General features: G+C 41.4%; 1 protein-coding gene and 2 pseudogenes across 1 annotated transcript; 1 reads left to right on the top strand and 2 right to left on the bottom strand.

Moving 5' to 3' along the window:
- Positions 1–6,103: 6,103 nt before the first annotated feature.
- LOC111156882 (Nedd4 family interacting protein 1) lies at positions 6,104–77,068 on the top strand. The gene is made up of 8 exons (XM_022518014.1): positions 6,104–6,372; positions 40,008–40,095; positions 44,409–44,539; positions 62,764–62,851; positions 63,762–63,886; positions 66,144–66,210; positions 69,044–69,149; positions 75,969–77,068. Exons 1-7 carry the CDS (start codon positions 6,310–6,312, stop codon positions 69,145–69,147), a joined length of 666 nt encoding a protein of 221 aa, XP_022373722.1. The 5' UTR covers positions 6,104–6,309; the 3' UTR covers positions 69,148–69,149; positions 75,969–77,068.
- Positions 32,255–33,592, bottom strand: LOC111156981 (annotated as a pseudogene).
- Positions 46,771–48,108, bottom strand: LOC111156887 (annotated as a pseudogene).
- Positions 77,069–144,179: the final 67,111 nt, after the last annotated feature.

Raw genomic sequence — 144,179 nt, forward strand, 5'->3', positions numbered from 1 at the left:
TTTGTGTTAAACTCATTCCTGATGTTCTTTCAATCCTATAAGGGCCTATTATATGCTGGGCTGTGTTCATATGGAGATAACGGTGAACAAGAAGGCAAGGTCTTATTTCATGTTGCTATTTTTGTTCTGCTTTTTCTTTCTCATCTACTTCTAATCTATGATTTCTTTGCTATCCTTCAGTCACTTAAATCCTTTTTGGATCATGACAGTGTATAAAATAAGTAAATACTATAAATGTATATGTGCCTAACCGTAAAGCACTACACTATATGAAGCAAAACTGATACCAGTGGAGGAAGAAATAGATGGTTCTACAGTTACAGGTGGGAGACTGCAATAATCCACTTTCAATAATGGTTAGCCAGAAGATCAACTAGCCAGAAGATCAACAAAGAAATAGAAGACTTGAATTACACTATAAGCTAACTAGACTCAATAGACACATCTAGAGAACACTCCACCCCACAATAGCAGAAAAGACATTCTTTTCAGGTGAACATGGAACATTCTCCAGGGTAAACCATAGGCTAGGGCATAAAGCAAACCTCAATACATTTAAAAAGGTTGAAAAAATACAAAGTATGTTCTCCAATCACGGTGGAATGAAATTAGCAATCAATGATAGAAAGAAATTTGGGGAATGCATGATAAGTCAAAATGAGGCCAAAAACTGCTTAGTAACCAATGGGTCTAAGAAATCACAAGTGAAGTTAGAAAATAGTTAGAAATGAATAAACGTGAAGACATAGCATACCAAATCTTATGGTATGTTAAATACCCACACTTAACATTTCTTAATTTCATTTTGGAGAATAAACAAGAAACTATTCTTTTGTAGTTCCAGGTTTTAGGCAGAAAGCCACAGCAATTGCCCAGATTGGTGCTCAATTAATACTTGTTGAACGAATAAATCAATTGCATTGCTGGAGCAAGAAGATAAGTCAAGGAATCAGAAATCTCATGATGAATCCTTAACTGACTAATAATTTTTCTCTGACTTACTTTTTTGCAGAAGCCACTTGTATTTTAAGATCTTTTATAAGTTCCCATCCTCTTCTCTGTTTCCCTTGCCTGTCCATTAGGCCTTCTGTATTACTCTGTGGTTTAAAATTCCTACTCAAGCTCTTAGTACATAAACTTTTTTTGTCCTGCCAGGAAGCTAGGGGTTGGCCATCTTCTGCTTGGGGGCCAAATCTAGCATACTGCCTGGTTTTGTATGACCTGAGAGTTAACCATAATTTTTACATTCTTATATAGTTGAAAAAAAATCAAGAGAAACATAATTATGTCATGACATTTGAAAATAAGAAATTCAAATTTCAGTGTCGATAAATAAAGTGCTATTGGAACACAGCCATCCAATTTGCCTGATATTATCTATGGCCATGTTGGTGATATAGTGGCAAAGTAGAGTAGTTGTGACAGAAAACTTGTGGCCCACAAACTCTAAAATATTTCCAATACTATCTACCCCTGTTCTAAGCTTTTGTACAAGCATACTCATGACTGGATATGCCTTCCCCTCTTTCCATTCATGGCAAAACCTTTTTCTCATTCAAAACCCTTTCTCTTTGGGGTGCCTAGGTAGCTCAGTCATTAAGCATCTGCCTTGGGCTCGGGTCGTGATCCCGGGATCCTGGGATCAAGCCCCGCATGGGGCTCCCTGCTCTGCTGGAAAGCCTGCTTCTCCCTCTCCCACTCCCCCTGCTTGTGTTCTCTCTCTCGCTGTCTCTCTCTCTATCAAATAAATAAATATAATATTAAAAAAAACCCTCTCTTCAATCCTTACCTGATTATCATACATGATCACATGATTCTCTTCATCATCTTTAGTTAATATAACCCAAAGCAGCGGTAATTAAATTGCAGGGTTTTTTTTTTTAAGATTTTATTTATTTATTTGACAGAGAGAGAGCGATCACAAGTAGGCAGAGAGGCAGGCAGAGGGGGAGGGGGAAGCAGGCTCCCCACAGAGCAGAGAGCCCGATGCAGGGCTCCATTCCAGGACCCTGGAATCATGACCTGAGCCGAAGGCAGAGGCTTAACACACTGAGCCACCCAGGCGCCCCTAATTGCAGTTTTTATAGTTGAAAAAATGTCTTGAGTCTGTGTTGACTATCTTCTCTATTTCACTGCAGAGACTCCAAGGATGAGGCTTGTTCTTCTATATCTTATACTCTCCTCTACACATAGCAGTCCTCAAGTTTTGTTATCAGACAGATCTAGGTTTGCATTCTGGTTCCACCATCACTAGCTGAGCCAGTGATGTAATCTCCTGAATTTCTTTGCTGCAGACTGGGTTTGTTTTGATAATTAAGGAGACGACAGGTGGAAGGGTCCAAGATCCAGAAGGTGCTTCACAAATAGTAGTAATTATCAGTAGATAATTTCTTTATTTTTTAAAATTTCTTTATTTGTAATATGAAGATATCACCTTGCCTTTAACAAAACTCATAGTAATGTAATGAGAATTAAACGAAGGAATAAGTAAGTGGAAGTGGAAATGCATGGTTCGGTGGGAGCTCTGTAAAGATTAGCTGGAGACAGGGGTGCCTGTGTGGCTCAGTTGGTTAAGTGCCTGCTTTCAGCTTATGTCGTGATTCCAGAGTCCTGGGATGGAGCCCCACATCGGGGTCCCTGCTCTGCAGAGGGCCTGCTTCTCTCTCTCCCTCTGCCTGCTGTTCTGCTAACTTGTGCTATCTCTCCATCAAATAAATAAATAAAATCTTAAAAAAAAAAAAGATTAGCAGGAGACATTCAGGGCTTGAAATGAGATATTAGACCAATGAAGCTTTGTTTAAAATTTAACAAACCCTTTTTGGTTACTTATTGAGCTCAGTACTGCTGAGGACATGCCTCAGGTGGATGTGAAAGACTGAAGACTACATCTATTCTGGAGGAGATTTTTATCTAAAGGGGGTGAGGGGAGTAGAGAAACGGACATGAGCTATGCTCTTACTTTCCATAATATTTCTCTTCTCTCTCAGGATGGATGATTCAGAGTCAGCAATTCACATAAAGAGTATTGCACATGGAAAGTATTACTGCTATTCTGTGGGGAAATAAGTTTCTAAGTGCAGCAATCTGAAATTAATAACTTTCTCTGTGGAAACTCTCTTTGACAACATCTTCAGATGAAGCCAAAGAGTGCAATTTTTATAGCCTTGGATTATCTTTGCTGTCTGCTTGGCTTGCAGCAGGCATGGATATGTGAGTCAGAAATTCAGTTTTCCCCTTCACTGTACAGTTTGCTTGCCAACTGGAGACCTTATACAGCGGTGACTCAGTTTCTCAACTTCCCAATTTACCCATCCATTGAATCAACACAAATCATCTCCATTTGTTTAATAAAGGCTTTGTGGGGAACTCAGAGAGAGAGAGAGAGAGAGAGAGAGAGAGAGAAGGATCAAGACTTCACTGTGAACACAAAACAGTTTCGTTCGGGGTATCAGAAAAGGAGTAGGAAAGGGAGACTGGAAGCTGCAGATGAATTATTTTTTCTTTCAAGAGAAAATATTTCGGGGAGAAAGCCCAGTATTTATATTATGTTCATAAGCAAGGAGTGTATCGCTATTGAGGGAGAAAGTAATTTAGGAAAGAAGTAGATGGGAAGGGTAACAACATCTTTTCCACAAACGTCACCATGCTGCCGACGTGTGTAAAGATGGCAGCTGTTGCTTCCATAGCCATATGCGGCAACACAGACTTTTTTTTATTCTTCCTTACACGTAAATTTAGATATCTGGGCAAAGATATCTGGGTTTCTACTTTTTACTGGTGAGATTTTAAAGCATTTCAAATTTGACATTTTTTTCCCCTCATATAAGACCACAAGGTAGGACATTATGTGTAGAATGGTTGACTGTACCTTATTACATTTAAAGGTGGTTTCTCTGGATTGAAAGCAGTTAAGGGACAGAGTAAGGAGTATACCACTTTGGGACTCTCAGATTGGCATCTTGCTGGATTTGTTCACTTCTCCAAAGTGAAAATACGTGAGGCTAACACTTGGATTTTGGGACAGACATGTAGGAGTTTGGAAACTGATGGAGAACTTAAAGTGAGGAAGATAAATATCTAGATTTTTTATTGATTACAATTAGCTCATGTATGCAGAAACCTCAGAGTAGGTTCAAAACACAGCTACGGTGAAAAAATATGTAGTTAACTAAACTTGAAAATCAGAGGCTAAAACAATAATTGTATTAACGCCAACTCTAGATGACTAAGTTGGAAAGGCAATCAAGAAGAAATGGGAATTGCAAAAAGCTTCAAATATCCTTCCCACCCCCCACCCCGCACCCCTCCCCCACCCCGGTGTTGGACTTGTGGATAGAAGCAATTCCAGGTGGCTGGGTATGACAGAAGGAAACAGCAGACCTCATATGTGTGCTGTGCTAGATGCCATAGGAGATATAAAAATATTTAAGCGATACATACTTTATCTTCACAGAGTTTGTAATTTAGTTGCACAGTAATGGTTAACAATTCTGGTTTAATGGGTTTACATTCCAGCTTTCCCCCTCACTAGCCTTGGGTGAGATATTTAATCTCTTCAAGCTTAATGTCCTCATGTGGGAAACATTGGTAATCGTACCGCCTATATGGCAATTCTGCCTGCCTCCTTTCAGTTTTTCCGTGAGGCAAGCTCTCACTCCTGTCACAGACTTTGCAAATGTTCCTGCCATCAGGAAAGCTCTCAGCATGCCTGAATCTTTGGATTTTGGCCCTTCATGTCCCCTCTTCAGAGAGCTTTGGTTCAAAAATATCATGGAGTGGGGTAACCCTCTGGGGTCTCCTCCCTCTTCCAGAGCTTTGTATTATTACTTTGCTATCACTTAATAAACTTTGCTTTGCTGCCCACCAAAAAAGAAAAATATCATGTGCAGGCTCCTGGGTGGCTCAGTGGGTTAACAGCCCAACTCTTGTTTTCAGCTTGGGTGTTGATCTCAGGGTCCTGAGTTCAAGCCCGAGGTTGGGCTCCACGCTGGGTGGAGCCTTCTTTAAATAAATGAATAGTAATTATAATTACAAATTAAAATATAATTATTTTATAATTATATATTTTATATATATATATCAGAATATATATACATATATATGTATAAGACAGAAAAATAGCATGTCTTTACAGATGAGGGTGTTAAAATACTGAAGGCTGTATAAAAAGGAAGATGCTATTATTATCATCCATCCTAGGGTTTGTTTGAGATCTAAGGAGTTCTGGAGGATGTAGCTTAGGAAACTTTTCTGTAATGGCCAAATAGCAGGTAAGAGGATTTATGAGCCGTGCTCAACAAATGGGAACGGCATGGACAACAAAACGTGAACTTCTTACACTTTCCACCGCCACTGGACGGTATTTGGCCTCTGCCCTGCCAGGGTCGACAGACCCCTGATCCACGAAGACGGCAGACAAGAAGGGACTTGGAAAAGAACCGAGATTGGACAGCAGGTACCAGGGGATCAGATCGCTACCGTGCCAGGCTGTCACCCTCCCTGCGCGCCAACGACCTCTTAGATGGGGCCGTGGCCCCTAGGTCGGGGTGTGAGACGAGGGTTAAGAAGAGAACACACAGGGGTGCCTGGGTGGCTCAGTGGGTTAAGCTGCTGCCTTCGGCTCAGGTCATGATCTCAGGGTCCTGGGATCGAGCCCCGCATCGGGCTCTCTGCTCAGCAGGGAGCCTGCTCCCTCCTCTCTCTCTGCCTGCCTCTCTACCTGCTTGTGATCTCTCTCTGTCAAATAAATAAATAAAATCTTAAAAAAAAAAAAAAAAAAAAAGAAGAGAACACACGTAGAAAGCTCAAAGCTTTCTTTCATGAGGTGCTCCTCAGTGGGTAATTCTTTTTCAGCGGCCTCTCCGCGGAAGGCTTCAGCCCACGGTGCGGAAGGCTTCAGCCCCCGGTCCGCAAGGCGTCAGCCCCGGGTCCGCAAGGCGTCAGCACCCGGTCCGCAGGGCGGACGAAAGGCCGACCCCACCCCAGGCGGCGGCTCCGCGGGACTCTAGGCGCGGCGCGGGGCGGGGCGAGGCCTGGCAGGACCGCGCGGCGCGAGTCGAGGGCGGGGCGGCGGCGCAGCGTCGTCATCCGCGTCTCCGCCTCCTCCCCAGAGGCCGCGTCGGAGCCTTGGCGGCGGCGGCGACGACGGCGGCGCGCACGGCCCGAGGAGAGCTGCTTGCCTGGAAGCGGCGGCGGCCCTCGAGACCCACCCGAGGCGCGTCCCCTTCGGCCTCCCCGGGCTACCAGGCCGCAGCGCCCGCGCCCCTTTAGCTCGCTCGCTCGCCTTCCTTCCCTGCGGCCCGCTGCGCCATGGCGTTGGCGTTGGCGGCGCTGGCGGCGGTGGAGCCGGCTTGCGGCAGTCGGTACCAGCAGGTGAGCAGCGCCGAGTCCCGCCCCCCAGCCTCCGGCCCCGGGCCCCCGACCCTGCCCTGCCGGCCGCTTCGCGCGCATCTCTGGCCCAGCCTGTGGCGGACGCGACGCCGCGGCTGCACAGGCCGCGCGGGGCCTGGGCGGGCCGCGCGGGGCCTGGGCGGGCCGGGTGAGCCCCGCGCTCAGATTCGAGGCCGCCGCCTGCCCGGCCCATCCCTCCGCGACCTGGGGCTGCACTGGGGCGGTGGAAAACCTTTACCCCGCAGCGTTTCCCGCAATTCCCGCGGCGGGCGGGTCCCCGAGGCAGAAGGCCCCATCCTCGGGAGGCAGCGGCCCGGGGGCATTCAGTTTTTCTTGCTCCGCTTTTGGTTTGATGTCATTGGAAAGGGGAAAAAAAAAAAGGCAAGCATGAGGTGGGAAAGGAAACGAGGTGGAGAGAAAAGGTTAAAATCGCTGCTACTGCGGCCGACAGCTCCCCGCGACGAGAGGATTGCTCAGGGTTTCAGAGCCTAGTCTGTTTGTCGAAACCCATCCACCTTGCCTCCGTTTTAAGACAGAAGTCAAAAAAATGAGACGAGAGGCAAGTCCGCAGTTTGCAGTAGGTTTGGGAAAGGCGATGTTTAATTGGGGCGATGCCCCAAAATGTCGAGCTTGGTGGAAGGCTGCAGGGCGTGTGCCTCGGTGTGTGTTTTAAAAGCTTGGAAATGACGTTTAAGGAGATTTAATAGCATGGCTGGGGAGGAAATGTATAGGAGTATTATCCCGGTTATAATTTATAATTTGAGGCCCTGGGGAAAAGAGCTGCTTGTTTTACTTGCCTCTCTCTGTAGCTGGGTTCCCTTCGGAAATTCAGAGACAATCTGCAGGGGTTTTAGTGGTATTTAACCTAATACATCATAATTGTGGGAATTAAGCCAGGTAGGAACTGGTGTTGCTTGGAACCGCAGATAACTGCTAGCTTTTTGTCGTTTCAGATGTTTTTGATAAGAATTTGTATACATATGTCAGGCGTGCTTTTATGAAATTTAAGTGTCCTATCATTGATGAGCTAAAGTTTTTATTTTAGAAATAAGGAAAAGCAGTATGATTAAAACATCTAGATTAACCCAGTACAGCCAGTTACCAGTTTGTTTTGCTGTCATCAGGCCTATGTTGTAATTTCCTCTCTCCTCCAGTGGACTTCTGAAATGACTGGTTAAGAATTTAGCTTCTTGGTTTCATAAACACACCCAAACTGTGGCAATGCAGTCTAGTCCTCAGATCTCTCACAGCCTGGGGTCTGGCACATGCTCTTTTGTATGACCTTGGGCCAGACTCTGGGTTCCTCTCTGCTTTAATAAAACACAAATGACAGGTGTCACTTAAGTCACTTAACTGTCTTCGCAGTGTTCAGAAACCACACATATCCCACACTGTGATCTGATTCATTCTTTTCATCCTGCTTCGGATAAGGCAAACAAGCAAAAAGCGGTGGCTTTTCTTTGTACTGCCATCTTCTTGAGCTATCAGGTAATGCTGACATATTGCTGGAATACAAAAAATTTGGTGGAGTATTGAAACTATGTGTTCCTTCGTGAAGTAGTTAATAGTTTTTAAAAAGCAGAATTGAGGTATGTCAGGGACAGGTCATTTTTATTTTTAAAAATCATTGTGTTTTAGAAATAACCTCCAAAAAACATGGGAAAAAAAAAAAAGAATCTTCCTAGAAAAATTGCAAAATATGTAAGCCAGCTCTCCCCCTAAAAAGCCTGACAGTAAAAATCTATCACTCATAGGTAACCAAAGTTAGTATTTTGATGTGTATCTTTGTGGACATAATAGGTATGTAAATATACGTAAGTATAAATTAGTATACATGGGTACAGATAAGGAGAGCTAATATTGACTGAGCATTTACTATGTGCCAATCACGGTACTAAGTGCTTTATATCCATTATTTCACTAATCTTCATAAAACCCCCATGAGGCAGGGTTTGGTATTACTGTATAGATGACAAAGTCAAGACTCCAAGAGGCTCATTAACTTACTCAAGGTCACAGCCTCTTAAGTAGTGATTACAAGGATAAATACACACTCACCTACTTAAAACACAGGCTCACGTTCCAAATATAGGCATATGCATTAACAGAGATATATGTTCCTATGTATTTTTTCATGTTCCCATACATACATATACAGGCACATCTTTGTACACATGTACCATTCCATGGGCCTCTGATTATACTTGTACACATTTGGTGCATATGTGTACATATGTATGTTTACACACCCACTGTGCCCATGTGTATCTTGTTCTCACACACGTGCATTTGTGTATGTGTATTTGTTCACATGTATGTACAGAGGCAAACAATATAGCTATATAAGGTAGGTTACTATTTTCATGTCTGCATAGCATGTAACTGTGGTTGTACTATAGTTCAAGTCTATTGCCTCTTGGTCACTAAGTATGTTCATAATTTTTTTTCTTCATGAAGTTTACATACATCTTACATACATCATTTACATACATCTTCAGCTCTTTTCCTTAGTATACATTTTCAGATGTGGAAACGCTTGGTCAGAGAGTATACATATTTAAAAGGCTTTTGCATTATAGAATATCAGCGAATTGTCCAGGCAACTTGATAGGAGGATGATACTCTGGTTGTGACAAAAGGTAGTTCTGACTTCTGTTTGATCTGGTTGATCACATAGAGCTGGTTCTGTAGTAAAATAAATGCAATGAAAGACTGATGATTCATTACTAAATACAAACACAAGTTTGCCTTTATGGTTTTTTTATTGGTAGTGCAGTGTGTGCACTACTTGAATTTAGCATTATGACAGACCACACAGAAAGCCTGGTCTCATAGGTTCCCTGTGGTTTTTTTTTTTTTTTTTTTTTCCCTTTTTGCATTTTGAAGGTGAGATTGTATATCCAAGCCTTCAGAAGCTTCAGAAAGGTGTAGAGAGGCCCAGTGTGATGAAATTTGTAATACGTAGCTCTCTCTGAAGACATTCATTCCTGTTCATCCATTCTAAGCCCTCTTTGCCTCAGTGGAATATATCTTTGCCTGTTTTATGAATTTCGCCAAATACTTCCTGAAATGTTTTCAGATCTTTCGATTTGGAATCTAATCTAAGGAGGCAACAATGACACTGCCATGTAGGCTTACAAATAGACCGCAGAATGTTTAGTTCTAGGCTTACTGGCTGCTGAGGAAGTTGCCCACTTGTAAGCATCACTAATAAGTTTGTAATGCAGTCTGATGACATTGTAGAGCTGCTTTGGGAATGATACCTTTTTGGATAAATTCTCTCAGGATTGTGGAGGAAGGTTTTGATAGATCAGGGAAAGAATTTCATCTCTGCCAGGCCAAACCATGTTCATGCTAAAGTGTTAAATGAAGTCACGATCCTGGAGGAAGGGGCGAAAAGTGCCCATGTGGTTTTTTTTTTTTTTTTTTTAGTTTGAAAAGTAATTATATCTTAGAGTATCCCTTAGAATGTTACATCAAGATTTTAAGGTTATTTTGCTGTATTTGTGGCGTGTATGTCCAATGATCAAAGAAAGTTTTTCCAAAAATACTGAGATGGGTAGAATTGTATTTTTTAAAAACTTTTAAAAAAATTGTAGTAAAAGAATATATATATAATTTACCATTTGGACCGTTTTTAAGCGTACAGTTCAATGGCATTAAATACGTTCACATTGTTGGGCAAACACTGCCATCAGTGTACAGAGCTTTTTTATCTTCTCCAGCTGAAACTCCATACCCATTGAACAATCTCCCCCCTTTTCCAGCCCTACAACCATTGTTCTATTTTCTATGAATTTGATTACTCTAATACTTCATGTAAGTGGAATTATGTAGTATTTGTCCTTTTGTGGCTGGCTTATTTCATTTAGCTTCATATCCTCCGGCTTTATCCATGTTGTACCCTGTGTCAGAATTCTAAGTTTGTTTATCCATTCATACATTGGTGCACAGTTGGGGTGCTTCTGCCTCTTGGCCAGTGTGAATAATGTTGCTGTGAATATGGGTGTACAAGTATCTTTTGAGTCCCAGCTTTCAGTTCTTTTTACTCAGAAGTAAAATTGCTGCTTCATATGGTACTGCTTTTTAAAATTTTTTAAAAATTAAAAAAAAATTTATTAGTTATTTGACAGAGACAGTGAGAGAGGGAATACAGGCAGGGAGAGTGGGAGAGGGAGAAGCAAGCTCTCCACTGAGCAGGGAGCCTGATATGGGGCTCAATCCCAGTACCCTGGGATCACGACCTGAGCCGAAGGCAGACTTAACGACTGAGCCACCCAGGCGCCCTTAAAATTTTTTGATTAAAAAAATACTTTTCCGTAGTACCTATACTACTTTATATTCCTGCCAGCAGTGTGTAAGAGTTCCAGTTTCGCAGGGGATGGGTGGGTAAGAGTTCCAGTTTTTAACATCCTCATCAACACTTGTTATTTTTTTTTTTAAGATTATTTATTTATTTATTTGTCAGAGAGAGAGAGAGAGGGAGAGCGAGCAAGCACAGGCAGACAGAATGGCAGGCTGAGGCAGGGGGAGAAGCAGGCTCCCTGCTGAGCAAGGAGCCCGATGTGGGACTCGATCCCAGGACGCTGGGATCATGACCTGAGCCGAAGGCAGCTGCTTAACCAACTGAGCCACCCAGGCATCCCCTGCACTTGTTATTTTTTGATAAAGCCATCCTAATGGGCATGAAGTTGTAGCTCACTGTGGTTTTGATTTACATTTCCCTAATGATTAGTGATATCGCGAATTTGTTCATGTGCTTATTGGTCATCTGTAAATCTTCTTTGGAGAAATGAATGTTCAAGTCCTTTACCCATTTTTGAATTGGGTTCTTTGCTTTTTGTTGAGTTGTAGGAGTAGAGTCATTTCTTAATATTTACATTTTCAACTTTTTACTATGAAAATTCCAAATGTATACTAAAATATGCTATAATTCATCGAATATACTCATCACTCAGCTTCAACAGTGATCAACAAATGGGTAATGTTTCATTTATACTCCCCACCATTATTTTGAAGCAAGTCTTAGAAATCATGTTATTACATCCTGGGGCACCTTGGTGGCTCAGTGGGTTAAAGCCTCTGCCTTCGGCTCAGGTCACGATCCCAGGGTCCTGGGATCGAGCCCCTCATGGGGCTCTCTGTTCAGCGAGGAGCCTGCTTCCCCCTCTCTTTCTGCCTGTCTCTCTGCCTACTTGTGATCTCGGCAAATAAAAAATAAAAAATCTTAAAAAAAAATAATCATGTTACTACATCCATAAATATTTTTGTGTGTAACTCTAAAAGATGTTATAAGCACTTAGTATTACATGAGAAATAAATCATGAGACCCCCTTTTATAATCTGTTATGAATATGGAAACAGAATTTGTGTCAGGAGCTGTAGATCTACAACTGTGATTCTTTTTTGACTCCCTCTTGGTAAGCAGTGACTGTTTTTTTGTAGCAGTGATTGGATTCTTGCTGATCCATTAATTTTCTTGCCTATTCCTACTGGTGACCACTTGTTAGGGGAGATTTAGTTGGTTTTATCATTCTCTCTTTGCACTGAAAACAGGGCAGAACTCCTTAGTTTGGGTAGGGACTAAGGCCCAGTTGAGGAAATCCTGGCATCATCTCAGCTGATGCCACCCACTGGTTTGTCTGCTCATAACTTCAAATTACTTTCTGCTAGATACTGATTATATCACATTACTTTACATAAAATTACATTATAAAATAAATCCTCCTGTGAGAGTGACTTTGTATTCTTACGAATGAAAAAAAAAGGCTTGAAGAGGTTTAAGTGCCATCTTTTATTTATTTATTTATTTTTAAGATTTTATTTGTTTATTTGACAGAGAGATCACAAGCAGACAGAGAGGCAGGCAGAAAGAGAGAGGGAGAGGCAGGCTCTCTCCCTGCCTCTGTGGGGCTCGATCCCAGGACCCTGAGATCATGACCTGTGCTGAAGGCAGAGGCTTAACCCACTGAGCCACCCAGGTGCCCCAAGTGCCATCTTCTGATTTATCTGTCCTTAGGGCTTTAAAATAATTACTTTGGTTTCTTAAGAATTTACTTTTGTGTTGTCTTTGAACAAGTACAGCTATTTATGGGGCACCTGGATGGCTCAGTGGGTTAAGGATCCTGGGACCCCAGAGCCCTGTTGGGCTCCCTGATCAGTGGAGAGCCTGCTTCTTCCTCTCCCGCTACCCCTACCCACTTCTTGTGCGCGCACACTCTCTCTCTCTCTCTACCCCCTCTCCCTCCATCGCTCACTGTCTGTTTCAAATAAATAAATTCTTAAAAAAAAAAGTACATATGTTTAGTAGAACATATTCTCGTAGTAGTGGATGGTGCCCATTTAGATAAAGCAGCTTCTAACAGTTTAATTAGAGATTGATGCCGATAATAAGATTGATGTTTTATCTTTGTTCTCAAATTATTTTTGCCAATATAGGCTGTTGGTAAATACCATACATTGAATTTTGAGCTTTAAATAATCCAGTTGTAGTCGATTCTAGTGGCTGTCTAGATAGAAGTGCAGGATGTATTGTTTCACCTTCACCAAGTATAGTAATAAAGTGAGTGTTATTAGACATCATTTAGCTCTTCCTGCTGTTGAAATTAGGATGACTCATTTGTCTTCTTGAATAACACAGTTTATTAAAAGTTATACATACTGGGTCTAAATACTGTTCAAATTTAAGAATGTTTGTGGTCAAATATTTTCTTACTGATTAAAACAGTTCCTTTTACATGTATGTTTCTTATCTCCCTTAGCAATTGAATATTGCCTTTTTTTCTTTTAATTCACATATTATACTAATATCAGTTACTAGTTAATGAGATGCTTGAATGTGATTTGGAGGTTTTTCTGGAAGTTGGATAGTTTATGAAAAGAAATACACAGGTTTAGGGAATAATTTCTGTTTAATAACCGTTTGATTTTATTTATTATTTAGTGCTTAAATGTGACATTTAAAATTAAACATTTCTTTTTAGGCTTTAGTATATAGATACTCTTTTAATATACTCAAGTCAAAACAGTATACTTGTAAAGGAAAGCTTGATTTCCCTTCCTTTCCAGTCTCTTCTCTGGAAAGTGTAAGTGCTCAAGTTAGTGTGCATTCTTCAGGCCTTAATAATTTTTTCCCTTTCCTTTTTAAAACAAGTTTTTAAAAAAATATTTAAAAATAACCTTTAATATTTGTAACATTTTTAAACTTTCAGAAGCATTGAGAAGATAGTAGTTTCTGTGTTTCCCAGATCCAGTTTTCTCTGTTAACATCTTACATTAGCATGATACATTTATGACACTAATGAACCAATACTGATATTTATTATTAACTAAACTCCATACTTTATTCACATTTTTGTTTTTGTTTTTTTAATACAACTTTTTTTTTTTTAAGATTTTATTTATTTATTTGACAGATGGAGATCACAGGTAGGCAGAGAGGCAGGCAGGGGGGTGGGAAACACGCTCCCCGCCGAGCAGAGAGCCCGATGTGGGGCTTGATCCCAGGACCCTGGGATCATGACCTGTGCCAAAGGCACAGGCTTTAACCCACTGAGCCACCCGGGCGCCCCAGATTTTTGTTTTTTAATCTAATGTCCTTTTTTGTGTTCCACAATCCCATACAGGTTACCACATAACATTTGGTTGTCATGTTACTTTAGGGTCTTCTTGGCTGTAATAGTTTCTCACATTTTCCTTGTTTTTGATGACCTTGACAGTTTTGAGGAGTTTTGATCAGGTGTTTGTAGACTGTCCCTCAAATGGGATTTTTTTGTGTGTGTGTGCAGTTTTATTGAGAAATAATTGACATACATTACTGAATAAGTTTAAGGCTTACAGCATTGTAGTTTAATTTACATATATTGTGAACTGATTGCAGTAGATTTACCCATCATTCCTCTGCTCATACAGTCAGTTGGATTTGTCTGAATCTTTTTTCATGATCATACTGGGGTTGTGGGTTTTAGTGAGGAAGACCACAGAAGTAAAGTGCCATTTCCATCACATCATACGAGGAAAGCGTACAACCTATGTGACTTAATACTGTTGATGTTGACCTTAATCACCTGGTTGAAGTAGTATTTGTGATGTTTTTCTACTGTAAAATTATCCCCCCCCCCCCGCTTTCATACTGAGCTCTTTGGAAGGAAGTCACTATCTATGTACAATATACATTTAAAAATTGAAGAGTTATGCTCCACCTTGTGGAGGGTAGGGTATCAACATAAATTACTCAGAATTTTTCTGCATGGGATAGTTGTCTCTTCCTGTGAATTTATTTATTCAGTGATACCAGGATGGACTCATTTATTTTATTCTTTGGGTTATAATCCAGTACTCATTTATTTTGTGGCTCAGATTTTTGCACTTTTGGCCAGTGGAACTCTTTCAGTTGGCACTTGTGTCCCTCTGATAGGATTCCATCGTTTTGGGTTTTTTGAAGCACTTACTTTTTGGCACGAGGCTCATCGTGTATATTTCCTGCGCCATCGTGGAATCAGCTATTTCTCCAAGGAGGCTTGCTCCTTTTTTTGAACAGTGATACTAGAAACCAAGATCTGTGCACATTGCTACTAGGAAGACACTGTTTCTAGGCCTTCTAAGTTAACAGAGTAAAGAAATACAGGTGGGTGTACCCATCTGTAAGCATTTCTATATGTAATCACCTGTATCTGTATTAAACTAACCAACTCTGACCCATTACTACATGGATAACTCTAGCCTACTCCTTGGCCTTTCTGGAAGCTCCTACTTGAGCAGTGAGAATCCTTGCTCCCACCACCCACCATCCGTTTACTTAATTCTTCAATTCTAATACACATGTGTAGTGGTGTCAGAATTGTTAACCTACACCTCTGTGGGAAACACTTTTATCAACTAGAGGATAAGACATTTACACAGTGCTTTTAGTCTTACAGATTGCTTTTGCTTTTAGTCTTACAGATTGTACTGGTTTCCAAAGTTGCTTAGGTGCTTAGGTCAGCACCTTTCCCCTCATCTTCTTTAGTGGGGTTGTTTGAAACTTAACAATAGTTAGATTGTTAAGAAGAGTGGTTGGAGTGATTTCTCTTTTTTCCCCCCAAAGTTGCTGTTAATAATCATGTTTTGCTTTTTAAAAAATTCCTTTAACAAACTTTCTTGGAAATAGTTTCAACTTACAAGTTGCTGGAATAGTATTAAATAACACCCATATATTTATTGTTCACATTCACCTCAAACATGAGGGTCTGATTAACAATGAAATACAGTGCTATAAAAATTGAAAGTACTATCCGTAAAAACCCAAGTCCCCTTTTAAAAAAATTAACATGTAATGTATTATTTGCCCCAGGGGTACAGGTCTGTGAATCATCAGTCTTACACAATTCACAGCACTCATCATAGCACATATCCTCCGCAATGTCCATAACCCAACCACTCCATCCCTGCCACCCCCCACCCCTCCTGCAACCCTCAGATTGTTTCCTGAGATTAAGAGTCTCTTATGGTTTGTAAAATCCAAGTCCCTTTAACCTCACAGTTCTTTCTCTGTAGAATTATGTGCTTGTTTTGCAATTTACTTTGTTAATAAATTATTTTTTTAAAGATTTTATTTATTTGAGTGAGAGAGAGAGAGAGCATGAGAAAGGGAGGGTCAGAGGGAGAAGCAGACTCCCTGCTGAGTAGAGACCAGATTAGGGACTCTGTCCCAGGACTCCAGGATCGGGACCTGAGCCAAAGGCAGTCGCTTAAGCAACTGAGCTACCCAGGCGCTCGTTAATAAATTATTTTTAACTTATTATGTCCTTGTGAAATTTAGCTGAAATTTTATGGACTAGGCTGTCAGGAATATGGTGTTCTTAGTATTTTGAAGCTTTTGTTTTAGGAGTTTTATTTTATAGCATCTAAACTTTTCATACAACTTTGCATTAATAAGCAGGGTTTGTTTTGTTTTGTTTTGTTTTGTACGGTAATCTCTGTCCCCAGCATGGTGCTCAGACTCATGACCCTGAGATCAAGAGTTGCATGCTCTGCCACCTGAGCCAGCCAGGTGTCCCAATAAGCAGTTTGAAGCTTGTAGTGTAGGCCTCACTATCTGGAAGGTTCACTTTGGACATAGAAACTGATTCAGGAGAATGTAAAAGGACTTTATTAAAACATCTAATCAGGGGGCACCTGGGTGGCTCAGTGGGTTGAGCCTCTGCCTTTGGCTCAGGTCATGATTCCAGGGTCCTGGGATCGAGTCCTATGTCGGGCTCCCTGCTCAGTGGGGACCCTGCTTCCTCCTCTCTCTCTCTCCCTGCCTGCCTCACTGCCTACTTGTGATCTCTTGTCTGTCAAATAAATAAATAAAATCTTAAAAAAAAATTTAAAAGAAAACCATCTAATCAGTAATAGTCCATCTTCTGTCATGAAGTAAGAGTTTATGTGACTGTGGGTGAGAATTTTAACCCCTTTCTAGCCTTATTTTTTCTTTTGTAAAATGAAGTAGTTGGACTGTATCTCTTTGATTCCTTCCAACTTTATAATTGTTTTTGTATGTAGAAGCTGGTGGCTTTGATCTGAAGAGATGGCATTCTCTTCATGATTTAGCAAACTTCTTTCATGATGAATAATTTTTTTTAAATTTATTTTTATTTTATTTTTTTTTAAAGATTTTATTTATTTGTCAGAGAGAGAGGGAGAGAGAGCGAGCGCAGGCAGACAGAATGGCAGGCAGAGGCAGAGGGAGAAGCAGGCTCCCTGGCGAGCAAGGAGCCCGATGCGGGACTCGATCCCAGGGCGCTGGGATCATGACCTGAGCCGAAGGCAGCTGCTTAACCAACTGAGCCACCCAGGCGTCCTGATGAATAATTTTTAAAAGTGATGTCAGTAAATATAGATGGTGAATGTATGCTAAAAGATAAAAGAAATTACGCATTGTTCAAAAATATAGAAAACGTCTCTTTAATAGTATATTTTCAAAAAAATGGGTCACTGAGGACAGAATACCATTTTGTAATTTTTCAGTACTAGTTTTAAGTCTTTCCCTTCTCATCAGCGTCAAACATTGTATATCATAGGAAAAAATTAATAATGCTTTTAGAAACCAGGAAAAGTAATCAATAATTACAACCTTTTCGGGACGCCTGGGTGGCTCAGGTGGTTAAGCAGCTGCCTTCGGCTCAGGTCATGATCCTGGGATCAAGTCCCACATCAGGCTCCTTGCTCGGCAGGGAGATTACTTCTCTCTCTCACTCTGCCTGCTTGTGCTATCTCTCTGTCAAATAATAAATAAAATCTTTAAAAAAAATAATTACACCTTTTTCAAATGTACTTTTTTGGGGGGTAAGTGTGGGGGCAGAGGGAAAGAGAATCCCAAGCAGGCTCCACACCAAGCACAGAGCCTGACATGGGGCTCAATCCCATGACCCTCAGATCATGGGATCCAATCTGAAATCAAGAGTAGGATGCTTAACCAACTGAGCCACTCAGGCACCCCAATGAACTTTATTTTTTTAGAGCAGTTTTAGGTTCACTATAAAATGATCATCCACTGTCACATAATTTTATTACTTCATGACAGAAGCTGGACTATTACTGGTTAGATGACTTTTTGTTTGTTTGTTTTTAAAGATTTTTATTTTTAAGTAACCTCTGTACCGAATGTGGGACTGGAACTCACAACCCCAAGATCTCGAGTCACACGCTGTACCCAGCTGGACCAGCCAGGTGCCCCTGATTAGATGTTGTAATAAAGTCCTTGTAAAAGTGAGAAAATAGTAATTTTAAAAGTTTTGTAGCTTTTTTTTTTTTTTTTAAGAAGCTGGCTCTTTGAGGTCTAGTATTCTCATTAACTGCTTTTTAGTAGTTGGATTTTCACAAGTTTTGAAAAACTCATGTAACTCTTGAAACAGAGTAAGAAGTATGATTTGAGGGTAGTCTGCAATTGAGGGTCTTACACATGATTGATGGGTGATACTAGATTCTTTTCAATGGTTTGTCCTCCTGTGGCTGAATTGAATTTTCAGATGTAGCATTTTATTTTTTATTATTGTTATTATTTTTTTTTAAAGATTTTATTTATTTGTCAGAGAGAGAGAGAGAGCGCGCGAGAGTGAGCACAAGCAGATAGAGTGGCAGGCAGAGGCAGAGGGAGAAGCAGGCTCCCTGCTGAGCAAGGAGCCCGATGTGGGACTCGATCCCAGGACGCTGGGATCATGACCTGAGCCGAAGGCAGAGGCTTTAACCCACTGAGCCACCCAGGCGTCCCTATTTTTTATTATTTTTTAATATATATATTTTAAGATTTTATTTATTTGACAGACAGAGATCACAAGTAGGCAGAGAGGCAGGCAGAGAGGGGGGAAACACGCTCCCTGCTGAGCAGAGAGCCCGATGCGGGGCTCGATCCCAGGACTCTGGGATCATGACCTGAGCCGAAGGCAGAGGCTTTAACCCACTGAGCCACCCAGGCGCCCCAGATGTAGCATTTTAAACTGTACTTAAAATCAGTTCTACTCAGTCATAAATGTGAGGGTAGGCAAGATTAATTCTCTTAGACCTGTTGGCCTGGTTTCATTTTAGGTAGCTAAGTGAGGTGATCAGAGTTATGCGATCTTGTGAGTTTCACAGCCATCTTGCCACCTTTCAGTGGCAGCTTTCAGATGACCAGCTGAGGAGAAAGGGGAGAAGGTTTATGGGGAGCATGAAAGGTAATCATTGGCTTATTATATTAACATCTGCTATTATTTGGAAGGTTAAAATATCTTTTCATGTATCAGGTTTGATGTAATCCAAATGGCATTTTAAGTTTAATTTCCTATTTCAGTGAAATAGTAAAGTAAGAATCTGTGATTGTGTTTAAAAGGTCTCAACAATTACTGGGGCATGCCTTCTAACACTGATTTTGCATTTCTCTTAGCAGATTGCTTTATTATTTAATTGTCCCTGGTTAATGCTGTAGATACTTCTGAGAAAGGAACTTTTTTTTCCACTTTAAAAAATTAAGGCTCACTTTAAAAAAAAAATTAAGACTGACTTTCAGATATTGCAGTGTTACTATAATAGGTTATTTAATGAAGGAAAATTCCACCATGCAGTTAGTGAAAAGATTATTCAGTTATTTGTATTCACTCAAAAATCTAGAAGGCTATCTGAAAGATTGGATTGGTGCTTTTTATTTTCTTCTCTATATTTTTTCCTATTGAGTGATTCAAGAGAATGTTTTATGGTCTTGATATAATATGAATTATATTCAGAGAATGAGATCATAGATAAAAGATACATTTAAAAAAATTTTTATTGGGGCGCCTGGTTAGCTCAGTGGATTAAGCGTCTGCCGTCAGCTTGGGTCATGATCTCGGAGTCCGGGATCGAGCCCCGCATCGGGCTATCTGCTCAGCAGGGAGCCTGCTTCCCTTCCTCTCTCTCAGCCTGCCTCTCTGCCTACTTGTGATCTCTCTCTCTGTCAAATTAATAAAAATCTTAAAAAAAATTTTTATTAACATATAATGTATTATTAGCCCCAGGGGTACAGGTCTGTGAATTGTTAGTCTTACACACTTCATAGCACTCACCATAGCACATATCCTCCCCAGTGTCTATAACCCAACCACCCTCTCCCTATCCCCACCCCCAACCCTCTGTTTGTTTTATGAGATTAAGAGTCTCTTATGGTTTCTCTCCCTCCTGATCCCATCTTGTTTTATTTTTTCCTTCCCTACCCCCCAAAACCCCCACTTTGCCTCTCAAATTCCTCATATCAGGAGATCATATAATTTTTTTTAAGATTTTATTTATTTATTTGTCAGAGAGAGAGAGAGAGAGAGAGCGCATACAGGCAGAGTGGCAGGCAGAGGCAGAGAGAAAAGCAGGCTCCCTGCGGAGAAAGGAGCCAGATTCCGGATTCGATCCCAGAACCCTGGGATCATGACCTGAGCCAAAGGCAGCTGCCTAACCGACCAAACCACCCAGGCATCCCAATCATATGGTAATTGAAAAGACATAATTTTAAGATGGAAGAGCTCACCTGGTTCCAGGGAGGAAGCTTTTGAGAAGATGAATAGCTTGGCCTTGAAGGATGAGCAAGATAGTGAGGGAGACAAGGATTTGGGGGAAGGGTGAACTCTTATGACTTGTTTCCAGCGGGAAGCATGTGTCAGGGCCAGGGCCTAGAGCACATCACCCTCTCTGGTCTGGAGGCCTTGTCTCCCTCTGTCCTCTCCCTGGAATGCTCTCTCCCTCCTAGCCCCCTTCTTAGTTTAGGTAGTCTGTCCTAAGGGGAGTTTCAGTAACCTCCCCCCTCCAATTGGGTCAGTTTCCCCTGAGCACAGTGAGATTCCTCTTTTATGACACATTTTGTAATCAAGTTTTATTATTTTTAATTTGTAATTCAGTTTTTATATCAAAATTATACATGCATATAGGTTAGAGTCAAATAAATCTTACAGGCTTATTACTAAAAACAGTGGTCTCCTGTTTACTTGCCTGCTTCTTAGCTCTTTCAGCTGTTTCTTTTGCTTTTTTGCTGTTATCCTTGTAGCAAAAGAACATTTTATAGTGTGCTACGTCTTGATTTTTCAGTTTTCGTTGTTGAAAAAAAAATTGACTTTACCACTATGGGGTGTAAGGATTTGTCTTTACCTCCCTACCCTAGCTGCATATACTCCTACTTCCTGTCTCTTCACTTTTCTGATATTATTGTATCTGTTATGTGGTTAGATCAATATTCAGGATTTATAGAAATTGAAAGTAATAAATACTGTTCACAGCTGAGATATTTGGTGTCCTGTGGTTTCTTGTCCTTGCCTTAATTGTACTTTATTTTCCCTGAAGTTAATAATTATTTTGAGGGTAGGGAATTAGGTAAAATAGGTGATGGGGATTAAGGCATACACTGTGACAAATACGGGGTCATGTATGGAAGTGTTGAGTCACTATATTGTCACCTGAAACTAATATTACACTGTATGTTAACTGTACTGGAATTAATATAAATTTTAAAAAGTAATTATTTTTTGTTTACTTAATTTCTGTATACATATCATATATTGCTAGTAGCACCAATTCATCCTCAGGCTCTTAAAACTAATACTACCTCATAGTTTTTTTTAATATATTCAGATATATCAGGTATTTTATTGATATCATCGAGGGTGGGAAGGGGTCTTTCCTGGCCTTTTGACCCATTTTATTTTATTTTATTTTTAGAGGTTTTTTTTGTTGTTTTTTTAAAGATTTTATTTATTTGTCAGAGAGAGAGGGAGAGCGAGCGAGCACAGGCAGACAGAATGGCAGGCAGAGGCAGAGGGAGAAGCAGGCTCCCTGCCAAGCAAGGAGCCGGATGTGGGACTCGATCCCAGGACGCTGGGATCATGACCTGAGCCCAAGGCAGCTGCGTAACCAACTGAGCCACCCAGGTGTCCCTGACCCATTTTAGAAGATTGCTCCCAAGGTCTGCTGTTCAGCTATCATCCTGGGGGTTTCCTTTCCCAGTGTTTTTAATTGAAGCCCCTTTCTTTGATTCAATTTTCTCTCTTGGTTTATTGCCTCATATTCCTAGAACACAGCCTTCAGTATCCTTCTGAGGAAGAATGCATGGGAAGTTAAACCCCCTGCCTCTGTTCTTTGAGACTTTGTACATTGAAGACTCTTTTTTTTTTTTAAGTTTTTTATTTTTTTTATTAACATATAATGTATTATTAGCCCCAGGGGTTCAGGTCTGTGAATCACCAGGTTTACACACTTCACAGCAGTCACCATAGTGAAGACTCTGTTACCTTCTCACTTAGACTTTTGGTCCAGAAACATTTTCCTTTAGAATTTTGAATGCATTTACTCCATTGCCTTCTAAGTTCCACTGTTTTGCTCTTAGAACATGAAGCCAGTTTTGTCTGATTCTTCAGATGGGGTCTGCTTTTTGTAGCTCTCTGTCTCATACTCTTACTTTTAGGAGCTTCTTTTTGTCCCTGCTACTATTCCTACATTTCACTGTGTTGTATCTTGAGATTACTTTCATCCATTGTGCCAGGCATTCAGAGAGTCCTTTTGGTCTGGACGCCTATATCCATCAGTTCTAGTAAATTTAAAAAGTTTTTGTTTCCAGGTGCCTGGGTGGCACAGTGGGTTAAGCCTCTGCCTTCGGCTTAGGTCACGATCCCGGGGTCCTGGGATCAAACTCCGCATCAGGCTCTCTGCTCTCTCCCCTTCCCCTTCCTGCCTCTCTGCCTACTTGTGATCTCTGTCATATAAATAAAGTCTTTAAAAAAAAAGTTTTTATTTCCATATTATGGAAAGAGCCCAGATGTCCCATTGACTGATGAATGGATAAAGAAGGTGTGGTGTACACACACAATGCAGTATTACTCAAACATCAGAAAGAATGAAATCTTGCCATTTGCGAAGACATCGATGGAACTAGAGTGTATTATGCTAAGCGAAATAAGTCAGTCAGAAAGACAGATACTGTATGATTGCATTCATATATGGAGTTTAAGAAATAAAAGAGATGAACATATGTGGGGAGGAGAGAGAAATTGTAAGAGATTCCTTTTTTTTTTTTTTTGAAACGATAAGAGATTTTTAATGATAAGAGAACAAACTGAGGGGTGATTGAGGGAGGTAAGTGAGGGGAGGGATGGGCATTAAGGAGGGCACTTATGAGAACTACTGGTTGTTATATGTAAGTGATGAATCACTCATTTCTACTCCTGAAACCAACAATGCACTATATATTTACTAACTAGAACTTAAATAAAAATTTGAAAAGAAAAAAATAAAAAGTTTTTGTTTGATTTTTCTCTGCTTTGTTTTTTTTTTCCTCTTGTACCTACTTGTACTGATTCTTTAAAATGTTTTTTAGCCTCATATTTTTCATCTTTTTTTTCTACTTTCTATGAGATTTCTCAATTTTAAATCTTTTTAAAAAAACTTTATTTACATAATCTCTGCCTAACGGGTGCTCAAATTTATGACCCTGAGATTAAGAGTTCTGTGCTCTTCCGACTGAGCCAGCCAGGCGCCCTGAGATTTCTCAATATTAGATTCTAGCTCTTTGATAAAATTTTAATCTGTTAGTTTTAATGTTCAAAAACTCTAATCTCCCCTTCTCTTTTTTTCTTTATAGCACACCATCCTTGTTTCATGGTTCTGATGTTTTTCTCTCTTCTCTGAAATTATTGAAAACTTTTTCCTTCTAAGTTTTCATCCTCCTGCCTACTTGTTTCCTCCACATTGCATGTATTCTCTTTGTTTTGGTCTTTTGCGACTGTTAGAAGCTTTCATTAGGTGTGTGGTGGTCTTCACCTGCTTGGTTCAGAGTGCATAATCAGTAAAGCAGTTCGGAAGCTCAGTATGCTTGATGGAGTTTCTTGTTGAACCTGACTAGGCTGTTGCTTTGAGTGACAGTGTCTTTAGGTCTCTTCTCTTGGGTTGCTCCATTTCCCCCAGAGAATAGGCCTGGCTGCTGGTAAGAAGGAAGCTGAATGGGAAGAAGAAGGCTGGGAGATCTCAAAATGGAGTACATAAACCTCTCTCTCACTCTCTCTTTTTTTTTTTTTTTTTTTAAGATTTTATTTATTTATTGGACAGAGAGAGACAGAGAATACAAACCAGGGGGTGAATGGCAGAGGGAGAAGCAGCCCCTCCTCCACTGAGGGAGGGAGCCCGATGTGGGTTAGATGCGGGGCTGGATCATGACCTGAGCTGAAGGCAGACAGTTAACCAACTGAGCCACCCAGGCAGGTCAGTCATGTACAGTCTTTCAGTCTTTTTTTTTTTTTTTTTTTTTTTTTTTTTTTTTTTAAGATTTTATTTATTTGACAGACAGAGATCACAAGTAGGCAGAGAGGCAGGCAGCAGGGGGTTAGGGGGGTGGTAGGAGCAGGCTGCCTGCTGAGCAGAGAGCCTGATGTGGGGCTCATTCCAGGATCCTGGGATCATGACCTGAGCCACCCAGGTGCCCCGATAAACCTCTCTCTTAATCACTCATTTCTGATATGCTACCCTTTCTCCTAAACTCCATGTCTCCAGCCCAAAACTCTGTTTTACACTCTCCAGAGAATAAATCTCTAGTCTTCTGATGGGGATCTTAGGAGCTGTGTGTTTCTGCCTACATCAGCAGCCTTTCTGCTTTTAAATCTCATTGTCATTTTTACTTCACCAGTACCTACTGCTACCACTTGAGCCTTTTGAGGATATAGGGCAAAACAGGTTGCGTTTCTACTTTCTGGTTCAGGCTTCAGTTTTCTTGGGTCAGCTGTGGTAGTTGACACCTGTCATCCTGCTCCTGGCTTTCAGGATTTTACTTCTGCTTCCTCTCCTGGTGCTTGGCTCTGTAGTTTTTTTGCCTTAAAATTAAAAACCTGGGTGCTCAGTCAGTTAAGCGTCTACCTTCCGCTCAGGTCATGATCCCAGAGTCCCCGGATCCGGTCCCATGTTGGGGGTCTCTGCTCATTGGGGAGTCTGTTTCTCCCTCTATCCCCTCCCCTGCCCCGGGGCTTGGTCTCTCATTCACTTGCTCTCAAATAAATAAATAAAATCTGAAAAACAAAAAACAAAAAACCCCGTACTGACATTTACATTTAAGATGGCTTTGGAAGGGATAAGAAGTAATTGTGTGTGTTTAATCTTTAAGTGAAGAATTAAAATTGCATTTAATTCTTTTGATTGTCTTTTCTTTGGTAAACTACAGACTTAGGTTAAAAACACCAGTCACCTTTACTGTTGAGTCCTTTATCCCATACTAGTCATGGCCTTACTTGTTCATTGAGTGATGTTAAATTAATCTAGCAGTTAAACACTTGTATAATGGAACATTCTGTGATGGTGGGATGGAGGGAAAGATATGAGATGCTTAATGCATCTCTCTTTCTTAGCTCACATTGTTCTTGAGGGAGAAGGGGACTTCATGATCAAACCTAAGTTAAGGCAGATTCACTTGAATACCTTTTCCCGTCCATAATCTCTGCCGTAGTTTGCTCTACTCCAGGCCTAATAATAATATAGTAATAAGCAGGCATAGCTTTTGGAACTTCTCAGCCTGAGGGAGCTGTGGTTGCTCATGGGGCTAGCAGAGCCAAGCAGTCTGTAATCTGTGCTCGTTCCTGGCTTCTAGGCATGTCTTTCACTTTCGGTATCTGGACATTGACTTTACTGGGTTTTTAGTGTAGACTATGCCATTTCTTGGATATACTATTTGGTTGTTTTTATTTATTTTTAACTTTTTTTTTCCTTTAAGATTTTATTTCTCCATTTGAGAGAGAAAGAGAGCATGGCAGGTGGGGGGATTACAGAAGGAGAGGGAGAAGCAGATTCTCCACTGAACAGGGAGTCCAACCCAGGGCTTGATCCCGACAATGGGACCACGACCCAAGCCAAAGGGAGACACGCAACCAACTAAACCACCCAGGTGCCCCCATTTGGTTGTTTTTAGAAGAAAAAAAAACATTCAAGGAATTACGGTGTGATTAAAATACTAATTTTCCGAGGCGCCTGGGTAGCTCAGTGGGTTAAAGCCTCTGCCTTTGGCTCAGGTAATGATCCCAGTGACCTGGGATGGAGCCCCACATTGGGCTCTCTGCTCAGCAGGGAGCCTGCTTCCTCCTCTCTCTGCCTGCCTCTCTGCCTACTTGGTGATCTCTGTCAAATAAATAAATAAATAAAATCTTTAAAAAACCCACTAATTTTCCTTCATATGTACCAGCTTTATTGAACACCTATTTATACCTAGTGTACTATGCTAAGTGTTACAGGTTGAATACTAAATGTTAAATGTTTGTTGTTCCTCAGGAGATAAAGGTTGAAGATGTCTGTTTCTCTTTTGTGCTTCTTAAGCTTTTGTTGCCATTTATTTGAAAATTGGTAATTATAGAATCATAATGTTCTTTTAATTTTTGTTATGAAATACATGATATATGCACAAGGAATACATGTAATACACAAGTTTATAAAGCCTGCTCATAAATCAAGTAACTATGAGTTTGTAATCAGGTCACAGCAGTCTTCTGAAAGTTGTTTTTTGTTTTTTTTTTGCTGGGGGGGGGTTTTCTCACCCCTCCTTGCTTTCGGACCAGTCAGAAAGAGTAAGCTTTGTTTCTGTTGCTTTGTAAAGCCTAGTTTCTCATCCGTTTTCTTCATGTTGATGTATTCTTGGTGTTAAGTAGTCCTAGGGATGCCACCTGCTGCTAACGCTCACTCATGGACCCTCATCACTATCCCACAGAGTCGCACTCACCTGCATGGGGCTACATGCCTTGCCTATACAGGGATTTGGTGATTTGTAAAGTTAGGTGAATACTCGAGGTAATTGTGAACTGGTAGGTTAAGACGGCACTAAGATAAGCCACCCATTTCTTCAGGTAGATTTCTGTTAAAGCTACACCTCCATACCTGCTTGAGTCAGCACATGCTAATAAGGTAACCTGCTGGGCCACTCACTGTTGCGTGCTGAGGTGAAGACAGCGATGCAGCATGCAAACGTCCCTGTGCATCACCAATACTCTTCCAGTCTCCTTTTCTCCTCTTCCTGAATTGTTAGTGAAGTGTAATTTATGTACAGAACCAACAAAAATCATAGATGCACAGCTTAGTGAATATTCAAAAGTTGGACATGCACTTCTGACTAGTACCCAGGTCAAGAAACAACATGACCAGCACTCAGAATAGCCCCCTTCAGCTGCCATTCCAGTTACCCCTTCCCTAGGGTAACCACTGACTGGCATATGAGGTTCATCTGGCTTTGATCTTTGTATAAATATAATCATACAGTAAATGCTCTTGTTTCTGGCTTCTGCTCAGCATTTTTTTGGTGAGATTCACCCATGCATTGTATGTTGTTGTAGTTTATTTATTCACATTGCTGTGTAGTAATCTATCATATGGAGATATCACAAAATTAGTTATTCATTCTGCTGTTGTTGATGGGCATTTAGGTAGTTTCCAGTTTAATTAATAGTGTTGCTTTAAACATCCTGGTGTGTCTTTTGGTGAACATATGTGTTTCTGTTGGCTATGTAACTAGAATGGAATTGTGGGGTCATAGAGTATTTATAAATTCATCTTTAATAAATGGTGAGCAGTTTTCTAAAGTGGTTGCACATGGGGCACCTGGGTGGCTCATTTGTTAAGCGTCTGCCTTCGGCTAGGGTCATGGTCCCAGGGTCCTAGGGTTGAGCCCCACATTGGGCTCCCTGCTTGGCAGGAGGCTTCCTTCTTCCTCTCCCACTCCCCCTGCTTGTGTTCCTTCTCTTGCTATATCCCTCTGTCAACTAAATGAATAAAATCTTTAAAAAAATAAAGTGGTTGCAGAAATATATAATTCCAGTTTGAGAGTTCTTGTCATTATATACCTTCATCAGCATTTGGTATTTTCTGCCTTTTTTTTTTTTTTAAAGATTTTATTTGTTTATTTGACAGACAGAGATCACAAATAGGTAGAGAGACAGGCAGAGAGAGAGGAGGAAGCAGGCCTCCCACTGAGCAGAGAGCTGGATGCGGGGCTCGATCCCGGGACCAGGGATCATGACCTGAGACGAAGTCAGAGGCTTTAACCCACTGAGCCACCCAGGCGCCCCGGTATTTTCTGCTTTTAAAATATCATCTGTGGTTTTAGTTTGCATCTCTGTGCTGACTAGTGAAATGGAGCCCTTTTTAATAAGTTTATTGGCCATCTGGTAACTTATTTTGTGAAATGTCTATTCAGGTCTTCTGCCTATGTTTCAGTCAGGTGGTTTCCTTTTTCTTTTTTTCCCCTTTTTCCTTACTGGTTTTTTTTAAAGAAGTTCTTTATATATGCTGGTTATGAGTCTTTAGTCTGAAAAATGTATCTTCTCCCCACTCTGAGTTGTGTTCATTCTCTTAATGGAGTCAAAGTTCTTAATATGAGAAGCATGTGTTGGTGGACATCTTCATGTCCATGGACATAAAACAGCTAACCATAAAGGAAGAAACTGATAGTCTACTTTTTTTTTTTTTTTAAGATTTTATTTATTTATCAGAGAGCAGAAGCACAGAGAGCTGCAGGCAGAACAGGAGAGCAGGCAGAGGGGAGAAGCAGGCTCCCCGCTGAGCAAGAAGTCCCATGTAGGGGGCACCTAGGTGGCTCAGTGGGTTGAGGCCTCTGCCTTCGGCTTGGGTCCTGATCCCAGCGTCCTGGGCTCGAGCCCCGCATCTGGCTCTCTGCTCAGCAGGGAGCCTGCTTCCCCCTTTCTCTCTGCCTGCCTCTCTGCCTACTTACGATCTCTCTCTGTCAGATGAAAAAATAAAAAATAAAATAAATCTTTAAAAAAAGAAGTCCAGTATGGGACTGGATCCCAGAATCCTGGTGACCTGAGCCAAAGGCAGCGCTTAACCGACTAAGCCACCCAGGCATCCCTGATAGTCTGCTCTTGAAGAACAGCAGTAAGATGGGTATCTCCTACTTTTGTAGGAAATTGCTGATAAAAATATGCTGTCCCTTGTGATGACCCAAGCACGAACATAATCATAGGGTAGAGAATATTGACATACACAAAACAAGTATAGCTTGGAAGAAACCAGTTACTATACCTAAGAAATGACTTCTTTTGTTATTTTAGTATAATGGTATATAAGAATATTGCTTCTGTCAACAGAGTTAATGAAACAGTTATTTTGTCCTTGTTGACAGATCTTGATCTTAATAATTGTACATAAATCAACATTTAATAAATATCAAATTAACTTTTTAATATCCAAAATCATCAGCCTAAATAGTAGTATTATGGCTTCTGCTAACAACCAGTCTTCCAGTTGATGGAAAAAATGGAAATGTTCTTTCAAGAGCATTAAAGGAAAAATAATCAAAAAAATTGACATCATGCTGGCATGTGTTAGTGCCTGATAATATTTTTTTGAATGAAATATTCAAATTTCTGACTATCTCTGAGAAAAGTTGTGGGCTATGGCAGAAGAAAAGTCAATGGAAAGAATAGAAAGCTTGAATCACAATATATTTACATTTGATTATACTCCTCTAGGTTATATATCTACATTAATAGTGTTTACATTTTATTTTTTATTATTTTTTTAAGTTTGGGGCACCTGGGTGGCTCAGTCAGTTAGGTGTCTGCCTTTGGCTCAGGTCATGATCCTAGGGTCCTGGGATCAAGTCCCACATCGGGCTCCTTGCTTGGCAGGGAGCCTGCTTCTCCTTCTGCCTGCTGTTCCCCCTGCTTGTACTCTCTCCCTCTCTCTCTCTCTGATAATAAATAAAATCTCTAAAAAAAAAAAAAAAAAAAAAAAAAAGTTTATTTAAGTAATCTCTACATCCATTGTGTGGCTCAAACTCACAACCCTGACTGAGATCAAGAGTCTCATACTCTTATGAACTGAGCCAGCCAGGTGTCCCAATTGTGTTTACAGTTTAAGTACTCCGTGTGGTTTAGCTGTTTTACAGAAAAGTTGTACAAATCAAACTATTCTAAATATATTACTAGATAGGCATGTAGGTTTTTGTTTTTTGGGGTTGTTTTTGTTTTTGAGAGAAAGAGGAAGAGTGTGAAAGCATGAGCAGTGAGAGAGAGAGAATCTCAAGCAGACTCCACGCTGAGCATGAAGCCTGATGTGGGGCTAATAACTTCGCATTGGACTGATTTAAAAGGGTTGAGTTCTTTTGTAATTTTAATATTACCTTATATAATTGTTCTACAAGTTAGGATTTGGGGAGACATATGTATGTGTGTTATATATATCCTTAATGTGTGTATCTTAATAGATACATTTTTATATACACACGTGTATATGTATTAAGTATATGTGTGTGTGTAAAATCTTAGTAGAGGCTAGAACTGTTCTTTATGCCAAGTCTGGAAATTGGACTTGTTCTTGAAGTCTAAAAGAATCCTTGATGAGATGATACCAGTTGTAGCCCATGTTCTGTTGGGACAACTTCCTTTTTTTTTTATTTCTCCAGAAAGCATTGCTTAATATAGCATTTTAAATGGTAAATAATTAGGAGGTTGTTTTTGCTTCCATGTTGGTATTTTATAGCTTTAACATATCTTAGATGAATACAACATACAGGGTTTTTTTTAAAAAAAAAAAAACGCAAACAATATTTACCACTCTTGTATTTAAATTATGGACTAGATTTTATATATATAAATTATTTAAAAGTGAGTCTGTCTTGCTACTATTTTTATGTTTATTCTCTGAACAAAAGATAAATGGTTTCTACCATCCTGTTAAAAGGAGGCAGAACAAGCCAAGTGCTTATTGTCCATTTCAACTTGTCTTTGCTAGGACTTTTAAATACTTCTCCAAGTAGGCCCTAGAGCTCTGAAATCTAGTTTTCTTAAGGAATCACGAAGTGGAGAAGAGGTAGGACTCACTCAGAATGTTACTGAGGACATGGATCAGTTAGTAAATAGTTGCTGCTTCTCAAAAGGTACGTTCAGAGGCAGAAAGACCTATCTGAAAACGTTGAATGATTACCCTTCTTATTTCCCCAATCTTTATAAAATTATGAAGCCTAGGGAGGGTGGGGCTTATTAACTTTAAAGGCTCTTGGTTATAGATTTTGAAAAAGTTAAGTGCTAGAAAACACTAGGCGTCGTTTACTTGACGCTGTCTTGGTGAAGCTGTCAGTGGTGGAAATACTTGAACATAGGGCATGGATCCCTGGGGGTTGGCAGGTTGATGACAGTTTTCTGGTCCCACCCAAAAATCTCACAGTGCTGCTCTCATAGCCATGGTTGGCTCATTTAGTTTATCTGTGGTGGAGTGATTTCTCTGAGCACCTTGGCTTAGGAAAATTGAAGTTGGAGATGAGTGGCTACTATCTTGCCTTCCTCTTTTCTCTTTGGATGGTATTCCTTGTTACTTGGATCTCAGGTGAAGAAATAAGAAAACACATCAGGTTGGTAATCATAGTTTATAGCATTTGCTCTCATTTCTAAGGATTAAAATAAATACTGCAAGTATTTTTCTCCTTCCAAACGAAATTTTATTCATCAATTGTATTTATGTGTTTAACTGTGGTAACCACAAAAATCTTGAAAAAGCTTTATAAACTGATGGCCTGGGCGCCTGGGTGGCTCAGTGGGTTAAGCCGCTGCCTTCAGCTCAGGTCATGATCTCAGGGTCCTGGGATCGAGTCCCGCATCGGGCTCTCGGCCTGCTTCCCTCTCTCTCTCTCTCTCTCTGCCTGCCTCTCTGTCTACTTGTGATCTCTCTCTGTCAAATAAACAAATAAAATCTTTAAAAAAAAAATAAACTGATGGCATTTTCTAAGGGGATTTGCTGTGGTATTAGAGTTTTCATCTGTTACTGCATTGACTTTTTAAGGCATTATTCTGATTTCTTTTGCTTTGGTGAATTTTGACTTTTAATCGTGTTTTCATTTTGGTATTAAGAGGATTTGCATTTAATTTTTTCTTCTGACATGAGACATATTGTTGGGGGAAGTCTAATTCTGATGGTTTATTTTTAAAATTATCTTTAGGGAAGCTCTTGAAGTGGAAAAATTTAAATTAATGTGCTTATGCTCAGCTTTTAAAATAGGTCGTTAGCCAAACTATTTTGATTTCTGGATCCTAATATTCTTCTGATCAGTAGGGGAGAATATGAAGGATTTTTTTTTACTGGAATTAGTTTGCAATTCAGTGTGTTATTTTTCCTTATTTTTGTCCATTTGCAAGTATGTGTTCCATGGTAAGCCCTGAGGATACTGGTGGGATGAAGACCATTCTTTCACATTAAGGGGCATAGACATTGATTTAGCAAGAGAATGATGATTTGGAGCAGTAAATTTTCAGGGTTCCCACCCCCCATAAAAATGCTTTAAAGGTGGCGTCTTACGCAACGTCACAATAAGAACAAGAGCAAGTGTGCACAGAAACATGGCTAAAGAGCTCACACAGCTTCTGTGCTTTACTGGCTGGCAGCTCTAGGCCACTTCTTCCTCTGCCTCCTGCTCAGACTCACCCTCCTCCTCGGCTGTGGTGTCCTGGTCCTGCTGGTAGTCAGACACCAGGTCATTTTTGTTGCTCTCAGCCTTGGTGAAGTCCATCTCGTCCATGCCCTTGTCTGTATACCAGTGCAGGGAGGGCTTGCACCAGAGCTTGGCTGTGAACTGCTCTGAGATATGCTTGAACAGCTCCTGAGTGGCCGTGCTATTGCTGATGAAGGTGGCAGACATGCTCCTAGGGTGGGAGGTCCCAGCTGTTCTTCTGTGGTTGGGGATCCACTCCACCAAGTTGCTGCTCTTCTTGTTTGAGATGTTAAAAAATCTGTTCATCCACCTTCATGGAGCCCTCGGACCCTGGGGCCATAGTCAGGGAGTGGCTGTGGCAGGGGTCACAGGCTGCCATCTTATTCTTGGCATCAGATATCTGCTGGGTGAGGTCTGGCACCGTCAGAGCCTAGTACTGTGGCTGTCTCCACTGGTCATTGGGGCGAAGCTGGGCATGAAGAAGTGCAGGTGAGGAAAGAGGACCATGTTGACAGCTAGCTTGAACAGGTCAGCATTGAGCTGGCCAGGAAAGCCCAGGCAGGTAGTGACCCCATTCATGATGGCTGACACCAGGCAGTTGAGGTCACCATTGGTGGGTGTGGTCAATTTTAGGGTTCTGAAGCAGATGTTATAGGGGTCTCATTATCAATGCAGTAGGTTTAATTTGTGTTTTTGTTTTTTTTTTTACCAGCTGTTGGACTGGGAGGGTGACCTTGTAGGGTTCTACCACTGTGTCTGACACCTTGGACAAGGGCACCACACACTGAATGTGTTCATGATCCTGTCTTAGTACTCCTAGATCTTGTGGACGAGGAGGGTACCCATCCCAGACCCAGGCCCTCAACCCAGGGAGTGGGTTCTCTGGAAGCCTTGTACTCACTCAGTCACAGCTTTCAGCTTCCTTCCTCATTATATCCAGCACCCAGGCGACCAGCCCTGTACCGTCTTGTGTAGTGTGCCTTGGCCCAGGTGTTCCCAGCACCACTTTGACGTAAGACCAAGTTGCCTGGACTGAAGATTTGCCCAAAGTGTCCCAAGTGCACACAGTCTATGGTGCCCAGCTCTAGGCCCACGAGCACAGCAAGGGAAGTGTACTTGCCACCATTGGCCTGGTTGTAGTACAGGTTTATCCACTCCAGCTACAGGTCGCTGTCGTGGTGGTAAATGCCTGTAATGTCACTGCCCTGCTAGTCTGATGACCTCCCAGAACTTGGTGACGATCTGGTTGTTGCAGTGGCGGGCCTGGTGGTGGTGGCGGCCTGCCACCGCCATGGTGGAAGGATACACTGACACAAGAGCCCAAGAGCGGGTATGCAGAGTGCTCTTCCATTTGTTTGAGTTTTTTGGTGTGTTGTTTGTTTTTTGAAGTAGGCTCCATGCCCACCATGGAGCCCAACACAGGGCCGGAACTCGAGACCCTGAGATCAAGACCGGAGATGAGATCAAGAGTTCCACACCTGACTAAGCCACCCAGGCCTCTCTCTTCAGTTTCGTTTTAACTAAAATTCACATAATATAGGTTTGTGTTTTCAAAATTAGAAAATACTTTTTTTGGAGATATAATTCACATACCATGAAATTCACCCTTTTAAAAAAGTGCTAATTTAGTAATTAGCAATTTAGTAATTTTTATGTAGTAATTTTTACTGTATTCATGAGGTTTGGAACCATTACTACTGTATTAACGGCAGAGCATTTTTATCACACCCAAAGAAACCTGGATCCTTTAGCAGTCAGTTACTCTCTCCTCCTCCCTTCCCCAGCACCTGGCAACTACCAGTCTTTCTGTATCTCTTGGATTTGCTGTTTCTGGTTATTTTATATAAATGGTGTCATAAAATATATGGTCTTTTGTGACTGGTTTCTTTCACTTAGCATATTGCTTTCAAGCTTCATCTGCAATGGAGTATGTATTGGTACTTCATTCCCCCCCCTTTTTTTTTTGATAGGATGGATTATTCTTAGCCATCCTTTTGTATGGTTATACCATATTTTGTTTATCCATTCATCAGTTGATGAACATTTTGACTATTATAAGTAATGTTGCCATGAACATTCACATGCAAGTTTTTCCGTGAAACTATGTTTTCACTTCTCTCGAATATATACTTAGGAGTGGAATTGCTGGATCTTTTTATAACTCTGTTTAACTTGTTTTTGAGGAACTGCCAAACTTTTCCACAGTCGCAATCTTAACATTCCTGCTGGCAGTGTGTGAGAGTTCCAATTTCTCTGCATACTCAAAAACACTTGTTACTTTCCTTTTTTATTTTCTTATGGCCATATTAGAGGGTTTGAAGTGATACCTCTTGGTTTGATTTTGCCTTTCTGCTGTGACTGCTGATGTTGAACATCTTGTGTATACTGCCCATTTGTATATCTTCTTTAGAGAAATGTCTTAAAATTCTTCACCCATTTTTATTTTTATTTTTAAGATTTTTTAAATTTATTTGAGGAGCAAGCAAGAGAGAGAGCACAGAGGGAGAGGGAGAAGCAGACTCCCCACTGAGCAGGGAGCCTGCCACGGGCCTCGATCCCAGGACCCTGAGATCATGGCCTGAGTGGAAGGCAGACACTTAACCGACTGAGCCACCCAGGTGCCCCTCTTGCCCATTTTTTTTAAAAAAGATTATTTATTTATTTGTCAGAGAGAGAGAGCGAGAGAGAGAGCAAAAGCACACGCACAAGCAGGCAGAGTGGCAGGCAGAGGCAGAGAGAGAAGCAGGCTCCCACTGAGCAAGGAGCCTGATGCAGGACTCAATCCCAGGACCCTGGGATCATGACCTGAGCCAAAGGCAGTGGCTTAACTGACTGAGCCACCCAGGCATCCCTGCCCTTTTTAAATTAGATTTTTTTTTTAATTGGTGAGTTTTTCTCTGTCAGAATTATTTACCTTATTTTAAATGTCATCCTGTAATTAAAAGCAATATAATAGAGAATTGTCCTTGAATGTAAAGAATTTGGTGATGTTAGAATAACACAATTTATATTCAGTATACAATTAAAAACCTACAGGTTATATACAGTAGAAAATACACAGTTCTCAGGGCATCTGGGTGGCTGAGTTGTTTAAGTGTCTGCCTTTGGCTCAGGTCTTCATCCCAGGGTCTTGGAATCGAGCCCTGTGTCAGGCTCTGTGCTCAGTGGGGAGCCTGCTTCTCCCTCTTCCTCTCCCTCTCCCTCTGCCTGCTGTTCCCCCTGCTTGTGCCCCCCCCCCGTCAAATAAATAAAATCTTAAAAAAAAAAAGCCCCACAAAATAAAGGTTATTATTTAAAAAAAAAGAAAAGAAAATACACAGTCCTCACAGACTGCTTATTTCTGAATGAGAGTAAAATGCACACTTGGTTGTTTACCTAAGGAGATGTGTGTGTTTACTTTCTGGTAATTATACTGTCTCATTTGGTGGGATTTAGAAAGTATGCAGAAGTAGTGGGTTGGTAATGAGAGGTTTAAAAATTGCATTATAAGGTAAAAGAGTTAGGATTTAACTCTAAAATTATAAGTGGTAAATAACATTTAAAGCAAGAGTTCAGGCATCTATCCAGGATTTTTTTGAGACTTATTGTTAATAACTAAAGAAGGGATTTAAAACTTACATGATCTCCTGCTGTTTAAATAGGACCCAACCAAGAAAAAAACATGAATGGTGTGAATACTTGTAACTTTATGGATTTATTGGATAGTTCAGCATTATTTTCCACATGCTTGTTGTGTTTGTGTGAATTATGAGGTATGTTTTGGTACCTCTTGTCATGTATAAGGCTTTATGGATTTTTTGTTTTTCTCTTTGTTGTTTAATAGGGTTTTTTGTTCTCCCAGTCTTAGTAAATAGAATCCAAGAATGACTTTTAAGAGCCTTAGGTCCTGCCATCCAACAGTTGTAAATGTTAGCCCTTAATTTAGGCCTATCCTAGTCCTGGCTCTGTTCTTGATTAAAAACAGCTCATTTCTAAATGGAAGACCATCTTTAGAACTACTTAGGACAGAGGAGTGATGAGGCCTTCTTGCTGGGGTGGGAACTCAAATTTAAGAATTTAAACCTGCAGGGTATAAGTGTCCTTAAACTTATTAAAATCTAGTTTGCTTTTATTAGAACTAGAGCTATGTATGATTTCTGTGTGGGAGATTCGTTAAACTGTTGTTTAGGTAAAAGGTCATGTATTTGATTCTAATAGCAACAGTATTGATAAGACACAGAGGGATGTAGTAAGGAGTAACATCCTTTATTTTAGATGTGCTGTCTTTCACTGGCTAAATCTAGAGGACAAGACATTATTAACATCTGCTTGTAGGTAAATAATAATAAAAAAAATTGGAAGTGATCAAGCCAAGAGGTACCATAGCAGATTGTGATATGCAAAGTGGAAACGTGGGAAGGTTTTAGGGTTCTTCTAGAGAGCCATGACAGGGTCTACTCAGAGTGTAGAGTGGAACATCAGTAATCAGGAACGTAAGGGTGAAAGCACAGTGGGGGTGTGGTGAAGAGAAAGGTCAGACAGATTTTCAGATGATTGGATTATTCCTGTTTCAGGGATGGAGACCTGGGTAATTTTAGGTGATTTTCTACTAAACTCAGTACTTTATATGGCATGCATAGGTAATTGTGTAATTAATTACTATTTTGAAAAAAAATACCATTTAAGTCTTACTTAGAGATAAGTGAAGTTGATCAGAATGGTTAAGAAAAGTTACATGGCAGAAAAGAAATCAGTCCCCAGTGGGTATTTATTATGTCATAGATAAAATCAAAGGATTCTCCCCACCTACCACAGCTAAGACCACAGCAGGGAGAGAGCAGCAGTTCTCACCTCTTTCCAACCCTGCCTCTCACACTGTCCCCTACAGCCAGGATTCTGTAACAGGTTGGACTCATGCTCCCACCGACCTTCTTGACAGGAGAGGCTGGGCATCTTTCCAACACCAGCCCCAAAGTGACAATGATCCTATTTCTCTGAGAGAGTCTCAAGAGAGAGCCTGAGCCTCAGAGATGTGGCAGGAGGACTGCACAAGAAAGATTCCCAGGGACAGAAAAGGGAACATTAAAATTACATTTTGAAACCGAGTAACCAACTTTATAACCTTAGAGATAGATATGTCCCACTGTAGTTCTGGTGTGCATTTCTGCCAACCCCCTGCCCCCAGCCTTGTTAATGAGTACCTGATTTGTTTGATGGCAAAGCCAAATTAATGGCCATAGATGGCCCCCAAGTGTAAAAAGATGTATGCTTAGGGGTGGTGGTCACTAGATACTTGCTGCAGGTTGTGCCTCTTTCTTTTCTCCCCCACCTGGTAGTATCTTATTTCAACACATTTCTTGGTGGAACCTAAACTTATAACCAGCATGTAGAAAATAGGGCATTGTTGGGAAGCCTGTAAAGTGAGGTCCTGGGATCATCCCAGTATGTGGAACCTCCAGAGTCATAGTGGGTGGCTTTTTTTTTTTTTAATCATCTTTGTTTTTGTTTTCAGTTAAAGAAATAGTACATGATTCTAAAGTGTTGAAGTTTAATGGAGGGAAAAAACTTGACCTGGAAATGTTTTTTTCCCTCACCGAAGAGAAAATGGGGGTTTCTGAGACAGTTGGAATTTCTTGCTCTGTTATCTCTTACCTTGGCGTGGGATGATCAAATTGCACATCTCCAGGTTGCTAGGAGACAGGCAACCTATCTCATAGATGCTGGCACATAAGAACTCTTTATTCTCTGGACTTCTGTATTTCTCAGAATTGTCACACTTCCTTTCTAAACCCTAAATTATGCAGAGGTAACATGATTATTTGACCAAGCTCAGGAAATCTAAAATGGGTCAAAAATTCCAGGCTTGGTTTAGATAAAGAACATGACTGGCTGCAGTATATTGAGGTAGGATTCTTGTAAAGTCCGTATTTGCCTCTGTTTTTGCTGCTGACTCTTCTGTGACATTCTCAGAGCACAAGAGTAGTTAGGTGGGAGTAGGCTGAGAATACCCTGTCTGGAGCTTCTTATAATGTTGAAAGAATTACAAGTAAACCATGGCTCCAGGAACTCTATTTAAATAATTAACTGATTTGGTGTCCCAGGAACATGTGGCTTTACTGTAGCTATTTTGCACTATATGCCTCTTTAAGAGGAAATTTATCTTAGGTTACAGTACAGTTATTTTGGGAGTGCCTTAAGTTTAGCATTAGAGTTCTAGGGTTCAGAAAAATGTGCTCAGGTGGTAGATGTTGATGATAATTTGGCACAAGAATTCCTTTGAAATTCAGTACATTGCCGTGTTCATCAGAAAAATTTTGTTGGTTTCTGATTTTGAATAGCATAGGGATAGAGACTGAGATGGTTAATTAAAAATTTAAGGAATTAGGGAGCTCTGCTTCATGTTACAGGAGGTCTAGCTCTCTGTCTTCCTGTCTCAGTTCAAGGTAGAGTTGTCTGTAGCAGTCAGTTTAAGGGAGGTGTGTATTTTACAAGCGGCTCTGTGGCTCTGTGTATTATGATGGCATATGGCAGGACCCAGACCCCCAAGTTATTTATGTCGATAAATACTCTTATTACTTACAGATGGACTCCCATTCTCAGCCAATTAACCTTTTTTTTTTTTAAAGATTTTATTTATTAACTTGACAGAGAGAGATCACAAGTAGGCAGAGCAGCAGGTGGAGGGGTGGGGGGGGTGGGAAGCAGCCTCCCCGCAGAGCAGAGAGCCCAACGCAGGGCTCCATCCCAGGACCCCGGGACCAAGACCCGAGCCGAAGTCAGAGGCCCAACCCCCTGAGCCATCCAGGCACCCCCCAGTTAACCTTTTTAAAGAGCTGTAGTTAATTGTCACACTAGAAAAGTTAAATCAGATGTTTTTGTTCTGTGAAGATGAGTTGGGTAGACTATACAGACTGGCAATTGCAGAAAGACACACTTTTAGTGTGAGTTATTTAAAGTAACTGGGGCTGTAGATTTGACCGAGAAAATGGCTGAGATAGGGAAGAGGGAGATTTGTTAACAGAGGTTATATATGTAGAATTATGTTGAATTTTATGTTTTCGTAAGTGTCTCAGTTATTTTAAGATTCAATTTCTCTGTGCAAACTGAATATAGTGGCACACCTTGGTTTGTTGTGATTTATCTTTAACAGATTATTATTGGATTATTTTTCCAACTTAAAAAGTTACACAAGTGCTAAGTGTTCACTACAAAAAATTCAAATACACATATAAACAACAAAATAAAATTCCCTATGATTGTATCAGCTAGAGGTAAACATTGTAAACTGTAGATGTCTCTCATTCTAGACCTTCACATATCGGTCTTTCAAAGCCAGAGTATATTATGCATACTATTTGGTAAATTTTGCTTTTTTCATGTAACAATACAGCATAAATATCTGTTCAAGCCATCCCATTTTCTTTATTTTCATTTTTATGGATGCTTAGTGATCATTTGTGAGATAAACTATAATTTCTTTAATAAGTCCCCTGTGGGTGGAATTTAGGTTGTTTCTATTTTTTGTTGCAGTAACTTTTATATCTACTTTTTTTGCCTCTATTTCTTTAGGATAAATTCCTGAGAGCAGAATACTGTGTAAAGCAGTTACACATTTTAAGCCTTTTGAAACATGCTACCAAATAGTTTTCCAGAAGGGCTCTTCTAGTTTTCAGGTTCTTCTCTGTCTAATCGGCTTTTACTTGGATTAAAATGTGGAATCTTTATTTAGTTGCAGAATGAGGAAGAGCCTGGAGAGCCAGAACAGGCTGGAGGCGACGCCCCTCCACCTTACAGCAGCATCTCTGCAGAGAGCGCAGGTAGGTAACTGGCAAAGGAACTCTTAGACTCTCGAAATGCACTTGGCCAGAGGCTCGGCCAGCATGTGTTTACTTGTCTTTGTCTTTGCTTTAGCTTTCCCTAAAAAGTCTTTGATGTTTTTTGTAGTTTATTGCCAAAAGTGAAAAAAAACTCATGTTACTATTCTGAAAAACACTTAAAACTCCATTTCAGTGTGGCTTTTTTTATGGAACTCAATTTCATTCCAACAGAATATAAAGGAAGAAATTGAGCAACCAGGTGATCATCTGATTTTTATTCTTTCCGTAGCTTCCTTATTGTTTTGTTCTTTGTGATTCTAGTGCCTGCGACCTGGGACCTGGAACATAGTACATTTGTTTTTTTTTTTGTGCTAGTAAATTCTTAATAAAAAAAGCCTGGAAGTCTCTCAGCTCTTTCATGGTGTTCCTCATAGTTTAAGCCCTCCTTAAACAGTCTTTCATCTTCACATCTTATGCCAGACTGTCTTTTACATTTTCACATGTTTATGTAGAAGGGATGGGGAAGAGAAAGAAAAAATACCAACAGTTGAGATCTTTGGGTAGCTTCAAGCTGCCTGATGAGCAGCGCTGCTTTAGTTGCTGAAAATTGACCGGTTGTGATGGGCCATCTTCCATTTTCTCTAAAGGAGAAGTGTGGCAGAGTGTCAAGTATATGGCCCATGGTGCTTCCACTGAACCCATCCTCCTCCCAGGGTAGATAAGCAAGTTGAAGACACCATTTATCCCAGACACAGGCTCAGAATCCTTTTCAATACAGCACTTGGGGCAGCTATTGTCAGTTGATGTGGGATTAAGTTTGTTGGTCCCTGTTGGTCTCTGCCATTATAATGAAGAAGAACGTGGGTCACGAAGTTTTTTGCCTCCACTCTGACTTCAACCTTTGAACCCTGTCTCCTTGTATTAATTTTATTTAAAAGCATCTAAAACTAGTACTTTTTAAGGAAAGCTCTAAAATGGCTTAAATGGCCTTACCCACTCCTTGTTGTTAAATTAACATTGCTTATTTATTTTTAGATAAATGCTGACTGTAGGTACCAATTAGTCCATTTATGAGAAAAGTGGTTAGAAACAAAAAGACACATGCATATTGGTAGGGAAAAAAGCACAAATTATTTTGCATAACTACCTATTTTAATTTGTGGTATATTAAGTTGAACAGTCTAAGAAGTATTGGGTTTTTTTGATTGTTCTGAATGTATTACATAAACTTGAAAGATTGTCGTTAGACTTTTGATTGAAACTTAAAAGTATATGAGTATCTATATTGATGGATCCCATTTAAGAAATCTTTTGAAATAGGGAAATACACATGTTGATTTTCTTCAACTTAAGATAGTGGTAGGTATCAGTTTTATTCATGTATTCAGAATTAATGGCAGTGGGCTAATTTATATTGTACATTTCAAGTTGTAATGACTTAGTTTGATTTGATGAAAAATAAAGAGACTTGATAGAAAATGATGCATTGGTTTGTACCATGTATATATACATGTGTATGCATGTATGTAAAATAGCAATTTGACTTGGAAAAAAACAAATTCTTTCATTTGGATTAGGTGGCCTCTTTAGTTTCAGTAACACATTTTCGTATATTTTCTAAAAGCTGTGGTATTTTATTTTTCACGTTTAGATTTCTATTCCATCTGGTATTGTTTTTCTCTGTGTACTGTAAGGTAGTGGTCAAGATCAATTTGTTTTTCTGTATGGATAGCCAGTTCTTACATTACCGTTTATTGAAAACACTGTTCTTTCTCCACTGCTTCATAGTGTCACCTTTATTGTAAATCAGGTGGCCATATATGAGTGGATCTGTTTCTGGACTCAGTATACTGTTCTTTGGTCTATTTATTTATCTTTATGCCCATCCCCTACCGTTTTAATTATATCTGGTAATATAGGTCATTCAGACTTTTTGTTTTTCAAGATTGCTTTGGTTTTTCTTGGCCTTTGCATTTCCATATACATTTTACAATTAGCTTGTCAATTTCTGTACAATGTAACAAAACAAACAAAAACTGGAATTGTAGTTGAAATTGTCCTGAATCTGGGGGTCAGTTTGAAGAGAATTAACATCTTTATAATACTGCTTCCAGTTTGTAAACATGACATATCTCTCCATCTAATTAAGATCTTCTTTAATCCTCTCAATAGTTTTTTGTGGGTTTCAATATTGGGGACCTGCATATTTATTACTGGATTTATTCCTCATCCTGTTGTAAAAAATGTTCCATATATGATTTTATTTTCTATTTGTTGCTGGCAAATGGAAGTACCATTGATGGTTTATATCCATCCAGAGACTTTGTATGTAGAGTCTTTGCTAATAAATTCATATATTAATTCTGTCTGTAGATACTCTTGGATTTGATATATCTATAATTGTGTCATCCATGATTAAGGACAGTTATTTTGTCCCTTCTAATACTTATGTTTTGAATTTCCTTTTCTTGCCATATTACATCAACTAGTAGGACCTTTAAGGTAATGTTAAGACATTTTTGTCTAAATCTCTAAGTTTAGGGACATTTTTGTCTAAAATCTCCAATTTTAGGGGAAAAAACTTAAACATTTACAATTATAATATTTACTTAGGTTTTTCATAGATACTTATGATCAGATTAAAGATATTTTCTCTTATTCCTAATTTGCTGAGGGTTTTTATTACTGGCAACGTGTTGAATTTTATAAAATGCTTTTTCTGCCTGTGCAAATGCAATAGAATTTTCTTCACATTGTTAATGAGGTGAATTGTATTGATTCATGATTTCAGTAATATATTACAGTAAAATTGGAAGTTTATTACAATTAACCAGAGGAAAAAAAGAAAAATGTTAATCTTGATGAACTATAAGACATTTTTTCCTCAAGATGTTTGTTTTTAAAAAATTGTGCAGAAATTTAATACATTTTAATAGCTCTTTTCTAATAAATATTGAGTTTCTTATAATAGCAGTTAATGAGAATGAAGATGCAGCATTAAAAAGAGAAAATAAAAGATTTAATTCAAATAAATAATGGCTTTGTAACTGTATTAGTTACCTTAGGCCCATCATACAAACCAGTACATGGTAAAACAAATGTGTAAGAATCAATATGCTAAAATATTGTGACTTTTTTTTTAAAGGCATTGGTTTTTGACATTTTTATTTTATCTTTTTTTTTTTTATTTTTTAAAGGTTTTATTTATTTGACAGAAAGAGACACAGCGAGAGAGGGAACATGAAGAGGGGGAGTGGGAGAGGGAGAAGCAGGCTTGCTGCTGAGCAGGTAGCCCCATGCTGGGCTTGATCCCAGGACCCTGGGATCATGACCTGGGCCGAAGGCAGACTCTTAAGGACTGAGCCATCCAGGCGCCCACACTGTGACTTTTTTATTAAGTTTGTTTACCTGTTTATAAGTGGGAGGAAACCATGGTACAGCTTGCACATAGAGAGGTGAGGTATTTTTGGCTTAAATGTTGTCTTTATGCCACTATTAATATTAAATGCTTTTTTGAACGTACATGTAACAATTGAAAAAGTGTTATTCTAGTCCAGATATTCTAGACTCTAAAATCCTATGTGTATTCTGTAGTCATTTTAGACTCTGTGGTAACTGTCCAATGGAAATAGATGCAGTGGTTAGCTCTGATTAATAGCAGAGCTTCTTAGAATACTTTTATTTGATGAGTATACATATTTAAGAACCTGTTAAACATTATTTAGCAAGCATGTGTAGACCAGTTTCTTACACAGTGTGCTATGTATTTTGCAGTGGGTGGGTAGAAAACTTTGAATAAGGGAATACTCCTACAGTATAAGCACTTAAATATAGCTGGGGAAAGGCCCACAAATACCAGTATCTAAGCAGGACATTTGGAAAGGAAGGCAGAGTGATTTACGTGAATAAATTTAAATAATTGAAAGGTGGATGAATTTAAAAATCATTCTCAATCTCATATTCATACATAAACATTTCAATTAAATTATTCCTTTTTTAAAATATTTTATTTATTTGACAGAGGGAGACATAGCGAGAGAGGGAACACAAGCAGGGGGAGTAGGAGAGGGAGAAGCAGGCTTCCCACAGAGCAGGGAGCACAGTGTGGGGCTCGATCCTAGGACCCTGGCATCACGACCCGAGCCGAAGGCAGACGCCTGATGACTAAGCCACCCAGGCACCCTCAAGTCAATTATTCTATATGTACTCTAAGAGGAATGGCTGTTTTTTTGTTTGCCAGACTTAGTGGAAATCTTCTTTTTCCTCAGGTCAGCTAATGGTCAGATAATGGTGACTTCCTTTTTATTCTGCAGCATATTTTGACTACAAAGATGAGTGTGGATTTCCAAAGCCTCCTTCCTATAATGTGGCGACAACGCTGCCCAGCTACGATGAAGCTGAGAGAACCAAGGCTGAAGCTACTATCCCCTTGGTTCCTGGAAGAGTAAGTCCAATTTACCATGTTAATTGCTGGCTGCTTTATGGAAATTAGGTTCTTTTCGTTACTTTCTTTTGATGTATTCCTTAGGATTGTACTGATTAGTAAAAAGTACAGCTAATTTTTAAAAACAAGCACATTTTCTTTTGAGATAATAAATCTTACTCATATGGGAAATGATGTAGTAAAAGGTACAAATCAGCAGAAAATCACTAATCAGACCAGCTTATTTTCCCTGTCTCTCTACTCTTACCACCATTTTCTCAGCTTTCCTGCCATGACTGAAATGTCTCAGCAGAGGCTGATTTAGCAGATATATTGACTTTGCCTTAAATCTGCATACTTCATATTTTGGTGTTAGGTAGATAGCTGCTGGGCAGATCTATAGAAAGAATAAGTTCAACTTTATAGAATTAAACTTATAAAAGGGCCCCAGCAATTGTCTCAATGAACCTCATGCCACCTGCATTCCAGACCACTCCATCTGTGGGGATATAGTGAATTCAGATCCCATCTAGCATGATGGTGATTCACGGTAGGAGACATTGGGTATGATGAAAGCCAGGAGACTTTGGGACACACTTTGTTCTTGATGTCAGATCTGCAAGTGACTAGATGTGGTTTCATAAATATTCATCTAGGTTGAAGGTGATGTAGGTGGGGTCTTAGGCCAGATATTTGGAAATGATGGAGTAGGATCCATTCCCTAAGAAAGGGGCAGTCAGGGTTCCAGACTCCAGTCCTGAAAGGAAACCAGAGAGAACAATAAGAATAAAAACAGAAGTTTAGCCTGGGCAGTGCAGTGGCATAGGCCCCAGAAGTTCAGGACTTAGAGTAGTGGACTGTGTACAGACCACACCTACTATGAGTGGTTGGGCTTCCGAAACCACTGCTTGGCAGAAATAATAGTTTATAAGGCCAGTCTAGGCTGATTCCATATAGTAGTATGGGCTCGTTTCCTGCAGGTGCCGGAAGAAACTAGTACCCTTCAAGGAGCTTATGGTCTAAGGGTAGAACAGTCTTAGGGTAATAACCTTCTATTGGAAGCAAATGACATGCTTGGTACTGTGCTCAGTTTCCAGTATATTATTTTAAGTCCTCATGATAACCTTGCAAGGTTGAGATTATATTATCCCCATTTTACAGATGCAAAAGTTGAGGCCCAGAGAGATTAATTAAGTAATTTGCCCAGAGTCATTCAGCTATTAAGTAGCATAGGTGAGAGTCACACCCAGATGTTCTAGACTCTAAAATCCTATGTGTATTCTGTAGTCATTTTAGACTCTGTGGTAACTGTCCAATGGAAATAGATGCAGTGGTTAGCTCTGATTAATAGCAGAGCTTCTTAGAATACTTTTATTTGATGAGTATACATATTTAAGAACCTGTTAAACATTATTTAGCAAGCATGTGTAGACCAGTTTCTTACACAGTGTGCTATGTATTTTGCAGTGGGTGCTCTCGGCCTGCTTCCCTCTCTCTCTCTCTCTCTCTGCCTGCCTCTCTGTCTACTTGTGATCTCTCTCTGTCAAATAAACAAATAAAATCTTTAAAAAAAAAATAAACTGATGGCATTTTCTAAGGGGATTTGCTGTGGTATTAGAGTTTTCATCTGTTACTGCATTGACTTTTTAAGGCATTATTCTGATTTCTTTTGCTTTGGTGAATTTTGACTTTTAATCGTGTTTTCATTTTGGTATTAAGAGGATTTGCATTTAATTTTTTCTTCTGACATGAGACATATTGTTGGGGGAAGTCTAATTCTGATGGTTTATTTTTAAAATTATCTTTAGGGAAGCTCTTGAAGTGGAAAAATTTAAATTAATGTGCTTATGCTCAGCTTTTAAAATAGGTCGTTAGCCAAACTATTTTGATTTCTGGATCCTAATATTCTTCTGATCAGTAGGGGAGAATATGAAGGATTTTTTTTTACTGGAATTAGTTTGCAATTCAGTGTGTTATTTTTCCTTATTTTTGTCCATTTGCAAGTATGTGTTCCATGGTAAGCCCTGAGGATACTGGTGGGATGAAGACCATTCTTTCACATTAAGGGGCATAGACATTGATTTAGCAAGAGAATGATGATTTGGAGCAGTAAATTTTCAGGGTTCCCACCCCCCATAAAAATGCTTTAAAGGTGGCGTCTTACGCAACGTCACAATAAGAACAAGAGCAAGTGTGCACAGAAACATGGCTAAAGAGCTCACACAGCTTCTGTGCTTTACTGGCTGGCAGCTCTAGGCCACTTCTTCCTCTGCCTCCTGCTCAGACTCACCCTCCTCCTCGGCTGTGGTGTCCTGGTCCTGCTGGTAGTCAGACACCAGGTCATTTTTGTTGCTCTCAGCCTTGGTGAAGTCCATCTCGTCCATGCCCTTGTCTGTATACCAGTGCAGGGAGGGCTTGCACCAGAGCTTGGCTGTGAACTGCTCTGAGATATGCTTGAACAGCTCCTGAGTGGCCGTGCTATTGCTGATGAAGGTGGCAGACATGCTCCTAGGGTGGGAGGTCCCAGCTGTTCTTCTGTGGTTGGGGATCCACTCCACCAAGTTGCTGCTCTTCTTGTTTGAGATGTTAAAAAATCTGTTCATCCACCTTCATGGAGCCCTCGGACCCTGGGGCCATAGTCAGGGAGTGGCTGTGGCAGGGGTCACAGGCTGCCATCTTATTCTTGGCATCAGATATCTGCTGGGTGAGGTCTGGCACCGTCAGAGCCTAGTACTGTGGCTGTCTCCACTGGTCATTGGGGCGAAGCTGGGCATGAAGAAGTGCAGGTGAGGAAAGAGGACCATGTTGACAGCTAGCTTGAACAGGTCAGCATTGAGCTGGCCAGGAAAGCCCAGGCAGGTAGTGACCCCATTCATGATGGCTGACACCAGGCAGTTGAGGTCACCATTGGTGGGTGTGGTCAATTTTAGGGTTCTGAAGCAGATGTTATAGGGGTCTCATTATCAATGCAGTAGGTTTAATTTGTGTTTTTGTTTTTTTTTTTACCAGCTGTTGGACTGGGAGGGTGACCTTGTAGGGTTCTACCACTGTGTCTGACACCTTGGACAAGGGCACCACACACTGAATGTGTTCATGATCCTGTCTTAGTACTCCTAGATCTTGTGGACGAGGAGGGTACCCATCCCAGACCCAGGCCCTCAACCCAGGGAGTGGGTTCTCTGGAAGCCTTGTACTCACTCAGTCACAGCTTTCAGCTTCCTTCCTCATTATATCCAGCACCCAGGCGACCAGCCCTGTACCGTCTTGTGTAGTGTGCCTTGGCCCAGGTGTTCCCAGCACCACTTTGACGTAAGACCAAGTTGCCTGGACTGAAGATTTGCCCAAAGTGTCCCAAGTGCACACAGTCTATGGTGCCCAGCTCTAGGCCCACGAGCACAGCAAGGGAAGTGTACTTGCCACCATTGGCCTGGTTGTAGTACAGGTTTATCCACTCCAGCTACAGGTCGCTGTCGTGGTGGTAAATGCCTGTAATGTCACTGCCCTGCTAGTCTGATGACCTCCCAGAACTTGGTGACGATCTGGTTGTTGCAGTGGCGGGCCTGGTGGTGGTGGCGGCCTGCCACCGCCATGGTGGAAGGATACACTGACACAAGAGCCCAAGAGCGGGTATGCAGAGTGCTCTTCCATTTGTTTGAGTTTTTTGGTGTGTTGTTTGTTTTTTGAAGTAGGCTCCATGCCCACCATGGAGCCCAACACAGGGCCGGAACTCGAGACCCTGAGATCAAGACCGGAGATGAGATCAAGAGTTCCACACCTGACTAAGCCACCCAGGCCTCTCTCTTCAGTTTCGTTTTAACTAAAATTCACATAATATAGGTTTGTGTTTTCAAAATTAGAAAATACTTTTTTTGGAGATATAATTCACATACCATGAAATTCACCCTTTTAAAAAAGTGCTAATTTAGTAATTAGCAATTTAGTAATTTTTATGTAGTAATTTTTACTGTATTCATGAGGTTTGGAACCATTACTACTGTATTAACGGCAGAGCATTTTTATCACACCCAAAGAAACCTGGATCCTTTAGCAGTCAGTTACTCTCTCCTCCTCCCTTCCCCAGCACCTGGCAACTACCAGTCTTTCTGTATCTCTTGGATTTGCTGTTTCTGGTTATTTTATATAAATGGTGTCATAAAATATATGGTCTTTTGTGACTGGTTTCTTTCACTTAGCATATTGCTTTCAAGCTTCATCTGCAATGGAGTATGTATTGGTACTTCATTCCCCCCCCTTTTTTTTTTGATAGGATGGATTATTCTTAGCCATCCTTTTGTATGGTTATACCATATTTTGTTTATCCATTCATCAGTTGATGAACATTTTGACTATTATAAGTAATGTTGCCATGAACATTCACATGCAAGTTTTTCCGTGAAACTATGTTTTCACTTCTCTCGAATATATACTTAGGAGTGGAATTGCTGGATCTTTTTATAACTCTCTGTTTAACTTGTTTTTGAGGAACTGCCAAACTTTTCCACAGTCGCAATCTTAACATTCCTGCTGGCAGTGTGTGAGAGTTCCAATTTCTCTGCATACTCAAAAACACTTGTTACTTTCCTTTTTTATTTTCTTATGGCCATATTAGAGGGTTTGAAGTGATACCTCTTGGTTTGATTTTGCCTTTCTGCTGTGACTGCTGATGTTGAACATCTTGTGTATACTGCCCATTTGTATATCTTCTTTAGAGAAATGTCTTAAAATTCTTCACCCATTTTTATTTTTATTTTTAAGATTTTTTAAATTTATTTGAGGAGCAAGCAAGAGAGAGAGCACAGAGGGAGAGGGAGAAGCAGACTCCCCACTGAGCAGGGAGCCTGCCACGGGCCTCGATCCCAGGACCCTGAGATCATGGCCTGAGTGGAAGGCAGACACTTAACCGACTGAGCCACCCAGGTGCCCCTCTTGCCCATTTTTTTTAAAAAAGATTATTTATTTATTTGTCAGAGAGAGAGAGCGAGAGAGAGAGCAAAAGCACACGCACAAGCAGGCAGAGTGGCAGGCAGAGGCAGAGAGAGAAGCAGGCTCCCACTGAGCAAGGAGCCTGATGCAGGACTCAATCCCAGGACCCTGGGATCATGACCTGAGCCAAAGGCAGTGGCTTAACTGACTGAGCCACCCAGGCATCCCTGCCCTTTTTAAATTAGATTTTTTTTTTAATTGGTGAGTTTTTCTCTGTCAGAATTATTTACCTTATTTTAAATGTCATCCTGTAATTAAAAGCAATATAATAGAGAATTGTCCTTGAATGTAAAGAATTTGGTGATGTTAGAATAACACAATTTATATTCAGTATACAATTAAAAACCTACAGGTTATATACAGTAGAAAATACACAGTTCTCAGGGCATCTGGGTGGCTGAGTTGTTTAAGTGTCTGCCTTTGGCTCAGGTCTTCATCCCAGGGTCTTGGAATCGAGCCCTGTGTCAGGCTCTGTGCTCAGTGGGGAGCCTGCTTCTCCCTCTTCCTCTCCCTCTCCCTCTGCCTGCTGTTCCCCCTGCTTGTGCCCCCCCCCCGTCAAATAAATAAAATCTTAAAAAAAAAAAGCCCCACAAAATAAAGGTTATTATTTAAAAAAAAAGAAAAGAAAATACACAGTCCTCACAGACTGCTTATTTCTGAATGAGAGTAAAATGCACACTTGGTTGTTTACCTAAGGAGATGTGTGTGTTTACTTTCTGGTAATTATACTGTCTCATTTGGTGGGATTTAGAAAGTATGCAGAAGTAGTGGGTTGGTAATGAGAGGTTTAAAAATTGCATTATAAGGTAAAAGAGTTAGGATTTAACTCTAAAATTATAAGTGGTAAATAACATTTAAAGCAAGAGTTCAGGCATCTATCCAGGATTTTTTTGAGACTTATTGTTAATAACTAAAGAAGGGATTTAAAACTTACATGATCTCCTGCTGTTTAAATAGGACCCAACCAAGAAAAAAACATGAATGGTGTGAATACTTGTAACTTTATGGATTTATTGGATAGTTCAGCATTATTTTCCACATGCTTGTTGTGTTTGTGTGAATTATGAGGTATGTTTTGGTACCTCTTGTCATGTATAAGGCTTTATGGATTTTTTGTTTTTCTCTTTGTTGTTTAATAGGGTTTTTTGTTCTCCCAGTCTTAGTAAATAGAATCCAAGAATGACTTTTAAGAGCCTTAGGTCCTGCCATCCAACAGTTGTAAATGTTAGCCCTTAATTTAGGCCTATCCTAGTCCTGGCTCTGTTCTTGATTAAAAACAGCTCATTTCTAAATGGAAGACCATCTTTAGAACTACTTAGGACAGAGGAGTGATGAGGCCTTCTTGCTGGGGTGGGAACTCAAATTTAAGAATTTAAACCTGCAGGGTATAAGTGTCCTTAAACTTATTAAAATCTAGTTTGCTTTTATTAGAACTAGAGCTATGTATGATTTCTGTGTGGGAGATTCGTTAAACTGTTGTTTAGGTAAAAGGTCATGTATTTGATTCTAATAGCAACAGTATTGATAAGACACAGAGGGATGTAGTAAGGAGTAACATCCTTTATTTTAGATGTGCTGTCTTTCACTGGCTAAATCTAGAGGACAAGACATTATTAACATCTGCTTGTAGGTAAATAATAATAAAAAAAATTGGAAGTGATCAAGCCAAGAGGTACCATAGCAGATTGTGATATGCAAAGTGGAAACGTGGGAAGGTTTTAGGGTTCTTCTAGAGAGCCATGACAGGGTCTACTCAGAGTGTAGAGTGGAACATCAGTAATCAGGAACGTAAGGGTGAAAGCACAGTGGGGGTGTGGTGAAGAGAAAGGTCAGACAGATTTTCAGATGATTGGATTATTCCTGTTTCAGGGATGGAGACCTGGGTAATTTTAGGTGATTTTCTACTAAACTCAGTACTTTATATGGCATGCATAGGTAATTGTGTAATTAATTACTATTTTGAAAAAAAATACCATTTAAGTCTTACTTAGAGATAAGTGAAGTTGATCAGAATGGTTAAGAAAAGTTACATGGCAGAAAAGAAATCAGTCCCCAGTGGGTATTTATTATGTCATAGATAAAATCAAAGGATTCTCCCCACCTACCACAGCTAAGACCACAGCAGGGAGAGAGCAGCAGTTCTCACCTCTTTCCAACCCTGCCTCTCACACTGTCCCCTACAGCCAGGATTCTGTAACAGGTTGGACTCATGCTCCCACCGACCTTCTTGACAGGAGAGGCTGGGCATCTTTCCAACACCAGCCCCAAAGTGACAATGATCCTATTTCTCTGAGAGAGTCTCAAGAGAGAGCCTGAGCCTCAGAGATGTGGCAGGAGGACTGCACAAGAAAGATTCCCAGGGACAGAAAAGGGAACATTAAAATTACATTTTGAAACCGAGTAACCAACTTTATAACCTTAGAGATAGATATGTCCCACTGTAGTTCTGGTGTGCATTTCTGCCAACCCCCTGCCCCCAGCCTTGTTAATGAGTACCTGATTTGTTTGATGGCAAAGCCAAATTAATGGCCATAGATGGCCCCCAAGTGTAAAAAGATGTATGCTTAGGGGTGGTGGTCACTAGATACTTGCTGCAGGTTGTGCCTCTTTCTTTTCTCCCCCACCTGGTAGTATCTTATTTCAACACATTTCTTGGTGGAACCTAAACTTATAACCAGCATGTAGAAAATAGGGCATTGTTGGGAAGCCTGTAAAGTGAGGTCCTGGGATCATCCCAGTATGTGGAACCTCCAGAGTCATAGTGGGTGGCTTTTTTTTTTTTTAATCATCTTTGTTTTTGTTTTCAGTTAAAGAAATAGTACATGATTCTAAAGTGTTGAAGTTTAATGGAGGGAAAAAACTTGACCTGGAAATGTTTTTTTCCCTCACCGAAGAGAAAATGGGGGTTTCTGAGACAGTTGGAATTTCTTGCTCTGTTATCTCTTACCTTGGCGTGGGATGATCAAATTGCACATCTCCAGGTTGCTAGGAGACAGGCAACCTATCTCATAGATGCTGGCACATAAGAACTCTTTATTCTCTGGACTTCTGTATTTCTCAGAATTGTCACACTTCCTTTCTAAACCCTAAATTATGCAGAGGTAACATGATTATTTGACCAAGCTCAGGAAATCTAAAATGGGTCAAAAATTCCAGGCTTGGTTTAGATAAAGAACATGACTGGCTGCAGTATATTGAGGTAGGATTCTTGTAAAGTCCGTATTTGCCTCTGTTTTTGCTGCTGACTCTTCTGTGACATTCTCAGAGCACAAGAGTAGTTAGGTGGGAGTAGGCTGAGAATACCCTGTCTGGAGCTTCTTATAATGTTGAAAGAATTACAAGTAAACCATGGCTCCAGGAACTCTATTTAAATAATTAACTGATTTGGTGTCCCAGGAACATGTGGCTTTACTGTAGCTATTTTGCACTATATGCCTCTTTAAGAGGAAATTTATCTTAGGTTACAGTACAGTTATTTTGGGAGTGCCTTAAGTTTAGCATTAGAGTTCTAGGGTTCAGAAAAATGTGCTCAGGTGGTAGATGTTGATGATAATTTGGCACAAGAATTCCTTTGAAATTCAGTACATTGCCGTGTTCATCAGAAAAATTTTGTTGGTTTCTGATTTTGAATAGCATAGGGATAGAGACTGAGATGGTTAATTAAAAATTTAAGGAATTAGGGAGCTCTGCTTCATGTTACAGGAGGTCTAGCTCTCTGTCTTCCTGTCTCAGTTCAAGGTAGAGTTGTCTGTAGCAGTCAGTTTAAGGGAGGTGTGTATTTTACAAGCGGCTCTGTGGCTCTGTGTATTATGATGGCATATGGCAGGACCCAGACCCCCAAGTTATTTATGTCGATAAATACTCTTATTACTTACAGATGGACTCCCATTCTCAGCCAATTAACCTTTTTTTTTTTTAAAGATTTTATTTATTAACTTGACAGAGAGAGATCACAAGTAGGCAGAGCAGCAGGTGGAGGGGTGGGGGGGGTGGGAAGCAGCCTCCCCGCAGAGCAGAGAGCCCAACGCAGGGCTCCATCCCAGGACCCCGGGACCAAGACCCGAGCCGAAGTCAGAGGCCCAACCCCCTGAGCCATCCAGGCACCCCCCAGTTAACCTTTTTAAAGAGCTGTAGTTAATTGTCACACTAGAAAAGTTAAATCAGATGTTTTTGTTCTGTGAAGATGAGTTGGGTAGACTATACAGACTGGCAATTGCAGAAAGACACACTTTTAGTGTGAGTTATTTAAAGTAACTGGGGCTGTAGATTTGACCGAGAAAATGGCTGAGATAGGGAAGAGGGAGATTTGTTAACAGAGGTTATATATGTAGAATTATGTTGAATTTTATGTTTTCGTAAGTGTCTCAGTTATTTTAAGATTCAATTTCTCTGTGCAAACTGAATATAGTGGCACACCTTGGTTTGTTGTGATTTATCTTTAACAGATTATTATTGGATTATTTTTCCAACTTAAAAAGTTACACAAGTGCTAAGTGTTCACTACAAAAAATTCAAATACACATATAAACAACAAAATAAAATTCCCTATGATTGTATCAGCTAGAGGTAAACATTGTAAACTGTAGATGTCTCTCATTCTAGACCTTCACATATCGGTCTTTCAAAGCCAGAGTATATTATGCATACTATTTGGTAAATTTTGCTTTTTTCATGTAACAATACAGCATAAATATCTGTTCAAGCCATCCCATTTTCTTTATTTTCATTTTTATGGATGCTTAGTGATCATTTGTGAGATAAACTATAATTTCTTTAATAAGTCCCCTGTGGGTGGAATTTAGGTTGTTTCTATTTTTTGTTGCAGTAACTTTTATATCTACTTTTTTTGCCTCTATTTCTTTAGGATAAATTCCTGAGAGCAGAATACTGTGTAAAGCAGTTACACATTTTAAGCCTTTTGAAACATGCTACCAAATAGTTTTCCAGAAGGGCTCTTCTAGTTTTCAGGTTCTTCTCTGTCTAATCGGCTTTTACTTGGATTAAAATGTGGAATCTTTATTTAGTTGCAGAATGAGGAAGAGCCTGGAGAGCCAGAACAGGCTGGAGGCGACGCCCCTCCACCTTACAGCAGCATCTCTGCAGAGAGCGCAGGTAGGTAACTGGCAAAGGAACTCTTAGACTCTCGAAATGCACTTGGCCAGAGGCTCGGCCAGCATGTGTTTACTTGTCTTTGTCTTTGCTTTAGCTTTCCCTAAAAAGTCTTTGATGTTTTTTGTAGTTTATTGCCAAAAGTGAAAAAAAACTCATGTTACTATTCTGAAAAACACTTAAAACTCCATTTCAGTGTGGCTTTTTTTATGGAACTCAATTTCATTCCAACAGAATATAAAGGAAGAAATTGAGCAACCAGGTGATCATCTGATTTTTATTCTTTCCGTAGCTTCCTTATTGTTTTGTTCTTTGTGATTCTAGTGCCTGCGACCTGGGACCTGGAACATAGTACATTTGTTTTTTTTTTGTGCTAGTAAATTCTTAATAAAAAAAGCCTGGAAGTCTCTCAGCTCTTTCATGGTGTTCCTCATAGTTTAAGCCCTCCTTAAACAGTCTTTCATCTTCACATCTTATGCCAGACTGTCTTTTACATTTTCACATGTTTATGTAGAAGGGATGGGGAAGAGAAAGAAAAAATACCAACAGTTGAGATCTTTGGGTAGCTTCAAGCTGCCTGATGAGCAGCGCTGCTTTAGTTGCTGAAAATTGACCGGTTGTGATGGGCCATCTTCCATTTTCTCTAAAGGAGAAGTGTGGCAGAGTGTCAAGTATATGGCCCATGGTGCTTCCACTGAACCCATCCTCCTCCCAGGGTAGATAAGCAAGTTGAAGACACCATTTATCCCAGACACAGGCTCAGAATCCTTTTCAATACAGCACTTGGGGCAGCTATTGTCAGTTGATGTGGGATTAAGTTTGTTGGTCCCTGTTGGTCTCTGCCATTATAATGAAGAAGAACGTGGGTCACGAAGTTTTTTGCCTCCACTCTGACTTCAACCTTTGAACCCTGTCTCCTTGTATTAATTTTATTTAAAAGCATCTAAAACTAGTACTTTTTAAGGAAAGCTCTAAAATGGCTTAAATGGCCTTACCCACTCCTTGTTGTTAAATTAACATTGCTTATTTATTTTTAGATAAATGCTGACTGTAGGTACCAATTAGTCCATTTATGAGAAAAGTGGTTAGAAACAAAAAGACACATGCATATTGGTAGGGAAAAAAGCACAAATTATTTTGCATAACTACCTATTTTAATTTGTGGTATATTAAGTTGAACAGTCTAAGAAGTATTGGGTTTTTTTGATTGTTCTGAATGTATTACATAAACTTGAAAGATTGTCGTTAGACTTTTGATTGAAACTTAAAAGTATATGAGTATCTATATTGATGGATCCCATTTAAGAAATCTTTTGAAATAGGGAAATACACATGTTGATTTTCTTCAACTTAAGATAGTGGTAGGTATCAGTTTTATTCATGTATTCAGAATTAATGGCAGTGGGCTAATTTATATTGTACATTTCAAGTTGTAATGACTTAGTTTGATTTGATGAAAAATAAAGAGACTTGATAGAAAATGATGCATTGGTTTGTACCATGTATATATACATGTGTATGCATGTATGTAAAATAGCAATTTGACTTGGAAAAAAACAAATTCTTTCATTTGGATTAGGTGGCCTCTTTAGTTTCAGTAACACATTTTCGTATATTTTCTAAAAGCTGTGGTATTTTATTTTTCACGTTTAGATTTCTATTCCATCTGGTATTGTTTTTCTCTGTGTACTGTAAGGTAGTGGTCAAGATCAATTTGTTTTTCTGTATGGATAGCCAGTTCTTACATTACCGTTTATTGAAAACACTGTTCTTTCTCCACTGCTTCATAGTGTCACCTTTATTGTAAATCAGGTGGCCATATATGAGTGGATCTGTTTCTGGACTCAGTATACTGTTCTTTGGTCTATTTATTTATCTTTATGCCCATCCCCTACCGTTTTAATTATATCTGGTAATATAGGTCATTCAGACTTTTTGTTTTTCAAGATTGCTTTGGTTTTTCTTGGCCTTTGCATTTCCATATACATTTTACAATTAGCTTGTCAATTTCTGTACAATGTAACAAAACAAACAAAAACTGGAATTGTAGTTGAAATTGTCCTGAATCTGGGGGTCAGTTTGAAGAGAATTAACATCTTTATAATACTGCTTCCAGTTTGTAAACATGACATATCTCTCCATCTAATTAAGATCTTCTTTAATCCTCTCAATAGTTTTTTGTGGGTTTCAATATTGGGGACCTGCATATTTATTACTGGATTTATTCCTCATCCTGTTGTAAAAAATGTTCCATATATGATTTTATTTTCTATTTGTTGCTGGCAAATGGAAGTACCATTGATGGTTTATATCCATCCAGAGACTTTGTATGTAGAGTCTTTGCTAATAAATTCATATATTAATTCTGTCTGTAGATACTCTTGGATTTGATATATCTATAATTGTGTCATCCATGATTAAGGACAGTTATTTTGTCCCTTCTAATACTTATGTTTTGAATTTCCTTTTCTTGCCATATTACATCAACTAGTAGGACCTTTAAGGTAATGTTAAGACATTTTTGTCTAAATCTCTAAGTTTAGGGACATTTTTGTCTAAAATCTCCAATTTTAGGGGAAAAAACTTAAACATTTACAATTATAATATTTACTTAGGTTTTTCATAGATACTTATGATCAGATTAAAGATATTTTCTCTTATTCCTAATTTGCTGAGGGTTTTTATTACTGGCAACGTGTTGAATTTTATAAAATGCTTTTTCTGCCTGTGCAAATGCAATAGAATTTTCTTCACATTGTTAATGAGGTGAATTGTATTGATTCATGATTTCAGTAATATATTACAGTAAAATTGGAAGTTTATTACAATTAACCAGAGGAAAAAAAGAAAAATGTTAATCTTGATGAACTATAAGACATTTTTTCCTCAAGATGTTTGTTTTTAAAAAATTGTGCAGAAATTTAATACATTTTAATAGCTCTTTTCTAATAAATATTGAGTTTCTTATAATAGCAGTTAATGAGAATGAAGATGCAGCATTAAAAAGAGAAAATAAAAGATTTAATTCAAATAAATAATGGCTTTGTAACTGTATTAGTTACCTTAGGCCCATCATACAAACCAGTACATGGTAAAACAAATGTGTAAGAATCAATATGCTAAAATATTGTGACTTTTTTTTTAAAGGCATTGGTTTTTGACATTTTTATTTTATCTTTTTTTTTTTTATTTTTTAAAGGTTTTATTTATTTGACAGAAAGAGACACAGCGAGAGAGGGAACATGAAGAGGGGGAGTGGGAGAGGGAGAAGCAGGCTTGCTGCTGAGCAGGTAGCCCCATGCTGGGCTTGATCCCAGGACCCTGGGATCATGACCTGGGCCGAAGGCAGACTCTTAAGGACTGAGCCATCCAGGCGCCCACACTGTGACTTTTTTATTAAGTTTGTTTACCTGTTTATAAGTGGGAGGAAACCATGGTACAGCTTGCACATAGAGAGGTGAGGTATTTTTGGCTTAAATGTTGTCTTTATGCCACTATTAATATTAAATGCTTTTTTGAACGTACATGTAACAATTGAAAAAGTGTTATTCTAGTCCAGATATTCTAGACTCTAAAATCCTATGTGTATTCTGTAGTCATTTTAGACTCTGTGGTAACTGTCCAATGGAAATAGATGCAGTGGTTAGCTCTGATTAATAGCAGAGCTTCTTAGAATACTTTTATTTGATGAGTATACATATTTAAGAACCTGTTAAACATTATTTAGCAAGCATGTGTAGACCAGTTTCTTACACAGTGTGCTATGTATTTTGCAGTGGGTGGGTAGAAAACTTTGAATAAGGGAATACTCCTACAGTATAAGCACTTAAATATAGCTGGGGAAAGGCCCACAAATACCAGTATCTAAGCAGGACATTTGGAAAGGAAGGCAGAGTGATTTACGTGAATAAATTTAAATAATTGAAAGGTGGATGAATTTAAAAATCATTCTCAATCTCATATTCATACATAAACATTTCAATTAAATTATTCCTTTTTTAAAATATTTTATTTATTTGACAGAGGGAGACATAGCGAGAGAGGGAACACAAGCAGGGGGAGTAGGAGAGGGAGAAGCAGGCTTCCCACAGAGCAGGGAGCACAGTGTGGGGCTCGATCCTAGGACCCTGGCATCACGACCCGAGCCGAAGGCAGACGCCTGATGACTAAGCCACCCAGGCACCCTCAAGTCAATTATTCTATATGTACTCTAAGAGGAATGGCTGTTTTTTTGTTTGCCAGACTTAGTGGAAATCTTCTTTTTCCTCAGGTCAGCTAATGGTCAGATAATGGTGACTTCCTTTTTATTCTGCAGCATATTTTGACTACAAAGATGAGTGTGGATTTCCAAAGCCTCCTTCCTATAATGTGGCGACAACGCTGCCCAGCTACGATGAAGCTGAGAGAACCAAGGCTGAAGCTACTATCCCCTTGGTTCCTGGAAGAGTAAGTCCAATTTACCATGTTAATTGCTGGCTGCTTTATGGAAATTAGGTTCTTTTCGTTACTTTCTTTTGATGTATTCCTTAGGATTGTACTGATTAGTAAAAAGTACAGCTAATTTTTAAAAACAAGCACATTTTCTTTTGAGATAATAAATCTTACTCATATGGGAAATGATGTAGTAAAAGGTACAAATCAGCAGAAAATCACTAATCAGACCAGCTTATTTTCCCTGTCTCTCTACTCTTACCACCATTTTCTCAGCTTTCCTGCCATGACTGAAATGTCTCAGCAGAGGCTGATTTAGCAGATATATTGACTTTGCCTTAAATCTGCATACTTCATATTTTGGTGTTAGGTAGATAGCTGCTGGGCAGATCTATAGAAAGAATAAGTTCAACTTTATAGAATTAAACTTATAAAAGGGCCCCAGCAATTGTCTCAATGAACCTCATGCCACCTGCATTCCAGACCACTCCATCTGTGGGGATATAGTGAATTCAGATCCCATCTAGCATGATGGTGATTCACGGTAGGAGACATTGGGTATGATGAAAGCCAGGAGACTTTGGGACACACTTTGTTCTTGATGTCAGATCTGCAAGTGACTAGATGTGGTTTCATAAATATTCATCTAGGTTGAAGGTGATGTAGGTGGGGTCTTAGGCCAGATATTTGGAAATGATGGAGTAGGATCCATTCCCTAAGAAAGGGGCAGTCAGGGTTCCAGACTCCAGTCCTGAAAGGAAACCAGAGAGAACAATAAGAATAAAAACAGAAGTTTAGCCTGGGCAGTGCAGTGGCATAGGCCCCAGAAGTTCAGGACTTAGAGTAGTGGACTGTGTACAGACCACACCTACTATGAGTGGTTGGGCTTCCGAAACCACTGCTTGGCAGAAATAATAGTTTATAAGGCCAGTCTAGGCTGATTCCATATAGTAGTATGGGCTCGTTTCCTGCAGGTGCCGGAAGAAACTAGTACCCTTCAAGGAGCTTATGGTCTAAGGGTAGAACAGTCTTAGGGTAATAACCTTCTATTGGAAGCAAATGACATGCTTGGTACTGTGCTCAGTTTCCAGTATATTATTTTAAGTCCTCATGATAACCTTGCAAGGTTGAGATTATATTATCCCCATTTTACAGATGCAAAAGTTGAGGCCCAGAGAGATTAATTAAGTAATTTGCCCAGAGTCATTCAGCTATTAAGTAGCATAGGTGAGAGTCACACCCAGATGTTCTAGACTCTAAAATCCTATGTGTATTCTGTAGTCATTTTAGACTCTGTGGTAACTGTCCAATGGAAATAGATGCAGTGGTTAGCTCTGATTAATAGCAGAGCTTCTTAGAATACTTTTATTTGATGAGTATACATATTTAAGAACCTGTTAAACATTATTTAGCAAGCATGTGTAGACCAGTTTCTTACACAGTGTGCTATGTATTTTGCAGTGGGTGAAGTAGAAAACTTTGAATAAGGGAATACTCCTACAGTATAAGCACTTAAATAGAGCTGGGGAAAGGCCCACAAATACCAGTATCTAAGCAGCAGTACAAGTGCAGTGAGCATTAAGAACTGTGACTTTTTACTGTGTGATTGTGGGGAAGATGGGATCTGAAGTAGACCCTAAGATTTGATGGATAAGAACATTCCAGAGGGAAAAGGGCAGAAAGCAGATGTGAATCCAGCCTGGTGTGGGGTGGGGTCTGTGAATGTAGTAATTGATTTTTCTTGAGCAAAGCGTTTGTGACCACACTATAGGTTATAGTATGTTTTGAATGCTAAGCTGAGGAATTTACACTTAAGCATAGGTCACACAGACTCTTTTAGTCAAAGTTTTTCAGCAGGGATATGGTAAGACAAGAATGGTGTTTTCGAAACGTTAACCCAGTAGCAATTTGTAGGAGAAATCTGGTAGTAGAGATAGCAAGAATAGGAAGAACAGTCAGAAGACACCTGCGATATTACTAGAAAATATTTCTATGTCCTTTTGTAGTATATCTTTGAGTATTTATGTAAAAAATCTGTTACTGTCTAATTAGGCACAAAGCCTTATTTTTCCTAATATGAAGTCAGAAACTGGGTATTTAGTATTTTAAAAAAACATAAACACATTTGGGGCGCCTGGGTGGCTCAGTGGGTTAAGCCGCTGCCTTCGGCTCAGGTCATGATCCCAGGTCCTGGGTTCGAGCCCCACATCGGGCTTTCTGCTCAGCAGGGAGCCTGCTTCCTCCTCTCTCTCTGCCTGCTTCTCTGCCTACTTGTGATTTCTCTCTGTCAAATAAATAAATAAAATCTTTAAAAAAATAAAAAATAAAAAATAAAAAAACATAAACACATTGTAAGAATTTTCTAACAGGAGAAGAAATGTGTTAAGTTAGAAATGGAAGCTGCCACTGACATCTTTCCTTTCTTTAATATCCCCTCCCCAGGCCTGTCATGGACTTCCCAGCCCCATTTCTGTCTGTGTAGAGAGAGTTTCGATTGTCCCTAAAGTTTTGTTTTCGTTTTTGTTTTCATTTGGGGAACCTTCAACTGTGTACAAATCTAACTTTTACTTTTAAGTGTGTATTCATGTATTTTTTAGTATTTCAACACATAACCTACATCATTTGAAAAGGTGGGCCACATATATGGGCATTAATGTTGATGAGGATTGTGTTCCTTCTAGACTTGGAGTATTATGTTTTCAGGGTAGGATGGAAAGGATCCTATCTGCCAGTAAGCATGGAAGTAAGGTTGTTTCAGATCTATATGCTAATGTGAACAAATAGTTATGGAGTTGAGCAGTGGGCAGCCCTGTGGCCTCTTCATGTGTGATCATGCTCTCCTTTTTCTCCCAGGTCTTATAAAGCATTTGAGCTCCTTAATAGGTCCTGGAATAATAATATTATGGGCCCCCAGAAGACCCTGGTTAGTGGTTTTATTTTTTTTTTTTAAGATTTTATTTATTTATTTGACAGACAGAGATCACAAGTAGGCAGAGAGGCAGGCAGAGAGAGAGAGAGGGAAGCAGACTCCCCGCCAAGCAGAGAGCCCAATGCGGAGCTCAATCCCAGGACCCCGAGATCATGACCTGAGCCAAAGGCAGAGGCTTAACCCGCTGAGCCACCCAATTGCCCTTGGGTTAGTGGTTTTAGAATGTAAGCCAAATTTAAGCCAAATGTGTATCTTTCTTTGCTTTAGACACATACGAGTTAATACATTTCATTGAACTTTATAATTCTTTTTTTTTTTTTTTTTTTTTTTTTTGATAGAGAGATCACAAGTAGACAGAGAGGCAGGCAGAGGGGGTGGGGAGCAGGCTTCCTGCTGGGTAGAGAGCCAGATGCAGGGCTTGATCCCAGGACCCTGAGATAATGACCTGAGCAGAAGGCAGAGGTTTAACCCACTGAGCCACCCAGGCACCCCTGAACTTTATAATTTTTGAAGCTCATTGTTAAATAACTTGGACGATAAAATGAATGATTCATTTAGAAAACTTTAGGGATGGAAGAAATATTTGTTTTTTCTCTAATTATATCTTTTACATAAATGACAAAATGAAATTTTTAACACATACTGAGCCCAATGCTTAGTTTTGAATTGAGCCAAAGCAGTAAAATTTCTCCTGGTACTCATTTTTATCCCCTTCCTTATTTTTCTTGATGCCTTTCTTTTGCCTATGACTAATTCATTGTGAATTTAACTTAATCTTTTTCTTTTCACTTAGGATGAGGATTTTGTGGGTAGAGATGACTTTGATGATGCTGACCAGCTGAGGATAGGAAATGATGGGATTTTCATGTTAACTTTTTTCAGTAAGTAACTACTCATAGCAAAACAACCTCCCACAGACTGGAGTGCTTTGATTTATGGGTGAATCTGACTGAATTAAAATGAGTAGTTGAGCTAATATTTTAATACATTGTGTTTGTTTGATGCCTTTTACTGAGATGTTCAGAGCGTAGTTCACTTTTATCTTAATATCCTTTGTGTTTATCTGCTTTTTCTACAAATAGCTATAGAAAATATAAAAAGAGGCAATTTTAGGGATGCTGTATTTTTACATAAACTGAGCCCCATCTTTTAGGTTTGCAAAGACCCTTAGCATTGCTCCTACTCATACCTGACCCTGTAGAGTAGGAATTCAAAAGACCTTAGTCTGATGGATTTTTTTTTTTAATGTTTCTATTTTCTGGCATATGAAAGTCAACTGAATTTTTTTTTTTTTTGCCTAACTTGGTGTTATTTTGCATTCAACTTTCCGTGAGTGTTACTTAGAAGTGAGCAGCCATTTTTTAATTTCCTATAATAAAAATATATAAAGGAAACACAGTACTTTTTAGAGGTAACCTTAATGTAAGCTGTCAAAATTCATAGAAGTAGGGGGATGAATAATTTGAATCAGATTTTATTTACTGAAGTGTAATATATAAAGGGTACAAGTCATAAGTATACAGTTTGGTGAATGTTAAGGCATTTTTGAAAGTGAATAGCAGCAGACATAACAGTGTAATACCTGATATTCAGGGCAGATGGTTTCTTGGTTTTCTTGGGGGGGAAGAAGACAGAATGGATGTTTTGGGGAAGTAGGGCAAGGGTTATGGTGGGTGAGCGGGACTATCTTTTATCCTTGGAAAAAGCCATTTAAGCAAAAGCAAGTATAGAGAGCACTCTTGCTTCTTGGGTAACAACATGTCTGACGGCTTTTTTCTTTTCTGCCTACAGTGGCATTCCTCTTCAACTGGATTGGATTTTTTCTGTCTTTTTGCCTCACCACCTCAGCTGCAGGAAGATATGGGGCCATTTCAGGATTTGGTCTCTCTCTAATTAAGTGGATCCTGATTGTCAGGGTAAGTTGTATACCAGAAAAGATAGACCCTGTAGCACAACAATAAGTAGAAAAACTTGGGATGTTTGACTTTTTTTTTTTTTAACATTATTTTTATGTTTAAAATGATTTTAGGTTTGTCTTTCTTCTGGTTTCATGAAGTTGAACCAAAAGCATTTGCAGGTGGTTGATGCATGAAAGTTACAGTTAAATCTAGTGAATATTGGTGGTCCCAAGGCATCTATCCTACAGGTTGTTCACAAGTTGCTTTCTCTGCTTTTAATGTTTATGATATGATAATATGTGTTTTTGTTCTGAAATTAGTTCTTTTTGTAATAAAAAGAAAGATACCACTTCTTTGGTGTCTCATCAAAAACAAGCATCCCTCACATTAATTCTGCTAAAGTTTTGGTGTGTCTTCTTCCCTCTTTCCTTCTCTTTGTTTCTTCCTCCTTCTTCCCTCCAGTAATCATTGGTTATGGCAAAATGGGAGCCGAAATGGTTTAACAAGTATTATTCCATTAAGGGGCCTTATCTCTAAAGTATATTATAATAGAGAGACATCTTTAGTGATTTGGGAGTTATTAGGTAGTCAGGATTGCTGTAGTAATTTATACTTGAAAAGATCGAGTCTCTTAAAGTACTATGATTTCAGGTAAGTTTATTGCTTTTGTCAACTTGATGGATAAAATCAATGTATTCATCATAAATAGGCATTATTAACTAATTGGTGTTGACTCACCACTGGACTTTTTCAAATTTATTGATCTAACCAGTTGTTAACATTTTTAGGATTTTGAGTTCCTTTGAAAATCTATTAAAAGTTTTGGACTTTTTTCCCCCAGGCAGCTAATACATATTCAGCTAAGCGATGGGCTTGGGTGAAGAACCCAAGCCCTAAAGAGGTTTTTCATTCCTTCTCTAAATCTTAAATTGTTAGTCTCTTAAGAAATAAAATACTGTATTTTAAAGCTCAAACTGTGTTAAACTCTTGAATATAAAAGCCCCCAATAGAAAGCATATAACATTAGTTTTTAACTAAAATTTTCACTAAGCTGACTGAAATGTTAAAAAGGAATTGAATGAATCAACTCATATCAGGATATCTTTGTCTGGGAGTAATAGAAAACTGAGCTCAAAATGGCTTAGAAAACAGCGGGGAGAATTTATTTCCCATGAAAACAAGTCCTGCTGTGGAGGATCGTGAAATCAGTGTTTCATTGACATCATTAGGGACAGTTGACGCCCGGATCAGCATGTTGGTATAGCTGCTCGTCAGAGTTCTAACAGCTCTGGCGGTTTCAGGCATCACATCAGAAGCACAGCCATGCTTAACAGAAGAAAGAAAACTATTCTCTTCCTTTGCTCTTGAAGTACAAGAAAACTTCAGCAGCCCTGACTTCCCATTGGCCAGAGTGTTCCATTATTTGGCAAAGGAATGGGATTATTGTGATGTAAAGCTTCCAAAATCAAGGCGTACCGGAACAATAGGAACAAAGTAATTGGTTTTGGCACTGGGTAGACAAAGTAAAAGTATCATCAAAACATATTTTTAGGAACACCTGGGTGGCTCAGTTGTTAAGTGACTGCCTTCAGCTCAGTTCATGATTCCAGGGTCCTGTTATGGAGCCCTGCGCCCTGTGTCAGACTCCCTGCTCAGCAGGAAGCCTGCTTCTCCCTCTTCCTGCGGCTTCCCCTACTTGTGCTGTCTCTCTCTCTCTGTCAAATAAATAAATAAAATATTTAAAGAAAACCCACATATTTCTAGAAGGATGAATATTGTGTGGGGAAGATCTTTTAAAAAAATAAACAGACGAGTATTTCAAAACAAAGTCTATAAAGCCAAAATTGTATTTCTTTCTTTTTTTTTTTTTAAAGATTTTATTTATTTATTTGACAGAGAGAGATCACAAGTAGACAGAGAGGCAGGCAGAGAGAGAGAGAGGGAAGCAGGCTCCCTGCTGAGCAGAGAGCCTGATGCGGGACTCGATCCCAGGACCCTGAGATCACGACCTGAGCTGAAGGCAGCGGCTTAACCCACTGAGCCACCCAGGCACCCCCAAAATTGTATTTCAAGATTGACTTTCCACAAAAGGAAATACATCTGCGTATATGATAATCATTACAAGTCAGTAATATATAAAATATTTTCACTTAAAAAAATTGTGAGAGCTAAATGATAGCATTAGTGTACAAAAAGCTTGTTTTGTGTGCCCTTAAGTTAAAATGTGAAATTCTACCTGCTAAGCTACTTTAAACTAATTTGCTTTATTTTTCAGTTTTCCACCTATTTCCCTGGATATTTTGATGGTCAGTACTGGCTCTGGTGGGTGTTCCTGGTTTTAGGTAAGTGCTTTTAACATAGACAAAGGAGAGAAAAGATCATTGTTAAATTTTAGAAGTAAAATTACTTTTAGTAACCCCTCATCTTGCTTACAATACAGTAATATATTAGCAATATAAGTATAATTTTTAAAATATTTCTTAAAGATTAGTTTGTCATCACCACGTGCATGTTAATAAAACATCACTTAGTGGGGGTCAGTTTTTCCTAACCCATTCATATGTACTTCTCAGGTTTCCCATGTGACCAGTGGGACACAGTAATAAGATGACTCTATGAGTTTTTTCCCCTGGAGAAGTTATCACCACAGAAGGGTTCACAAACTCCACCCCGAATTGTTTACAGGGATATTGTAAGCAGTTGAACTACTCAGGAGTATATGTGGCCAATGTTCAGTTGGATCTATTAGCAGGAAACAAAATGTATAGCCTTGCTACACATAACTTCTAGAAGAATCATTATTGGGTTTCCAGAATTCTTGGTTCAATACTGATGAGAATAAGAATTATTTAGCAATAAGGAGGAGACCTTAAAAAAAAAAAAAAAAGTGCTAGGCAATTTCAGGTTTTCATCTTAAGATTATCCTTTTTATTATAAAGTATTTATTTTAAAATCTTTTCTTTCAAGACACTTTAAAGCAAAGAAATGAACATTGGGGTGAATAATAGTGGTTTCTTCATTCCTTGTATAAAGAATATGTATGATACAATAACAGACCACCATCACTGCTGTCATTTCTACAGAATTATAGCAGGGCCATCCTGTAGCTGTTGAAGATGGTATAATTGCCTCTCTCGGCTTCTGTGATACTACTTTCTCCTGTCCCGTCTTGGGCCTTCTTGTTGCCACCTTAATTAAGATCCTTGGTGGCAATGCTGCTAATGGGTCTAGTGAGTACAGTGTAGCACGCATATCAAGAGTTGCTTAATACATTCAGGAGCTACCTGCTTTGCCTATGGTGATAGACCATGCATTGCTGAATCTATATTTTACTTGGAAAATATGGGTCTTACATCACACCACCCCATTCTCTCCAGTGGTACCATCTGTTCTGCTGATGGTCATTAGAATTCCACAGAAAGAGAAGTCATGATCCCCCCTGCTTAATTACTGAGATACTTAATGATAAAAATGCCCCAAAGAAGAGTTACCTTGGAGGAATAGTTTCTTGGTTTGCTTATTCTCAGAATTGTATTTTTAAGAAAAAGGCTGGCTGTCCTCCCCCACCCCCCCCAAGCCTAAATCCAAGCAGATCCTGAATGGACCAGCCATTAAGCATATTTTCAGTGTTTTCACAGTATTTTCTGTGTTGATTGTTGACAACACAGATAACTTAAAGAAACCTAATGAATTGATTGTCTGCCTATATTAAAGTTTCATGGGAAATGAATTTGTAATACTTGGAATTAATCTTTCTATCTTACTATTTACTAGTAAGCAAAAAATGGTGAGGCTTCAGATATCATTTGTGCATTTGAACCCAGTGTTTGGCTCATTTTTGGAATTTTTCTTGCAGAAATTTTGGGGGTCTTTTGTTGCAGTAGGTACACACAGAACTCTGAAGCTGGCAGCCCGTGAGCTACGCCTAGCCAGTAGTTGTAGTTAGTTTGTTACACAGTTATTTCAGAGGTTTTTTTAATTAGCTGTCATCATTTAAAAATCAAGAGTTTCCATGTAAAATGTCTGATTTTTTTTTTTCCTTTCCTTAAAAATTGGAATATCTAGCAAAACAGCCCTCTATTTCTACATGGCGCCCACCCTTTTACTGGAGTGGAGCTGTAGGTGTCCCCTCTATATAGGTTAGGTGTGGTCTCCATTTTGCTAGGATTCAGGGACCCCTACTCTATAGTCACTTACTGCTTTTGGTGCTGAACAGAATGGGAGTGAGGAGTGATTGCTGAATGGGTACCAAGTTTTTTAGAGGTACTAAAAATGTTCTAAAATAAAGATAATAATTCTTGGTTGTACAGCTCCATAACTATACTAAAATTAAAGCCAGTAAACTGTGTACATTGCATGAGAGAAATTCATGCTGTGTGAATTACATCACCATAATGCTGCTTTTAAAAAGTCCCTTAAGACTCAGGGACCAGCTCTAATGGAGGAGGGCCAGGAGCAAGTGAGGTGTCATAGGAGGGGCCCATCACCTTCCCCACAGATTGTTAGAAGAGGTGCCAACTGTGAATGGATAGCTGCTGGCGTAGATGCACAGAATTAGTCTTACTCCCTTAGTGCCTGGTAAATAAATGGCCAGGTGTACCCTACTTGTCTATATTTTTTAAGAATAGAGAAATGGAGCTCAGAGTTGAGAATACAAAAATTGGTGTTAAGGGAAAAAAAAAGAACTGTAGTAGGTAAGGGGATCCTGACATCTAGTGGACAGCATATGTACAGTTGACAGAAAAAAACGATATGACAGGAAGGGATGGATTTTTTTTTTCTCTTTTTACTTCAGAAAAGTATTTTATAACCTGTTCTTTTTGGCAGGGTTCAGGGTGGGGGGTTAATTATCTTGAAATGCTTTTTGGGAACCCAGAAGGTAGGTTTTGATGATGCGTGTCAAGTTGCCAAATGTACATGTTTAACTCCATCTTATTTTTTATTTCCCTTTTAGACTTAGGTTCTTAACGTGCAAAAAGACTTTTATTTGGGCTCTTGAGATTGTGTCTTCTCATTGAAAAATGGAAATCTTTGGAAATTTTTGGAGAAAATTACTCATGTTTTGATAGCTTTTAGCAGAATAACAATGAAGTAGTGCTGTCAAGAGGGATGTTTCTGGGGAGGGGACTTAATATGGAAACTAAATTCATTCTTGACTTTTCTTTTTTAAATCAGGCTTTCTCCTGTTTCTCAGAGGATTTATCAATTATGCAAAGGTTCGGAAGATGCCAGAAACTTTCTCAAATCTCCCCAGGACCAGAGTTCTCTTTATTTATTAAAGGTATTAAAAAAACAAAAGTTTATTTTAGTCCCAGAATAATCACATAATACATTGCAGATTGCTGTTCAAGTTCAGAGTAGAGTATACCCCCTGTGGTAGGAAATACAGAGAAGGTAAGGAAGCCATAGTCCTTGCCTTTTAGCAGTTTCTAGTTTAGTAAGGGGTGTTTTCATAAAAAGCTGTTGAAAGGGCAAGTTAGAAAAACCACCATAGGAGAAAACCTCATCTCATATTCTGACAATAGAGAAGAAGCCAGAGTCTTAGTAGTCATCAGGGAGCTAGGATATTTGGCTGCAACTAAGGGGTTCTAGATCTTTGAGTCTTGAATCCTGAAGCCACTGCTTATTGTTGTACCAGTTCTGAAGGAAAATAGTGGGAAGGAGCCTTTCAGGCCTAATCACCAAGCTTTAATTAGATCCCCTAAACCACAGAGCTCCAGTGTGAAGAAACTCCTTTTGTCTAGTTTACTTACAAGCTCACCAAGGCTTCCATCTCTTAAAATTAGGGAGACTTTCCTGGTGCCCTTCCTTAGGTTCATACCCTGATATTACTACTCTGATGGTAAAGAGGGTCAAATGCAAGGAAAGGAAGGGGAAAGGGCCTTTTCTTCTGCCTAGCTAGAACAGGTCTAAGCCCTGATTTGAGGCTCCTCTTTGATTTCTATGTAGTTTTCCCCCAGAGCTTGTTCCATCTTACATCAGTAGCTACAAAAAGGAAGAGCTCTGGAATCTTGGGAAAGAGTACACGAGAGAGAGATCTCTCTGGTACCAAGATACAGGACTTCTTGAACTTAGCTCATTGTTACTTAAGACTTTTGGGGATGAGTGGGTTGTGGAGGGGAGCCTTGCGTTAGATCTAGGGACTAGGCTAGTTGAAGATCAGGCAAAACTTTTTTTGTTTAAGATTTTATTTCAAAGTAATCTCTGCACCCAGTGTGGGGCTCGAACTCAAACCCCAAGATCAAGAGTCGCATCCTCTACTGACTGAGCCAGCCAGCCGCCCCCTGAAGAGCAGGCAAGGTTTTGTAAAGGGTGTACTGGTTGAGATAAATGTTAAGTGGTAGGTAGAATTTCTACTAGTGAAAATTGGATAAGGTGGGGAAGATTTCAGAATCACTTGAAGCAGAGTGAAGAGTGTAAATAGAGGCAAGGAAGAATGGAGCTCGCTCAAGGGACAACAGTTTGATTATAGCATAAAGGAATGTTGAAGGCCAAGGCAGGAAAAGGCAGGTTGAGACAGTGTTCTCAAATATCTAAGTATCTAAGTACTGAGTACTAAGCCCATTTGCAGTGGAACTATAGAATTCATAACAGCCTTAAAATCCAGTGACATGTTGGCTCACGCAAAGCTAACCCTTCATGAACATTAATTTGTTCTGTATTTTCTGTAGGGTAGTCACAGTTTGCGTAGGTAATCATATGCTAAGAGTGGAGTTCCCAGTTTTGAAGATTCATGGTGGTATCAGGATGTGTGCTTCTAGGAAAGAAAGTAGCCACCATATTTAATTTGCCAGGTGATGGGGGATAGCATTAAAATTTTGTAAACAGCAGAGTAATATGAGAATTTCTTGAATATGATAAAAATTGTTTCAAGCATGGTATGATAACATTTTTCAGGTTTTTTGAATATCGCATATTACATTAAGCAGTTTATATGTATAATTAAGTATCCTTATGTAAGTAACAGACTGTTACAGTGATAGGTAAGTTCAGATATTTGCATGGTAGCAGAGTATATTCATAAGGCATTTCTTACAAAAGTTAAAGCATACAAAGAACTTAAGCTTGTGTTGTTAAAGTAAGTTTCTTCAAGGGAGTATGTACTTTTATTTGAAAGAAAATTGTAATCATCAAGATTATCACGTGTTGATTTTTTTTTTTTTTTTTTTTTTTGAGAAGGGGAATGTTTTATTGCATGTTTGAAAGTGTGTGGCATATCCTGAATTTGATTTAGGACACAGGTGGACATTTACATTGTCAGCCTAGCCCCTAATGCCCATGTCTTTGGGTCTAGGACATCCTGACTTTAATTAGAGACTTATCAAATGTTCTCTGCAGTTTTATGAAGTTACTGTTGTCATCTTTTTTCTTTCCTCTCCATATCTCATTATAATTGGTAATTATTTCTAAGCTTTAGGTTTAACTCTTACCTACCAAAGATTCAAAAGTTTATTCTTTTGGGTTGCCATGGTTCTCCTTGTTACAAAGGGTGCCGAAATTACCTATAGATTTCTCCTAATCTTTTGGTGCCCGAAGTATCCTGAGGGACAGATTTCTCTCTCTCTCTCTCTCTCTCTCAATATTTTAAAATTATTTTTAAATAATCTCTACAAATTGGGGCTTGAACTTACAACCCCAAGATTGACTCACATGCTCTACTGACTGAGCCAGCCAGGTGCCCCTTCTTTCTCTTCTTTAAAAATAATAGATTCCATTAGTCTAGTCAAGTGGTAGCTTTGAATTTCTGAATGGACTGAGATCACACCTCTGTTCTCTTCATTCTTCAGTTAGAAGGAAGTTTCAGTATTTAGTAGGGGATTGCACACCTTCCTCATCTTGTTTCTTTCCCCTTTTTTTTCTTTTTTTTTAAAGATTTCACTTACTTATTTGACAGAGTACACATGCACAGGGAGGCTCCCTACTAGGCAGGGAGCCTGATATGGGGTTCAATCCCAGGACCCTGGGATCACGACCTGAGCTGAAGGCAGACTCTTAACCAACTGAGCCACCCAGGTGTCCCTTTCTCATCTTGTTTCTAATACACAACAAGTAACAGCCTGGTTAGGAGAAAGCCTGAACTTCTTGGTTTTCCTGTATTGTCGGAGACTGTATTGAGGGGCTTTTTTTTTTTTTTTTTTTTTTGACAGACAGAGATCACATGTAGGCAGAGAGAGAGAGAGAGAGAGAGGAGGAAGCAGGCTCCCCGCTGAGCAGAAATCCTGATGTGGGGCTGATCCCAGGACCCTGGGATCATGACCTGGGCCTGAGGCAGAGGCTTTAACCCACTGAGCCACCCAGGTGCCCCAAGGGGCTTCTGTTTCTAAAAATTGTTACTGTTCTGTTTGGATTTTTTTAAATTCTGAAATGTTTTCTAGGAGTATTCTAAATGTAAAGCAAAGTGTCTTTTTTGATGGGTTATGATTTGAAGTAGGCAGCCCTTAGTACTAATGCTCCTGGAGCTGTGAAGAGACATGATAAGCCTGCAGTTCTCTGTATTTTGGAGTCAGAAGGCTTATTGTGCTTTAGGAGTTGTCAGAAACTTCAGGCATCCCCTAGTGTAGGGCATAGTAGGTTTCTTTCCTTTTCTGTCTGACTTTGCTATTCTAGTCGATTTAAAATCATTTCTGACATGCCCAGAGGATTCAGAGCTCTAAATTAGGGGTTTGGGGACTTAGAGCAACATTTAGAATTCTAATGACTTCCTTACTAATTGTCAGTATCCCCAGAGTGAATCTGAAAAGCTGTAATATCCCATGGGACTGAATTTCCTTTGTCCATTGACAGGGATAAAAACTGTTCATCTAGATCCAAATGTAGAATGTTTCTCCAGTTCAGAGGAAATTTAATTTAGTTTGGAGTTGTGCTAGCAAACCATCTTGTGAAGAATGAAGCTTTTATTTTCTTTCATCAAGACTTCTTACTTCATTTAATGTAGTTGTTGCTAGTTGAAAGCTAGCTGTAGGTTTACCTTTTGCCGGAAAGACATAGGTAGGGACTTTTAAAATAGCTTTGCCATAACAGAAGAATAACTTAATTCCCATGTGGTCCTAAGATCTGGCGTTTTACTGGAAAAAGGTATAAGAATAGGGACTTTTCTTTTCAGGCGACCCAAAATACAGTACATGCAAACAGACCTTGAAATGACCCCAGAAGCTCTCTTTCTAATCAGCTAAAGTAGTTGTTACAAAAGGCAAACACTAAAGCTCCTGTACTACTATCTCAGGGGCTGCTTTCAGGTTCCCTTTTGGGAGCGCATTTAAGCCTATAAAGGAAACCTGGTTTCCTACCCCACACCAAGAAGAGCCAAAAGGAACTGCTAGAGGTGGGGCCCTCAGCACCCAAAGGGCGTGACCTCAAGGAAGCAATGAACAAAATGCAAATGCTCCTGTAGTGTTTAAAAAGAAACACATCCCTTTCAGAAATCTCCTTATCTGAAATGGTCAAAATGCTTGGTGTTCATACTTTTTCTTATTTACCAGCTACCTGGAAGATGAATGTATGTGGAGTACCACTTCCAGTGATGCTGCCAAGTAGTTGAGGGTTTAGCTACAGTAGCTGGAACGTGGTAACGCAGTTAACTGTGGCCAGCACTACTCTGAAAGTACTTGCATGTATAGGCACAGTAGATTTTAAATTCTGTTATTTTAACCACCTGTGAAATAGGAGGAAAGAAAGTTTTGGGGTTTGTTTGTTTTGCTTTGGAGAGAGAAAGCACTCTTACCCTTTGGCCAAGGGGCAAAGGGAAAGGGAGGAGCAGACTCCCAGCTGAGCAGGGAGCCTGATGATGTGGGATTCAATCTCAGGAGCCTGGGATCATGACCTGAGCCCAAGGCAGTGAGTCAACTGACTGAGCCACCCAGGCGCCCTGAGGAAAGAAAGTTTTTTAAGCCCTGACATTAATGAGGTAGAGGCCTTCATAATTAAATGATTCCTATGACCTGGTAAGCTGTCCCTATTAAACACTAGATAACTTAAGTTTTCCCCCATATGATGTTAAGTGCTTTGATTTGTCTCATCATATAATCTTCTCCTCCTCTTTAGTAACTCTCTCAATTTACTAAAGGAAGTTTACCTCAAATTAAAGTTTGGTTTATTAGACTATTTTAGAAAGCAGCAAGGTAGTAGAAATTTCAGTGGAATTTTTGCTTAAAAATTTCACATAACGTTCAGGAGGAAGTACTTGTCTTCCTCTTGAAATTAAATGATCTGTAGGCTCCTGGTCCCTTTGGTTTCTGAAGTGATCTGATCTACAGTTTAGTAATAAAGCCTACAGTTCCTAAAACCCTTCTGTCCTCCAGTTGTGTGCCACCATTGTTTCTGTTACAACTTGTGAGTCAAGTCCGTCTGAACAGGCCTCTGGGTCTTAGCAGTGAGCACCTCTCTAGCGGTCGTTTTCCTCTGGAGTCTGTACAGTGATTGAGATCACCCGTTGCTAACCTGTCTAGGCACTCTTAATGGAATTGGAATGTTTGCTAGATGGCGCTGACTTTGATAGAGCTATTAAAGCTAATTCCCCTTTGTGGAAGCAGCCTGGTCTAAGGAAAGTGGCCAGATAGCTATCTGGACTGTGTGTTCTTAAAGTCTAGTGTTGTGGTGAATAGGAACAATTACATCAGTTTTCAGCTGTTAATGGAAACAGCTAAAACTGAAGTTATTTAAGTTTGTAGGAAGTCTAGCCTCCTGGCAGCCTCCCATTTGATGTCGGTCTGCGGAGAAGTGTTTTTGCTTCTTGGTTTTTCGAGTTCCTTGTGTTCATATGTCCTTGTCCGTGTACATCTTGAGCTCTCTCAATCTAAACAGAAGTTGCTCTTATGTCAGTGGTCCTGGTCTCCTTGAATACCGGCTGAATTTGGGATCTGGGAGAATGTTAACAGTTTAAGAAAGTATATGTTGATTTCCTCTTTTGTTGTAGCTCCTCTGCATTTTGTCAGCCTTTTAAAGATTGTTGCAGTTGTCTAAGCAGAAAAGATAGACGAGGGCTGCTTGGAGCTTTTACAGGAATTTGGAAAGGTGGAGAAGTAAGCTAAGGGTCTACATAGTAACCCATCCAACTCTTCCTTGGTGCAGGGTACCACAACGTATTTTCTCAAATATTTATTTGGTAGCATGTATCTCTTTAGTGGTTTTCTTTAGCATGAATATTGGGAGATCCTTGTCCTTTCCCTATAATTTCCATGAAAACCAAAACAATTTGACCAATACAGAATTTCCTCAAAATCTGGGTTAAGAACTGGGCTTTACAGTATATATGGACATTATTTTAAGAGTGTTTATTTCATTCATATCCTTTTTTAAAAAATTAGTTTTATTGGGGCACCTGGGTGGCTCAGTCGTTAAGCATCTGCCTTTGGCTCCAGTCATGATCCTCGGGTTCTGGCTCCTTGCTCAGCGGGAAGCCTGCTTCTCCCTCTCCCACTCCCCCTGCTTGTGTTCCCTCTCTCTCTGTGTCTCTCTGTCAAATAAATAAATAAATACATCTTAAAAAAATTTTTATCAACTTTTTTTCAGATATATGTGCCCCCAAATACATACTCTTTTCCTAATTGATTAAAAAGAAGGATCTCTGATACCTGTGAGTTTACAGTTGTTTTTAACTTTGCCATGCCACAAAGTACATAGTACATAGTACGGCATGACATCATTGGCATCCTTATCAGACATCTTTGTGTGAGATCTGGCAGAACAGGCAGGGTAAACAGTAGTTTTAGGTGTATCAGGAAGATCACCTCTGCCCTTGGATTCTACTGTGTCCTGGCCCCCAAGTTACAGTCACTGCTGTGGCATTTTGGTGCAGGGTGAAGGAAATGGTATTTGCATTTCATTCTTTGGTGAGGAAGTTTGGAGAGAGAGATTCCTGGCCTCATGGGCTTTAGAGAAAGCATTCATGTTCTTCCTTGTTCTAGAGTCCTTGGTAACTTTAAGAACTGAAATTTTAATGTTTATTGAATAGTATGATGTCAGTATATAGTAATCTTAAAGCTATGTTAAAATGTACTTCTGGTGTCTCCAAACATCCTGCCTTCTTTTGTGACTACATCCTTCTCTTGGCCAAAATAACAAGCTAACTAGAGTTTCAGTATTCAATATCCTTCTCTCGCAGATGTTTTCTGGCAAAGGCCTTCCTGCATTTATGAATTCTCTCTGAAGAAGCAAGAGAACACCTGCAGGAAGTGAATCAAGATGCAGAACACAGAGGAATAATCACCTGCTTTAAAAAAATAAAAGTACTGTTGAAAAAGATCATTTCTCTTTATTTGTTCCTAGGTGTAAAATTTTAATAGTTAATGCAAAATTCTGTAATCATTGAATCATTAGTGGTTAATGTTTGAAAAATCTCTCACAATCAAGTATGTGATGTATTAATAATGCCTTATCTATTGTTTGTAGTCATTTTAAATAGCATGAGCCTTGCCCCTGTAGTCAGTAGGGGGCAGTCTTGCTTTATTCATCCTCCATCTCAAAATGAACTTGGAATTAAGTATTTTAGTGTAAGATATGTATAATGCTGGCCATTTTAAAGGGGGTTTTCTCAAAAGTTAAAACTTTTGTTTTGGCTGCATTTCTGCACATAATCCATACTCGCTGTTAAAATTAATCTAGAAATTTATTCACTTGTACTGTGAAGACCTGGAAGCAAAATCATAGTGCAAAATACATTTAAGGTGTGGTCAAGAATATGTTCTTAATTGGTAAAAAAAAATAAGTATTAATTTTTTTATAGTCTGTATTCTGAATTTTGCAGTACCTTATTGTTCTGTGTTATGAACCTAAAAAATTGTAAAGTTGTTGTCACTGTATAAAATAAAAAGGGCAAGGACAAATGCAGCTTATTTACTAAGATGGAATTCTTGACACTTTCTATGTGATTAGAGTCCCTACCCCCCCTTTTTTCCTTTTTTTAGGCGGAGGGGGGGGTAGGGGTGGGTGGGGTGGTTTCTCCTGATGATTAGGCTAGGGGCTGGGGTAGGGAGGGGAATATGTACTTAGGAGCAAAGAATGGATTAGTTTGGAACTTTTGAGATGATCCCTAACATACTGTAGTACTACTTGCTTTTACAACGTGTTAGCAGAAACCGATGAGTTATAAACGTAGAATGATGTGCTTTCTGCCAAGTGGTAATTCACCTTGGTTTGCTATGTTAAAACTGTAAATACAACAGAACATTAATAAACGTCTCTTGTGTAGCAACTTTTGCTGTAGATTAGTGTTTAATTTCTTGGTTTGCATTTTTTCATTGCCAAGGCAATTTTTTTCTAATCTTTATTCATACAGATTCATGCAGAATCATTCACTAAATACAAAAAAAAATTGGTTTGGGGCCAATTTTTTTCTTTTTTTCTTTTTTTTTTCCCCCCAGCACAAGAAGTTCCTTTCTCTTAGACTCAGTACATTCCTGAAGATGTATTTGAAAATGGTTCTGCAAAACCTAGTGGACTAAATGGGGAGGAGTTGTAGCGATCTAAATCATTCCAGAATTCCCAGTTTTGCTTCATTTTTTAGACATAATCTTAGATAATTTATTTCCAATATTTTCTGCTTGTTCCTCCTTGCCTTTGCTCTTTTTCTCATTCTAACACAGTCCACTGATTTAAGTCCTGTGAGTACCCAGCTGAGGTGAAAGATTACTCATTCCTCCTGATTTCTATTCTTGTCCCATTTGTGTTAAATTTAAAGACCATTGGTTTGTATCATGTCAGCCATTTGATTTTTTTTTTAACCTCCTCCACTTAAATAAAATATAAAGAACAAATGCAGCAAGAAGGTCAGATAACTACACAAACCAGCACCCGTGAGGTATGATAGCTACAAATGTTAGTTATCTGCTGCATGTGAGTATCTGGGATCAGCTTAGGAAGTCTCTTTAGGGGTGTCAGTATGTAATGCACAGAAGGGTAGGTTGTTTGAAAGACAAATAGGAAAATTGAGGGCCTCCTGGAGGGACATTCCAATGATCATTCTAACTTATTTATTATAACTAGTAGTATATGTTCTTGTTCATATTTCAGGTTAGAATTTGCAGTTAGATAAGCAGGGGGTTTTAATGAAACCTGCTTTGGGTCTCTTTGGAGACTTCTAAATTTTGAATCAGATTATGCCAACAATAGAATTTGGAAAATTTTAGAGCCTGTTGTGTTCTAAAGTTTCAGAATGAATGTATCTCTAACAGTCTGAATAAATTTGGACACATGCAACAGAGAGAACTATTTAAATTATCTTACAGGACAAAATAGAAGGGTCCTAAATCACATAAACTGAAACGTTATAAACTCACTTTGGGTTTATTCTTTAGGTCCTTGTGCCTTATTTGGTTTTGTATATTCAGAGAACTGAGATACTTGGAATTCCTATTTCTACATATTTGGTGATCCCTAAGACTTTCTCACATGTAAACCAACAGGGTAACATGCTTTCAAAGTACTTAGAAGGGTGATTTCTCTTTTTTCTTTTAAATGTTCTACATACTAAAGTCTTTTCAAACATATAAAGTTGGTACCATTTGTTACTTAGAGTCCTTAACTATTAGGATGGGAATGTTTATACTGTACGTTTACTTTTCAGTTTTCTCTCTCATTCTTTTCTGTTTCCCTTTGGTAGATTCATTATCAAGAATAATAGTTTATTTGTAAGGGTATACTGAGGAACCACTATTACTTGCCTGAAGTTAAGGAGTAAACTGGTCTTGATCCTGACCTAAGGGACAACTGGGGCTTACCCATGAGCACAGAGGTCCCTCACACCTCTTACCTGTTCATTTGGAATGATACAAACTGTGTTTAAAGGATTCTGTGTAGCGGTTTCTTTTTTCAGAAAATTAGATTGCTTTGTGTGAGAATCAAAGGTTATTAAAATGTGCTTGTTAAAAAATTATGAGTGACTATCTTTACTAATGGGATCAATTTTGTTTAGGGTTTTAAAGAAACAAGATTTTTAATGAAGTAAGTGATAATATTTTAAATTGTTTTTGTTTGCTTTCTTGTTAAGTGTAAATTATCTGACTTGGGCTGTGGCCCATCATGAGTCATTGGTAGCACATAGGAAATGTCTTTTGACCTTCAGTATATTCTTAGAGTAGAATATATTCCACAGCTGTAAATGGTTTAAAGGAAGAAATAACCATTGATGGGGAGTTCCAGGGCCAGTAGAAGTGATAATTCAGTTCACGTAGCTGCTGAGGTGGCAAGATTCTGAGGTCAGAATCAAGAAAAATGTACCCCACGAATGGAATGTTATTTAGTTTTGGATCCAACCCTACCGCCTCTTCTCTGTGTCTAACCTTGAAGAGTAATGTGGTAGATACCAGAGAAGCACCTGGCCCTGATTCCATGAAATACCAGTGATCAAATTTTAACCTCAAACATGCCAAGACTAGACACAGAACTGTACATTTATGTGAAGGATTTGGGAATATTTTGTGAACAGGGAGCTATGGCCCTTGTGAATCATGTCCTTGGTGAAATCTCAGAGATGAACACAGGTAAGTCGTGGGTAAGATGTAGTTTTTGTTTTTTTTTTTAAGATTTTATTTATTTATTTGGCAGAGAGAGATCACAAGTAGGCCGAGAGGCAGGCAGAGAGAGAGAGGGAAGCAGGCTTCCTGCTGAGCAGAGAGCCCAACGCGGGGCTCCATCCCAGGACCCCGGGATCATGACCTGAGCCGAAGGCAGAGGCTTTAACCCACTGAGCCATCTGGGTGCCCCAAGATGTAGTTTAATAATTTTCAGAATCTGCTGTTGTTTTTTGGCTGTTTGGATTTTCACCTTTTACACTTTAAGAGATGATGAGAGGTGTAACAAAATGCAGAGAAGCTTCTGTAGATGGTTTGTGCATTTTTTTAAAAAGATTTTATTATTTATTTGACAGTGATCACAAGTAGGCAGAGAGGCAGGCAGGGAGAGAGGAGGGAAGCAGGCTCCCTGCTAAGCAGAGAGCCTGATGGGGGCGCTTGAACCCAGGACCCTGAGATCATGACCTGAGCCAAAGGCAGATGCTTAACCCACTGAGCCACCCAGGCACCTTGGTTTCTGCATTTTTTAAGTCTTGTGTATTTTTAATGCCTAAATATTATTTGTAGTGTGCATGATATTTAAAATGGATTTGAGAGAGTGTTTGTTAAACCGATACTGAAGTGCTCTTGGTTTATCTTCCTTTTGCATATACCTGTATACTTTTGTATACGTGTATGGTTGTGGTCATTTAGAGCACCCACAAAGAGTGAAAAAGTGTGCTTTGACAGAGATCCTCTTAATGCGTTTTGGTGGGCTCTGCCACTGAAGTGGAGAACAACTCACAGAAGTACGCCAGAAACTCCCGAAGGGGAGAACAGGTTTAGGTTGAGAGTAAAAGGTTTTCAGGAGGAAAAGAGAGTTGCAGAAACTGATTTTGTATCCTCTCTATTCTAAAAAGAGGCTATTTTATAACCCAGTTCATTGTCTCACCTGCGACTTGGAAATCTGTGAATGGAGAGCTGTCCTCCTGAGAACAGTTTCCCTATCTATAAGTTTGAAATACCATCTAATACGTGGCATTTTAATCCCCTCAGATCCTCCAGTTATTCTCAGAATTTGAAACTTTTATAATATGTTAGATGTTTTTGTTCAATACCTGTTTCAATTTAAAAGTCTTTCTTTACCAAAAAAGCATTGTTTTCTGCTATTTGAGTTTTTAACTCTTAAGTTCAATTGGTGAAGTAGATGTAAACTTAAAAACAAATCTCTTAACTCTGAATATAGAACATACGAAACAGAGAATTCTCTTGCATTTTGCAGGATTTCATCCAGGGCAGAAACTGAGATGCAGTTGTGTGAAATAGACCTCTCCCAATCCTGCTTTGTGTATTGTTCACCATGCTCTAAAGGTGATTCGTTTTTACTTTTTTTGTTTTTTAAAGATTTTATTTATTTGACAGACAGAGATCACAAGTAGGCAGAGACAGGCAGAGAGAGAGAGAGGCAGGCTCCCCGCTGAGCAGAGAGCCCGATGTGGGGCTTGATTCCAGGACCCCGGGATCATGACCTGAGCTGAAGGCAGAGGCTTAACCCACTGCGTCACCCAGGCGCCCCTGTTTTTACTTTTATATGGTAAATGAAATGTTTCACAAACTTTAACCCCATCCATACGTGATTTTGGGTTTATAGACAACAAAAGTGAGAAAAGTGGTATCTGTCCTTCAAGTCTTAAAAAGATGAGTGCTAGGCACTGAGAAGACAGTATTCATTGTTATTCATTGTCTGGGAGGTTTCAAGAGTGGTATATGCAGCCTGGGAAACAAGAAAATGGGTCAAAAACCCAAAAGGAATCTCAAATAGAAAAGGTGATTTCCTGACACAAAGCATTATCAGCTAAACGATACAACTAAGGAAGTGCTGCCTCTGCCCATGAAATAGCCTGATTCTTCTGAAATTCATCCAGAGCAGCAGTGATTTTCCACCTTGCACAGTTAGGGTTTGTGTTCATGTCCCCTACTGAGAGCTGCTTCCCCCATTTAAGCCAGTTAACTTCCTGAGCCAAGTGGAGGATTGGAGCAACCTATTATCATAACTTGGCTAGAGTTACGCTTGATGAAACATCCTTCTTTTCTTTTGCACAACAGTCAGAAATGCCTAAAATGTCCCCTTATGTGAGGTTTTAGAATTGTGCCATCTGCTTCCTGATCTCACATCTTAATTTTGATGGGACATTTCATAGGCTGTATTTGGCCGTCGCTGGGTTTAGTCGTCATTCTGGTCACTTGAGCATGTTCATTTCTTCTCTGAGTATGAGCTTTAAGGACTTTTACATCAATGATTTATTTCTAGTTCATATTTTGACTGGATTTGCAGATAATAAATTAGTAAGGGAGCCACTTTTTTGGATCAATATTTTCACGAACCCTTTTATCGCTAACATCATTTGGTACTGTATATAGTTTTTAAAAAGTGGAGCAAAATTAGTCCATGCTTTTCTAGGTTTGACTCAGTGACTCTCAGACTCTGGATATCTATGTGTCCATCATCATGTATATGAGAAAAACCTTTTTTGGGGGGTGGTTATATGTTTTCCCTGAGGCTATATGTGTGAAATGAGGTTTAATCTGTATGTAGGTCTCCCACCTGTATTTGGCCTTAAGCCCTTCTGTGATTTAGCAGTTCCCTAGATTTAGTATTGAAACAAAACCTTGTTTTTCTAGGGGCGCCTGGGTGGCTCAGTTGGTTAAGTGTCTGCCCTCGGCTCAGGTCATGATCCCAGAATCCCCAGGATCCTGCTTTAGACTCCCTGCTCAGCTGGGAGCCTGCTTTTCCACGCCCCTTTCCCCCCCACTCCCGTGCTGTCTCTCTCTCTCTCTCTCTCATAAATAAAATCTTAAAACAAAAAAAAAAACATTTTTCTAACATCCGTCCTGTGGAATTATAAATCGTCAGAATTGGTTTCTGCACCAGTTCACAGAGCTTCCAAATAAGGATAATGTGTAAGTACTAGTCTCAAGTCTTCACTCCCACAGAAGGTTGGATGGGAGAAATTTGCAGCGTTATATATATACCCATACTTAAAATTAAGAGGTAATTTTAATTCGAACATTTTCAGAGCATTGTTTGCTGGGTAAAATTAAGAATTATTTTGTCTTCCAATTAGGTCTGTAGGTCTTTTCAAGGGTCATGGCTACAATACTTCCTCTTTATAGCTGGACTATGGGAAGGAGTGTGTTTGCAGAGCAACAGGGAAAGGCCATAGGGAAATTAATTTCTAAATATTTGGCTAAGAATGTGGACTCTTCCTCGGAGGTCTTTAAAAATAGAGTGGATATTCATCTGTTTGAAATGGTTTAAGGATAAAGGAAAAGGAATAGATTAGCAGGCCCCTTAAAATCCCCAGGAGCTCAGGAGGTTTGTATGTGGCCCACGTCAGTGACAGATGGAACCGTAAGTTCGACAGATGTCAGGTCTGCTGTTCCCAGACCGTGCTTGTTTTAATGTGGTGACCTTACGGGAGCACTGTCCTAAATAGTCTGTAAGAGGGAAAGGAGTATGTCTAAACTTGTGGTAAACCTAACCTGAGAGGCTTATTACCTACCACTGTACTTGTTTTAAGATCCAATGATCAAAAAAGTTACACTTCGTTCAGAATTCCGAAATGAGGAAACAAGCACTCTCTAGTTTCTGAAGCCATTTTCAAACTTTTGTATATTCTGAATTTTGTTTAGGTGGCATTAGCTAATGTTACCTTTCCGAATGTTTCCCCTGAGGGGCCGTGGGAGGAAGAAAGAAAGCAGATTAGGTGGGAAAGGAGGGCCCTAGAGGAAATGAAGTCTGATTTGTTAAGAAAGGAGTGATGGAAGAGGGTAGCAAATCGGTTCCTTTTGTTCTTTGGTCCTGCTTTAATCCTTTAAACTCACAGGATAAAATTGCTAGCTAATTGCTAGAAGCGCCCTATAAAAGAGGATTGGCCTACATTGAAGAATAAACTTAAAGAGGGACTAAGGATTTTTTTTTTTTAATTCTGCCTTTATTCAGGTCACTTTTCTTTACATATTAGGTCTACAAGAAGTGGTTTGATACCCTCTTGAGAGGTTTTCCTCACAAAAAAGAAAGAAAAAACTCCCTGAAATTCCAACAACTCTTTTCCCCTTCACAGTAGCCTTTCTTTTTTAAATGTGATGAACTAAATTCACTAGACTGTCGTTTGCATTAAAACAAAAACAAAAACAAAAACAAAAATAAAACAAAAGCACCAAAAAGACTAATGTGTTTTATAGTGACATTTTTATACAAGTGACTCATTGGTGGAAGTATATTGACCATTTTAAAGTGCAATCTGATCTTACAGGGGGAGACATAATTTAAAGGTCAGAGAATTTAGCCTGAGTACCGACACTGTACTTAGAACAAATTATTGTGTTTGTGTCTTGGTGCCAATCTCAATCATTTCCTAATTAGGTGCTTTTTTTTCGCCAAATAATACCTGATCCATCCAAAAACAGTATACTAAAAATTGTCATTAAAACATATCAAGTTTTAATAGCAAGCCATGGATACTTTTACTGCCTTTTATTTATTGCCAGGTGTATTTTATTAGAAGGAAAGGTAAATAAATGTGTTCTGCAGAAAATAAGTAGTGTAAGTCAGTCCCAGTAGCAGTGAAGTTATTATTTTTTAACTAGATGGTGAAGCATTTACACACTTAGTTTATTAGTGACCTCCCCATTAAATTTTTAGAAACACAAGGCCAAACAGAGGTCATAAGTTTCTCTAAGCTGGCCCTCCAGAGCACTGCTTTGGGTGACATGAGACAGCTGAAGACAAGCCAGGACACCCTCCCTGCATCTTGGCTTTCTAAGTGGCCTTGGCTTCCCCTCCGTCTATGGCGTTCTCTTCCCCTATGAGAGAAGGATGCATGAAATTCTGTCCCCTGTGTTCGAAGTGATAAAGCTGTACTTTTGAAAGAGAAGTTCTACTTGTATAGCATATAAATACTTGCACCTTGGCTTTTTTGTTGTAAACCACTTTATTGCAATATGATTGACATACAAAAAGCTGTACATATTTAATGTCTACAACTTGAGTTTGGAAGGAAGTCATTCAGATGCCATAAACATCTGTTACTTCCAAAAGTTTCTTCCTGCCCTGCTATTATTATAATCTATAATCTATAATCTATATCTAAATATATCCAGCGCCTCCCAAAGTTTCTTTTTTGCCCTCTTTATCATCATCACCTTTTTGGGTTTTGTTTTTTGATTTTGGTTTTTTGTTTTGTTGTTGTTGATAGCACTTAACGTAAGATCTATCTTCTTAGCGAAATTTTAAGTGCACGATTCAGTGTTGTTGGCGCTGGGCACCATGCTGTAGACTGCTAGGGCTTAGTCACCTCGCCTAGCTGAACTGTTCCAGCTTCTCGGTTATAGATGTTTTAGGCCTTCATTGGCTAAAAAGTTATTAACTGATTATGACGTATATGACCTTGTACTGCCTGTCACATATGCAAGCTTTGTAGAAGAGAGCTCCGGGCTGGAGGGAACCTCGGTCGAGGGTGAGGGCTGGGCAGGACATAAGACAGTGCTTTCCTGTCCAGGAATCTCAATACATCATCATTTTCTCTGCCTTACTTGCATAGTGGTGGAAGAAGTTTTTTACACTTTTCAAGTTACGTTTACCTGGCTCTAATTTTGTTTTTACCAGAAAGGCACTAAAGATCTTTATGAAACCAAATACCCTCCAAGGAGGAAGAGAGCGCTGCCACCTGGGGAAGCCCCCCATACCCAAAGAGCAGACAAGGATGGAGTGGGGGACAAGGAGGGGTCGGGGGTGCCTGGCAGGGACCTGGAAAACCAGCTGCTGGGGGAGGTACAGGCTCAAATCCATGGGGCCAGGGCTTGAACTCAAACTCCCCACTTCCTGGCTGTGCAATCTAGGTCATTCTGTTGCCCTAGCCAAGCTTTGTTTTCCTAACCTGCGTTCCAGAATATCTTCCCGCGGAGCTGTTTTTAGTTTTAAATGGGATAATGTAGGTAAAGTACCCGGAGCTCTGCAACTAGCTATAGCACTGGGTCCAAAGGCAGGACAGGAAAACCCAAACTTATAATTCAAACCAGGGGCATTCATTCCCTTCTCAGGACCATGTGGCTTCCCTAAGTTCAGCCTTTTCTCACTCTTTGTTTCCTCAAGGCTGTCATTAGACCATTCCTGATAAGTCTGACCACTCTTTTCCTTCCTAAATTCCTGCTGCCCAGATGAGAATGTAACTTACCCTTGCTTTTCTGGTAATATCATCATGTGTTTACGCAGGATGTTCTGTTTGCATGCATGTTCATTTGATCCTCACAGATTACCATAAAAGGGATTATTGAGCGTTCTTTGCCACCAAGCAACCAAAAACCTCTTTCCCCCTGGCAAATAATCTTTCAACACTCAGTCACATCAAAACACTCTATAAATCCAATAAAACTCTGATTTTTATTTCCTTTCCTGAGTTCTACAGGCTGAGATTCTGGCCGCCTTTTTTCTTGGGCCATTTGTATTATATTTCAAGATTCTCCATATACTATCTTTGTGTGGATTTAGGTCTTCAAAGTGTCCTTTGAACTTCTTATCCTTCTCCTTGTTTCTTTCTGCACTTGCCTTAAATTCTTTGCTACTTTCCCCACTCTTCACATATCCCCTCTGCCTGTCTCCCTGCACCTCCCCCTACAAGCTTTCCAGTACTTCTTCCATGACTCTACTTCTCTTGGCCTTTTCTGGTCCTAAATTCCTGCACATCTCTTTCTACAACCATAGATAAGCCCTTTTCGCTGTAGCCATCTTCTGCCTCCTTTTCTCTGCCTTACCTGGGCCACACCAACCCTAGCTACTTTTTGCCTTCCTTGGCCATTGACCTCCGCCCCACCTAACCAGAAAGTCACGGGCTTTGATTTCATTCCTGAATGCCCCTGGGTAGCAGAGGTACAACCTATCTGTCTTGTCCTCTTATTTGGGATTTGGGGAGCTTCTCACCGCTGTGGCCCTGGTCGCAATAACCATGGGCTCAACTTTCATGTCCCTTCTGTGTGAGTTTGGTTTGTCATTAAATAGGAGACAACAGGTGTCCTCTGCTCACTATTCTTTCCCACTTGACAGGAACACAAATGACTGCTACAGGAAGCTGTGGTGAGCTTTAGGTCCGTATGGAGAAGCACCTGATGGTGGGCTAACCCCAGTTTTTAGAATCCTGTCGATGTTTCCGAACTACCTTCTAGGAAACACTGATATCTCGCAAGTTTCTAATTGGAATTTTATCTTCTAAAAACATCTTTAACCATTAAAAAAATAATAAAAGTTCCTTATTCAAATGTGTATTCAACCTGTGTAGATATTTGTGCTCTCATTTACAGACCGAAGTGGAGCAATGATTAAAATTGAACATATAAATAAATTGAATAGAAGCACTATTTTATCTGCTTCATAGACTGGGGTATCAATAAGATTTTGTTTACAAAAAGGTTGTGTAGCTGAAAGAAAAGGTTGGAAAACCACTGCCCTCAGTGAGCCTCCCCAACTCATCTCTCACTTTGCCAGAAGCTGTTGGACCATCATACTGTTTTTTCTCCCTTGATATTACGGGGGTTTTAAAAATACCCTGACTTTTCAAAAAATAACCAACAAATCTAAAAGTCATCTGTACTTCACTACACCCCCAAATCAACTTGTTTTGTTTTTGTTTTTTCTCTTTTTCAGTCTTGTCTTTGTCTATTTATCACTTTGACATTTTGAGTAGTCCTAGCCTGGTATCATCCAGTGAGATGAGGTCACTGATTAAGCCATTCTCCGTATGTCAGCCATTAAATTTTTTCTGTCCTGGAGAGTCTCGTGCCTCTTCCTGCTTGTCAGCTAGGTTTTTTTGTTTTTGTTTTAAGATTTTATCTATTTATTTGACAGAGAGATCACAAGTAGGCAGAGGCAGGCAGAGAGAGGGAGACGCAGGCTCCCCGCTGAGCAGAGAGCCCGATGCAGGCTTGATCCCAGAACCCTGAGATCATGACCTGAGCCGAAGGCAGAGGCTTAACCCACTGAGCCACCCAGGGGCCCCTTGTCAGCTAGTTCTAAAGAAACCTCCATGGTAGTGTGTTTTAGGTCAACTTCTAATACTTCCTTCCACTGTTCTTTTGCTAAGGAGAATAACTAGGCTTTTGCAACAGTTACAATAAAGGCTTCCTATACACTTACTGTCTTTCATTGATGGGGTGTCTAAAAGAGATCCATTTCTCTATACATCTGACATTCACATCAAATCAAATTCTTTGTCTCCGCGGATTAAACTTAGAGAAAATATGTATATTACTGTCCTGCAGGTGCCTACCACAGACAGACAGTAACAGGGACCCTGTATCAAGCTTTTACAATTTGCCAAGTCGCTGCTTCACTCTTTATGCACATTAGCTCATTTAATTGCCATCCTAAAGTTTTGAGGTAGATTGTACTATTATCCTTATTTCATACATTAAAAAAAAGGGAGGTTCAGGGAGGTTAACTGACACGCCCCTTGGAGCTCTTACGTGGGGAAGCTGAGACTAATTTGGTTTGTGTTGTCAGAGCCTGAACTCCACAAACAGTGATGGAACTAACACCTGGCCCTCCTGTGACCACACCTGCTTCTGTCCCCTCTTTTTATTCTCCTGCTCCTTCTTAATCCACTCTTCTTTTCTCTTCCCCCAGGGCTCTAGCCTGCCAACTTTGCTTCACTGGGGGTCACAGAGGAGGGATTCTGGCCTGGAGGCCCAGAACAGCCACTCTTCCACAGCTGCCTGAGGTGTCCCTCTGGTCCTTACATGCTGACCTTGGCCTCAGCCTCTGCAGCTCATACCAGAGAGTTTTTTGTTCTCCCTTGAAACCAATAAAGCAGGCCTAGTTAATGATACAAGTCTTTCTAGCCATGGCTCAAATGAAAAGATTTTGTAGGCCCTTAGACAAGTGCTGCACAGAGACGGGGCAAGATCCTGGGGTCTTTGCTCTCTCCAGTTAAGCAAAGGGACATCTTGAGACGATATTTCATTATTAACTTCCTATTAATAGCTTACATTTCTTTAGCACTTTCGTGTCCAAATGCTGTTATAGTGCCTGTCATGAATTATATCCTTTAATCTTATAAAAATTCAACAAATTATTCCCATTTTATTTTATTATCCTGATTTTGTACTGAGGGAGGTGATTCAGAGAGGTCCAGTAATTTGGGTATTGTCACAGAGAAGATAATGCAAGACATTCTGACCACTAATTGATGCTTCTTCCCCCTTCTCCTTTTTGGCCCCCACAGGTGATCTATGTGCATGACAGAACTATTTCAATGCCAATTTTTAAAATTCTGCCTTCTGTCAATAGTGCTAAATCTGGAGTACTTTTTTGACCTCTTAAAATGGCACTAATTCTCATGTGCACAGCTATGAACCTTCATGGGAGGAGTATATAGTCTTGGACTGCTAAAAATACTTCTATCTTCATGTCAGAGAAGGGTGATTGAAATTGCCCAAGCGATGTCTTATATATTGAGGTATTCATGAGAAATATTTCTTCCCTTAGATTTGAGAACTGATTACTGAAAGCAAAATTTATTATATTAACAGGTTTATTGTTATTAATCTCATCTTTTGAAATTGAACATGAATTTTTAATACTTGATGTTTAGGTTAAATCTGCTGCAAACATGAGAGGAAACAATCTATGATCTTTGACTATCCTTTCATAGACCTCTATAGAGGCTTTATAAATACTCTACCCAGTGCTTTTTGAATTGTAACATGCACATGAATTTCTAGGGATCTTATTAAACTGTAGATTCTGGCTTAGGAAGTCTAGTCTGAGGCTCCAGGTTCTGCATTTATAACAAGCTTCCAGGTGACGCCCAAACTGCTGATCCTGGAGAACCAGGCTTCGAGGAGTAGTGCTCTAATCCCACTTAATATTCAAGAAAGAAATTCAAATTCAACTATTGCAAACTGCTTACTAAATAACCCAAAACTCAAGTAATTGTTAGAAACACCTGTCCTCAGGCTCCATGGCATTCTGATTTTCGTGGAGTTTTTCTGGGTCTGACCTTGACTCCCTTTTTGGTTTATATTAGTGTATACAATAAACTCTCTGGCTTTCCTCTCGTTGCTTCTTTGTAAGCTGAGTTATTCATCTCTTACTGGTGTGATGTGTGTGGGTCATGGCTTGTAGCAGCCCATATGTCCTGCTTGAAGGATATGCAGTCAATTGTCTAGAAAAACACGTTCTTCCACTCACTTTTTGGGACGTCTCTGTGAGGTGTGGCAGGGGACAGGGAGAAAGATTTGGAACTCCAGGAGTGAAGATCAGTGTGGTCGTACCTGTGTGCATTTACCTGATAGAGTGCAGGAAAAGTTTGCCTCTTTCCCACCCCTACTCTGCCTACTCTGAGCCCTGGCCATGTCCAGAATGGACTCCGGATGGCAGTTGTAGATGCTCAGAACACAAAAGGTTTCTTGTTTGCCGAAGGGTCTATCAGTGTTTAAATAGAACAGGCGGAAGCGCAGGCACACCATATCAGCAGCTTATCGGGGCTCACAGTTTTCCATGTACATTTGCTAGTCACTTGAATTTACCCAGCCCCATCAGTGCTGAGTTAAAAATTGCAAGGCCAGGCTGTGTAACGAGAACAAGAAAAAGCCAGTTACCGAGTATAGTGGTTTGTGTGGGTTCTTGGGACCTTATTTGCATTCTGCCCATGTAGAGAATGAAGTGTATTAAGAGGCACCAGACAGAACCGGAGTCTGCTTTAGAGGAATAGGATGACTCCAGAAACTAGGATGACTCCAGGGCTCCCTGTGGCAGAAGTAGTGGAGATACTTCCTGTTAGCCTGGCTCTCCATCTGTTTCCCAGGGCTGTAGTCTGTTCAGGAAGTGGTTAAAGAAGGTGTCAATTGTGAGTACCTAAAATTGTACACAGTTTTGGCACTTGCAAGTGTGTGTGCACACATTTGCCAGGGAGCTGATCCATGACCAAAAGGGCTAAGTGTTCCTGTACTTTTGGGGCTACATTTTCTTGGAAGGAAATCTTTAGGACAGATATATGGGAACCCCGCTTTAGAAATTAGTCCTTTTCATTTATAATCATTGTTCCTCCCAGGAACTTGCTCTATGCCAAGTGCTCTGCTAGCCACTTTACAAGGCTTACCTCATTTAATTCTCAGAGCAATCGCATTAAGAATGATCATTTCTATTTTACAGATGAAGAAACTGAAGCTTAAAGAGTTGTGATGTGTCCAAGGTCACAGAGCTAACTTAAAGATAGAGCTAGTATCTGAACGTGGGCTTTCCAATTCCAGAGCTCTTAGCACTGTGGACAGCTATCTCTAGTGTTTTAATATACATGTCTGAGCTTTTCATACATGTTGGTTAACTCTAATGGCAGAGAATTGTCCAAAACTTCATCCACCTAAAAATTAGCTTCATGCATTTTGCCCTATTTATATATCGCCTGTATTAATGAATTACTATTTAATTAAACATTTTTAATTGTTATTGAATTTGTTATTTCTTATCCTCATCCTAATCAATATCCATGAAATAATCACTGATGTGCTAATCTCATTTTTCTTGAGTTCACACTAAAATAAGTATATAACTATTAACATGAAAAATTTATGCCCTACCAGCATCATTTAAAGCACCATCTCAGAGAATTGGTACTGTGCTTTCAACAGTCCTGGTGTAAGATGTCAAGGCTACATGCCTTTACTGCCACAGAATTGTGGGCAAACTAAAGTAACCTCTACATCCCCACCCCAGGCAGCCTTCCTGCCTAGGCCCCGGCCCCCTTCAGGGCGTGGTGCTGGGAGCCTCAGGAAGGGGCTGGGCAACCCCACAGAAGGCACTCTTCTGGTAGAAACCACACTCTGTCTTTTAGGGCTCTAATAAGTCAGCAGTAGGGCCAAGAAAAAGACTATTTCTTTGCTAGCCTTCAGGGGGTTTAAGGATTCCAGGGACTGGGGCAAGAATCTGTATTCCATTGCTGGGTGCTCCTGCTGAAGGGATTTGCTGGGATACTGGGGTTATGAAAGACACAGCTTTGCCATGGGCAGAGTTTGGGTGGTAAAGTGTTCCAGTTGAGGATGAAAGGCCTCTAACTAAACTTCAGTTGTTCCTATTTCCATCCTAACCAGACGTTCCTCCCTAAATTCCATCACCTCTGGGGCCTATATTAAAGGGAGATTTGGAATCTTATTGTCTGAAATTGTGTGTGCATTTGACCTACATCACTGTGTCTTTAATACAAACAGCTAAAGAATAATTCCTAACTTCCTGACTTCACTATATATACAAAAAATGGAATAAGACCCCGAGTAAGTAAGCACCCACAATTTTTTGTCCCAGTAAAGTTGCATTTTATGGGTTAAACTTCCCAGTCTTGGATTTTTAGCAATTTTGTAATCTGGCAATCTCTCTAACCACCAACTAAGACAAAGGATGGCATCATACTCATGCCCTGAGGGATGGGGATTCCTGCTCTGTCTTCTTTCACTGGCCTGGAGAAATCAGAGTGGGAAAGGTTCTTTCTGAGGACCAGCTTGGTCCTCAGATCTCTCAGACTAGACCCACTTGTAGGAGAAAAGTGACCTTTAGCTGCCCCACAGATGATTTGCTATCTTGATCATCCCAGACATAGTAATTGCCTGCCCATGGTGATTCCAGCTGTTAGTATTTCAATACCAAGATGTCAGAAAAAATCGACAAGAAATAAAGTCTGCTCTTGGAGTGGTCTGGACATTGAGCATTTTGACTATCCTCATCCTTGTGGTTCAGCAGTAGCTGACCCTGGACACTTCTCTAGGAGCTGCAGTAGGTCTGGTATCCAAAACAAAATTCCAGCTCCTCGTCTCTCCCTACTGTCTGTCCTCCAAAATGACATGGCCTGACCCAAGACTCCCAGGTAGGGTGCTTTAAAAAATGTCTCTCGCCAGCTTTCAACTTCATATCGCATTCTCCACCCCCACCCCTCCTCCACCAGAAGCTTGTGTCTCGAGTTTACAGGAACACCAGGCACAAATGGAATGCTGCCAGTCGCAGGAGATTCCGAGGGAGATAAAAAGCACATCTTTGGCCACTTCTTTACCAAACAGACCCGAGATGTGTAATTAAAGGCCGGGGACTCTGCTGGAAATAGGTTTAAACTTGAGGTAATCCCTTCTGGCACTTCCTCTTCCTAATAACCATCAACAAAAATCAAATCCACCTGGCTCCAGCCCGTAAGCCTGTAACCAGCAAAGGTCACGGGAGGAGCGATAAGAGAAAAAAGCGGCCACAAACAGCGTTACTGGAAACACATGTCGGGACGTGTTAGAAAGTGACTCCTGCCACGACCGTCCCGGCCCTGAGACGGGCCTGCCCTGCTGTGGAGAAACGCATTCTCCGCCTCTGAGAAGGAACATCAGTGGCCCGCACGCACGCACGCACGCACGCATGCACATCCGCACGCACACACGCAGGCGTGCCCGCACACAAGCAAGCATGAGGAAAGACGAGTTTGGGGAACTCCGTCGCGGCGTCTACCTCCGTCTCTTCCAAGGTGTGACCCAGCCCGAGAGACACTAGAGGTGAGGCCATTCTTAATGACTTTTCATTTCCTCCTCTTTCCAAATGTAGTGCGTGGACGTTATTGAAAATTCTGTTGATGAGAAAAACCAAGAACGAGATGCTTGCCCCTAATTCCGTCATGCTCGGATTGCCCCTGCCAACATCTGGGTCTGTCTGCTTCCATGTTTTTGATATCAGGTCTAGAAACACATGCATGGGAAAGGATTTTTTTAAAACTTTCAAACCGCATTACACGGTACAAACGATTTTTAGCCTGGTTTTTGTGTTCATCTCTCTTGAGCGTCTTTTTTCATGGTCTTGAGTTACAATCATTTTAAGTGGCTGAATTGTGTTCCATCACCTGACAGCACCACAGTTTAATCATCTATTATTGAATGTGTAGGCTGTATCCCAGTTCCTGTTGCTCCCGTCTCCCATTAAGCTGTATTGTGGAAGGATCCTGACTATGGGTCTTTTGGTTTAAGCCTGCCCAGGTGATCTTTGCTGCACCTACCCCCAGCTTTGGGGAGGTGAAGGGGAAGAGGCTTTAGGTTTCTCCCGTACTGTTGCACCCTTACTGGGTAGGCACCTTGAGGACAACATAGAGAGTAACCCTTGGGTAAGGGCAAAGCCGGTCCCTCTCTAGTGCTGAGAAAATGTTGGCTATGGAAGCTGAAGCTAATTTGGGATGACATGGTTTTCAAGGTGGTGTTTTGCTGAGGGCAGTGAAATGTGGAACTGCATGAGAGCTTTGAAGAAGAGGAAGAGTCTTCATTCCCTTCGTGGGTGTCACTGACCCTCTGGGCCTAAGTGGTGGGTCCATGTCAAATCAAAGTTTGTGATGCTAAAATGTAGTTGGATCACCATTGACTTTGGCCCCAAGGTTATGCTGACTGGCTACCTGTTTGTTTTGCCCATGTGTTCTCTCTCTGCGACATCTGCAGCAGGGGATTGCAATTAGGGAAAACCACAGGGTCAGGACAAATAACAAAATAAGCAGTGCACATGTACGGAGCACCTACTGTGTGTCAGGCTGAGGCAAGTTATCATCTCCGTTTTCTAGGAGAGGAACCTCGTGTACAGAAGTGTTGAGTCGCTTGCCCACGGCCATACAGCTGGGAAGATAGAGCTGGGATTACAGCCCAGGTCTGACTGTCAAACCTGCCCCAAACCATTACGCCACACTACCTCATTATGATGCATTATAAAAGCTTTTTAGGTAGGCAGGTTTATACACATAACTTAATTATTTAATATTTGAATTATTTCATAGTAGACAGGCAGGACAAAATAAGGTCATTGTGAAAAAATGCCATTTTCCAATGGTATCTAGACAACTACTTTGCAAAAAGCTGGGAGTGCAGGCGTAGGCGGAGAGGGCAAGTCCTGGTAGCATCCTTGTCTGCATGGTTTTGTATGAATTTGTCACAGCAGGAAGGACCAAGGGGTCTACGTTGAAGTGTGTGTATCTTGGGGTAGTATGCAGTTTCAAATATGTACTGTTCTGAACTGAATCTCTTAGTTCGAATATCTTGAGTGAATGTAAATATATAACCTTCAATCAAGACTTTGAGTATGCATTCCAAAAAGTTGAAGCATCATTGTAAAAACACACCAAGACAGGGGCGTCTGGGTGGCTCAGTTGGTTGGGCATCTGACTCTTAATTTTTGGCTCAGGTCATGATCTCTGGGTTGTGAGACCACGTCCCACGCTGGGTATGAGCCTGCTTAAGATTCTCTCCTCCACTCCATCGCCTCAAAAAAAAAAAGAAAAAAAAAAACCAAAAAACAAACAAACAAAAAACATATGCACACATGCTAGGACAGAAGTCCAGTTTTGTACTTTCCAAATTTTTTTCAGCCTTCAAATTTTGCCTGTGATCCTAATCATTTTGATCTGATTGACCAAAATGAAAAAAGGCTTTGGAAGGCAAGAATGTACTTGGCAGTAAATGCATGTTGTACGATCTAAAAACTCTGTCAATGAATAGCATTCAGGGAAAAAAAAAAACTGTGGAGTCATTACAGCCACGTTGGAAATCATGCATTTTCAGTACCATCTTTGGGAAGGAAGGAGGAAAATGTGGCAATGAGCATGCTGCCCGCACTGAAAAATCCCAGCCCACAGACACACAGACGTTGGGGGTGGATGTTTCCTTGGGATCAGCTGTGATTTCTAAGACTCCAGTTTTCCCACCCTCCCCCTCGTCAGAAGGACAGTTGTGCCGGGGCTGCAAAGGGTTATTTGCCACCTAGGGACACTTGGGGAAACCCATGTACTTGGCACCTGAGTGCCAAGAAACTGGCCCAGCTTTGTGTCACAGTCTTTCCCTGCCAGAGCCCAGGGGCCCTGCTGAGAGAGCAGGCACAGGAGGTAGTCTTAGCAGCTCTGCTGTACCTACAACCAGAGTTTTATCCTGATTTGAGGGGCATTGTGGTGCTATTGTTGTGCCTTTCCACAGGTCTCAGGGTTGGATTGTAGGCAGTGGATGCCTTCTGTCTCATGATTTTGCCATCATCCATGAAGAAAATTGGTTGACTAGAAGCCAGGGACTAGGGAAAATAGGGACTAGCACTGCTAAGATACGCACCTGTCTACAGACAGAGCAGCTAGGCAGGCCAGGACCTGCAGATTCCAGCAGAGCCCTTAGCATGTGTGTGCAGCGTTCTGTCAGGAGTAATAGCACCTCTCTCCCAGCTGGAGAGGGGTGGAGGGAATCCAGGTCATCTGGAGGGATTCTGGAATGATTGGTGGGTGGAGAGGAAAAAATAGGTCTGGGCAGATAAGGTGAGGATTGGGATAATTTCCTCTGCGCATCTGGTCACTCTCTTTCCCTCCTGCATTCAGTATTGCCCACACCCTGTCTATCCTGGGCAGCCTTGTAGGTGTTGAGTGTATCAAAACAAGATAAGACCTTGAGCTTGAGGAGCCCGCTGTCACTAAACTGCCAAGACAGAAGATCCTCTTGAAGTATGTCATATCACTGCAGTGTGGGTACAGGGGCAGGAAGAACCCCATGCAGAAAGTAGTGCTGGTGTAGGAGCCATACAATCTAGTATGTTATTCTGCTAGTTATGTTTCTTAGTGTTGTCTCCACGAATGGATTGTATGTACTTTTAGGCCAGAGACCAAGTTTCTTTCTCTGACTCCTGCTTGAGCCTCACCCAGTTCAGAGTCCATGGTAGGTAGTGGTCAGTGCCTTTTAACTGATTAATCAACTAGCCTTGAACCCTGCAGCAGCAGTTGGGGTGGGATTGATAGGTTTGAATAGTATAGCCCCACCCTCGTTTTAGAGGAGGAGACAGAAAAGGTTTGGAGTTGCACGGAGAATGGTTAACTCAGGCTCTGCTTTCTAAAATGCCTGTTAAAAATGTATTATGCGGGGCGCCTGGGTGGCTCAGTGGGTTAAGCCGCTGCCTTCGGCTCAGGTCATGATCTCAGAGTCCTGGGATCGAGCCCCGCATCGGGCTCTCTGCTCTCTAGGGGAGCCTGCTTCCTCCTCTCTCTCTGCCTGCCTCTCTGCCTGCTTGTGATCTCTCTGTCAAATAAATAAATAAAATCTTTAAAAAAAAAAAAAATGTATTACACATCAGCTGAACAGCTTTGGGTAAATTACTTAACTTCTCTGAGGCTGTTTCCCTAGCTGGAAGAGCAGATGATGCTGCTGACCTCATGGTATCTGGAGGCTGCCTTAGAATCCTGCCAGACTGCAGTGAGCACTCAGAGCAAGGCGTGGCTTCTCAGGACTCCAGCCATCTAAGTACCTTTATCTTCTTTCATCATGCACTGGCTCTTACTAGAAGTGACATTCTCCATTCTGCTCTGAGCCAGACTCTGTAGAGGTCCAGAAAAGGATTAGTCCTTCAGATTCACTTTTGAGTAATAAAGGAGGATTTTAAAAAATAAGTGCTTTGGCTTTCTGCTGGGTATTTGAAAGCTTTAGCATATAGCTAGGAGTAGAAAAAAGAAATTGTGACATCAGAATCACCAGAGGAGTATTTAGTCATTTTTTAGATTTTTTCATTTCTTTTTTAGAATTGGGGGGGGGCAGAAGGAGAGGGAGAGAAATTCTCAAGCAGATTCCCCACTGACTGCAGAGCCTGAGGTGAGGCACGATCCCAGGACCCCTAGATCACGACCTCAGTCAAAATCAAGAGTTGGGTGCCCAACTAACTGAGCCACCCAGGCACCCCAGTATTTAGTCTTTTTAAAAAATTACTCATTATGCTCGGGAGCAAAGAGCCTGCTTCTCCCTCTCCAGCTCCCTGTGCTTGTTTCCCTCTCTTGGTATCACTCTCTGTCAAATAAATAAATAAAATCTTAAAAAGAAAAAAAGAAAGGAGCATCTGCCTTTGGCTTAGGTCATGATCCCAGAGTCCTGGAATCAAGCCCTGCATTAGGCTCCCTGCTCAGCGGGGAACCTGCTTCTCCCTCTCCCCCTTCCTGCTGCTCCCCCTGCTTCTGCTTTTTCTCGCTCTGTCAAATAAATAAATAAAATCTTTAAAAAAATCATTCATTATGAAAAGGTGGAAAGAATAATAGTAGTAAAATGAACACCCACAACTTAAGTTTTTCTTTTTCTTTTTTTTTTTTTTAAAGAGGTCAAGAATCCTAGAGAGGAATGCAGACTTTTTTTTTTTAATAAAGATTTTATTTATTTATTTGAAACAGAGAGAGAGATATCACAAGTAGGCAGAGAGGCAGGCATAGAGAGAGAGGAGAAAGCAGGCTCCCTGCTGAGCAGAGAGCCCGATGCGGGCCTCGACTTAAGTTTTTCTTTATGGTGACATTGGCCACAGCAACTTCTTTCAAGACACGTCTACAAAGGCAAGGGAAACAAAAGCAAAAATGAACTTTTGGGACTTCATCAAGATAAAAAGCTTCTAAATGGCAAAGGAAACAGTCAACAAAACTAAGAGGCAACCCACAGAATGGGGGAAGATATTTACAAATGACTTTACAGATAAAGGGCTGGTATCCAAGATCTATAAAGAACTTCTCAAACTCAATGCCCAAAAACAAATAATCAAGTCAAAAATTGGGCAGAAGACATGAACAGACACTTCTCCAAAGAAAACATACAAGTGGCTAACAAACACATGAAAAAATGTTCAACAGGGGTGCCTGGGTTGCTCAGTGGGTTAAAGCCTCTACCTTCGGCTCAGGTCATGATCCCAGGGTCCTGGGATCGAGCCCCGCATCGGGCTCTCTGCTCCGGAGAGAGCCTGCTTCCTCTTTCTCTCTCTGCCTACTTGTGATCTCTCTCTGTCAAATAAATAAATAAAATCTTTAAAAAAAAAATGTTCAACATCACTAGCCATTAGGGAAATAAAAAACTACAATGAAATACCACCTTAACGCCAGTTAGAATGGCAAAAATTAACAAGGCAGGAAATAACAAATGTAGGCAAAGATGCAGAGAAAGAGGAACCCTCTTACACTGTTGGTGGGAATGCAAGCTGGTGCAGCCACTCTGGAAAATAGCGTGGAGGTTCCACAAGATGTTGAAAATAGAGCTACCCTAAAACCCCGTAATTGCACCACTAAGTATTTACCCCAAAGATACAGATGTAGTGAAAAGAAGGGGCACATGGACCCTAATATTCATAGCAGCAATGTCCACAACAGCCAAGCTGTGCAAGGCGCTGAGATGCCCTTCAATGTATGAATGGATAAAGAAGATGGGGTACATATGTACAATGGACTATTACTCAGCCATCCAAAAGGATGAATACCCACCATTTGCATCAGTGTGGATGGAACTGGAGGGGATTATGCTGAGTGAAATAAGTCAAGCAGAGAAAGACAATTACCCTACAGTTTCACTCATATTGGAACATAAGGAATACCAAGGAGGACCAGAGGGGAAGGGAGGGAAAAGTGAATGGGAAGAAATCAGAGAGGATGATGAACCCTGAGAGACTCTGGACTTTGGGAAGCAAGCTGAAGGGATGGGGGACATGGGATAGCAGAGTGTTGAGAGTTAAGGGGGGCATGTGTTTTGATGAACAATGGGTGTGATACACAACTAATGAATCATCAAACTCCCCATCCCACCCTCGCCCCCAGCCCTGTTAACTACCCTTCTACTTACTGTTATTATGAACCCAGCTATTCTAGGTATGTTATAGAAGTTCACCACCTAAATTTAACAATCACTAATATGTGGTCATATTTGCCAGATCTTTTTTTACTGATGTATTTTAAAGTATATTGGAACCATCACAACATTTCCCTAAATATTACACCTCTAAGAAATCAGAATATGTTCCTAAATAACCTCAGTACTTTATATCACAACTTTAAAAATTTGCATTAATTCCTTAATGTCATCTAATTGCAATCAATATTCAAATGTCCCCAGTTGTCCTAACAGTATCTAGCTGGTTTATTCAAATCAGGACCACATACTGTATCTGGTTGTTAAAGTCTTTTGAGACACTTTTATTCTAGAACTTCCCTTTTCACTTCTCCTCACCCTCATGACATGGGCTTACCAAAGAAACCAGGTAGGTTGCCTGTAAATGCACCTCTGGGTTGGTCTGATTGCTGACTTGTGGTGTTTAATCTTTTCTCTATCAGCTTTATTTCCCATAAGCTGAAGTTAGACGTAAGACTTGATTAGATTGAGGTATGGCGACACTGCGCACCTTTTATTGCCCCAAATCAGGGAGTTCATCTCTTCTGGTGGTCTCACTATGGATCCCTCTGTGCCTGGGCCCAAGGCTGATCTGGGGGTAACTGGTTCCTGTCTGATTCTGCCAGTGTCAAGTTACCTTCTCCTTTTCTGCACTGCTACCAGTGAACAGTCTGTGAGGTGAATCTTTTGGTCTCATGTAGAATATCCAATTCCCCCAAAACCAGTGCACCCGTTGATGTTCCTTGCCTGAGTCATTTATTTCATCAGGGTTGCAAAAAGTTGATTTTCTAATTTTTGTTTCTTCTATATTTATTATCTAGAATTTATATGGAGTTATCCCTGTTTGCCTGGAACTGATGACCCTGAAACACAGTTCCTCATGGAAAGGTGGGAGAATGCTGAATTCTTTCTTTTTCATTACTTATTTTCAGAGTGAAGAATTGAAATTGTATGGTCTTTAGGAAGCTGAAGCATGAATGTGACTAAGGGTTAGGCTTTTCTTTTCCTTTGTTTCATGTGCTTTTTCTTGTGACTCCCCCCATTCTTCAGAACAGAAGAGGACTGGAAGCCCCAGGTGTGGGGTTGGGAGCTCTTCCTCAGCAGTGGAGCCCTCTACTTAGAATTTTTTCTCATTCTAGGAGAGCTCCCTGGGTGAGATGGAGGAGGGCATTGGGGAGAGAGCAGTAAGCTTCATTTCCAGATCCTGTGTTTGTTCCATTTTTGGAATGAGCTGGGAGGGCCTTTAGAGGGAAGAGTGTCATTATTTCTCAGGGGTTCTTCATCTGGCTCTCTACTGATGGGAAATCATAGATTTGACCAGCTTCTTCCTGAATGGCTAAGTGTTTCTAGTATTTATTTATTTTTGCCATTCATCATATGGTTAACAATGGGCTAAATGGGTAACCATCCATCATTTATCTAATATTTATGGAGCTTCATCTGTCATCTGTTGGCTTCATCCTTGGGTTAACTCCAGGCAAGGTACCCCTTAAGGAGCTCACTGTCTAGTTTGGAGGGAGAGGCATTCACACATGGGCAGTGGAGTAAAGAACATTGGCAGCCCAAACAGACCTATAAAAATAAGTGCTAGTAGACTATCTGGCCTGATAGGGATTATTTAGTGAACACTTATTCTGTGTTAGGCACTTACCTTTAAAATCCCTGGAAAATAGATGTTATTCAGTGTTTTAGATGAGGAAGTCCAAGCTCAGAGGGGTTACATAACTTAGCCAAGACCACACAGCTCTTCAGTCCATACAGCTCAGCTCCATGTATCTCAAAGCCCATACTCCATTCATCACACTGTGGTGTCTGTTACAGTTGTTTAGAGACCACGGGAATTTAGAGACGGTAGGAGACTGAATATAGTTATTATCCACAGGATATTTGTGATTTGGGAAAATTTAATTCTTCCCTTTTAATGTAATTGTCAATAACGTACCAGCAGTGTATTAAATATATTATGGTGGTAAGGCAAATCTTTTAAAAAAGATTTTATTTATTTATTTGACAGAGAGATAGACCCAGAGCACACAAGTGGGATGAATGGCAGAGGGTGAGGGAGAAGTAGGCTCCCCACTGAGCAGGGAGCTCAACTCGGGGCTCCATCCCAGGACCCTGGGATGGTGACCTGAGCCAAAGGCAGACACTCAGGTGACTGAGCCACCCAGGCACCCACAAAAATCTTCATAGGATAAAATAGGCCTTTAATCTCACCACTTTAAAGTGCTTTCAGTTTTAAAAATATCTTTCCAGTCTTTGCTCCTACAGTAATCCTACATACTGTTAATCACAATGCACATATTATTTCATGTTTTCTTACTTGGCTTTACACACATTATAAACACTTTTATGAAGTCTTTACATTTTCAGTTTATTAGTTTATTTTTTTTTATTTTTTAAAGATTTTATTTATTTATTTGACAGAGATCACAGGTAGGCAGAGAGGCAGGCAGAGAGGGAGGGAGGGAAACAGGCTCCTTGCCAAGCAGAGAGCCCGACTTGGGGCTCAATCCCAGGACCCTGGGATCATGACCTGAGCCGAAGGCAGAGGCTTTAACCCACTGAGCCACCCAAGTGCCCCACATTTTTAGTTTTTAAGACTAGACAATATTCCATTGGGGGAATAAGAATAAAGAATAATTTACTTACTGATCTCTTTTGGGTTTCATCTGGATAGTTTCTAGGTTTTGTTATCTAAAAAAGCTGAAGTGAGATTTTCTGTGCAATTTTCTTTTTATCCTCTTGTGACTTATTTCCTAAGGAAAACTCCTAGGAGTTTGTTACCTGGTTCAATTTTTTTTTTTTTTTTTTTGGTACTTGCCGCATGTTGCTGAATGGCTCTCCAGAAAAACCATACATCATTCATTGCTACCAGTCATGGATGAGGTGGCAATTTTTCTCTAATGCAGCCAGCACTCGGTGGTCTCTTGGCTTGTGATGTACTTTCTGCTGACATAAAAGGTGTAACATTTTAAAATCTTTTTAAAAAATTAAATAAATAAATAATTTTTTTTTTTTTAAGATTTTATTTATTTGACAGAGAGAGAGAGATCACAAGCAGGCAGAGAGGCAGGCAGAGAGAGGAGGAAGCAGGCTCAGTGCTGAGCAGAGAGCCCGACGAGGGGCTCGATCCCAGGACCCTGAGATCATGACCTGAGCCGAAGGCAGAGGCTTAACCCACTGAGCCACCCAGGCGCCCCAAATAAATAAATAAATTTTAAAAAGGTGTAACATTGTTCCATAGCGTTGTTATCATACATATCTTAGATTGCTGGTAGTTTGAATACTTCCCCATCATTGGTTTACTCTTTCATCTTTATTCTTATGAATTTCCTATTCCTAAGCTTTGTCTGTGACTTCTTGGAATCTTTGTAATAGTTTTTGTGTGTTTTTTTTTTTAATTTTATTTATTTATTTGACAGACAGAGATCACAAGTAAGCAGAGAGCCAGCCAGAGAGGGGTAAGCAGGCTCCCTGCTGAGCATAGAGCCCGATGTGGGGCTCCATCCCAGGACCCTGAGATCATGACCTGAGCTAAAGGCAGAGGCTTAACCCATTGCGTCACCCAGGCGCCCCTAGTTTTTGTGTTTTATAGGAGATGCTTTGTGTGAAAGTCAGGCCTTGACAAGAAATAGGTGGATGCTTTGTAGAGAGTTTAGTACAGGGAATGTCTTAAGGTGTGGGTAGGTTTTGGGGAACTGACAAGGATAGAACAGGCCTCTGTCTGAGCATCAGCCTACCCTGACCAGTCTAAGGCCTTAAGAAGCAAAGAGTGAGCTGACACCAAGAGCTGATAAGGGATGGTTTGTGGAGGGGCTCCCTGAAAGGTGCTGTGGCTTTGGCAGAAGGAACCAGCCAGCCCAAGATGACTCTGCAGGGAGGGACCGGGGAGAAAAGATACCCATCATCATTCTGCCCTCTTCCTCTCCTCCTTTACCAGTGCCCTGAGGCCAGACCACTTTTCCTTTACAACCGTGTTCCCCAAATTGTGAGGTGACTTTAGGAGGCATGTGGATAAAATTTTTTTAAGTTTAATAGTCATATAATAAAATACCACACATTTAATGTTTATATCTTATTTATGTAGCAATATATTTGTAAAATCCATTATTTTATAGATTTTTTTATTTTTAGTAAAGGCTAAATCACATATTTAAGTTTAAAAATAGACTTGATTTGGTGGAGTATGTAGAATAAAAGAGTACAGGTGGTGTGTGTGCAGGGCAAAACTTAACTGAAGTTTGGAGAAGCCTGCTTCCCTATGGGGACTCCCCACAATACCTGATTCTTTGATCTCTGGTCTCTCCCTTTCTATCTCTCTCTGTCTCTCTCTCTCTCTTTCACACACATACCTCTGAAATAACTATCCTGGGAGATCAAGGACTCTTGGTCACCATTGGTCATTTGCCCTTGATGTCCCAAGGTTATAGAGGGGATGCAAAACTACAGCAGAAGTTTGCTGAGGCCCTATTCCAGATTTCCCCTTCCCTAATGAATAGGAGAGCCAGAAGGGAAGCCCTCCATCTGTTTGGGCTCACCAAGTAATGGGGCAAGTGCTGGTGGGCAGCCCTTTTGTCCCCATACCCTGAAACCAAATCCTGGGCCCAAGTGTGCTCCCACAGCAGGGCCAGAGGGAAGGAAGAAAGGGGAACCAGGAGCCTGGGCTCACCTTCTAGGCTGGGGAAAGGACGTTAAGCACCACCCCCTTAGTCTGATTCCCATCTTCCTGGGGCATGGAGGGGCACCCCAAAGTATGTTACCCAAAGCAACTCTACTTGGTGTTTAGTAACTAGACTCCTTCCCCTTAACTACTTGGGAAAGTTTCTTAAAAGCCCGGCCTCCCCCGAGTCCCCCCCCCCCCACCCCCGCTTCAGAAAGGGTGTACTGCTCTCAGCCATTCAGTAGAGCTGGCCATTTAGTGTTATCTCATCCTCTCCTTTGGGAGTGTCTGCTCTGCTCAGAGGAGGCCCCAGGCATGTACCTCTATGCCTAGCATCTACAGGAGGAACCAGAATACATTAGGCAAAAGACAGATTATATTATGACTTATCATGTATCTTATTATGTTACTCAGAGAAGTGGTTTGCTAAAATCTCTTTGAGAAGTGGCCATTTCTTTTGGAAAAGTTTGAAGTTTTACAGACTTGAACTCTGGGGAAATGTTTCCTGTCCTCAGCCCTGTAGGCTGAAAGACTAGACATCTCAGTTTGCCTGGAGCAGGCCAGTTTATGCCTATTCAATCCTTCTTCATTTTACAAAGTTTCTTGGTCTGGACTATAAATTATGGCTACCAGAACCACAGGTCCATATACTCAGTCTCTAGCAAGAACATAGAATTTGGGGTCTGGAAGGGATTTCCAGATGTCTCTCAGTTCATTCTTCTGCTGGAAGGCAATAAGCAGAGCTCTCCCATCTCCCCCCCACCCCACCCCCGCCGCCCCCTTCCATCCCTTCCACCACAGGAAGATCCCAGGGCCTCCCTCACAGGCCCTGGGCCCAGCCCTTTGAGGTTGTTTCAGTGGAAAGATGTTCCTCACCATCCTCCTGTTCTCTCTGCTTAGAACTACTTGGTAAGAGATAAGAAAAGCTAGGACTTCTGGGGAAATGGCCTTTGTTCTGACAGAGAAAAAGCCCTTGGGCCTGAAGACAAGCCCAGGAGCTAACTTGTTTTCCTGGCTTCCTTGTGTAAAAAAGAAATGGGATCCTGAAGATCCCACAGAGAGAAGGAGGCCAGGGAATGTGAGGGGCCCACAGAAGTGGCAGAGCTGGGTGGTGATCACCCAGAGCCCAGATGGCCTTTAACCATCTGAGCTTGACGGGCAACTTGCCCACCAAGGGCCTGAAGAGGGAAGATGAGGCTCCCTGCTGGCCAGTGCTGGGCCTGGACCGTGCTCAGGACTGTTTGGGGAGTGTCATTCTAACTCTCATCTTTCTGCCCACATTGCCACCCTTTTGATCCCCTACTTCCTAGGGAGCAGACAGGGGACCAAAATGGGCTTGTCACTGGGTTGGGGTTTACTTCTCTGTTTTGTTATTCGGAGGAGGATGTGCTTGATTTTACTTAATTGTGGGATATTTGTTGTGTTCTTGCTGTGTGGCAGGCAGGTGTCCTTGCTAGGTGCTGGAGGTGCCATGGCCCTGGACCCTGACCTGTCCCAAGAGTGCAGGGGATTTGTGGCATGGTGCTCTGAACTGAGGGCACAGAGAAGGGAGCCGTTGTTCTGCCTTGATAGAGGGGGTTGACAGAGGGAGGCTTCAAAAAGAAAGAGTATTTGAACACAGTCTTGGAGGATGAGGGGAGCCTTTACATGGTGGGTAAGTCAGGAAGGGCTTACCAGGCCAAGGAAAGTGCTTGAACAAATGTCAGAGATGTTTGAGGGTTGGACACAGTTGGGTGGGATAGGAAGCTGGTGGACTTCATAAAGTCAATGCTGAGAGGTGGGCTAAGAGAGCCTCCTGGAGTGTCACAAACTGGCTCCTTGGCCATAGTTTCTTTATCTATACAATGGAGATAATGTAACCTACTTCATAGGCTTGTTGTAAGAATTAAAGGGTGTATTGAATATAAACCATCCAGTTCGGGATCTGGCATATAAATGCTCATATAATGTAAACTATTGGCACTGCTCTCCTACTAATAAAAATGGACTGTTCTTTTCTAAAACATATGGCATGAATCGCTGGAGTGAGTCAGCAATGCTGCACTCCCACAGCAGGTCTGGACCTGTGATCTCATTTAGGAGGAAACAGAATGCTGAAGGAAGAAAACTCACATGGCTGCCTTGCTTGGGGCTCTGCCACCATCTTTCTCTGACAGTTGCATTGGGCCAGCAGTGTGGCTCTTGATAGCAGCAAATGCATTTAATTACTTTTTATCCCACAGATGTTTATTGTGAACCCGCTATGTGCCAGGTCTTGGATCCAGTGTCTTAGTAAGAATATGTGGCTAAAGGTGACGAGGAGAGAAGAAAGCTCAGTTCTTTCCAAAACTAATTTTATAAAATCAGAAATATATTTGGAGGTCATAATTTAACTGCTTTTTGTTATTCCTTGATGTCCCTGTGTCTGGAAGCTTGGTAAGGTGTGGGGGGCAATTTTTTTGTTTATATCTCCTTCACTGGAGTGGGAGTGCCTCAAGAGTAGCCCCTGTAGGGACCACATCACGTTAATCCATTTGGCCACTCAACAGAGTGTTGCTTCTATTTGCCTAGCACTGTTCTGTGCACTAGCTGTTTAAGTGGTCTTTGAGATGCAAAGAGCTCTTTCCTGATTATGATGATTACCTTTAAGTGATCTTTTTTGTATTGGAAAGGAGCAAGCCCCTTTTTTCCTGCTCACATGGACTTAAAAGAGAAAAGTGGAAAATCCAGGGACCTGTATTGTTGTCTGTGCTAAAATCAAATGCTGTTTAGGGTAGTGATGGGTGGGGACAGTGCTGGGAAGAGGGGCCAGGTCTGTTTCCTAAAGGACAGCCTACTGGACTCTACCACTCAGGAGGCCACATTTCACTCTTAGTGAAGATGATGGGATGGGGGTGGAGGAATTGATCTGTTTATGAAATGAGCAACTGCTTATTCCCTTCTTATGCCTCCCACACTTTGAAATCGATCTCTGGGGGTGCCTGGGTGGCTCAGTCGTTAAGCGTCTACCTTTGGCTCTGATCATGATATCAGGGTCTTGGGATCGAGCCCCACATCGGGCTCCTTGTTCAGCAGGGAGCCTACTTCTCCCTCTCCCACTCCTCCTGCCTGTGTTCCCTCTCTCTCTCTCTCTGTGTCTCTCTCTGTCAAATAAATAAATAAAACCTTAAAAAAAAATCAATCTCTGCAGGCAGAAGTTTAGCTCTTTGTATTTAATTGGGGGAAATGGCTGCCTCACACAGGTTAAGGTGACTGAAGAGTTACAATAAAATTAATTGAATGGTAGCAGTCACTATTGTTTTTGGATACTTACAATGTTCCAGGCTAGTGCTTGTCATACATCATCTCATTAATCCTTGAAAGCACTCTGTTAAGTTCATACTATCTTCTCCATTTGATGGGCAGGAAAATTGAAACCAAAAGAAACAGTGAAAGCCATCCAGAGTCATGCAGCTGTTAAATATAAGAGCTAGGAGTTGAACCCATTTCTCTCAGACTGCAGGTGCCTTCAACCATACACTGTCCAGCTTTTTTTTTTTACCTCAACCTCAACCTATCCTCGCCCCCCTGCTTCTTCCTTGTCTTTCTTCATGATTCTTCAGTTAACCAAACTGGCTTAGAAAACCCTGATGAGCTAGCAGTGGGGCCATTTATAGCAAGGCACTTCACCCTGGGGCTGCAATGGTTAACGCTGGCCTGGTGCTTCAGAGATGAATGACTTGGCCTTGGGAGGCGGCTATTAGTCCTCCTTTCTAATTAGCAATCCCCTCCACTGGCTTTCATCCCCGTACTAACTAGAAGAGAGAGAGAGAGAGAGAGAGAGAGAGAGAGGAGGAGTGTGTGTGTGTGTGTGTGTGTGTGTGTGTGTGTGTGCACAGCTCTTTATCTCTATTTCCTGTTTCATATTTAATTTGACATTTTTTCCAGTTTGTGGATGTGGAACACGTGTAAGGTTGGGACATGGTCTGTTAGTAATCATTCCTGCATTTTGGGCTGGCTTGCTCCCATTGAGCCCAGCCAAAGGCTCATGGGTCCTAATTTCTGGCTTCACGTAAGTTACTTTGCCCTGATCACCCTGGTTTCTGAAGGGGCTGCCTTTGGGACAGTGGTTTTGACTTACATGCTTCTTTCTGGCAGGTCTTGGATGGTTCTTGTGGAGCAGTGCTAGGGCAGGTAGCAGGACTGCTGATTTGATAAGACTGAAGGCTCAGGGAAAGACCATTCCCCCATCACAGTCAGTTGGATTGGGCTGAAACACAGCTCTAGTCCTTTGTTCTTAATCAAGGCTGGATGAGAGTCATGGTGAATTTGCATGTTCACTTTCGGCCGTTTATCTGGGGTTTAGGGGACCAAACAGCCCTCTTAGGCAGGGCTGGCCCTGCTCAGCAGCACAGGCTTGTAGACCTGCATCATGAAGTGTGGGGATCCAAGCTACTGGAGAGGAGGGAAGCAATGGGGACTAGAGAAGCTCTTTCTCATTATTGGTTCCTCCTGAGCCTAGCAGGGGCTCTCTCTGAGGCAGATGGAAATCCTGTTGGGCCTCATGTGTTCCAGGGACCCCTCCCGCATGTGGTGGCTGGGAGCTGCTGCTCACGGGCCTGCCTGAATGCCCTGGTACCCCTGGAGCTAACAGTTCTCACCTTGCTAACCTGAGCTCTGGCAGTCTCTTGGTGGTTTCTCAGCCACTGAGGTTTTTTTGTTACCAGGAGCCTCTGATTGCTAAGGATTATGCTAAGGATTACCTCATGTATAGAATCAAGTCAGAGGACTTGGAGAAAGATCTAAAGGGAAGCTTACCAGTTTGCCTGATCTGGGAAGGACAGAACCTGGGATTGTTGGAGCGTTAAAATATGCTTGGTGGACAGGGGAGTCTGGGACCCCTGAAGCTGCACAGTTCTGTGTGGTTTGCATACATGCGTTTTTCTAGGGAGAGGGTGCAAGGCCTTCATGAGCTTCCCAAGGTGTCTGGATTTCTCCAAAACGTTAATCATTGGTTTAATCCCTTCTTCCCTTCATCACAGGGTACTATAGAAATAAGGTGGAATGAGGCGGGGATGGAATACGGTGGGGAATGAGGTTCAGAGACGCAGAGGGGCTTGTCTAAACACTTGTAGATGTCCTACTTAAAGGTAACTTTTTTTTTTTTTTAAGATTTTATTTATTTATTTGAGAGAGAGACAGTGAGAGAGAGCATGAGCTAGGAGAAGGTCAGAGGGAGAAGCAGACTCCCCATGGAGCTGGGAGCCTGATGTGGGACTCGATCCCCGGACCCCGGGATCATGACCTGAGCCGAAGGCAGTCGTCCAACCAACTGAGCCACCCAGGTGTCCCTAAAGGTAACTTTTGATGATAGGTGGGGAAACACTCTTCTAAGAGTAGGTAAGGTAGAAACAAAATAGTTGTATTTCTTTGCAGACAGAAGTAATCCATCTGTATAACTCACTTTTTGTTCTGAGGATGTACAATGAGGAGTCTTAAGTACAAAGAATTATAAGCAGCCCAGACTCCCTGACTTTGAATAATCCATTATAAAAGTACAGTTCTTTTTATCATAATATTCTTATCTTCTGTTTGTTTCTGAGCTGAACAGAAATGCCCCAAGCTACACCCCAGCTGTAGAGTTTCTAGACCAAAGGCTACTGTTTTCTTCCTGCAGGAACCCTGGGGTGTTTGGGGGTTAAAAGGCCTGGCCCAGCCATGTGTGTTTAAAAAACAAGGCTGATTCCGCAGCCGGCGGCTCCAGCCTGACTCCATCCTGCTGTTAATGGAGGACAGAGGACCACTTATAGCTTCCTCTTCACCCCATAACAAATAACTCAGTGCTCCCCCAGGCCTTCCTGCACCCCCACCCCCACTGCCCTCACAGTGGTGGCAGCAGCAGGCTTATTCCCAGCCTGGTTTCTCTGCAGACCGTGTGGTTAGCCCCTACGAAGTGTCTGAGGCCCAGCTCCTCTCTGCGTTTAAGGCCCTAACTGCGTTAGTAGGGGGGCAGACAGGTCACCTTGCCTCTCTCTGTCTTCTTAGCTATTCCAGAGCCTCTAGGGCCGAGTAGAGGCATTTGTCCTGCAAACAAAGCTTGGTCCCTTCTTGAGCAAAATCCCCTGTGGCACCTCCTCTGGGAAGGCCTCCTTTACTGAGACAGCCCAGTGGGTTGTCTCTGTTCTGTTCTGTTCATTTATTTTTTTAAAAAATATTTTATTTATTTGAGAGGGAGAGAGAAAGCACATATGCACAATCAGGGGGAGCAGCAGAGGGAGAGGAAGAAGCAGGCTCCCCCTGAGGTTCCCCACTGAGCAGGGCTCAATCCCAGCACTCCGGGACCATGACCTGAGCTGAAGGCAGACACTTAACAGAGTCACCCAAGTGCCCCTGTTCTGTTCATTTAACACATATTTGGCATGCTTCCATTTGTCATGCACCCTTTATTACAACCTACACAATTTTGCATATAATAATAAATAATAATTCCCATTTATTGGAATTCAGTATGCATTCAGCTTGGCAGTAAGCATTTTAAAAGAAATGTTTTATTCAGCACATGAGTTCTATGGAGTTGGCACCACTGGTATGCCATTTTATAGACATGGAAATTGAGGCATTTCACTATCTCCTTTTATTAGCTTTTACCACTCTCTATGGTTACCTTATGTGTTTACTTTATAATTTGTTTATTTAGTAATTTGTTTGACATCTTGTTCTCTAATGACATCCTAAGCTCCATGAGGGCAGGGATTTCCCTTCTGAAGTGCTAGAGAACTGGACTGAGCAGTACCTCCTACCCAGGAAGTATTCAGTATATGCTTATTTGAAGGTTGAGTGAGACACAGCAGGCTGTCACTTGTCCACAGCTTCACAGATGGTCAAGAGTGAAGTTGGAATTTGAACTCAGGTCCGTGAGTACTTCCTCAATGTGTGAGTACTGCTCCCCAGCCAGACCTTCAACTCATTGGAGCTGACTGCAGTCTTACCGGAAAAGGTATACAGGCTTTAGAGTGGGACACCCCCCGCCACCCCCTGCCCAGGTCCACCCACTGACTGCCATTTACTTGAGTGACACTTTGAAAGCTGCTTATCCATTCTGAACTTTTATGTCCACATTTCAGAAATAGGAAAAATAACGCCCACCTGCCTGGTTTGTTTAGAAATTTAGAGATAATATAATACATGGGTTGCCTGGTTTATTTTAAGTGCCTAGTGAAATGACAGCTAGCATGAATCTAGGCTTCTCCTAAATTCTCAGGAAGTCAGTAGACAGGGCTGAAAAGGCTTTAAAGTCCATTTTTCATCTTTTATTAGATTATAAAATGAATACATGAATACACGATCAATTAAAAAAAATAAATCCATGCAAAAATCAAAAAGTGGAAATTTCACATCCTTCTTTGCCACCAAAACCCATGGTTCTCACCAGAAATAACTGTTAATGGTTTGGTGTATATGCATTTACCGAAATAATATGTGTTTTACATAAAATTATACTTGTGTATTGTTCTAAAATTGTTTTTTTTTTTTTTTTCATTAACCTACCTTGGAGGCTTTTCTCTATTACATTAAGAATTACTTCGATTTTCTTCTTGGTGGCTGTACAGTGTTCCTGGTATGGCTGGACCATCACTTTTGTAACCATTGTCCTCTTGATGGCCTTTGAAGTTGTTTCCAGTTTTTCTTTATTTCATACAAGATGGAATGAATATTATTTCTCTTACTTACTGCTGAGGAACAAAGCCCTTAAAACTTAATGGCTTAAAATAACGATTTATTATTTATCATGTTTCCTTGGATTGATTGAGTGGTACTTCTGCCTTATGTAGTGTTGGCAGAACTGGAGGTCTGGCGGTTTAGTGACTGGCCATTGATGCTGGCCGACTGTCTTGAGGAACACCTTGGCTCTCCTCTAACTGGTCTCTACACATGACTGGGGTTTCTCATGGGACTAGGTTCTAGAATGCTACTTCTGCCACATTCTGTTGATCAAATCCAGTCACATGGCAAGTGCAGATTCAAGGGGGTGGGAGACAAGCTCCACTTTTTTAGGTGGGAGCAGCTTGTGTGCCTGTACAGGGAGGGTAGGAATTGTTGGGGGCCATTTTGGGAGACTGGTTGCCATAAATGTGTAAGAGTGTGTGTGTTTGTGTGTGTGTGTCTACATGTGTCTGTCCCCTTGCTCTTCATACATCTTTGTAAACAGGTAGAAGTATTTTTGTAGGTTAATTCCTAAGAGTTCTTGGCTCAAAGAGTGTGCACACTTCTGATCAGGATAGCTACTGCAAAATTGCTTTCAAACCACACATACTCTTCTTAGTGAGAGAATGTTCATTTCAACCCCATTCAACCTCATTCAACCTCATTCAACCCCAATGAGGGTTGGTTATCAGTTATTTTCATATTTGTCAATCTGATAGGTGAAAAATTTTCTTATTTTTACTGTGAGAAGGGTTGAGAAGTTTAAAAAATTTTTTTGTTCTTTTTTGTACTGGAGAGTAGTTTGCAGCTATGCTCATGGCACCATCAAAGAAACAGGGTGATGGTTGGGAGGGTGGGAAGGGCAAATATGGTACACGAGGACTCTGATTCAGGGCCTCATCCGTCAGCTCTGCTGCTTGCCACCTGCCTGCAAAGGAAAGGCTTTCACAGCCCTGGGTGAGCAAATTATTAATCCTGTACAATCTTCAGGCTCATTACCTACTTAGATGGGTGTTCAGAGGGCTCTGTAATTCCTAGTAAGAGGATGTCTGTACTTCACTGGAATTGTGAGACCAGCTCTGAACTCTGAGCCCAGTCGCTGGGCTGGAAAAGCCCATGCAGGAATGAGGAAGGAGTGGGCTGCATCAGGGAGTAAAATGTCCATTTAATGACCATCTGTTAACATGCTTTTCAGGCTTTTCCCTCTTGTATTTCCACTTTCCCACAAAAGGAAGATAAGACGATATAGCAAATTATGCCTTTGATGGAATAATCCAGGGTTTATTTCAAAGGCATTCAGTGGTCAAGGTTGGTCCCACTGTTTTTCCAGCTTTGGATCCAAGTTTTAGTCTCCTTGACTTGGCACACTAGCATATCAGGCAGGACAGTTCTGGTTATAAGAGACAGGAAAGCCAACTCATACTCTGGCTTAAGCAGGAAAATACGATATATTTATTAGATCACATACTAAGATATCTAGGGGCAGAGATAGGAATGGGTTGGATTTGGGCTGAAAGGTGACACTCCTCAACCCTAGACTTTCTCTCAGATCTCCTCATATCTTATGCTCCTTGTGAGGCAAGCCAGTGGTGAGGTCCTTGGAGGTCTGAGTCCAGCTGGACAGAGTGCCTATTTCTGGCTCTGCATTCCCAGCAGGGCCTCTGTGGCCCACTGACTCTGGCCCCCCACATGGCCATTTTCTCACCTCTGACACAAGCCCTGTGGCCCAGGGATTCTGGCACAGTGACTGGCTCAGGATGTGATGTTGGTTCCACTCTGAGCCTTAAGTTTTAGAACCTTTCCTTGAGCATGGGGGAGGGAAGGACACCAGACAATCCCTGAGAGCTATTTCCTAAAGGCAGAGGAAAGGACATTGGGATGTCAGGGATGAAAATCACTATCTCTGGCTTTTCCATGTTGCACATAACATAGTCATTGATTTAGGATATAAAAGCTGCAGTGTGTATGAGGGGATTTGGGAGTGTAACCCGTCCTCAGGTAAAGCTAATTCACTTCATCCCAGGACCAGCACTGGCAACTGAAAAACTTGAGATAGTCTGAGAACAGTTACAAACAATTCCAGAGCCTGGCTTTAGTCATGGCTTATATGGTCTGCTTATCTCTCTTCACTGAGTGCATGAGGAACAAGCCAGATGTGACCCCATCACCCATCACCAGCCTTCTTGCCCTAAGGGAAAGTGTCTGAGTGGTGAAAAGGCCAAGAAGGGAGAGAGGGCAGGAGCTAGTGGAGAGTGAGTGCTTCCTTTCACAATCCAGTTATAGAATTTGTCTTTGTAAAGTTGATTATATTTATTGCAAATTATCTGTGCAGGTTTAGATCAAGGGTCCATATTTTCTTCAACCACGGACCTAGAGTTGGTAGAAATAAAATGTTCTCCTTTGCCAGGCTCAGCAAACAACCCTGGGACAGGCTAACAGGTGTGATGAGACCATGAGCCTCTTGTTAATCCTTTCATGGTTTACTTTTTTGCTTTTGTTTTTTTTGAGAGAACTCAGGTTAAATATTTACTGTAGAGAAAAGGAATGCTGCTCCTTCCCCTGCTTCTCCTGTTTTGTTGCTGTTGGCTGTTTAATAGGCAATAGAGTGAAAATAGTGTAAAATTTAAAAGACACAAAATGCTGTGTCAGAGAGTCTGTTGTTCATGAATCCTCTGCCCTGGCCTCTTTACTCAGCACCCAAGGCAGATCCTGTTACCACTTGCTAGTGCATCCTTCCTGAGAGATCCCATATACCATCTCTCTTTCTCTCTCTCTTTTTCTTTTGTAAGTGGGCTCCATGGTGGGGCTTGATCTTACAACCCTGAGATCAGTGGTCACATGCTCTACCGACTGAGCCAGCATCTCTCTTCTTTTATTGAGGAATATACCACATACATATTGCTGAATGACAACTTACTCATTGGTTCTTTAGAAGAAAAGAATTAGAATTTTCCACCACAGTGACTTCAGAGCCTCCAAATTCAGGCCACGGAGTTAAAGAAACTGACCTCCCATCAGTGAACCTGTTGACTCCTGGTGAATGCTCCCTAGTTCTGGGGATTACACACATCTGCTTGTTATCCTCCCTTGGAGCTCCTTCCTCCACAGGTCATGCATACTGAATGGCTTCCTAGCTCCTTTGACCAAAAATGGGTTCACATTATTTGACCAGTTCCCCTTTACCTTATTGGCCATTCAAGCTGCTTATCCCCCACACTTTCCAAAACTAAAGCCCATCCTCAGTGTTGAAGACTTGTCATCATTAAGGTTTACACCAAAGCTGCTGGCTCAGAACCTGAAGGCCTTTCTGAAAGAAGTGGCCAAAAACATCACAAATGAGGGCAAGGCTCCAATAGGGAGGAATTGATGTAACCCTTACCATGTTCTAGGCCTTGCGTTGGGCTCTGGGGATAAATATGAATAATGCTTAGTTCCCTTCCTGGCATAGCTTAGTGCAGTCTCTGGGGAATGGGCATGGGTGCTATTGGAACGTAATGCCTTATGTGGGTCTCAGTCCCATATAGATGACTGTGAATGAATGACATTCATCTTAGATATACAAGTTCTGTTCTGTTTGTTTAAAAAAAGAAGAATCACTGTGCAGTCTTTTGCCTTACAATGCTACACAGAGTTGTGGAAATAATAATAGTATAATCCTTACTGATTGAGCAGAAATGAGAGAATTGAGAAATGAGAACTTACTGACTGAGCTGTGCACAGGGGTCAGGCCCTATCTCCCATACTTATAAGATTTACCTCACCAATGCCTCAAAATGGCCCAGTGAGGTAGAGCTGAGTGACATGATCATTTCCGAGGTGAGTACTTGGCCTCAGACACAGGAGGGGTTGGCAGCTTGAGGTCACAAAGTTAGGGTTCAGTGTTCGTACCTGGGTCCTTCTGATGAAGGTCCATGGGAAAACCACTGCCTGCCTGGCACTATGAAGTCACTGACCCATCCTTTGGCAATTTCTTGCAAAATAAAAGTTTTTTAAAATGAGCATTTAGGGGCACCTGGGTGGCTCAGTGGGTTAAAGCCTCTGCCTTCGGCTCAGGTCATGATCCCAGGGTCCTGGGATCAAGCCCCACATCGGGCTCTCTGCTAGGTGGGGAGCCTGCTTCCCTTCCTCTCTCTCTGCCTACTTGTGATCTCTCTCTCTCTCTCTCTCTGTCAAATAAATAAACAAAATCTCTAAAAAAAAAAAAACACTTTAAAATGAGCATTTAACTGTTTCTGGAAGAAAATCTCGATTTTGTTACTTTTGGTTTGTTACAGATTTTGTTACAGATTCTTGTTACTGAGCCTAATCTGGGTTAGCTCAGTGTGTTCCATCAAGAGGTCTCATCATTTAATAAAAAGAAACATCTCCATTAGTTGGTGGTGGGAACATAAATTGTGTTCACACCAGTCTCAGATGTGCAGGCAAAGTATAGTGTCTTTACTTAAGGGTATAACTGGTAGAAGCCCCTCTCTACCCCTACAGACTGGGTGGCAGGCAAAAAGCCAATATAGTCCAGTGCACGTTATGACATAGTCTGATCTTCTAAACAGTCTCTTGATTTTTCACTTGGTCTCTTCACTCTGGTTTGAGATTTTTGGCATGGAAGGAGCATGAGAGAATTTATAGTCCGGAAGAAGGGTCTCTCTGTCCTTGCACTGGCACTTGGGTGTGAGCTGGCTGGTGTCTCAAAGAATGTTGGCTCATTCTTGTCTCTAGGCCATCCTAGTATCTGCTGTATATCTGAGTCCATTCTAACTCATCTCAGATGGTATCTGGTAGGACATCCTTGCTGACTTGTTTCCCTCTCAGTAGATCCTCTTATGTCTCTGTTTGGTCTTCCTTCTGGCCCCTGGGCAGAAGTTTCACTTGAGGCCTCTGGCTGTTGATGACACTCCAAACCCTCTCCTCCTAGCCATACTTCTTGGCTTATTGTTTTCCTGCACTTTGTGCCCTGTTGGTACCCTTCTGTAGGCCACATCATAAGTGTGGTAAGAATCTCCCTGTCACGGTCTTTTCCTCCTCTGACTTAGCCCCTCCCACCTCTCTGAGAGAAAATTAGGACTTTAACGCCTACATTTCTTCTCAGTTCTTCTGTTTGCTGTCCTTTTCCCACACTCCTTTGGGTAAGAAGGAATGGACTTCCTTCTTCCTCTACATTCTGTGTGTTTTCCTAACTCCGGCCTCATAGCTAAATCCTAATGGCCAACAGCAGTCAGAGATACCTCAGGACACTAGTAATTTTCTCTAGAAGAATGGTCATTTCTAACTTCTTCAGTCTTTTCCTTTTATGCCTTTAAAGTGGATGTTTCCGGACGCCTGGGTGGCTCAGTAGGTTAAAGCCTCTGCCTTCGGCTCAGGTCATGATCCCAGGGTCCTGGGATCAAGTCCCGCATCGGGCTCTCTGCTCAGCAGGGAGCCTGCTTCTCCATCTCTCTCTGCCTGCCTCTCTGCCTACTTCTGATCTCTGTCTGTCAAATAAATAAATAAAATCTTTAAAAAAAAAAAAAAGTGGATGTTTCCTAAGAGATGTGAGATCATTTTTGATAACCTCCCTTGGAAATCTCACATTGGTGGGTTAATGCCCTACTTTGGCATGTAGGAATGCTTGGCATCAGTGGCTTTGTTGTCACTCACTGGACCCTTTGAGAAAACCAAGACCTAAGAGTCATCTTTGACCTCTGGTGTCTTGAGCATTGCAGTATATTAAAAGTTAACATGTATGTACTCCATTCTGAGCCTTTCAACAGCCTTGTCAAGTGAATGGGTAAACCGAAGCTTAGAGAACCTAAGTTATTAAATAGGTCAAAATGAGCTGGGCTAATAAAAGAAGGTCATGGTCAATATTTCTATGAATTTGAGGTGATTTTTCCAATTTTATTTTATTTTATTTATATATTTTTAAAAGATTTTTATTTATTTATTTGCTAGAGAGACAGCAAGAGAGGGAACACACAAGCAGGGAGAGCAGCAGAGGGAGAGGGAGAAGCAGGTTCTCCACTGAGCAGGGAGCCCGAGGTGGGGCTTGATCCCAGGACCCTGGGATCACGACCCGAGCCAAAGGCACATGCTTAACGACTGAGCCACCTAGGTGTCCCAATTTTTCCAATTTTAGATTTTTTTTCTTCTGTAGATTTACCACATGTTTCTTTGATATTGTTTGGCTTGTCAGGTTCAATCTCAATTTAAATAGATTGGCTTATGTTGATGTTTAAAATGTTTTTAATCATTTAATTTTTCAAGTATGTCTTCATCTTTTTTTTGAGATGCAGAGGCCACATTCACTAAAAGAGCTATAATTTTTCAGGACCACAATGTTCGGGTTCATGGATGGAACTAAATATGTACATATTCCATCCTACCTGAGAGGTCTGTCAGAAGGACCATTTCCTGAAATGTGTCCTCAGAGCTGATGTTACTGAAGAAGGAACAATGATAGGAGGTATGTGTTCCATGGTCAAATAGGTTTGGAAAACACCTTAAGCAGAGTTCATTAGACTTCTTAACTGTTGGGCTTTTTACACTGTCTACAGTGCGCACCACTGTATTAACCCCAGATTTGGACTGTTGGAGATAGTATTGTCCAAGCTTACATGTCGATGAACATTTCATGGGACTGATGTTGCATGGAACAGTCTCTAGAAGGAGCTGATCTAGACTGAACTATATAGAGGGCAAGAAGAAGCTCCTATTATCTTCGTATTTCCTTGTGAATGAAATCTGTGGTCACTGAGTCAAAAAGGGAGCCCTCAGAACAGAGCAATTTCTATGGTGCTCAGAGAGCCTGGGTAGCAGTGCTTTATTTTTCTGCTCTAGCAAGTCCTCTCCGACACACAAACCAGCGCAAGCTTCCTTCTGTCTCTGACAGAAGCAGGTCACTCCTAAGGAAGGTAGTTGGATTGTGCTTCTTGGCTTAGAGGTGTGTGTGTGGTGGTGGGGGGGGGGGGGGGGGTTTTTTTAGCCAGAAAAAGTACAGATTCGTCAGCACTGCCTCCCCCATCCCTACATCAAACACTACAGCTTTCCTCCAACCAAAGCAGTATTCCAAAAGGAAAAGGTAGGGGAAAAAGAACAGCTTTATCAAGAATTTGCATAACATTTCCTCTTTTGCCCTAGCACTGTGTTGCTTTAGAGTATAAATGTGATTTTAAACATGTACGTTTTGAATGACAACTGGAATTACTTGTAACAGCATTCTGCCTCTGTTTTGTCATGTTGCCCCTTTAGCCAAGGTCCTAGAGATGGTAGAACTAACTACAGTAGGTGGGTATTAGCAAAATGAGCAAACTGGATCGACTCTCCAAGCCTGTGGTCTAAAAACAATTGGGGGGCTCAGTGACCATTTAAGAACTTCAGGAGGGAGCTAGGCCTCGTCTCCCAGTGACACTGGGATTGTAGATTGGGTTGGCTTTTTCAGTAAATAAAGATAGGCTGAATACATGGGAGTGGAGGTGGGGGTCAGCCTGAGGGGACTCTGAAAGAATCTATAGATGAGAACAAAATCTTGCCCACCTGGGAAAGACCTCTTGGGCTATATACCACCCTCTAACAGATTTATATGTCTGAGGTATGAAGCCAGCTCTTGGGAGAAGCAATGCTATAAAAACAAAGCCACAGAGGGTATAAATTTGCTGGCTGCACAAGCCATAAATCAGTGGCGAGGGGATCCAAGGTCTTGTTAGAGGACCACTGCCTGCAGAATCAGAGGACGGCATGGCTCACAGGGCTTCTGCCAGGCCTCTCATGTCCAGTGCAAAATAACCACAGACTTTTCTCTTCCCTTTCTCTTCCCCCACCGACCTCAGTTTTGGTAACTGAGATGCTGCTGATTAGAGCCTGCTATGGGTGGGGGCTTTTCCGTTTCTGAAGGCCACCGGCGCTTCTCAGAGCTCCTGCCATATGACCTAGCTGTCTTGAATCATTTTCTTATGGTTTCATATCTTAGTTCTCTTTGGAGATTGTTGGCTTGAAGATACAGGTTGTGTCTGACCTGTTTCTGTGTAACTCACAGCAGCTATTCAGTCCTTTGCATTTGATAGATTAATAGGTGACATTTGGGGGTGCATCTGACCTGCCCATTAACCTGTAATCCCTAAGAAATGACCCTTTCCCCATCAAGAATAAGTCCAGGAGCCAAGTTTTTACTTTGCAACCCTGCTTCCCTGGCCATAAGAGGTAGATTGCTAACCCACACTGAACCACTCAATTTCTTTCCCTGGAAATTTGGGACTGGGAACCAGATAGTCGGTTCCCGTTACCTTTTTTTTTTTTTTTTAAGATTTTATTTATTTGTCAGACACAGAGAGAGAGAGAGAGGGCACTAGCAGGTAGAACGACAGGCAGAGGGAGAAGCAGGCTCCCTGCCAAGCAAGGAGCCCTATGCGGAACTCGATCCCAGGACCCTGGGACCATGACCTGAGCCACCCAGGTGTCCCTCCCGTTACTTTTGAATGGGGCGTGTGAAACAGGAGCTCAGAATCATCATCACTTTCTTCTTCTGTGTGCATGGAGAACAGAGGAAGGAGATCTGCCAAGAGAAGAGAATGGAGCAGATGTGTACAGAAGAGCATACACGAGTGACCATGTGGCTAAAGAGAGAGGAGGGGTGCCTGCCCTGGTTCCAAGTGGCTCTCTAGGTCTTGGTTCCTGCCCGTCATGAGGCTTGGCTGCTGCTTCTGCCTTTGGGTTCTGAGAGACAGACCTAAGAGAGTTAAAATCCTTATAAATTCATCTTCTTTGCTTAAGCTAGTTAGAATAGGTTTCTGCTTCTTACAACTAGAAAAACTTGATTAAGTAATATGAAAAATAAATACTTGTTTGAGTTCCCAAGTATTTCATCAGCATGTCTCATTGGCTTTGCTTTTAGAATATATCTAGAATATGATTTCTCACTTTCCCCACTACAGAGTCGCTATGATCTCAGTAGGATTGTTGTAATAACCTCTCAACTGGTGTCTCTCCTTCTACTCATGCATTCCTACAGTCTGTTCTTCACCAGGCAGCCAGATGGGCAGAGTCCCCTTCCTACCCATCCTGTATTTTCCCATCCCTTCATGAATTCTAAAGCCATCAGGTGGGACAAAGCAAGGGACGCACTCAGGGGAGTTGCTGTGGTTCACAATGATGTTGGAGTTTGAATGGGTCTTAAGGAATGTGTCTATGCAGAAAGACTGGCGTGGGGAGTCAGAACCCAAAGGGACAGGAAGGCATCCAAGGAGGAGGGATATCAGAGCCTTTGAAGGGTAAAGAAGCTGTCTAAGTGGTACAGAGAGAACCCAAATGTGAGAAGATGGGAAGACAGAACTTGGGTGGGAAGGGAGGATGCCCATGAGGAGGAGAGGCCTATTAGGAGGTATCAGAGTCCAGTTATAGGCATACCTCATTTTATTATGCTTCACTATATTTTACTTCACAGCTGCTGCATTTTTTTTTTTTTTTCACAAATTGAAGGTTTGTGGCAGTCCTGCCACTTTTGAACAAGTAAGTCTCTTGGCACCATTTTCCCAGCAGCATTTGCTCACTTTGTGTCTTTGTGTCACATTTTGGTAATTCTCACAATATTTCAAACTTTATTATTATATTTGTTAGGGTGATTCATTATCAGTGGTCTTTGATATTACTATTGTAATTGTTTTGGGGTTCCAGGAACCACAATCATATAACTTAATGGATAAATGTGTGTATTTTGACTGCTCCAGACCAGCCATTTACCCATCTCTTTCCCACTCCTCAAGCCTCCCTAATCCCCAAGACATAACAATACTGAAATTGGGCCAATTAATAACCCTACAATGACCTCTAAATATTCAAGTGAAAAGAAGAGTAGCATGTCTTTCACTTTAAGTCAAAAGGTAGAAATGATTAAGCTTCAAGAGAAAGGTATGACTAAAGCCAAGATAGGTCAAAAGCTAGGCTTCTTGCACCAAACAGGCAAGTTATGAATGCAAAGGAAGAGTTATTAAAGTAAATCAAAAGTGCTACCCCCATGAACATATACATGATAAGAAGGTAGAATAATTTCATTGCTGGTACAGGGAAAGTTTTAGTGGTCTGGAGAGAAGATCCAGTCAGCCACAACATGCCATTAAACCAAAGCCTAACAGGGCAAGGCCCCAACTCTGTTCAATTCTGTGGAGGCTGAGAGAGGCTGCAGAGAAAAGTTTGAAGCTAGCCGAGGTTGGTTTAGAAGTTTAAGGAAGGAAGTTGTCTCCATAACATAAAAGTACAAATGAGGCAGCAAGTGCTGATGGAGAAGCTGTAGCAACTTACCAGAAAGATATAGCTAAGATAATTTGTGAAGGTGGTTATACCAAACAACAGGTTTTCAGTGTAGACCAAACAGTTCTCTCTTTAAAGAAATTGCCATCTAGGACTTTGACAGCTAGAGAGGAGAAGTCAATGTGTGGCTTCAAAGCACAGGCTGACTCCTAACTGCTAATACATTTGGTGACTTTAAGGTGAAGCCAGTGCTCATTGACTGTTTCAAAAATCCTAGAGCCCTTAAGACTGATGCTAAATCTACTCTGCGTGTGCTGTATAAATTGAAAAACAAAGCCTGATTAACAACACATCTGTTTATAACATGGCTTGCTGAATATTTTAAGCCCACTGTTGAGACCTACTGCTCAGAAAAAAAGATTCCTTACAAAGTACTCCTGCTCTTTGACAGTGCACCTGGACACCCAGGAGCTCTGATGAGGATGTGCAAGGAGATTAATGTTATTTTCACGGCTGCTAGCACAGCATACATTCTGCAGCGCATGGATCAAGGAGTCATTTTGACTTTCAAGTCTTATACTTTAAGAAATAGATTTCATAACGCTATAGATGCCCGAGGTAGATTCATATGGTGGGTCTGAATAAAGCAAAAGGAAAACCTACTAGAAAGGATTCACTATTCTAGATGTCATTTAGAACATTTGCGATTCACCAGGAGAGGTCAAAATATTCATAGGAGTTTGGAAGAGGTTGATTCCAATCATCATGGACGACTGTGAGGAGTTCCTGACTGCAGTGGAGGAAGTAACTACGGATATGGTAGAAATAAATAGCAAAAGAATTAGAATTAGAAGTAGAGCCTGCAGATGTGACTGAATTGGTTTAATCTCATCAAAAAACTTTAATAAATGAGGAGCTATTTCTTTTTAATATATGAGAAAGCCATTCTACAATGCTAAGTCCTCATCATTGCTTTTCTATATTTTTTAGATTTATTTATTTATGTGTGAGAGAGAGAGAGAGCATGAACAGAGGGAAGAGGCAAAGGGAGAGGGAGAAGAGGCTTCCTGCGGGGCTCGATCCCAGGACCCCGGGATCATGACTTGAACTGAAGGCAGATGCTTAACCGACTGAGCAACCCAGGTGCCCCAAGGAGCTGCTTCTTTTGGATGAGCAGAGAAAGTGGTTTCTCATGTGGAATCTGCTGGTGAAGATACTGTAGAGATTGTTGAGATAACAAAAAAAGATTTAGGGGTAGCTGGGTGGCTCAGTCAGTTAAACATCTGACTCCTAATTTCTCCTCAGGTTATGATCTCAGAGCCCAAAGCTGGGCTCCATGCTGGGCATGGAGACTGCTTAAGATTTTCTCTCTCCCTCTCCTTCTGTACCCCCCTAAAAAAATATTTAGGCTATTACATAAACTTAGTTGGTAAAGCAGCAGCAAGGCTTGGGACAATTAATGCCAATTTTGAAAGAAGTTCTACAGTGAGTAAAATGCTGTCAAATAGCAGTGCGTGCTACAGAGGACTCCTTTGTGCAAAGAGGAGTCCATCAATGAATCAAATTTCATTACTGTCCTATTTTAAGAAATTGCCATAGCCGCCCCAACCTTCAGCAGCCACAACTCTGATCAGTTAGTAGCCATCAACATCCATGTAAGACCTTCTACCAGCAAAAAGATTTTAAGTTGTTGATAGCTCAGATGATGGTTAACATTTTTTAGCAATAATTATTTTCAATTAAGGTATATACATTGCTTCTTTAGAATAATGCTGATTCATACTTAATAGACTACTGTAAACCATAAACATAACTTATATGTATCAGGAGACCAAAACATTGATTTGACTTGCTTTATTGTGATACTTACTTTTTTGAAGTGGTCTGCATCCAAACCCTCAATATCTCCAAGGTATGCTTGTAGAGTGAGTAAGGTATCTATGCAGGATCTGGTAGGAGGGGTCAGGGTCCCAGCAGAGTAAGGAACATGCTCCTGTGGGTGGGGGTTGTCCAGCACAGGAGTCAGAGGACGAGAAGAATATCCAGGGGAAAGGATGGTGATGACAGATTGATGATGCTGGGGAGAGTTATTAAATAAATATGTTAGGACTTAATAAGAGCTAAGTTTCTCACTGAGAGAAGAGAGTTAGGATTATGGAGAGGGAGCAAACTCAAACCCTGTAGTGTTGGATTGGAATTGGAGTTATCTATCAGAACATAGGTAGATATATAGATAGGCAGATGATACATAGTTAGATATAAATGTCCACAGAATATTCAGGAATAGTGACACCTCAATAGCAATGAACACACCTAGTACCCAGATCTTGGCTTCTAAATATAATTTTCCACTAGCAGGAACTAGAACTACTTAACAAAATGGTGATTCCTGTGTTAGGGCATGGAAAGTACAAGAAGAGCCTAGAACGTCTTGTGTCAGAAAGCAAGGATGTGTTCAAAATATAATGGGGAAATGTCAAGTGGACACAGAAGCCAGCTTAAAAAGGCTCCTGGCCAAGTCTGGGACAATGTGATGATCAACAATGGCAGGGAAGGATTATAACCCATTGACTGAATTAGGAAATTATGACTCTATACCAATATAATTTCATAAATGAGTATTTACATCGTTTCAAATGTTCTCTCCATAAGATGTTTTTAAATTCAGAGGAGGAAAAGAGTAACTTTACAATGAAGTCAGGTAGACATTATATTAATCAAATGATCAAAGTGAGTATCATCTGCAATGGAACAAACAAATCACACTCCACTGATAGAATGCAGTAAGAATACAGCCTCACTTCTCTGATATTCTTGCCAAAATGCATAACAAGAATTTATTTATTTATTTATTTATTTGACAGACAGATCACAAGTAGGCAGAGAGGCAGGCAGAGAGAGAGGGGGAAGCAGGCTCCTTGCTGAGCAGAGAACCCGATGTGGGGCTCAATCCCAGGACCCTGAGATCATGACCTGAGCCGAAGGCAGAGGCTTTACTCCACTGAGCCACCCAGGTGCCCCCATAACCAGAATTTAATCATCGGGACCAAATTAACATTCTGCAAAATAACTGACCTATAATCTTCAAAAGCATTGAGGTTGTGAGGGCTGAGGACCTGTTTCAAATTGAGGAAACTATAAAGATGTGATGCCATGTGTGATTCTGAACTGTCTGTGGGCCACGAGGGTTTGGCTGCGCTAAGGTAGACTCTGTTGGTTTCAGCTCCAGGCTGTGAGTTGAGTCCAGATCTGCACCCCATGTCTCTCATACTCCTGTAATCAGGAGATACCTGAGGCTCGTTCTTTTCGTGGTCAAAAAGCAAGTCAAGCTCAATTGCACCATCACATTTGAAGTTTTGCTCACTTTGCATATGAAATGTCTAATTGGTTAATGCAAGTCACAAGACTGTATTAAGTCAAGGGTGGGAGGCACGTTCTGTCATCCATGGAAACATGGTGAAGGTAGGGATGTGTGCTACTCCTGATGTAGGAGGGTAAAGAATTGAGACTAATAATCCAATTTACTACACTTACTGTATGCCTTCCCATGTCGAGTATGTGTTAGTGCCAACCACTCCACTGAACTCCAGGAAGCTCTTTAACAGGACTGATTAATTGCTGCCTGGTGTGTTTCTATCTATGTTGGGAGGGAGACCAAAACTACCATGTCACTGTTCTCTACCTATGTTTGTTCCAGGCACAGGTAGCCTCCCTGCTAAAATGTAAAATGTGTCAACTTTTGGAGTCATCAGTTTCATATCTCTGTCCTGGAGAAATAATCATAGATGTGGTTTAAAAAAAAAAAATATTTGAAGAAGGTTGCTTCATATAGCATAGTTCATAAGAGTGACAAAGTGGATCTTCCCCAAGGTTCTTCAGTAGAAGAGTTAAGTAAAATGTATTTCCATGGTATTTAAAAAGAATGAAGAACGAAGTACAGTTATGCATTCTTATTGGTTCAGTTAGAGAAGAGGTACCACTAAGAGGTATGATGTACGTGTGTGTGTGTGATGGGTATTTGACTTTGCACAACTGAAAGAGCTGGTTAAACAGTCTTTGTAAGGTTGTTTTTTCTCATCTGAAGTGGGAGCTTGGAGTCCACAGGCCAGGCAGGTAGGGAAGAGCAACGTAAATGGGGGGGGGGGCAAGAACCAGCTGGAGCCCACCAAAGTCCACATCAGCCTCACTGCCTCCAACTGTGAACCTTCAGGAGAAGCTCACCAGGCTCAGGAGATGGAGGAGTTGGCAGAGGACATGGGGGAAGTCAGAGCAGCTGATAAAGGGTAGATAAAAGCAACTTGTGTGCCCTGCAAAAGCACCCAGTGACCCAGCTCTCACCTTCCGAGAGTTAAAAGGAGCATAGTTGCTGCATCACATCTGCCCTCCACATCTCAGCAGAAACGTCTCCTAGCCCATTTTAACTGGAAACATACAGGGAAGGGAAATCTGGAGACTACTTGAGCCTTGCCAAATTGCTGCATTACAAAGCCACCACACTGCTGTGAGGGAAGATTTCCAAGACCTATTGATGTGTGAAAAATGCGAGTTTCAGGGTATTACAGACATATGTTTTTTAAAAAGTACTTCCACAAAAATTATTTCCATCTGTACACATCTAGGTATGTGCATGCATAGAGACAGATCTGAAAAGATAAACACTGGCCATGGTCACCTCTGGAGGGAGATTGGAACTGGGGTAGGGGGTGTCACAAGGACTGAATGTATCTGGATTCAAGTGTATTTGGAAGCAAACAAAAAGAAAAAGAAATTCCCCTTCTGTATTAGTTTTTTTTCAAATAGGGTAGGAAGAATTGACTTCTTTATGAGGGAACCTAATTTTTAGCTCTCTCAGAATAGGCAATGAAGTAGATCTTTCAGGACACTCCAAGGGATATGTAGATGATGGTCAAAGTGTTATTCCAGTATCCCTTTATTTTCTCTGTATTAACTGCACAGTGAGGCTTTTCCACCCCGGTTTGCTTCAGAGAGGTGGAGAGACCACCAGGGCTCAGGGCTGCAGCTCATCAGAAGTGGTGATGTGTAATCCTAGTGTCAGGACTTACTGCAGGGAGTTGAGGGACTTGCCCTCTGTTCTTCACCAGTGATGTGAAATAGCAAGCCACCACAGGTTTTTTGTTTTTTTTTTTTTTTTTTTAAAGATTTTATTTATTTATTTGACACAGAGAGAGAGAGAGAGATCACAAGTAGGCAGAGAGACAGGCAGAGAGAGGGGAAAGCAGGCTCCCTGCTGAGCAGAGAGCTCGATGCGGGGCTCAATCCCAGGACCCTGGGATCATGACCTGAGCTGAAGGCAGAGGCTTTAACCCACTGAGCCACCCACACGCCCCAAGCCACCACAGTTTTTGAAAAGAGATCTCTCCGGAGAACATCGGTAGTGTTACAGGTTCTACCTAGGGAACTTCTGAGAGTCCTCTTTTTGTAGACTGTGCTCACAGAGCTCTGTAGGGTTTACTGAAGAACAGTAGTCTGAGCTACTTTTCAAAAGAGAGGAACAAATAGATGGTGAGTGTCAAGAGTGTCTAGTCCACTGAAAGTGACTCTGAGCAGGGGACCTCCAGACCATGTCCCAAGCCCGGAGCAGAGCTTCCCTTATGGGACTACCTCCATCTCCTGTATTTTGGAAAGCCTTCAAGTGCTTTCTTCCAGAGAAAGTATCTTCCTTCTGTTTTTTCAGTTGAAATCCCAACCATGCTTTAGCTCTTTGTGGGGAGGAAGTTTGTCATCAGCCAAAAGGAGTTTGATTTCTCCTTCCATCACCCTCATCTCCCTTCGGGGCAGGACTTGCTGCCACCTCTGGGGCTGTCAGCAGGCAGTGTCCAGCTGTCAGTTCCCTCAAAGTCCGTCTCAGCTGCCAGGACCTATCCCACCCAAGGTTGTGCCCTTGTCAGGGCATCCACATCTGGTGGCCTGGTGAGGCGAGGGTGTAAAGGCATTGCCATTGCTGCGTGACGAGGACAGCTCTGGTACAACATTTGCTCCACAGCTCCCCGCTGGGTTGGCCAGGTGTTTGAAGGTTCTGCGTGCAACTTGAGTTTTCCCTCTGCCCAGTTCTGCTTATGTCTTCTTTCTTTCACAGGCATTGAGCTCTCAGAAATACTTGTACCCCAAACTTGTTATCAGGGTGCGCTTCTGGAGAACCCAGCCTATGATAGTTGGTTCAGGGAATGGCCATGAAAGCAAGCATTAAGGTAGGATTTGGAGCTGGATCACTTATCCCAAGACTGACCATAGGTTGTGGTGGAGCACGGGGATGAGGTGGTGACCCAACTGTTAATTCATCTGTTGGTGAAGTGGGGAGGATGCACTGGTAGACATGGGAGATGTTTGAGATGAATGGAGTTAATAGAACTGTGTGGATAAATGTATGGGATGGTTTTACTAAGCCCTACTAGTGGTCTCCAGAAAGATATCAACTACTATGTATCAGTAACAGGAGATTGGAAGGCTAGTGTGAAAGCCAGTAGGCTTCTTCTTTACATTGAAAAAAGTGCCAATCTCTTTTGGCTGAGGGCACATCTCAAGCTAAGCAGTTATGTTATGTGAGTGTCAAGACCTTGTGGGAAAAAGCTAGGACCCTGACATGTGGGATGGAGAAACTTATGTGGCTTCCCCAGCATATTGTAAATTCGCAGATTCCGCTGAGCCTTCCAAGCACATGGAAGTGGCCCAGCCCTGCTAGTAAGACCTAGGGTTCTCCTGTTCTAGACAACAGTGCAAGGACCTCTCTCCCGAAGGCAACATGTGCCTCTGGGATCAGCCTTTACCTTCCCTTACGTGGTTTGAAATTAGGGTTAAGTCACAGGACAACCCAGCTGGTGATGTGATAGACCTTATAGGAAAGAAAAGGAACCATCCCACAGAAGGCCACATAATAAATGGAGCCCTGACCAAGATCCAGCTTACAGCAAGTCTACCTGGGTGCCACCACTGCCAATGGGCATTTCCCCATATCCTTACCCCACCACCCTGTCCTCTTGATTCATAATTTCTTGAGAATAGGACCAGTGTCTTTGAATGCCCCATTACTGCCTGGCATGATGCCTTGCATTCATCATGGAATAAGTACTTAGTTACTACCCATTGAGCTGAAGCTTTTCTTGACCACTCAAGAAAACTGGGTGGGAATCTTATCTCTTCTGGATGCTCAGAGCTTCTAACATTTATTCTGCACTTTTGGGAGTTTTAACCTATATTATCCCTACTATTTTTTAAACTTTTAATTTTGCAATTGTAGACTTAGAAGAAGTTGCAGAAGTAGTACAGAGTGGTCCTGCTGATTCCTTTTATCCTTCACCCAACTTCCCCCATGGTAACATCTTACATAACTAGAGTATATTAACAAACCAGTAAATAGACATTGCTACTTTATTAGAGTTCAGAACTTGTTTGGATTTTACGAGTTTTTTTTTTTTTTTTAAGATTTTATTTATTCATTTGACAGAGATCACAAGTAGGCAGAGAGGCAGGCAGAGGCGGGGGCGGGGGAGCAGGGAAGCAGGCTCCCTGCTGAGCAGAGAGCCTGATGCAGGGATGGATCCCAGGACCCTGAGATCATGACCGGAACCAAAGGGAGAGGCTTTAATCCACTGAGCCACCCAGGCGCCCCTGATTTTACCAGTTTTTACATGTACTTTTGTATGTGTGTGTAGTTGTATTAAATTTTTGTCACCTATAGAGATATGTGTGACTACCACCACAATCAGGATACAGACTCTACTGTCACCCCAAAGGAGCTCCCACAGCTGCTCCTTTGTGGTCATCTCCTATCCTCCTCCCTAATCCCTGGTGACCACTGATGTGTTCTCCATCTCTGTAATCTTGTCACATGAACATAAGTTTTCATTTCTTTAGTAAATTCTCAGGAGTTTGATTGCTGAGTCATGTGGTTAGTGTGTCTGACTTTATCAGAAACTGCTAAACTGTTTTCCAGAATCGTTAGACGTTTCCATTTTTACTACTAGTGCCTGAGAGCTCCTCATCCTTGCAGCACTTGATCAAGTCTGTATTTAGCTGTTCTAATAGGTATGTAGGAGTGTCTAATAGGAATGTCACTGTGGGGTTTTTAAAACTTTTTTATTTTTTGAGAGAGAACATGTGGCTGGGAGGGGTGGAAGTAGGGTGGGGGAGGGGCAGAAGGAGAGAGAGAAAGAATCTTAAGCAGGCTCTTTGCCCAGAACAGAACTGACCTGAGCTGAAATGACGAGTGGGATGCTAAACTGACTGAGCTACCCAGGAGTCTCTATGTTTTAAATTTAGATCTCTGATTTGTTTTGAAAAAAAATTTTTAAGGGGCAAGATTTAGCTTGAGTTTTGTTCTTTTTGCTTATGAATGCTTTAAGCAGTCACTCTAAGACCATTTGTTGAATATTCTAATTTATTGATTACTTTTTTCCACATAACCATCTTTTTACCACCTAAATAGTAAGACCAAAAATAGGGACCACATCTTTGCCTCTTGGCATCTTTCTGTGAACTTAGTATTTCATTCACTCAACACATACTAATTTTTTAAAGAAGACTTTATTTCTTTATTTATTTGAGGGGTGGGCAGGGGTAGAGGGAGAGGAGAAGAGAAAATCTCAAGCAGATTTCTCACTGAGTGTGGAGCCCGATATGGGGCTCAATCTCACCACCTTGAGATCATGACCTGAGCTGAAACCAAGAGTCAGATAATTAACCTATTGAGCCACCCACGTGCCCCACAAATACTAATTGAATACACAGTATGTGCTGGAAATTAAGCTATTTGCTTAGAATACATCTGTTGTCATAGAGCTCATAACCTAGTGGAGGAGACAGACAATAAATAATCAAAAAATCCCCAGTTAACATTATGATGAAGTGCTCTGAGGGGAAAAAACCTTACAGAGATGAAGAACAATGAGGAAAGAAGGCTGCCCACATGGTTAGGGAGGTGCACTCAGAAGAAAATTACATCCAAGCTAAGAGCTTATGATCTGTGATATTGTGAACGTGATGAAGCAAGAGGGGTGGGGAGAAGTTCTAACTCTATTGTTCCAGCCATCTGCCCATCTCCACACCAGCCAAATCTCATAGAGGAAAAAGGCCCTTGAAAATACTTATCATTTTATAGCCTAAAATTAAAAATGAGCCCAGGACACCCTTCTCAGGTCCCTTCCCTCTTTGGGAGCTTTGTACTCTATCATTCAATAAACATTGTTTGCTGCCTGCCAAAAAGAAAAAAGAAAAAAGAAAATCCCAGCTTAGGAGGAGGATGCAGGGGCATCCCCAGTGTCAGCCTCCTTCATGATTGATTGTCTGCAGCCCAGCATGGTTTTGTGGTTCCTCTTAGATTTTGGGTGTTCATCAAACAAGCTGCCAGCTGCCTGCCTGCGATGTGGGCAAGGTTCTATGGGACAGGTGCCTTGCTGGGAGGTGGGTGGGCTGATAGGGTCCAACACAGCTGGTCTGTGAGCCTTCTCGTTGGCTACCTGGAGCACTTCCCCAGGTCAGGGAGGGAAACCCAAACCACCAACCTATAAACTACTCCTGCTGGAAAAAGGAGGAGACAGGCAGGATTTCACAACAGGGCTCTCAGCAGGCTTCCAAAGTGTCCACCCTCTCTAGGCTCTGCCTTCAGCACCTAGATATCCAGAAGCCTGGTGGCACTTAGTACATGCCTGGCATACAGGGACGATCTGCCACTTTTCCAGGGTGTTTTCAGCCTATGTGTGTTTTGGAGGGTGCAGTAGTCTGGGGAGTAAGCGTTGAGCAGGTTCTTTTTCTATTATTGGTGTCAGCCAGTAAGAACTTTTATTTTTATTATTTTTTTATTTTTTTATTTTTTTAGAACTTTTATTTTTAAAATTGGCTCTGTGTTCAGTGTGGAGCCCAGCAAGGTCCTCCAGTAAAGGACCTCCCATTGCTGGTGGGGAGAAAGCAGTGGAGTACAAATGCCTAGATCCTGGCACTTTGGGAAGGTGGCCTATAAGCTCTGGAACTGGGGGGTCCTGTTGTAGCTCTGTGGTCTCTGGATGACTTAACCCCATGATTGCCTTGGTTACATAGACTGAATCTCAGTGAGCCCAGTTACTCATTACCTCTCCTTGGATTTGGTCTGACATGAGTGGGCAGCCTTGTCTCCTGGCAATTTGCCACCTAGTCTCACCTCCCTGGGGTTGTGTCCCCTAGCTCCTGAACACAGTCTGGGGTGTGGGGTCAGTCTCTTCTTGTACTTAACACTTCCCTCAGACCTGACATTTGTTCCCTAATACCTTCCCGTTTTGTCTGGCCCTAAAGTCAGGCCCTTTTCTTCCTTGGAAACCAGAGGCACTAGGATCCCGAGAATGTTCAGGGACTGGGGTATGGCCTACAGGTTACCCACTGTGTTCATGATACAACATCTGCCCATATCCTTATAACCCCTCACTGCAGGGACTCTGGTCACGAGTGTCCTGCGCTGGTGTACCTCCTGAAGGCCTAGGTAATAACCCAAGCCTTAAATAAGCTCAAGAGAATTGGCTTTAGGTGTGCATGGGTGCCTCAGTCTGTTAAGTGTCCAACTCTTGATTTCGACTCAGGTTATGATCTCAGAGTCATGAGATGGAGTCCTGTGTTGGGCTTTGTGCTGGTTGTCAAGCCTCCTTAAGATTCCCTCTCTCCCTCTGTCCCCTTCCCCAACCACTGCTCCTGTGTGCACTCTCTCTAAAAAGAGAGAGAGAATTGGTTTTAGCACCAGAGAGTCTAGGTTCTAACCCTGAAGCCTTGTGACCTTGGAGAAGTCACATGGCCTTGTTGAGGTTTAGTCTTCTCCTCTGTGTAAGGGGAACAATAACACTACCCCCACAAAGGACTATTTGAGATTAGATGAGGCAATTTATCTCACATGCTTAGCACAGTGCTTGATACATACTCATTAATGCTCATTAAATGGTAGTCATCATCTTTGTCATTCCTTTCAAAATGAGCTCATCTTGTATTCTCTCCCTTCAGATTGATCTTCCTGCTCAGTGACAGGTAGTGTAACTAGCTGGCTAAGATATTGCCAGTAACAACAGCAAATCCCTATATAGCACTTCCTTTCGGTCAGACACTGTTTTAAGCTCTTGGTATTTCACTTAATTCTTCTTATACCTCAAAAAAGATAAGTACTACTATTATGTATAGGAACGTGTGGCACAGAGAGGTCAAGTGACTCGCCTGAGGATACACAGCTAGTGAATGGCAAATCCAGGATTCAGACCCAGGGAATCTGGCTCCCAGTTACAGTCTTACTGACCTGACATACTTGATTTGCTTCCGCCAGAAAACACAGGATACCGGATGGAGCTGCCTCAGACATGCAAGGAATGATGGTCAGTCTGGGTTGTTAGTGCTTTTCCTGTCACCCCAGGCAGGCAGCCACCATCTCTGCTTAGTGTGTGGTGTGCCTGTAGCAGCTCACCGTTTGCAAAGCATTTTGGGATTTGCAAGGCATTTTCATACACCTGCAAATTATCTGCCTCTTCTAGCAATCAGGTGGGGCAAGCAGGAGAGAATAATTGTTATTTCTATTTTACAAGGCTCAGAAAGGTGAAGCAGCTTGCCCAAGGTCACCCAGCTAACACCAAATTACAGGTCTTCAGTCTCTGGATATAGATTCTTTCTCCTATATTATTCTGCCTTTTGTTGCTGCCACGAGTGCATTCCTACAGCTGAAAACCAGGATATAACAATAAAATCCTGGAACTAGAAGGTCTCTTAGAGCCATGCAGTTTATGTTTGGATATGTTTAAACACCTCCAGTGATGGGAAACTCACTACCTGTAAGAGTTACCTGCGTTCTGATGGTATATAGGGAGGGGGGTGGCCAGGGCCATGACTGGCCTTGGAGATGTGTATCCCACAAGTCAGTCCATGGGGTTGAACCTCTCTGAGGAACGTCCCTGTAGCCAGGCTCATGAGGCCTCTCTCTGTGTCCTGCCCCAGAGCCCTCTCAGTCCTTCCTCTCTAAAACCACATTCTCCTCCCTCGGAAGGGAGCCCTTTCTGCACGGACTGGTTAAGGTTTATTAGCCCTTAAAATTCCTTCGAGATGAGTTGGTATTTATTTCTCTGCAAAGCTTATGTAACTGTAAGAGGATACTGGCGCTGCCAAAACTGTCTGTGGTTTGGATGGGGCTTGCAGTGTGGTTTTTTTCTGGGAGCTAAATATTATCATGAATGATCTCATACTATCATTTTCTTTGGAAGCGAGTTGTGCTTGTCCCAGTGATACCTGGAGCTACCTCCTAAGGCCCTGCTGTTCTGCTTCAGCTCATCCTGCGGGTAGGGTAAAGGGGACAGACAGGGAGAGCACAAATTTGTTTCTTGAGGCAACTTGGCCACTTAGCTGCTTCAAGGAGGCCCAGATCTGGGTGGCCCATAGCGATTCAGCTGCTGGGGAGATGACAGGGAAGGCCAGCCTTCCAGCCACTGTTGTTCCAGTCTGAGCTTTTATAAGGAGGCAAACTGGGAACTTGGAACAGGAGTGGGTTTGGGAGGGTCTGACTGATGGGAAATCAGCAGCCAGTGCTGAAGAACTGTCAGAGCTGGCCTTGTATTGGGAGCCTCCAGCTGCTAAATAAGAAGTGCCATTGATGGAGCACTTACTGCATACCAGACACCAAGTTAAGCACATGGGGGCAGGTAAGACCATAGGTTGGAGGGCAGATTGTACTGAGAAGGGCTGGGTCTTGTCCCAGCTCTACCACTTAGTGGCTGGGTGACATTGGGCTGTGATGTAACCTGCCTGCCCTCATCTCTGAAAATGGGGGTGATAATAGCCCTCCTGATAAGGCTGTTAGGAAGATTAAATATGATAATGCCAACAAGTTCTTAGCACAATGCTTGGCACTAGGAAAGAGTTCAAAAAATGTTAGCAGTTATCATCATCATCATCTCATCCAATCCTCATAACAGGTCTATGGGGTGAGGACACAATTTTGTTTTGTGAGGGAAGAAATGAGGCTTAGACAGGTCATGTGCTCCAAGTCATGTAGTTAATGAGTCACAAGGCTAGGATACAGACATTTCATTCCTGCTGTTTCCTGGGCCTGGAGTTGGGGGAGGTGGAGTTTACTGCATATTGATTCCTTCCTTAGGAAACTTGAAAGCTATCACGCGCTGGGCTAGAGAAGGGGAAGAGCTGGATTCCCTGGCCTTGGAGCTCTGCCCTGGGGAAGCAGATGTTTCTTGACAAAGACTTTGAGGATCCCACTAGCTTGTGAGCTCCCAAGTGGGCCGAGGGACGGTATTGGTCTTGTCCACTGTATTCCACTTTGGAGTACTGTGCCTGGCATATGGCTAGCACACAGAATCCTTGACCGATCAACTTAAACCTGCAGTGATCCTTTGGGTGCCATCATTTTAACAAGCGAAGCCTGGCTTCTGTCTGTTATCAGTAACTTCTTTGACCTCAGTCATATGATAGACATGGCTGCCACTGGACTAAGTCCCCTGGGAACAAAATCCTGGTGCGCTTAAGGAGAAAGGAGGAAGCTCTGAGGCAGTCACTGTCACTGTCAGTCAGACCACTGGGGCTTGAGAGAGACCACAGAGGGAAGGCTTGTTGGGGGCTTTCAAAGCCCTGGTCATGTGTCTTGAATTTAGTGGGCAAATACTTAACAAACCACTTCTAGACGGTAGCAATGTGCTTGGGGACAGCAGATGCAGCCTGAGTAGATAGATATGTTCCCTACCCTCAGGAAAGCCCAACCTGGTGGGCTAAGGATGGCAGAGTAAATCAAATGAGTCATTGTTAAGTATAAATTTTTATAATTGCTGTGAGTGCTCTGGGTAGAGATGAATAATAACGAGAAGGTGGAATTCCTATTTTAGAGTAGTCAAGGTAGGCGTCATAGAGAAGGCGGTATTTGAGCTCCTTCGAAAACACTGTATCACTTCTAATTGGACTCAGTCATCCCTCCTGATGGTCAAGGGAGAGTTTGAGGCTCTGAGGCCCAAAGCTGGTGCCAGAGCCTGAGTGAAGCCACACAAAGGCGTTTCTGAAGTCAGTGCCTGACCAGAATCTCTAGTAAATGTTCTGTCTCACCCGGGAGGCTGGGAATAATTAACAGTGAAGGGGCAAAGAGAGGAGCTTAATTAAAGAAGCAGATGGCTCTAGCCAGTCAGGTTAGGGGTGCCATACATTCCTATTCCTGGAGGGCATACATGAGACTTTTTGCAGGAGTTTTTCCATGTTTATCCACTAGGTTGGGGTCTCCTTAAATTTTCTAAGTGTCTGCAGCAAAGCAGGAGGCTGTGAAATTTTGTTTTCCTTTTTTTGTAAAGTATTTTCAACCAGTAGTGGTCTCTCTTGGTCATCATGTCCCACACCTTGCAGGTCCTGTGGGTTCCAACTTTAAATTTTGTTTTGAATTCAAGTGCATCCTCTTCCCTCTAGCTCCATGCTCTTCCAACACCATCCCGGCCCCTACTGCCCATGCTCGTTTCCGGGGTGCTTTTAGAGATGTTGACCTTTCGGTGCTTATTGTAATTTGGAACCAAATAATAAAAACCCTTTTCTGGGGCACCTGGGGGTCTCAGTCAGTTAAGTGTCTGACTATTAAATTTGATTCAGGTCCTGATCTTGGGGTTGTAAGATTGGGCCTTGAGTCAGGCTCTGTGCTCAGCGGGGAGTCTGCTTCTCTTCCTCTCTCTCTTCCCCCCAACCCCTCCCCCCCAAATAAATAAATAGGTCTGAAAAATACATGTACATGTGCACACATGCACACGCATGTGTACACACACACACACACACCAAAATAAAAAACCGTTTCTGGGCCTGGGAGGCCCTGTGACCCTGCTTCTTCTCCCATCTTCATCTTCATCTTGTACCCTGTGCCTCACCCCGCATTCAGGGCCCGAGCTAGACTATTCTTTCCCCAGGATACTGGATCAGGTCTGAGCTGCAGTGTCACATCTCAGCTGCCTACATGCAGCAGAGATGATGGTTAACATCCAGGCTTCAGTGCTTAGTAGTGGGAGGCAAGGGGCTCTGTCAGGCTCAGTTTCCTCCTAATACGGGGCATAGGGAACCATAACTTAGGCTGGAGACATTTAGTAAATGTTCAGATCCCTTTCTTAGGCTTTACCTAGAGTATATCCCCTTAGTGTACTTTATATTTTATATTTTCCAGGGCATTTTCCCATTCATTACCTTATTTAAAGCTGTTGAAACACTGGCAGTAGGCAGGCAAATATTGTAATCTCCTTATCAACCAGGAAGTGGCCTCAGAGGGATTAAAGCCCCTCAGAGTCACATAGGGAATGGGCAGGGAGAGTGGGACAGTGATGACAGTTGTACTTGACCTTCTCCTGAGAGCGGACAGTGCAGAGGAACTGGATAAAGACCCTGAGACCCAAAGTCAGCTGGCATCTAACGGGGCAGTGGTAGGGGGAAGAGCTCTGCTTTCCAGGCAGCTACCACCTCTGCTGCCTGGCAACAGGAAAATACTCATAGTCCCACTCCTCCCAAAGCTGGGGTTCTCATGCTCATTGTTTTCACAACCTTAACCCAATCTCAGTTCTCCTCCTAACCACTTCTCCACCCTTCCCTTTACCGTTTACAGCCAGCCTAGGAAGAGACCCAAAATGCCCCCACCCAATGGTTGTGTGTGAGCTTAGGCCAAGGGTGGGATTTGACTGTAGGTGGGTGGGAGTCACCGGGAAGCTTAAGCTCCTCTAAACAGCTTTTCCATGGGCTCCACATTCCTTGGGTTGGGGTGCATTTCTGAAGCGAGCCTAGTTCATTACCTCAGTTCTTCCAGTTAGGGAGCCAAAGGAAGAAGGTCTTGAGGTCTTTAACTTGCAGAATTTACATTCTTAGAATGAAGACATTGCCCAACTGAGGAGCAGCAATACTGACATATACCAGCTGGTTGCATGGGAGCCAGCTTCTTGGGGTTGGGGTGGTTATGGTGAGAAGGTTGAGGGGGAGTGTAGATGAGGGGAATGGAGGCTCCTCAAAAAGTCAAAAGGTCTGTATAGTAGACCTACATGGGAAGAAGCTGTCTGAACCCCGGCTTTGCAGTTTACTACTTATTTGACCATATGAAGGGGCTTAACATTTGAACCATAATTTTCTCATCTATATAAAGGGGATCATACTTCCTTTATTAAGCAGATATTTTCCATCTACCTACCGTGTGCTTGACCATTTGCATTGAACAAGATAGGAAATAAGATCTTTGCTCTCATGGTGCTTGGGGTGGGGGTGGATGAATGAGAGATACATCATCAGTAAACAGAATAATTTTGGCTAAGTATCTGGTCCAAAGCCAAAAGCAGTTGGAAAGACAGGCAGACGAAGCAGGCCTCTCCAAGGAAGGAGGTGATGTTTGACTCAAGACCTAGAGGCAGAAAGTCCATTCTACATAGAAACAGAGGAAGAACATTCCTGGCAGAGAGAACAGCAGGTGCAAAGGCCTTGAGGTGGGAAGGTCTTGCTATGCTTGAGGAACAGGCACGTGGCCACAGAATGTAAAAGTGGTGAGCCAGTGGGAGAGTGGTTTGAGTTGAGATGAGGGGAGTAGTTAGGAGACAGATCTTGAAGGGCTTTTGAGGTCATGATAGAGTTTGAAAGCCTTTGGAGGGTTTTAACTAAAAATTAAGCAGAGGAATGGGCTGATTGGATTTATATTTGCAAAGATCACCCCCTCAAGGGGTGCCTGGGTGGCTCAGTTAGTTAAATGTCTGCCTTTGGCTTGGGTCATGATCCCAGGGTCTTAGGATAGAGCCCCCTTTTGGGTTCTCTGCTCAGCAGGGAGCATGCTTCTCCCTCTGCCTCTCCCCCAGCTTGTGTTCTCTCTCACTCTCTCTCAAATGAATAAAATAGCTCTTAAAAAAAAAAAAAAAGAAAGGAAAAGATCACTGCCTTAATTTCTAAGGTTCATTTTCCCCATCTTTTAAAATAGGAAAAATAAAGTATATCTCCTGAAGGGATTAAAGGACAAGAAAGCAACCAGTAAATTGATTCGTATGAATCAAATGTGCCACAAATGTTAGGGCCACCGTGTAAAGACCTTAGAAGAGATTTGAAGTTCTCTGCTTGGGAGGAGGTGGCTCCTAAAGGGTTAATCAAACCTGTCTTGGGGAAAGCAATCCCATTCGGCTAATATAATGGTAAGGGATGCAATTCAGGCTGTTTATATTTTAGAGATTCTGTACTCCTATTAAGCAATCACCTTGTTTATGTCACTGCTAATTGAAGTAAATTGCTTTCTGCAATCAATTCGGGAAGTTCCCCTTTCCGATCATGAAGGGACTTGGACTCTGGTTCCTGACTTCCAGTATTTAGTCTGCTTTGAGACTCGCCCTTTAATTAATTGCATACATTCCACTGATTTCCTTAAACATGCCTTTGACTTGCTGTTGGGTCGGCCATGTGTTGATTTTGAAATTGCCCTTCGGGATGGGAAGTGTGTCCTCCTCCCTTTTCCTCCCCTCCCCCCACCGCCGCCCAGTCAGAGCAGGTTTCCCACTGGTGGGACTGATGGGGAGTGGGCTTCCAGCAGATGTGAGAGGTAGAGGTGCAGGTATGACTGCTGGTGGTCAGAATGCTATTGGTCCTGCTGCCTGGTGGAAAGCGACTCAGGTGCATGGGGACCAAGGCCCCCTGAACGTCAGGCTGAAGGCATTCCTGTATTGGTGGTCTCCAGCTTCTGCTCTTTGGTCTTCTACTCTACCTCTGCTCTTGGGAGTGGCACAGGAGGAAAGCAAGGGCAAGGCCAGCAGAGAGTATGCACCACAGTGAACTCTGATTCTCCTGGCTGCTTGCCACTACCCCCATCACCACCACATACACACATACCCAAGCTTTCTGTCATGCACAGAGGCCTGCACAGAATGGGAATCCTGCGGACAGAGAAGGGCTGTGGGGGGAGTTCAACACAAGACAGAGGTGCAGAGGCTAGAGCATGGAGGCTCAGTGGGAAGTAGCTGAAGCATTATTAAGGAGTGAAGCAGTGAGTTCTAAGGTTTGTCGCCCAGCCCCATGGAGGGATATCCCAGTGCCTGTTTCTAGTCTTGGTGGCCAGTGGGTAGTAGGGAGGGATTTGATACTGGACAGAAGCGTCAGTTTGGATACCTTGAGAAGTCATTCTTCTTCCTTTTGCAGGGAACAGAGAAAATAGGCAGAAAGTGTCCCCCATCATTTTCCTCTGTGCCAAAAGAAAATAAAAGGCCCCACGATTCAGTTCAAGTTGAGGTATTTTGGATACTTTACCTTGAAGTGTGAAGAGTATCATGCCTGATACACTCAGCTAGAATCAGCCCCTCTTTCTCTCTCCTCTCTCTCTCTCTCCATCCTCATGTCACTGTCTGCCTCTGAGACAGAACTGCACCTCTTTTGTCCTATATTTGAGTTTCTGAGACTCTGGTAGGTCTGGAGATAAAGACTTAGCTTGGACACATTACTTGCCTGCAAGGAAGAATTAGTCAAGAAATCAGGAGCTAACTACACTAGCTATAGTAAGTAACATTTCTTGAGCACTTACCATGAGCCAGGCATTGTGAAGCACTATATACATGCCTTGACTTATTCAGTCCTCCCTACATGCAGACACTGTGGGGACTCAGTATATTGAGTTTGCAGAAGGTAAAATCGAGCAGAGTCCATTTTGGAAAACAGTGCGGTAGTTTCTTCTTCTTCTTTTTAAGATTTTATTTATTTATTTATTTGAGACAGAGCACAAGCAGGGAGGAGGATTACAGGGAGAGGGACAACCAGGCTCCCTATTGAGCAGGGAGCCCGATGTGGGGGCTTGATCCCAGGATCCTAAGATCAGGACCTGAGCTAAAAGCAGACGCTTAACTGACTGAGCCACCCAGGCTCCTAGCCTACTAGTTTCTTAAAGAGTGAGACATCAATTTACCATACCACCTAGCAGTTTCTTTCTTCTTCCCTTTTTTTTTTTTTTTAAGATTTTATTTACTTATTTGACAGAGAAAGTGAGAGAGCACAAGCAGGCAGAACAGCAGAGGAAAGGGAAAAGCAGGCTCCCCAGTGAGCAGGGAGCCCATAGTGGGGCTCGATCCCAGAACCCTGGGATCATGACCTGAGCCAAAGGCAGTCACTTAACCAACTGAGCCACCCAGGTGGCTCCCACCTAGCAGTTTCAATTCAAGGTACATACCCAAAAGAATTGAGAACACGTGTCCACACAAAAACTTAGATACAGATGTTCATAGCAGCATTGTGTATACTAGCCCCAAACTAGAAACAATTCAAATGTCTATCAACTGATGAATGGATAAAAATATACATATTGCATACAGTGAAATATTATTTGGCACTAAAAAGGAAGGGAGTTCTGATATATGCTAAATGAGAGAAGCCAGACACAAACGGCCATATTTTGCATGCTTCCATTTATGTGAAATATCCAGAATGGCAAATCTATGGACATGGAAAGTAGATTAGTGGTTGCCTAAGGCTCAGGGTAGGAGTGAGGATTAACTGTTAATGGGCATAAGAGATGTAATGAAGTCATAGAAATAGTCCTAAAATTGGATTTTGGTGATGGTTGCACAAGTTGGTAAATTTACTAAAGATTATTAAATTGTACACTTAAAATGGGCAAATTTTATGATATGTAAATTATGCTTTAATAAAGTTGTTTTTTAACATTGAGGCTAAGAGCTCACAAGCTGCTTGAAGGGACTGACTGTTACGTGGTCAAGCAGAGATTCACTTGCAGGAAGCCAGGCCAGAGACTGATTCTTAACCATTCTTCTGTGGGATAGCTTTGATCTCATCTATCGGGAAAACTCCCACAGGCTTGGAAAGAGGCAGATATTCTTGGAATGTTTCTGGAAAAGGAGGTGATACTTGGATTGTGTCTTGAGGTCTTGTGCATAAATTCTTCACTGGGAAGCTCTCTGAGCTGCCATCTTTGACCCTCATTTCCTTTAAAGAGCTGATCTTGTTGAATAACAGAAGACTAAATGCCTGGAGGAGGAGGATGAGTGAATACAACCATCTTCCTTGTATGAGGAAAATCTTCTATCTGGTGTTAAATGTGGCCTCTGGAGATGTGCCTAGCTGGCCTGCGGACAGGTAGGCATCTCACGCTCAGGTCCTGCTGATGCCCAGGGCTGAGCTACCCATGGGCAGAGGTTGTCCTCTGCCCCTCTTCAGGCTGGCCAGAGGGAAAACTTCAGGACTCTTGGGAATTCTTTTTGGAGGCTCCCTCTAGAAGCACATTTGAACTAAGGCCCAGAAGTCAGAGGGAAAATAAAAGCTTTAACAGTCTTTCTAACTTAGTCACAGTGGTGGCCAAGGAGCAGGGTGGTTTGGAGCCCTTCCCCACCCGGCACGGGCAATAAGGGGGTACATTGTCTGCAGAGAATGAAAAGTCAAGAATGAAACCAAGGCAAAGGACTGCTTGCCATACACCAGCAATTTTAAACAATGTCGGTGATAAAATATTCTTCTCCACGGGGCAGACTACTCCTCTGCCCTGCCCTGGTATGCTACTGTTTGGTCAAATCAGTTTAGTGACAGGTTACACAGACTCATTACAAGCTGGCTTAAGCCAAAAGGTGATATAGTGGAAGGAAGTGGGGTCTCTTATGGAGAAGCCTGTGGATAGTGCCAGTTTCCTTTGTCCAGGATCCTGTGACACACTCCTGGCTTTTCTGTGGGGCAACTTCACTGTTCACTCTCTGGCTTTCTCAGCTTTACTCTAGTTGACACGGCCTTAATTCCAGGAAGAGAAGAGACCCACGTCTCTTCCAGTTCCAAATTCCTGGGAGGCAAAATCTCATTGGACTGGGGTGAATTTCAGTTGACCAAAGGAGGATATACTGAAAACCAGGCTTTTAGAACCATTGTGGGGGTTCTGTGCTGTCCAGTCACCCCCAAACAGATCTACTATATCTGGGTGTAGTTTGAGAGGAGCCAGACAACTCTTCATTTGGGACCCCCAGGATTCTGTATGTTTATGTACCCATTTCCTTATTTCCTTTTTTCACTTAAGTTACCTGGAGTGGACTTTTATTTCTTGGAACAGAACAGTTCTTGACCAAAAAAAGAATCTAACTTGATGGGCAAAGGTGGCCATGTAAGTAAGGCAGACATCCTTGGTTGTGAATAAGGGATTGCTGGCCTAGGGGCAGCTCCCTCTGAATGAAGCACACGTCTACACATTCATGCTTCACAGTGGGGCATTGTCCTTTTTCTTGCAGTTGGAAAATGAGGTATGTTACCACTGTGTTGGGACCAAAGGCAAGGCCATCTGTCCTCCATTTTTGTCCTGTTTCTTTTCTGCAGATTTTTCATTCCCTTTTGCAGACAATGGTCAGTGAGGAATTCCCCAGTCTGGGTTTTTCTAAGGGCAGGCAAGCTTGTGTCTTACCCTAGTTTGGGAACGAGCCCTTGATTGGCAGGTAAGAGCGAAGACTCTGAGAGTCTCTTGCTATCAGAGGCACCCTGAGGAGATGCAGTAGGAGTGACCAGCACCACCCGGAAAGCATTCCTACTAAACATGTCTAACCCAAATACAACATAGCTTCTCCTTCCAATTTACAGAAATAAGAGGGATACAGAGACAATTTAAATGACATCATGAAGAAACAGACAAATCAAGAATATGGAATGTTCAGTAAGGTATCAGGTCAGGACTCATCTGAAAGCCATTGTCATTTAAATAAAAAAATTGGGCAGAGGCAGTTCTAGATTAAGAGAGACTAAAAATACATGATGACCATGTGTGTCATACAAACTTTAATTGGTTCATGTTGCAAATAAAGAACAAAAGTAAAAAGATGTTTTAGGGAATACTAGAGAAATTTGGCTCTTAACTATTTGCTTGCTATTAGGAAATTGTTGTTAATGTTCTTAGGTGTGATAGTAGACTGATTATGAGGAGAATGCCATTGTTTTAGAAGACGCATGAAGTGAATTTTATGTTTTATTTTATTTATAAAATCTTATTTTTATAAATAAAATATAATTTTTACAAATGAAATATAGTTATATATTATATATAAAATATATAAATATTTTATTTATAAAATTTATAAAATTTAATTTTATGTTTTTTCTAAATAAAAAGCTAGTATTTTTATAAATATATAAAGCAAATATGACAAAATAGAGTTGTCAAATCTAGGTGGTTAATATAAGGATGCTCATTGTTTTATTCTTTCAGTGTTTGTTTCATTTAAAAATTTTTATAATGAAAAGTTGGGATATAAAAATAGAGGAGTAGGATTAGGCTTGAATCTTGTTCCTTCCTTTAATAAGTATGGGCCTTGAGCCAATTACAAAAACCTTTGGAAATTCATTTTTCTCCTCTTCAAAATGGAGATAACAGGAGCACCTGGGTGGCTTATTTGTTTAAGCATCTGCCTTTGGCTCAAGTCCTGATCCCAGGGTCCTGGGATGGAGCCTCATGTCGAGCTCCCTGCCCATTGGGGAGCCTACTTCTCCCTCACCCTCTGTAGCTCCCCCTGATTATGATCTCTTTCTCTCTCTTTTACAAATGAATAAAATATTTTTAAAATTAAAAAAAAAAATGGAGATAACAATATGGCTTACCTCATAGGGGTATTGTAAAGATTAAGTAAGATCATTTATGTCATGCCCTTAA

The sequence above is a fragment of the Enhydra lutris genome, unplaced genomic scaffold, assembly GCF_002288905.1.
Source record: "Enhydra lutris kenyoni isolate GAN:26980312 unplaced genomic scaffold, ASM228890v2 scaffoldscaffold50, whole genome shotgun sequence".
NCBI lineage: Eukaryota > Metazoa > Chordata > Mammalia > Carnivora > Mustelidae > Enhydra > Enhydra lutris.

Bases quoted from the DNA above. Each gene is read 5' to 3' on its own strand.
- LOC111156882 (XM_022518014.1), top strand. From the start codon at position 6,310: ATGGCGTTGGCGTTGGCGGCGCTGGCGGCGGTGGAGCCGGCTTGCGGC. The intron at 44,540-62,763 runs GTAAGTCCAATT...CTTTTCACTTAG, and splicing joins TCCCCTTGGTTCCTGGAAGA to GATGAGGATTTTGTGGGTAG. The intron at 63,887-66,143 runs GTAAGTTGTATA...TTTATTTTTCAG, and splicing joins AGTGGATCCTGATTGTCAGG to TTTTCCACCTATTTCCCTGG.